Source organism: Pezoporus occidentalis, unplaced genomic scaffold, assembly GCF_034315485.1.
Source record: "Pezoporus occidentalis ecotype Australia unplaced genomic scaffold, CSIRO_AGI_Poc_V1 ctg97, whole genome shotgun sequence".
In the NCBI taxonomy this organism is placed as follows: domain Eukaryota; kingdom Metazoa; phylum Chordata; class Aves; order Psittaciformes; family Psittacidae; genus Pezoporus; species Pezoporus occidentalis.
In genome coordinates this window covers 1,432,748-1,554,643 of record NW_026916336.1, presented here as the reverse complement: position 1 = coordinate 1,554,643, position 121,896 = coordinate 1,432,748, and the positions used below count along the sequence as shown (strand labels likewise).

Below are 121,896 nucleotides of genomic sequence, written 5' to 3'. Positions count from 1 at the left end.
GCAACGTTGTCAGGAGATGCTTGAAGCTCCCAGAGAGAAAGTGGGAGTAATACCATGGGTGAGTGCAGGCTGGTGGGTTTTAAGGAGATGCTGATGGATGGGAGCAGTGAAGGTACTGGGAGCAGGCCTGTGGCTGCCTGGCCACAGTCACAGTGTGGAGCAGTTTGGGTTAGGAGCACGTCATGACCAGTCAACCCAGCCCAATGTCCCTTCCTGCTGCTTTTGAAGCATCTGCCTCAGCACAGACAGCTCCTTCTCAGCTGGCAACTCTCTGAGAGCTGTCACTCAGTGAGGAAGAGCTAAAGGTGGGTTGATAGAGAGGTTGTACCTGTGGACTGCACCCCTCTTCAGCCCAGCTGCCGAGGAGCCCTGTTAGGATGAGACGAGTCACAGCTGAGGTGTGGTCACAAGATAAATAAGGACCCAAGTGTACTGTAGGAGGCTCCAGCTAGCTGCTGTGGTACTCAGGGTTGCAAGCAGCTTCAGAGATGTGATGGTGACTGTGTGTAGGACTGAAGCACCTACCTGTAGTAGGTGAATGTTTGCAGAAGCTGCCATTGGATTGGGAAATCTGGGTGTCTGATAACATTGCAGAGTTGTGCAACAGGGCTTCTGATTCGTGGAAGTGCATGAAGAGAGCAGCACTTTGCCTTAACGGCTCTGATCTCATCCCTTGAGGTGGTAGGGTCATGAGAAAATCCATTGTGTCTGCCTCTCCCCTTGGGTACCACATTGTTTTTTCCCTTGTTGCTTCCCAGCAAAGATGATGCAGGCAGGGGCAGAGCTGGTGTGGTGCTGCAGAGGCTGAGGGCCCGTATTGAGTACTTCAGGGAGTATGGTGCTAAGGCTGGGCTGGGGAGAGGAGGGAGCAGTTGGCTGACCTCCTGCACATGTCCTCCACTTCTCCTCTTTAATCTCCTGAGTCCCAGACTCATTCCCTTTTATCCACTTCCATTTCTGGGGGGAGTGATCTCGTGTTAGTACATGATGGACCAGTCCTCTTGTTTGTGCTTTTGCCATGAACCTGGAGCTTTGAGAACACACCTAGAAATGTCATCCAAAAATAATGAGATTAATGATCCTCTCCCACAAGTAAGACTTTTGCTTTCCTAGAGAGCTGGATGGAAACCAGCAATAAAAACTCTTTACCAGGGGGCAGGAAAACTTGTTTCCTGCTAGCAGATAGCAGGTTTTAGCCCTGCCAGGAGCCCTCATGTTCTGTTGTATCCCTATCCAGGAGCAGTCCCCTCTTTTGGTTAACATTTGACTTTTGGCAAACAGCAGAGCTGTGAGATGTTGATGGCTTTCCTGCTGATGCACAGGGAAATGTGTCCCAGAGAGGCAATGTCAGCCTTGTTCTGGCAGAGGGACTTTTCCCACTTTCCTCGTTCACTATTTACCTTTCTGGAGCAGGTGAGGGAGATGTTTTCCTTCCCTGCTCTGCATAGTGGGTTTTGCTGGAGGTTTCTAATGGGTCTGGATAGGGTCTCTGCCCTGCTTCTCCTCCATAACAGGTAACTCTCCAGTTCACTTACCTATACTCTTATTGGTATCTTTCATTTACTGGAAGTCTTTGTATTTACCAGGAACACTGAGATTTATGCAGGACAATGTCAGATTATAGGTAATAAATTTAACACGAGTTTTTTTGTTACCAGCAACTCCTAACCTCTGTAAATTCAGTAATGATTTAGCTGTAAATGGTTGGCTGTAGCCAAGAGATACGAAATGAGAAGTTGATATTGGAGGCTGGCTAAGTGCAATGCAGGTTCGTTCCTGTTCCCAGAAATGGGGCTTTCTTGTGGACAAATTGGCACAAGACTGTAGCTTTTAAATGGGAAAAACAGGCTTTAGAAATGAATAATTTCCTATTAACAAGGAAGGTCCTGTACTCCTGCATGCCTGCTGGGAAGGAAAGCAGTGCAAGGGGGATGTGTGTGCCTGACCCCTGCAATATTTGGCATCACCTATGTTATGCAGGCAGGGAGCGTATTGTGCTCAGAACACTGGATCTTCCCTTGCACTCTTTCCTTGGTCATTCTCTCCCGCAGTGGCAGTTCTAACGCAGAGCCCCAGTGCTGCTGATTGCTGACCTCCAGAGGTTGGTGGGAGAAAACCTCGTCATCTGCATGGTCAGAGAAGACTTGGGATGCTGGACCCCAGCCCGGGTTGCAGCATGGGCAGCAGCAAAATGGGGTGTCTGGACTCAGACTAACACTGCTGCTTATGGATGAATAACTGGGAATGGAGGCATGTAGCCTGGGTGAAGCCCTGAGCAGCTCTCCTTGCTTGAGTGCCCCCCAAAGGGTCTCATTTACTTTGTACCAGCAAGGAGCCTCTTCTCCAGTCTGAGGGCTTGTGTCCTTGAGCCAGAGATGTGCAACCTGGAAAGGGGTCTGGAATGAGCCTTGTGGCATATGTAAGAGAAGTGCCTGTGGAGAGGCAGCCTATGTGTTCAGACTTCATTAGAACAACTTCCTTTGTAATTGAAAAACCTGCCTCACTGCTCTGTTACGCCTTCCTGGTGAAGACCACCACCTTCCCAGGCTGGGCTGTGGTCATCTCCAGTGCAAAGCTGCCAGAGAGGCAGGGGACATAGGATGCTGCTCAGGTGGAGATTATCCTTTTCCCTGCAGCGAAATAAATCTGATTGCAAGTGATGATGTTACACAAGCTGTTATAGCACACGCTTGTTAATGTTCAGAATTGCCCTTGAATAAGTTTCAAGTTTTGGCTGGAAGATCAGAGCAGGCTTAGCTTTCTTTTTCTCCAGCCCCAGAATTTTCTGTTGTTTGTCTGTAACCAAGCCCTGGTATTTGTAAATGGAAACAATTAGGTTTCTTTGTTAGCTTTTTAAAAAATAGAAATGTAGGTTACTGTTAAAAGCTGTCTTTGCAGGTTTTGATCAAAAAGCTGTGATTTTGGTAAAAAAGCTGTTGCCTGTGTTTCACCTTCCCCCACTGTATCTCCCTTTCCCCCAGTTTCCACAGGCTCAATCAGCACCAGACAGTCACTCATTTAAAGGGAGGAAGAATATTGTGATGTTTGACTGCCTGTTTTGGATTCTGTGAAGGAATTTCATCCCCTCCTGGTTGCCATGTCCCTGGCATCCCTCCCAGATCCGAACTCTCTGGAGGACGGAGGCAGAATTATCTCCAAGTTCTGCAGCTGCCAGATGTTAACCGATGAAACGACAGCCTTGCTGCTTCCCTCTTTGCTCTGGGTAAACCTCTGACTGCCTGCCCTGTTTGAAATGCAATCCTTCCTCAAATCCCCTCCTGCACGGCTCTTGATGTCTCTTGCCAATCAAACCTAGTGAAGACTTACTTCATTCCTCTTCCAAATACTTGTATTAAGAATTACACTTGAATGTAGCTGTGTAAAGTGCCCGGGCATTGTGTGCTGTGGTGTGGAGGGATGGGAGCAGAGAACTGTGCAGTTATCACTGCACAGAGTATATCTTGTGTACTCTCCTTCCTTTCAGAGTAATGAGATAGTCTTTCTCCCTTCCTTGTTGCTGGCATAAGGTAGAGCTAGGGATGCGCAGGTCACTAGCAGGGTTATGATCACGTAGACCCTGGCTGCCAAAGCAGGAAGCTGCGCACAACAGGAGCCAGGGTGCTACATCTCATGGTCTTGGCAGCTGGTTCCCCAAGAGAAGCTTGGGAAGGGCAGTCTGAGTCATGTCAAGTGAACCTGTGGCATTCAAACTGCCACAGGAGCTGCTGGGGCAGTTTAAATGTGTACCTGGGGTATACGAAGGGGTAGCTTTGTAAGGACTTTGTTGAGATGCAGGTTTCTCTTGCAAGCAGCCAAATGAGCAAGGCAAAACTTGCTGGGTGAGGTTTAGTGCCTAATGCAGTTAGGTTATGGGGGTGAAGCAGGTCCTTCTGGCCTTTGCATCTATCCATCTGTGAGATTTGATGACAAATAACATCAGGCAGGCTACAGTGCCTGCAGTGGCATTCACTTGTTTGTGCATACGGGTTGTAGATTTGATTGAATATTCCTGGCCTTCCCTTTACCTGGGGAAGAATTTGCGTGATTTTGCCATGTCTGTGCTTGTGTGCTGTGCTCTGTGCAAGGGTGCAGGACACACGCTCTTGTCCTTGAGTGCAATCATCCATGTAATTACCCTGTGAGTGATAAGAAAAGGGAAAAAATTCATATTACCCTCATGATAGTGTTCACAGGACCATTGATTAAGGTGACAATTGGAAATTCATCATGATGTAGTAGGGGAAAAGGGGAACTTTCATCTGCATGAGAAGGGAATCCAATCCAAACCAGCCACTGCAAGCCAGCTTTTTGCGCTGTAAGTGATTTCAGTAGAGAAACATCTGAATGAGACCCTGAAACAGCTGATATGTGGTGGGCTGGACCATTCTCCCTCCTTCCTGCTGCTTTGGGTAGTCTTGCACCTTAAACTTCACATCTCTTGTTTGCTTCCAGAAGTAGGAACACAGCTCAGACTGCAACAAGCTAAATACTGTGATAAAGTGGAGCTCCTGTGGCAGGTTCCCCTCCCTGTTTTTCTTAAAGCTTCCAAAGATAAATTGCATTTTGCTTCAGGATAAAAAAATTTCCTTGGAGGAGAGGCGTATTTTTCTGTAGCTTTTGCATTCGGAACATGAGCAGAGTTTTTATTTTAAATCTCCATTGAAAGTGTTTTCCTGTCTGTATTTCGCTTTCTTCCCCATGAATGTTCTGACTTCACAGAGCCAGCAGAGAGCCTGAGACAGAGTGTTTCTGTCACTTATTATAGCTTGCCTTGGCATAAAATTTAATCTTCAATTTTTTTTTTTCTCCTGAAGAAATGAAAGTTGAAGCCAGATTAGAAACAGATAAAAAGAAGTCATCCATCCTCAAAGGAGGCTTTGTTTTTCTCTCTCTCTCTTTTTTTTTTTTTTTTTTTGCATTTGCCTTTGTTAATCCTCTGCCTTCAAGGGAACAAAGAGATTCTTCCACCTGGAGAGGCTGGAAAGAAGGAAAAATGTGGAGCAAGCAGCATGCCTGATCTGCGCTTGTATTGTCCTGCAGCCTTGCAACCATCCTGGAAAGCCCAATTAAAGGGAAAACCCAGGAAGCAGAAGTTGCAGCATCTATGGAATCAAAGTGATGTGGGGTTTTCTTTCCTCCAAAGAGGAGAACCTGCTGATCTTCACCTTGTCCTGCAGAGAAAGGTCATCCTGCCATGCACTGCTAGAGAAGGAAGAGCCTTCCTTGCCACTATAGCTGGTGGTATTGTGGAGTGGAGAAAGCTGTGGGTCCATTCTATTATATGGTGACTAGCATTGCACTAGAGACTGTCTTAATGCCGCTCTCATCTTTTGTTCAATCATGTGGAGTGATTAATATGCTCTCAGGCACTGAGAGGCTCGAGGCACTTGACTGTCTCCTATTTCTGTACTTAATAAACAGAATATTCCACAAGAAGAACTTGCAATTCATCTTTCACTACTGTGCGGGGAGTTACTCCAAGTCCCAGCTCTGACTGTGTGTCTCTTTTGCCCAGGGAATTAATAGACTCTTCCATAGCTTAGTTTCCTCTGTTCTCACTCTGGTTGCCAAATTAACCTTCATCTCACCTACTTTTTCTTCATGTCTCACTTCAATTTAGTCCTCAAATTGTTCACATGACAAAAGGAGTTGTCCTTCCTACAGCTTCTGCTCTGATAAGATACCTGAGTTTTCTGTGAATGGCTGAAGAAGGGAATATCTTCTCTCCCTCCCTCCCTTTAGTTTCCCTATGGTATTTTAGGTCCAGAAGTCTCCCTGAGGCTACTTCTCCTGGGAGTGCAGTAAGCAGTTTGGACTGCAGTGTGCCAAGTGACTGAGTTGTTGCCCTTGGTGAATACACTAAAGCACTTACTGGTGCTAATTAATGTTATTGCATCATATCACATTTATTTAGACTTTAGTATTGCACAGGCAGTACTGCAGAGGCTGGATGCTGCTCACCAACATCCCCTGTGCTTACTTGTCTCATACGGCTTGTATTGGGGCACAGTAGACAAGTCTGAAACGCTAAAAAATAGAAGGAATCTGCTTTTCTTATCATTTATCAGCTCCTCAGGCTTTGACTGCTGGGAAGATGCTGTAGGTGAATGCTTTTCCTCTGCAATTAATGCACAGGCAAGCTGCTAGCAGGATTAGGGATGGGAGAGCACTGCTGAGGATGGCTTCCTGCGAGAGCACTTGCTGAGGATGTGCTGTGCACAGATCTTCCTGCCCTCTTCACAGACCTGGCTTTGGCTTGGAAAATAAACTGGGAACATTGTGGCTGCTTTAGTGCCTGTGCTTATTCTGGCAAGGGGAGGCCCCTCTGCCTGTGGGTCCGCACTGTGCTGGTGGGGCTGATTCAGTGGAAGGCTTGTTTAACCTTTATGTCTGCTTTGAGATGCTCCTATGTTAGCAAGCAGCTTGCCAGCCCCCCCCCCTCCACCAAGGGCACCTTCCCAGTGATCCTCCTGGTCTGAGCTGGGCAGTAGCTCTGGTGCAGGACAGGAGCCTTGGTCACCCTAGGGATGAATGCACTGTATTGCAAGAGGTGTCAGACTCTCCCAGGGCTTGGACTTGCTGGTTCACAGCTCAAAAGATTCGGGGTGACCCTTCCAGAACCCCCTTGCAGCACAATTCCTGCCACCACATGCACAGGGACAGTCAGATGGGATTAGTCTTTGTGTTTCAGATGGTTCAGTGTGGTGGGAGAGGACTGGGACAATCACAGACTGTGACACCTTTGGTCCTGAATGGTTTTAAGGGGGAGATCTGTGCTGCAGTATGTGATAACTCTTGATGTTTCCTTTCACTGGGATCCCAGATCTTCATCCTCCAGAAAGGGCTTGGCATTGCCTGAAGCATCATCAGAGAACAAAGGCAAAGCTGTTAATTAAGACAGAGCTAATTCTGGCAGCTGACTGCCGCCATCTCAATGTGCTGCCGGCTGTGCCGCAGGAGCAGAGGGACTGGCCGTGCACAGCAGGCATGGGGCTGCCAGAAGCCCTCCCGGAGGCTCTTTGTGCTCTTAGCATGACTTTTTAGCCCTGTGTCCTTCCTGGATGGGTGCCTGGTGGGCATCACTGGGGGTTATGTGTGGCCTGGAGGGGTGCTTTGCCTTCTGCAAGACACTTTGAGCACTGTGATGCACTGCTGCCGCTGCCTGTGGTCTGGGGCCTTTTGCTCTGATTGCAGCTCTGGGATGTGGGGTTCTGGGGAGAAGCGAATGAGATGGGACCATGCCAGTGGCCTTCAGGTGGGGATCTGAAGGAAGTCCATCCTGATGGATGGGGCACTGCAGGAGAAGCATCCCAAACATGGCTAGTTCAGAAGGTGAAATGGGGCAAAATATGCCAGCCAGCCAGCTTTATTGCCCTTGGTGTGTCCTTTAGTGGGATGTTGGTGTGGCCCTGATTTCTGTGGCAGCTGATGACCATAATCCCATCAGGTGAGCAAGAGTGGCCCTCTGGCAAATGATGCTGCCTCCCTGTGCCTGCCCTCTGAATGAGGGCTTTTCCTGAGCTGCTTCCTCTAAAAGTGAAGCATTGCTGTTGAGACTCGGAGCAAGGCTGACAGAAGAGAAAGCTTTCTGAACAAACACAGCTGGCTTTTACCCAGCACAGCCAACTCTTTGGCCAGCTGAAAAGAAATCAGAAGAATATTGATGTATTTTCTTCTTTTTTTTTCCTTATACAAAAGTTGTCAGGCTCTTTTTCTTTGTCAGACGTTGGCTTCTGAATGCAAGTTTAAGTTTTTCAGTGGATAGCAATTGTTTATTTTGGTTATTTCCCCCCCCCCCCAAATAACCGAGGCAGTTCTCTGGATAACTCGCAGGCTCAGCTCTTTGCCTCTTGTATTTTCAAATGATTAACATTTTTTTGCTTTGCACATCATGAATATTCTATACTTGAGCTGTTACTGAGTTGTGCTAGATCAGATAAATAACATGGTGTTGCTTTTGTGGCAGACTGGATAAAGATGCAAATAATACTGACATTTACTTCACAGTTTTCTTTCTGTGATCCTCTGAGTGAGTAAACTGGATTGCTGAGATATTCATGGGAAGGAAATGAAGAAGGGTTGTCAAGATAAAAGCAAATTTCCTTAAAACATCACCAGAAGCTTCTTGGCAATTTTTTTCTGTTATTTGCTCAACTGAATAGGACCTGCTCGAAATACATTTTGCACAACTGCAAAAGAAAACTCTTGTTCCTGTGGCACTGCTGAATGGTGGGTTTTGTGCACTCTTTCACTGAGAAGCTGTGGAACTGGATGATCTTTAAGGTCCCTTCAAATCCAAACTGTTCTATGACTCTGTTTTCCTGTGCTTGGTACCTCTGCAGGGCTGCTCGTCCCACTGTAATAGCAGATGTGCTCTGGATACAGGCAGACGGCCATGACCTGAATGAGCCCTTGCTGCTTTCCCTGCCCTCAGTTTTGCCCCTCTCTTTCCTGTGTGTGCTGGGGTGCATGAACCTTGCAGGAGAGAGGGATGGGGTCATCTTTGAACCAGGTGAAGTGACTGCCTGGTTGGGGAGAGGAGCTAAGGCGGATGCTGACCCCGGGAAGGCCCGTTGAATCCTTGGCCACATCCAAAGGAGCATGAGCAGCAGGACAAGAGAGGGGATTCTGCCCCTCTACTCTGTTCTGGTGAGACCTCTCCTGCAGCCCTGCATCCAGCTCTGCAGTCCTTAGTACAGGGAAGGTATGGACTTGCGGGAGAGGGTACAGAGGAAGGTCACAGAAATCATCAGCAGGATAGAGTATCTCTCCTATGGGGAACAGATGAGAGTTGGGGTTGTTCAGCCTGGAGAAGACTCCATGGACACCTTATTGCTTCAGTTCCTAGAAGGGGCCTAAAGGAAAGATGGGGAGAGACTTTTTTGCAGGACCTGTTGTGATAGGATGAGGGATGATGGTTTTAAACTAAAAGAGGGAAGACTCAGGCTGGATGTGAAGAAAATGTTCTTTACATTGAGGGTGGTAAATACTGCGCAGGTTGCCCTGAGAGGTGGTGGGTGCACATCCCTAGAACCATTCAAGACCAGGCTGGATGTGGTTCTGAGCAACCTGATCTAGTTAAAGATGTTCCTGCTTATTGCAGGGGCTTGGAACTTAGATCAGCTTTGAAGGTCCCTTCCAACCCAAACCGATTCGATTCTATGAACCAGAGCTGCCTTGTCACAGTGCATGGGGTGGTGGCGACAGGGTGAATCCCCTTCTGGAGGGATCATTTCAGCTCCCATCTGTGCAGTGGTGACACTCCACGCTGCCAAAGGCTCACGCGCACAAGGACGTGGCCCCTGGGACAAGCACCTTCTGCTGGCAGAGACAGGGATGCTATACCCTGGGGACCCCGCTGTCTGGCGGGGAGGGAGAGCAGCCTGCGGCTCCCCTCCTCCTGGGTGCCATCTCACCTTGGGCCCCGGGGCGATGCCCTGCAAGCAGTGAGGATGCCGGAGGAAGGCAAGAGGCTGAGGAAGACCCTACATTGACTTTTATGTGGCTGCAGCGTGCTGACCCTGAGATGGGAGCAGCAGCGTTTTGGGCTGCCCGGGGGCCCGGCTCGCCGTGGCGCTGCCTGTTTGCTCCAGCTTCCTGCGGGGACAAAAGGGAGGAACCGGACCCACCCTTCAGTCCCCGGGGTGAGGGCTCTGCGTCCGCCCCACAGTGGGTTGGGGAGGTGGGGTCCCCCGAACGGGAATGATGGGGGAGGGTGACGGCGCCTGCGCTGAGCCGCCAGGGGGCGCCGTCCCCCTTCGGACAGCAGCTAGCGGCGGGCGGAGGCGGAGCGCTCCGCGGGGATTGGCGGGGTGGTGACAGAGGCGGGGCGAAGGCGGGGAGCGCCGCGGGGATTGGAGAGGCGGCGGCGAGGGGCGGGGCCGGGCGGCGGCGGGGGCCGGCTGCGGCGTGGCCGCTGCTCCACTCGCGGCGGCGATGTGACCCGGGCGGCGCGGGGAGGCGGCGCGGTTCCGGCCCCGTCCCGGCCAGACCCGACCTAGCCCGGCCCGTCCCGCGGACGCACCCCCATGCCCGCTCACGGCCGCCCGCCGGTAGCGGCTGACGCCTGCGGAGCAGACACGCGAGGAGCCCGGGGAGGCGATGGCTGCGGATCTGGTGGTGTTGCTCTGCCTGGCTGCCGCCGCGGCCGCCGTGGAAGGTGAGACGCGACCGGGACCGGGAATGGGAAAGGAGTCGGGGGTGATGCTGAGCCGCGAGTCCCAGCGCCGCGGGGAACCGGCTCCCCCGTCGCGCAGTGTGCCGCGGGCGGCAGACCGTCACGGGGCTGGCTCCCGGCGCGGTCCCTGTCCGTTTCGAGGGGCGCGGAGCTCCCCTTGGCACCGGCCGGTCCTGGCAGCCGCTTTCCCGCAGCCGGGGGGAGCCGGTGCTGGCAGCTCGGGGCTCGCCCGCAGCCGTGGGTGGCTGCGGGAAGGGGCTGGGGGTTTTCCAGCGCTCGGGGGCGGCTGTGGAAAACCCGTCCGGATCTGCGTGGGACCGGCGGCTGCTCCGGATGCTGTCCCCGGCAGAGCCCTGCCTGGGGTCGCGGTGGGGAACACCTCCAGGGGCCGTGGCTGTGTAGTAGGCTGCCTCTGGCTGTCTTCCTCCTCCCGTGCTTCCCAGCAGCACCCGTGAAAGCTTTGTGTCAAAGGAGGATGGGTGCACCTGCGATGTGGGCAAGGGGTCTCCTTTCTTTGGGATGGACTGGTCCAGGAAATGCTTGTCCCATTGGTGGGCAGATGCATGGACATCCCTTCGGCGAGGTCCGTGCTGTCGGGCTGAAGTCTTTTTTCCCCATCAACCTGCCTGGCTGTGGGACTCTGTGCACTGGGATGGTGCCCGCGGTTGAGACCCAGCCTCTGGGTGCTGGGCCTGGCAGGACAGCTAGGTCGCTCCAGGCTGGTGTTGGTGGTGCATTGCTGCTCTGGCTGGTGTGGCTTTGGAAGTATTTATTGGGTTATTGGTTTGCTTTATTTTGCTACTGCCTCCTTTGCTCCTGGTACAACACGAGCGAAGAGGCCGTGGCAGGGCTTGCCTGGTGCTTGAGCAGTATCTGTGAGTGAGGAATATTGTGTGGTCCCCCGCTTGAGGCAACAAGAAGCATGTGGCTACAGAAAGATGATGCATGGAGACTTGTGGGCTAACTGAGGTGCTGGCCTGTGTGGGGTTTGTCCCCTCTTTGGGGTGATACAGCTATTATGAGCACGGTTACAGCTGAACTGAATACTGATAGAGCTGGCTGGAGAGTGGCAGCTCAGCTCTGGGCAGCACAGAGCTGGTTCAGGAGCTGGAATGCTGCTGTGATGGTCTCCAGTGGGATGGGAGTGTTGGCCATGGTTGCCCTCTGCTCACAAGCATGCCTGCTGGGTTGTGGCAGCCAGGCCCATTTGCTGCAGCATCTACTTTCTGCCAGCTTTTGGCTGAGCCAGGCATTTGCTTTCTTATTTCTCAGGCTTCCTCCCTCGTTTCATCTCTGTATAGAAATAACTCGAGGTGGAAATGATGATGTGTTGCTTAAGCGTGATGCAAACGGGTGCATGCTTGCTTGGTCACAAAGCCGCACGTGAAGATGCCAGACCTGTTAGCAGCACTTCACTAGCTGGTGTTTGCAGCGTCAGCTGCTTGAGGTACTGCTGACATCGCGGCTGTCTGGGAGACCTCGGCTTGGTCCCTGTCTGAAAGCAGTCTCCTGGGTGATGTGTCTGTCTGTCTGTCATGCAGGGTCTTCCCCTGCTTGCCCCAAGCCATCCCTGGGAGTGTGTGCCGGGCTGGCAGAGCCAGCATCCTTGCCTGGGACTGAACCTGTTGAAGAGCAGTGTCGTTTCTACTCAGCTGAGGAAATGGCTTGGATAGTAAAGTAGTATCCTGGGGGAGACCTCAGATTAAAGGGGAAATTTTGGATGAGAAATTCCTGAGGCAAAGCAATCGAATCTGGTTTGGACTTAAGGCGACAGGCTGCTGGCATCGTTATATAAGGAAAACACCTTTTTATGGAGCTTATTTAAATCACATGGATCCTCCTGGTGCAGAGGTCACATTTGCTCGATTGAAACATGGGTTTTGCTACCTAAGCTGAAGCATTTCCTAGAGCCTGACCTACCTTAGGGTCTGGCTTTTCCCCTGGAACAACCATGAGACCGGTTTTGCCAGCAGCCCTCTCTGACAGCAAGTCAAAGCCACGGCTGGAGGATGGCTGTGCCATGGCTCCCTGTGTCCCAGATGAGCCATCCGAACAAAAAGTCTTTTTTCTGGGATGCGGGGGGGGGGGGGTAGGGGGAGAGTTGTTTGAGGGTCTGGACCCGGTCGGAGGGGGAGGAGGAGGAGGATGCAGCCGGGGTCAGGGCTGCCTGCAAACATCTCTTTATCCTCCATAAAACCTTGCTAACTCATTGCCTGCGGCACATGAACCTGGAGATAGTGGAGTTGCTTATCTGAGTTTTCTTATGGTTACTTGATTTTTACCAAATCTTGGGGCTTGGCTGGCTGCTTTCTGCTGGACACCTGGATCTTTATAGTAGTTTTAAAATCTTTTTGTGGCTTGTGAAGAGGAAGAGGGACATGAGAAGATGACAGGAAGAAATACTCCATCTCTCCCACACCCTGCAATCACTCAGGCGCCGCTCGTGTGCTCTCTCTTGTGTTAGCTGAACCAAATATAGTCACATTTAGCATATAGAGAGGATGGTAATGGGACATTGCTGTGCCTTTTAATACAGGAGTTGTTGGAATTTGAGGTGCTGGTATGTCAGTTGAGGCTGATGTCCATTTTGGTGCAGTTTCTCCACACAGGATATTTAATCTGCGTACCTGCTCACCTATCCATCATCTCTCTGCCTCATGCCTGCTCTTTTAAAAGACAGATTTTTCTCTCCATCTCCTGTATTGCTGCTTGCAGCATCACGATAAGCAAAGCAAGGGGGGAGGGAGGTGAAAAGCTTCACTCAGGGCTGGCAGATCCGGCTTAGTTTTGCTTTCTGTGCTTATGTGCTTGCTTACCTGCCTTGCCTTCGGAATCACAGCCTGGGGGAGGACCGGGGATGGAGAGTTTGCATACAGCATGTTGTCCCTGGCTCCTGCTCATTGAATGCCGCCCATCCCAGGCGCCCTCTCTCCTCCCGTTTTGGCTCGGGATGCACACATCTGTTGCAGGCATCCTTTGGGCTTCCTCTGCTTCCGTCAGGCGCCGGAGTGGTGCCTGCACCGAGCAAGCTGAGAGCCGGTGGCTGCCGCACCACCCTTCCCATCACCGCTGTCACCATGTGAGCTTCCACCTTTGGCCCAGCTGCTTCACCGGGAGCAGAGCAGTTTTCAAGGAGAAGCTAGGACCAAGTCTTCAGGAGAGATTTGCAAGTGCTGTTATCCTGCATGGGAATTTGCAAGTGCTGATATCTAGCCATTCCTTTACTCTTACTTTTTTGCACTAACTGTTTGGGAAAAAAAGAAACAAAACCTCAAGGGGAAAAACTTTATCCTTGGCATGATGAATGAGCCCAGATCTTGTTAGCCTGAAGGGAAAGCATTTTGTCAAGTCATAGAAAACTGCCCTGAGACTGCAGATACCTGTGTTGCTGGTATTTTTTTGGTTTTACTAATTGCTGGTATCTTCAGTCAATAAAAATGTGAGGTTTGTGATAAATGCATATATTTTTCTGCTCTTTCTGCTTACTGTCTCCCTATGGACACAGTGTTGCTGTCCTGTGCTCCAGAATGTTTAGTGGCCCTGTCTATTGTGGCATGAGCTGCCGGGGAAGGTTTGTAAGGTGGCCTCATCCCTACCCCAGATGCAGCTCCTAGCACAACATGACAGAGTAAAAATCTTCTGCTGGCCATAAGAATCGGAAGAAAATATTGATGCCTATGAAGCAGCCTGAATGTGTTTGGCTCTGGATCCAGACCACGGTGCTAAATAATAGATGTTTCTAGCAGAAATGGATTCTGTAAGTGAAAGAAATACTCAGATTTGGTGAAAGGGGGAAAATAGTTCCTTGGGCAATGGGAAACTCAATGCTGATCAGGTCAGCAAAGTCTTGGTCCCTAGTGCAGAAGGACTGCTGTGGGATGTAGATGAGGCCCTTAAGTCCACCATTAAACTATGTCACTAACTTGGCAGTCCTGGGGTAGAGGTTGGACTTGATGATCTTAAAGGTCTTTTCCAACCTAGTTGATTCTATGAGGCTAATGGAAGACATGCTCAGAGCAAGGCTGAGGCTTTCAGAGTGCTGCTCTTGTAATGCCTGTGGTGTGTGCTGCACCACTCCAGCTGAGATCCAGACAGCTCAAGGAGGCTTTTTATACCTCTCCCAGCTGCGGGTACGAGCTCATCATACTCTGATGTGGAAATAGCTTCATGCAGGATACCCAGACTTCTGTGATACAGCCCAAAAGACACTGCAGTGCTCCGTTCCCTCTGAACAGACACAGTTGGTATAAGCAGTCATTTAACAGCACAGGCAGGCTGAGTAAATAGTTGGGGTTGGGGGAGGGAATGTTTTCCCCAAATATTCATTAGAATTTGAAAGTGCATTTCAATTTGACCTTGTTCTCTTTCTGCAAACATTTGAGCTATCAAGCATTGCATGCTTGAATACTTGCACAAGGCAAATGTTAAGCTTGGGTATTTGCTGGGTAGTGATTTGGAAAGGCACAGCCTCAGTTGTGATGTTACAAAGCCAGAGTGCCTGTTGCTCGTGGAGGTCTACAGAGCTGGGATGATGGGAGTGGTGTGGATATCCCACATGGTAGAAGTCCACTGGTGACCGAGAGCACCTTGCAAAGTGATGCTGAGTGGTGGGGATGGCAAATGAACATGAATCCAGAAGACTTTCAGATGCATCATGGTCCACCTGTGAACACAGGGTGCTTCTGCTGGCTGGGCCTCCAGCATCCCTCCCATTTTCCCCTCTTGGTGGAGGTTGGTGTGGGAGGAGAAAGAGATGGAGTGATATCAGAGCAGCATCAAGAGAGAGCGGGGATCTTGGATGGCCCCGGGATGCCAGGCTGGTTATTGCACAGTCCAGTTTTTAGGGGCTAAAACTAGTCTTTCCAAAGGTGAGCAGCCTGAGAGGCTGCATCAGAGTGTGCAGGAGAGGGAGCAGGCACAGGGGACTGATGTGGACACCATCCAGTAGCAGGTAGAGGCAGCACAGCCCTTGTTTTGGGGACAACGAGAGCAAACTCTTGCCCAAATCAATACTACTGCTTTCCAGATAAGTGGCAGACATAGCTCCCTTCTGCACTGTAAATGTGGTTGCTCCCAGGCATAGCTGATATTTGTGGTTTGGTTTGGGTTTTCTTCTTTGCGTCACCATCCATTTTCCACAAAGTCACATCATGAGAAATGGTGAGAAAAATGTGATGTGTGTTTGTAGGAGCTGAAGGGTCTGCTTTATTTATTAATTTCTCATAACTTTTGAATTATTAAAGTGCGTTCGGCAGAGATTAACTTTCCCTGCTCAATATTTATTATTGTTTCATTTCTCTGGAAGTTGGAGCTACGAGAGCTTTGATAAATGGACTGAAAGGTTCTGTAGTTCCTCTATAGCTAATCTAAATATCCCCATATCCTTTGCTGAAAAGCTAATTTGTAATTTCCTATGGTAATGCTGCTTAGTGAGTTATAATGATACACCAGGGTCTGCTTTTCCTTCTGGTTCTCTGTTGAGGGAATAACGCTACCATTGGAAAATGGTGTGAAACCTGGAAACTGGCCATTAGTCCCTTAAATTTTTGGTCTAATGACAAAAATCCAGAAAGCATGTGGACCATATGGTCCATTTTCTTATGTCGAGGCTGGAAAGCATCCTTCTCCTGAGTTTAGTTTCTGCAGGAGGGATGGGAGTGGTGGCTGGAGCTGTGCCGGAGCTGGCACTGTGTACTGATGCCACGACCCATCTGCCCATGTGGGTTTGCATCTGTAAGCAGAGCCTGATAATGTGCAGAATCCCTGCTTCTGGAAACCTCTTCCACCACCCCAATTATAAACAAGTGTTATCAGTCTTCTGAATAATTGAAGAGGCTTTCTGTTGAATATTTAATTACAATAATATTTGGTTAGCGGGGGTTGTTGGTCTCCTTTTGTGCAGTTGAGAATTGCTGCAAGAAAACAACCTGTTAAAAGAAAATGTTGTTGTCTATGATCATTGATTTTTCTTTCTCCTTTTCTTTTTTAAGCTAATCAGTTACTTAGTTGAAATTAGTTAATTAGCTCAGCTGCATTAAGGCTCTTTGGCATTTAAACTTGATGTTTCTAAATAATTATAGTTTTGCCTGCTAAGCCCACAACCCAGGGTGACCTAATTACTATTAAAGCATACGTGCTTTGGTCTGGCTTTAATAAGTTCCTGCTGGGAGCCCTGTGGTGAAAAATCAGAGGCAACAGTTCAAAGGGGAAGGGGCCCTGCGCTGAGCCCTGGCCGAGGAAGATGACTTTCCTTTGGCCTTGCTTCTTCCAATATAAACCTGTTAAGTTTGTTTTAGGGGGGGATAGGGGGTTACAGTATTTATTTATTTATTTAAATTGGGAAATAGCCATGCCAAGTGATAAGCTCTTATTAATAAACCCTCAGGTATGCACTTGTTGTGTAGTAAGAAACACATTTAATATCTGGGGAGGCATCCAGTGGGTGTTACTGTTGTTCAAAACTGATGAAGTGTTGATTTGTTATGCAAGGAGTAAAAGTGGAGGCTGGGAATAGGTGAGAGGCTGTGGCTATCCTTTTAGCTTTTAGGCTCTTTTCTCCCATCCCACACAGGGGCTTTGTCATGATGTTAAAGGATTGTTTCATGATGTTTTCCCCAAAAAGTCCTTCTTACATTCTGCCTGTCTCTCTGATGCACTGGTACTGTGTATGCTACAACCCAGCAGCAACAGGGCACCAAGTTTTGGATTATTCAAACCTAGTGAGCATCTTCCTTGGATTGCTTTGGATGTGGCTGGGTTTTGGTGTCTTTGCTTGGCTATATATTCATGTTTTTGAGGGGAAGAGCAGCTCAGCACACTGCCCTGGTGTTTGGCATCTCTGGATGTTCTCCTCATGGCTCTGCCATCTCCTGGGGAGCCTCTTCAGTCTTGCAAAGCCCAAGACCTGTTGCAGGTACATGTCTTTGCATTCCTTTTCCTATTTTCTTTCCATTTGCAGGACAGAATACGGGGACACCCATTTTTGCCTGGCCCTGCATGCCAGTCCTGGGGCAGGGCAGGTCTTCTTCATTCTGGGCTTAACTCCAAATAGGGGGGTGCTCCTTGAGCTCCAAAACCTGGGAAAACAGGCATGTGGTGTTGGCTTTTGAGCATGAGACCAACCCCCCTGTGCCAGCTCCCTGTTGTGGGGTGCTGTGGGTGAGCTGGCAAGCAACACACAAAATGCATCTACAAGGTAAAGTGGAGGGGACCCAGGGCTGGTGTTGGTCGCCTTTCTCCTGGTGCTATAACCTATGCCATGGCTGCAGAGATGGAGCAAGGAACGGCAACAACAGAAGTTGTATGGAGGCTCTAAATTTTCTTTTATTCTTTATGCCATTGGAGGCCAGGGATGCGCCTTTGATTACCAGAGGCCTCCACTCTCTTCAGCTGCTTCCTTAGCCGCAGGGTCGGAGCGGACTCATTATCATCCTCGCCAGGGTCCTGTTCATATGAGGATAATTGCTTTTTGCTCAAAAGACATTAAATCACCATGGAAGAGGCGAAGGGGTGTGAATTACATCTTCCCCAGGAAAACCAGGAACCCAACAGAAGAGTTGAAAAGGAAGCACTGCCCTTGGGAGGCAGGAGAACCGGGCTGGCTGCGGGGGATCTGCTCCAGTCCTGTTGGGCAGCCCCCTGTCCTCTGGCTGGGGGGAGCTGGGAGGGGGATAGACTCATGTACTGGGGACAACCTGGGGCAGCTCAAAGAAATAGCTGGGTGCTGGCTTTGGTAGGTGGCTGAGCACCTTAATTTTATTGTTTTTCACCCAACACTTTCATATTTCTAAATGCCCAAGGAAGGAGATTGATGCATAGGAACAGACCATCACCTTTCCAGACATTTGAGATATACACACAGATATCATTCCCTTAGTCTATGGACCATCCCTGTAAAAGTCCATTGAGTTAATTTAATCCATGACTTTGGGCTCCATCTGTCATAACTGCCTGTTAAGGCAGGAAAGATGGTGTGTGGTGTTGGGTTGTTGTGTGCTCGAGCCAGTTCTGATTCCATCACCACTGCACTTTTCTGGTTTGAGTACCCACAGGGCCTGTTGCTGGGGTTTGAGTAGTCACAGTGCTTGTTGCAAGGGTTTTAGTACCTGCAGCACTTGTCACAGGAATGGAAGTAGCCACAGTGCCTGATGCTGGAGTCCCTTGAAATTTCCAGATGCCCAAGGAATGAGATGGACACACAGGGACAGAGCAGGAGCAAGATGCTCTCAGAGCGCTCTGTGATGCATCAGCTCTGCTTTTCATATGAAACAAATATGTTCAATATGTTCATATAGCTACTGCTGTAATGATTTTTAAGCAGTGATGTTGGGTCTTTGCATCCTTTATTGAGTGCTGGCTGCAAGTGAGCCTGAGATGCTGCGTGCCTCAGCCCGTAGGGTTTGGCTGAAGCTGTCCAGAAGCTTCATGCAAGTGGGTGGACTTCCTGGAGATGCATGGTCTTTGAGATGAGTTGCTGGTGAGGGTCTAAATCGCTTGAGCGCATCAGGCTATTGACAGAGGCACTGTGAGGTCATATATAATGGTGTTATTGTCACCAGGTACAAAACTGTAAAGGGGTAATTTCTGGATTAATAAAATATAGGAGGATCACCTCTATGCCATGTTTCCTGGGGAGGGATGGTGTGGTTCCTTGAGCCACGTGCACCGCACCAGGTAGCCTCACTCTTCCTCAGTGAAACAGAGAGAAGCCTCAGCTGTGCAGGAATTAAAGGCACTGATGCCTTTAATTTGGACCCAGTTTAGGTAGGACCTTCCCAAACTCTTCCATCACCTGGTGATGCCCCTCCAATGGATGCTGAAGCTGACCGTGCAGAGGGGAGGAGGTTGGAGGAGGCTGGTGGGAGCTGTAAGGTTGAGAGCTAATTGTGTTCAGTATCTTTACAAAAATCAGCTTTTATTATCCCTCCTTGCACTGTGCGTGGGTTATTACTGCAATGGCTGGCACCACTGCACACATGCTGGAGTCCCCTGCACTGAAAGGCTTTCTTGAAAGCCTGCTGAAAGCTATAAAAAGACGCTCATTAACTTCGACGGGCTTTGGCTGAGGCTGGAGAAAATGGGCTTCTTTGAGAAGGATGCTGCTTAGAACACCCTCCCGCTCTGCCTTTGTGTGCCAGTGCTGGGGCTGATTGGGGATGGGGAAACCCTTGCTTTTGCACAGTCTGGTTCCTAACTGTGAGGAAATGGTCTGGTTGCCTTCAACCAGTGGGATCCACTGAGCAGCATCCCAGGGCTCCTTGCTAAAGGGGCTTGGGGGGTGATGGGTGGGTACCTGCCTTCCCCTGTGCCCTGATGACCCCTGTGTTTTCTCATCCCATGCCAGGCATGGACCCTGCCGGGCTGGTGTGCAACTTGGTCGCTCCCAAATGTGATGTCTTGAGTCAGCAGCCTAGCAGATTTTTGGAGGTGGTTTGTGGCAAGGCACGTTTTTATTTATTGCTTTAAAGCTTTGCAGCGTTCAGGGGAAACTGGGATGTCTTTGAAACATTTAAAGTATTCCTAATAGGTTACCTTGAAAGCTTTCTTCAGTCTTGAATGAATCAAAGTGCAAATGTTTATAATGCGACACCCACACGGGCTGGGAGAGGAATTTTATTAAGGCAGGAGAGTCAGAAAACAATAATAATAAAACATGTTTTATGAAGTTGGTGAGAAACTTATAAACTAGGTGAAGTTTTACAGCGTATGAATTTGATACAGGCTATAAATTTGAATTCCCAGGCTGGTCCTCAGGTCTTGCTCTTTATTACCTGAAATAACATTCTCCACTTTTAATAGCTGGCTGTGGCAAAGCAAATGCGGGTTTATTTCTCTAAATGATCTGCCATGCATGTCTTATAATCAAACTTTCACCTATCCTGAAGGCTTCAGCCTTTTCCTTGAGCAGCGCAACGGCTGTTGCCAATTAGCGAATTATTGCTATTTGCTTTGCAGTGGCAGGAGGGACCTTGGAAATCCTTGTGTACATCCTCTGGTCTGGATTATTTAGCCTTTTACCAGCAGAAACTCCCTTATTGTCTGATAAGAGAGTTAGTTTTGCTAATATATCAGCAAAAAGGGTTTCAAAGATGCTCTTGATAAATCTGTGTATTGCACTAATAATCCACTGTGCTTCCAGCTCATGGCACTGCTTGTTGGGTCCCTGTACTGTCTGTGCACACACCAGCAGATTATTCCTCTTCAAAAGTATGTGATTACTAACATAAAGCGCTCTAGTTAATCACCAGATTATTCCCTTTCAAATGGGAAAGTAATTAGGGATGGCTTTTTAAATAGGCTTCCCACCCTTGGATCCGTTGGGATTAGCGTACGTGGGTGTGTAAATATTTAGTTTCCAAGGACTTTCTTATTTTTTTCCTCCCCTTCCTTGAAGAAACAGTGGTGATAAGCAATTGGAATGAGGCAGCAGCTATGCTTGGACACTTCTCCCGGTGTCTATAACATAATTGACATTAAAGATGACCCACAAAGGAAAATGAAGTTTTGCTGGTGCGATGCACCAAGCCAGCTTTTAAAACAGGGTTTCCTCAGCTTGTCTTTGAAGTTGAAGAGTGTTTTGCCTTGGGATGCTGGGATATGTGGCGTGATGGAGAGCAAGTGCAACCCAGAGACCGTAAGAGCTATGATTGAGTGTCATGGCCTTGGTTGAATCTTCTGCCTCCAGGTGCCTGCTAGGCTGGGGGGATTTTGGAGCTTGTTTCCATTCATGGAAGTATCTATCTCTTTAACATCCAAACAATTTGGACTTTTTTGCACTAAGGCGCTTGATGTTTGGATTCAAAACCATGTCTTGTTTTGAAACTTGATGCAGCATTTGCTATGTGTTTGTAAAACTGGGAAGGCAACTGAAAAAAAGCTGAAGTCAGAAGCAAAATACATAGATGCAAAAATGGGTTTAACAGAGTGATCTGGTGGAGTTGCAGTTAAAGTATCAGTTGAAACCAGTAATTGACACAACTCTCTTAGAAGTCTGCATTCCCTTGAGACCCCCAGAGCCTTTCCTAGAGCTGACACATACCCTTGCCAGGCCAGGAGAAGCCAGAACTTGTATTTCCTCATCCATCTAGCTAAGAAATCCCAAGCACTAGCGAGGCACCAGCAGAAAACCTGGCTCAGAAGAAAACCTGCACAGCCCTGAGGTTTTAGAGGTCAGGAGCAGCTCTCAGTGTGCCTGTCCTGCTGCTGGGAGGTACCTACAAGGTACTTTCGGGGCATCAGTGCTTCAAATGCTCACGAACCCGTCACTTCTCTTTCTGGCAGGGGTTATTTATTCTGGGCATTAACCCAGGGCTGCCTCTCGTGTGCCTTGGTCTTACTTTTAAAGATTGCATTTATGCTGTTCAGCTGTAATTGGCAACTTTTTGACTTTTTGTTTGCCTGCCTGCATGCTGGAAAGCCTTCAGAGGTTGTTTAGGAGGCAAGGGGAGCTTGTAGATCTAGCGCTTTTTGGTGTTTTTTTTGTTATTATATATTATTGTAATTAAAACATATTTTTAGCAGCTGAAACTCGAGCCCGTCTGGGTATTTATACAGCAAGATGTTTTGGATGAGGAATAGGCCAAGATACTCACGTGGTTGGGGCCAACGTGAAACAAAAGAATCCATTTATTATCCAGGCAGGAAATTTGTTCTTCGGGATGTTGTAGCTGCAGACATAATGATTTCATTTCCTTTGGTTCACCCAGATTAATGGCTTGTGCTCTTTTGTTTGTGTGCCTGTGTTATTTCTGCAACACGACTTCCCCTCCTGCTCCGTGCTGGCGTGTGCGAACATGTGTGCAAGTGCCCTGGGCAAAGAGGGGGGGATACGGGGTCTCTTAGGCTGGGCTGCAGTGGGCTGGTTGGGTTTTTGGGGTCAGATAGTGGAAGAGAAGAGCAAAGCCTGTGGAATCACTTGGGGTGTCCTTCCTGGCAGTGTTAGATGTCCTGGTGTGCATGCATGTCCGTGATCTTCTTCTCCTGCATCTCCTTCTGCATTCTCCTCCTGCTGTGGGCACTGGGGCAGTGAGGGATGTTTTCCAGTGAGGTTGTGATGGGATGGAGGAGGTGGAGACATTGAGACAAGCATGAGTGTTGTCCTTATGGAAGGAATGAGAGCAGCACACCTTTTCCGTGTCCGTGCTCAGGGGTGTATGTAGGTGCTGCGTACCTGGGAAATCCAGCCTTTGTGCTCTCCTAAAAACTGCACTGGGAAACAGCTCCTTTTCCTAGGGAGCCATGCTGATGTGCAGGGATGCAGGTGTCAGCTGCATGGCAATGGATGAGCTGCTCCTTCCTTGCCAGTGAGGTTGGCCTTTGATATCAAGCAGGTTCCAGCCCCTCGTGGGGCTGCTGGCCATCTGGAAACTGGTAGCACTTACACTCCTCAATTAAAAACCCCACAGGCTTGTCTTTGTGGGCTCTACAAGATCAGCAGCAGCCTTAATTGCTCCCTTTTGTGACTTCTGAGTGTTTGGCTTTCAAAAGTGATGTGACAGGCAAACAACGCCTTTGCATTGCTTCTGTCTGATCTGTCCTCATGGGTTTTGGCATAGAGCTTTTAATGTACTATGTGCAGTGCGACTGTGATCTTCTGTTCTGTATTAATCTGGAGTAACCTGGTGGAGTTGGAAATGCCCATCTGTGATGAGGACTTGAATGTGGTGCTGCCTAGGATCCATGACAGAGAAGGTTCGGTGACCATCTTGCTGCCCTGTGCTCAGCTCTTCCTCCTTTCCTTCTGTAGGTGTTTCTGATTTAAATCTGGGGAGGAAAGAGTTTTTGACACCTCTTCTGGAGGAAGCTTCCCTGCTGAAGGAAGATGCTTTTGGCTATCAATGTGCATCTGCCATTGCTCCTGACATCCTTCCATCGTCTTGGTACTTGCTTTCAATGATCCCATCTTGCATTCTTGTTGCGCCTTTGTGCTTTTGTTATGAGTTTTTGTGCCAGGAGGGGCTGGAAAGCGTGAGCCCACCATCTGAAAGCTGCAGGGAAGAGGGATAGGAAGCTTCTGGTGCCCTGCTGAGCTGTGAGTGCTTTCTCCCCACCTGCCTGCCATCCCAAATTGCTTCTGTGTCACCCAGGTGTCAGAGTTTGTGAAGATGTGACAGCTCCGTTGTGCAGAAGATGATGAGCAGTAATGAGACCCAGAGCACAACGTGCACTTAAAATGATTTATTTCAGTAAGGAAACTACAATCAGGGAGGATGGGTCAGTGTCATCAGGAGAAGAGGTTGATATGGAGATGAGTTTAGGGGGAACTTTATCATCAATGGTGCCGCTTTAAAAATGAGCAGAGCTGGTGTTGCATGAAATGGAGCTGTGCCGATCATGCTGGGACCATCCCTTGCTCACAGTGGATCTTCGGTACCTCCCTGGGATCTGGCCAGGGACTGGCAGGCTGCTGGAGGTGGCTCAAGTGGATTTCTCCTTGCTTACCTCCTTGCAACCCCATGCTTAAGTGTTTTGGTGAGGTGTCACCCATGTGTTAAGTCATCTTTACCTGTGCATTTGGGAAGGAGACCATCCTGGGGTGTGTGTAGGGAAAACAATCCCCCAACCTTGCCTTGGCACCACTCCTGGCACACAGATGGCTGTCCTCATGGTAGAGCCTTCTCCCAGCTTGCACTCGTGCAGGCACTGGAGGCAGGGGATGCTGGGCAGGCCAGCAGCCAAGCAGTGCCTCCTGCCAGCATCCTTCTCTTCCTCCTTCCTTGCCTCCCAGAGCTGGTGGGAGCTGTGGACACGCAGCAGTTCAGTCAGCTGTAGCTTGCAGGAAAAGCTTGGAGTAAGCCGAGTCCTAAGCAAAACCTTGTGATCTAAGGCTGACTTTCAGCAGTGTTCCTTTTTCCCCCTCTTCTCACAGAGTACAGATCCTGGTGGGGAGAAACCTGGGGGACATAGGGCCTCGTGCTGGCACGGCCAGGAGCAGGAGAAGGCAGGCAGCAGTTGGCCCACTGCTCCTGGCACAGTTCAGGTTATGCACCAACAGCTTATGAAGAGGGGTCCTGCAGCCCCTGCAGTGCACCCCATTAATGAAGAACACCTTCTAAAGGGGCAACTGCAGTTGATTGTAGCTGTCAGTAGTTTTAGGCAAGGGTTTAACACAGCTCCACTGGCCTGTCAGTGTCATCCTTGTGTGGATGGGTGTTTAGACACCTTGGCAAACACATTTTATTTACTCAATGGACCAGCTATCACGTGCATACGTACCTAAAGATAGCTCAGATTGATAGTAAAATTTTGGGGGACAGGATGGAGGGTAGTTACAGATCCTGGCCATTGGCTGTTTAGCCTAAATCAGAGTGGAGAAAAATAAAAAGACAGAAAAAAGTTGAGTTCCAGGCAAACCTGTAAAGCCAAGGGATGGGTTTGCAGGACATTTTGGGAAGCAGCATTTGGTTGTGGGGCCAGAGCAAAAAAAACCCATTGGGGTCTGCTCACAGGGTGCTGTGCCCTTTGTGATGGACCTGTTGGCTTTGCTACATCCCCTTTCCCTCCCTTTCCCATGTGTGTAGCTTTATGGTGGGGAGGACTTGGCAGGTGATGGGGCTGGCTTTCCACCAAGGGGGGATGCAGCGGAGCCTCCTCCACTCCCATTTGTGTCCCACCAGAGGCTTTCCCTTGCTGCCAGCAGCCCCCGTGGCGGCACAGATTTATTTCACTTTGCCTCTCGTGCTCTTTGCCTCATTTGCACTCGTGAGATGACTCCATATGGTGCAAAAACTGTAGAGCTGATGCTCGGCACGGCGGCCGGTGCTGGGAGGGAGGTGGTGCGGGAGCTGCTTCCCAACAAGCTTTTGCAGCTTCTTCCATTTGAGGTTCAATATTTCCACCTCCTCCCCTCGATGCCTGTGCTACGCTGAGGCCAGAGCCGAGTTCCACATCTCCAGTGGCAGCCAGAGCATCCCTGCATGTTTCCAGACATGCTACCCTGCCTTCCCTCCTCTCCACCCTCTGAGGCTCCCAGGGCACGATGTTCAGGATGCATCCTCATGTCAGCAGTACTGTTGCTATTGTTTGGTTATTATTTACACCTGAAAAATAATTGACTGGCCTCCCTGAAGGCTTTAGTACGTGTCGGATGCTGCATTAAAAAATACAGGATCAATCTGGCTGCCGTTATTCTATGCTGGGCTGTGCCAGCAAGCTCATTGCATGCTTGCTTCACGCTGGCTTGTCCAGAGCAGGATTTTTCTTTGCAAGCCTCTAATTTTGGTTCGGAAGGGGAGTAAACTGTTTTCTGGCTCGACCAAGCAGTCTGGCTTTGGCTGTTGGCAGTCAGGGTGTTTGTCAGGGTGAAGAGGGAGGTTTTTCTCCCAGATTTTGGTGTCTGAAACACCAAGCCCCTGGATGTGTCGGGAGATGCGCATGGGCGAAGGGATGCTGTTTGCTAAGCTTCAGTCCCCCGATGGTGCTTGCTCGCCATCTGAGCAGTCTGTCATGTTCATAGCTCATGCAGAATCCCTTTGACATTTTAAAATCAGATCTAGTAAATAGGAGCTGGACTATGCCAGGTGCATCTCTCGTCTTGAGGGCTCTTTATGGCTGGCATTTTAGATTTAGGGCTCTGCAAGATGCATGTTCTTGTAGCGAGCACGAAGCTTTTCTGGAGAACATGGTCCAAGACTGTGACTCATCCTGAATCTCTCAGGAAGGGAAATATAGGATAAATGTTTTGGGTTTTAGAGCTTTCCTCATAGGCAGTGCTATCCCACAGTAAGGCAAAATAAATCCATCAGGGAAGCAGAGCTGCATGGATAGGTCTGGTGCAGTAGTTCAGCAAAACGTCATGCACCACCAGCACAGAGACATTGCTGGAGTAGGTCTTGAAGACTGGCTTCATAGCCAAGCATGGTGCAGCTGTAAGACATGTATGAGCATACTGCTGCGGAGATCCTCAGGCAATTCCACAGGTGAATGTCCTGTGTATCCACACATGAAGACTATTCATCTTTTTAATTTATTCTAGCATGTGTAATCACGGATGATGTTGATGTTTATGGTTTCTCTGTCTTCTTAGTTGACTAATTCTGTATTTAAAGGTTATCCTTTCCAAGGGAAATCCCAGTTTCACTGAACTCATTAGGCTTCAATGGTCCTTGTCTGTGAAATCTTAAATGCTGCTCTTATTTTATTTCCTTTTAGGGGGGTTCCTTGTCTTTTCATATATAGTATGATGAAGAGCAAGTTATCCCTTCTCAAGGGAAGAGCTCCTGGCAGAATATCCTTCTCATTGAGCTCGCTCGCTTGCTTCCATTCAACCTGCCTGGAGCACACCATGTGCAACCAATGCTATACATGGCCGATGACCAAGTAGTGAGCTACAGAAAAGTAGCAGAAACATGAAGTTGCTGACATCACTATCCCATGTTTGGTTTATCCTTGCCATCCCTTAAGGTGCTGTGCTACCCCTGGGGTTTGTGGTGGGCTGGGGGACTGGATCCTCCTCACTTGCTTGACTGGTGAGATGGTTGTTCAAGTCAGCAGGTCTCTACCCAAGAGGTCCAGAATGCAAGGTGCTGTGCCCATCTGATGTTGAAACCACCTGACTGTGTGACAAGGGATAGAGTATCCTCAGGCACCCAACCTTCAGTCTTCATCTGCTTTGGCATGTGCTCCTGGGTGATGATAGTAGGGATGTCTCTTGGGATGGCTGGCTCTGTCCTGGTGGGCCAGAGCATTCCTTAAAGTGCTCTCTCGGCCCTTGTTGCTGCTTGATTTTGAGTTGCCAAACACATCTGCTCCCATCTGTAAATACTTAGGCATGGACTATGATCTGTGTGTGGATTTTGTATATCTGTGGCCTGTTTGCAATTATAAAAAGTATGATATCATCAACTGACTTTTGTCACTTACAGGAGCGAATGAGCTCCTTTATATTTGGAAAACATTGGATTACCTGTAACAAGCTGTCCTGGGATTCTCCCCTAGCATCCGATATCTGGGTTTGAGCTTGGTGGATTAAAACTTGTTCCCAGTTTTTCTGAAGTAGGTTTACAATTAAGAAAACAAAAGGTATTGAAAGCCCTATCTCCTCTCTCTTGTCTTTTTATGTGATTTAGTCCCCTTTTTCTTTTTCCCTGTGATGTGTGCTCTTTTTGTTTTGGTAATTTGCTGCTGTTTCCTTCCCTCTTCCTTATCTCTCCCTCTGCAGTTCTTTCTCTTTTCCTCTCCATTCCTCTCCCCCTCCACCTCCCCCGTGTAATTTATTTGCAGGCAGGTTGTCTCTTTGATTTACTGTCTCTCTCCTTGGTAGGATTATAATTAATGGATTGTATGGCTTCAGCTGAGCTCATCCAACACCACATACCCATGCTGGGTCAAGCCCCTTCCAAGTGTGAAAACCCAGAGGGGATGCTGGGGCTGGGTCTCTTCTGCATGGTGTGCAGGGAGGAGTGAGTGTTGGTCAGTGGGACTTATGGTCCAAACTTTACATCACCTCCTGAACTTTTTTAGCTGGTGTTAAACATGGGCTTGGTGGAGGGTCTTTCTCCTGTGCTTTGCTCTTGCCTGATATGCTGGGTTTGCCGTGTGTATGCATATACACTTCCAGAAATTCAAGCAGGTATTTTGCTGTCTGTTTTCAGGCACATCAACCAGTATATTTCAATTTGCTATATCCTGATATGGGTAGTGTTTGCTGTTTGTAATTAGAGCGTTTCATCCTGCAGTCACAGCAGGCAGCGGCTTATTGATAAAGTTGTTATATAGTTGCTGAGCAAACACCCCCAAATCTGAGCTTCATTAAGTTATTGCCTGCCCTGCTGTGATGCATCTTCATTGCATGCTGAAATCCATGCCATTGACAAGGGATCCCAGAGGAGGTCCAGGACTGTGTTGTGCAGCCACAGCTTAACGCATCCCATCACAAATTGACACAGCACACTCGTCCTCAGCTGATATGTGTATGTATAAATTCTTTCTTTTTTCCAGCCAAAAGCAGGGCTTTCTTGGCCACCACAGATGTTCTTATGCTGGCTGGTGGCCATTGATGGTAGTGTCATGGTTGAGGTGTCTTTGCAGAGCAGGCTCCTCTACCCCAAGAGGTTCATGTAGACCCCAGAGCATTGGTGGTTTCCTTTAAAACACAGGCAGAAGATGCTGGGTGTTGACTTGTTTTGTTGTTGTTTAGCACATCCTCCCCCTTCTCGACGGGTTCATTATTCAGTGGGTAATCCTTCATAACGAACCCGCAGGAGATTGATAGGGAGAGCTCGTTATGCACTTCCAGAGCAGTTTCAACATCGTTCCGTAGCAGCAAAATGCACCATTAAAGGCAGAGAGCTATGGGAATGATGGGATGTAATTAGTTGTTGCTGTAATATTTTTGATTGAAAGTATTTAGATACAGTAAGAGGCTGTTTTGGAAGCTGGTGCTCTCAGGAAACTGTTCAGAGCAGCAGCTCTTACCAAAGGAGAGAGGCTGATCCTGCTCTTACCTTGCCTACCTCTATAGCACTGTAATTAAACCATCTTGGAGATGTCATGGCATTCATGCAGTGTAGCTGCTGGCTCCTTTGTGGCATAAGGGGTGAGCAGTAGTGCTCCCTCCCAGTTAGGAGCAGGAACCAGATGGGGAGTCCTCCTGCAGAAGAGGCTTTTTGTGGGGTATGTGTGCCCAGCACCTTGCTGCCTTGGTCCCTGTGGCAAAGCCACACACATCCCATGTTCATGCTTTTTCCCAGCTTAGTCCAAGCTCAGGGTATATTGAAGCCTTGCAAGGGTGAACCTGAACCACATTATAGGATGTTGTGGTCAGAAGCAATGTCATGAAGAGCACCTGGAATTACTCAGGCAGCCTCCTGGTGTGTGCTTGAACCCCTTCATCTGTGGGAAATAGAATTAAATTCAGACTATTCCCCTGGCACCTGTGGGACTTTCTTCCCATTGACGTTGAGAGGTGTGATGCAATCATGAATTAATGGTGATGAAAGCCATGGATGCAATCTGGGCTTGGCCTGAAGTCATGACAGCCATGGGAAGGCAGAGCTTGCGGCATCATAGCAGTTAATATTATTTAGCACTAGTCTTTGTAATAAAGCATCTTGGCTCTGTTCCTTTATAGTTCCCTTTTTCTGGTAATGTCACCAAACTTGGACAGAAGCTTCCCAAGCTGTGCGCTTGCCTTGGGTTGATTTTGCTGAAGCTCCTGGGAGAGAAAGGGGAGGTAGAAGGAAAGCTTGGCATTTATGAGCATGAAATAAAGGGGAAAATATGGTGCTTTGCTTGTGGAAAAAACTCTTTTGCTTTTGTTCCCCTTCAGGAAGTCATGCTATGGGGCTGGGACTGCCCAGAGGACATGCCCTGGGGCTGGACCATGCAGTGACCCCACCAGTGATAGCTTTGTGCTGTAGCACATCAGGACAAGTTTCTGAAGATCTTACCTACAGAGCATCCTCTGTCACCCTGGACCCTAAACTCGAGCTCTGCATGGCCACATGTGCGCTGCCCCTCGCTTAGTGCCTGCCCTCCTGTCTCCCTGTGAAGGTTCAGCTATTGACATGCACCCCTCTGCTCCCCACGCATCTTGGGGGCTTATTCCCAGCAGCTGGCATCCTTTCCAAATCTCCTTCTACCCATCTGTTGTTACCAAGCCTTCTCTCCCTATTTTGCTTAATTTCTGTCTTTTTTCCTCTTGGTTGTCTTAGACATGCCTGCATCTCTTTGCATATGCCCAAGCATTTGCTTTTAAGTGCCTTAGGCTGGTTCCTGCCATTATGTTGTCGGAGCGAGAGCTGTTGCTTCTTGTTCTGGGAGAGGGACCATGTTCCCAAGGCATCTATTGAGGAGTGCAGCACTCCTGGAAGTTTCTTCATGGCCCCCCTGGACAGATTTGTTGTCACACCTCTTTCTGTCCAGATGACAGTGCTGAAACAGGATCAAGTTGTGTTGGTCTCCTTTCTTCCGCCTCTCTCTGCCTGTAGCCAGACCTTGCACCCTGCCAGGGAAAAGTCCCACCTTCTATGATGAGATTGGCAGGAGCCCTCTTTGCTGGGGAGATCTGAAATACAGGTTTCAAGCTGGGGGTTTCAGGAAATAAGTTTCACTTTGTTTTAGGTAGTTCAGAAAGGTTTTTCTGGAAGAGGCTTAAATCGTGTTGGGAAGGGTGGTTGGTGAGGTGGCATCAGCTCCTGCAGTGGATCCTGCGCTGCCCTGCTCCCCACCTGTCTACTCTTGCCTGAGTAACTTGAAGAATGCCACCCTTCCCTTTGCTTCTCTGAGATCCAGCTTATCCCACCACAGGCATCAGCTCTGGCCACACCTCTCACTGGTTTGCACAGGAGGGTGAGGGGAGCCGGGGATGGCAGCGGGTCCTCCTTGCCCGGATTGCATGAGCCCTGTCACAGATGGATGTGCCGCTCAGCAGTGAGGATGCTGGTGCATTCTAATTGCTGGCATCTTTACTTGTTATGAGTGTAATTGTGAGTAGACGTTTGTTTTTGTATTGATAATTAGGGACTGGAACAGATGGTGAAGGCTTAGTTTAAAGTAATGTGTCCATTAAAGAAAATCTACTGTATACAGCTGAAGATTCTTCACTCTGAGAGCTAAGCTCTTGGTAGCAGAGCTTGTCTTCTCTCTAATGAGGACTTCAGCCATTATAGCCTGGTCAGCTGCCTTCAGTGGAGGCTCAGGTCCTGAAGACTTCTCTGAGTGAATTGTATTGAGCTCCCTCCTGAGCAGAGCATCCCCTGGGCATCTGCTCTGCACACGTGTGTGAAAGGAGTTGCTGGAGTAGCTGTACCTTGAGCAGGCAAGGGGAGGGCAGCGCCTTACCTGCATTTGCCCTTTGGGCACTGAGCCTGCCTGCTGGCACAGTGGAGGTGCTGGGATTGTCTGATGCAGGTGAACAGGCAGCACGGGGTTCATGTGGTGTGGCTAATGGTGTCATGCTAGATGTAGGAGGCATGGGGAGATGATAGCGTTAATACCCAGTGCCAAATAACAAGGACTGGTCCTCACAGCAGGATGAGGCAGGCAAGAGGAGAGGTGCAAGGTGTCTGTGTGGCTTTTCCACTGGTTAGTGCCACTCAGGCAGTGGTCTGCAGTAATCCCCTTGCTAGCAGGCAAAGGGATCTCACTTCCTGCCCCTGCTTTGCCTGCTCCCAAGGGCTGGATGCCTGGGGGAAGCGAACCCTGTGTCTGCACACTGGTGGTGATATTTTGCAGCCCAGAGATGGAGACATGAGCACTGAGAGCCTCCTCTCATCCCCCATTGCTTTGCAAGGAACTAGGGCAAGAGGCAGCATCATCTGCAACCCCCCCAAGTGCTGAAGGAGGGTGCTCAGCAGCCTTAGCCCTAAGTGGCCTGGCCGTAAATGTCCCTGTGGGATTTCCCCTGGCGTCACGGGGTTACTTGAACCTCCCAGAAAATGAAGTAAAAGCCAAGATTTCCTCCAAGAGGAAGCAGCGGAGGTCAATGGGAAATTGCTCAGCTGAGTCTTTCTGGTGCCAGTGCCTCTGCAGTCACGGGGTTAGGGTGAGCTCAGCAGGAATTTGAGCTGAAATTTAGCCAGTTTATGTAAAAAAAAAAAAAACAACAAGCCAACCAAACCACTTTACCAGGTTATGGATCTTCTTGTATATGGCAGCTTCAGGGCAGAATCTGAGCAAGAGGTGGTCTGTAGAGGGTCAAACTTTTAGCAGTGGCTCTCAGCCCTCTTTTTCATTGGGTGTGCAAATTGCTTTAGAAACACAAAGCTGTTGAAGTGTGAGATGTGCATCAGTGTGGAAACCTTGTGAATGCAACCTCCCTGGCCACAGCCACACAGTCCCCTTGGGGCTCCAACAACCTCCAAACGAAAGCTTCTCTGTGTTTCAATTAATTTATCTATTTAATTAGTTATTTTGAAGTCTCCTGTTTAGTGATCATTGCTGCTGCTGCTTTCTTTCCAAAAGAGCCTTTGGGGAGAAACTGGAGCTAAGGGGTGAGATCTCCTGGGTAGGATCCTGGTGGATGTCACCTCAGAGCAGCGCTGGTCCTCGCGTGCTACTGCCCTGCACAGCAGCTGTATTTTATCAGGAGTACATTCCTCTGTCATCATCCCACCCCCCAAAAAATCCCAAATCCCATCCCAATGGCTTGGGGAAGGAAGCTGTAAGTGTGTGGAACAGGAAGGGAGATGATGGAGTGAGAATGCTGCCTGAACAAACCCTTGCGAGAAGTGCCTTTCCTGTAACTGAGTGTGTCCTTACTTACCATGGGGTGGGTGAGCTGGGTCCCAGGCTGGCCGACGCTCCCTGTGTCACCCTAGACTCTGCTGCCTCAGTTTCCTGTGCATGGCACGAGGATACTGCATTTGCTGTGGGGAAAAGCAGAGATCATTTTAGGGGCTCTCAGAGCATTCTTCCCTGCATAGCCCTGCTGGGAGGGGGGACTGGGAGATGCTTGCACGGCCTTTTGCTTCCGCCTTTGCTTCCATTTATGCATGGGCACGTCTGCCTGCTATTTGAAGGGCCATAGTGAGCATTAAATGACAACTTAATGAGGTGTGGGGCTGTTTGCAAGGGATGGAAGGCTTGGTGGTGAGCAGAAACTTCCTGGAGGTCTGGAGCCCCTGGTCCTGAGGAGTTGGAGCTGGGATCGTATTATCTGGCTTCTGCAAACAGAAAAGGGCTGAAACTGTATGGAGTAACATGCTGTGATAGCATGAAGGCCACCATGCTTTTGTGTACACTGTAGGGGTGAATGCGTGGGTGCTGTGGGCTTTGAAGGCTCCCTGGCAGTGCCACAGCAGCATCCTGGGATTGGTTAGGGGCACAGAAGCCTTGCATGCTCCTGAGCACCCTTTCCTTCCCTCTTTGGGGCAGTTGCCTTGCTCTCCCTCCCTCCACGGCTATGCTTACCTCTGGAAGCCAGGCTGGGCCAGCAGCTCCGGCAGGGATTTTGTTAGAGCATTTATCAGTTGTAGCAGGGTGGGGAGTTCCTGGTCACGCTTCTCTGGCTTCCCATCCCAGAGCAGCCAGCAAAGGGAGGGGTGGGAAGATTAATAGGAGTCTCATTTCCCTCATGCAATTGCTGGAGCAGGCGTGGAGAGATTAAAAGCAGCGGTCCAGCGGCAGTTCATGTTCCTGGGCTGATTTTTATTTCCTGACCTTTATTTCTCTGGTTGCACCCATTTCCCTGGCACTGTAAAGCTGCCATGAATACCTGGGAAAGGGGAACGACGGGAGGTGCTCGGCTGTGCCAGCATCTCCTCCTCCTGCTTGTTTGAGACACAAGAACTGAGGAAATGAATCTGCATGTCTGCTTGCTGCAAACAAATAAATAAAACCTGGAGCATTTTCCCCATCTGTTTCTATATGTTGTTGCTCTCGCTGTTATTCTTCTTGTGTTTTGTTGGGTTTTATTTTTAAAGACTGAAAGTGGGGATATGTCAGCTGTATTACAGCTTCTAAACATTTCCCACCAAATTCTCCATCAGAAGACCCCTAGCAGACTAAACCGGCTCAAACAATGTGATTTGTATTTGCTTATATGAAATCACTCTGACAAATAACAACTGTGTGCCAGGGCAACTCAGGGCACCAGACAGATGCAGTGCATAAAAGGGGATGTCTGGTGTTGCGGGGCGAAGCAAGTAGCTGCGAACAAGTTGAATGGGACCCACTTGAAAAGCCCATATGGAGGTTCTGGAGGAGAGGGTGGGCTCTGCCTGTGGTAGGAGTCTTTCCCCCTGTCTCCTGCTGCTTCCAAGGAGTTAATGCAAACTCACAGGCCTGGATGGGGTTTTGTATGTGCATGTAATGACTCCTTGAAATGCAGCATCCTTCTTAGTTTTTAAATAGTTTTATGTGGTTGTTGGGAGGGTCAGAGATGGTAGCATGGGCTTGGTTCAGGCTGAGACTCTGCAAAGAGTCTTGTCCTGCACCATTTGCTCTGGAGTGAAGCTGTTCATTAGATGTATTAGGGCACCTGCTGCTTTATTTCTGAGCAGCTCCAAGGGTCAGATGCATGTTCTGTGAACCCAGCCGAATGTTTTTCTGTGGCTCCAAGCTCATAATGTCATCAAAAACTTCAGGAGTGAATAGTTTGCTTTCCTTTTCTTGTGTTTCTTCAGAAACTTTGATGGATACACGGACAGCGACGGCCGAGCTGGGCTGGACCGCCAACCCGCCTTCAGGGGTAAGTGTTTCTTGTCCAGCTGATCCTTACATGATCTCATGGGGTCCTTATGGGCTATTTAACTTAAAATGCAGGTGGGGAGCTGAAGAAGTTGTAGTGGGAACAGTGGTGCCCCATTGGGCTAGTATGGGACATCTGTGCAAAGCTGCATGGCTGGTCTGGGGCTGAGCATCCCTTCCCTGAACCAGTCTTGGGAGTTCAGCAAAGGTGGTCTCTATCTGCTTGTTTTCTCCTCCCCTGCCTGTCTTCTTCCCAGATGAAGGGTCCATCACCACTCTCCATCCCTCTGCTCACGCCTTCCCTCTCCCTGTGCCAAAAGGCTTGTAATTAGGAAACATTAGTAGGCTCAAAACAGCTTTCATACCTGGAACATCATCCATAATTGCACTCGGCAGTGCTCTTCCCTGGCTATTAATGTCACTTTTATGAAGTAATGAGGAACAAAACACCCTGAGGCACTTAAAACATCTTTTTTATATAATACGAGCCTTTGAGGAATGGAAGCATAAAATAACCTGACTCACATTCCCCTGGCAGAGAAAGTGAGAGACTCAGCCAGTGGGGAAGAGAAGTGGTGGTAGGAGGAGATGTGAGCTGATAGATGGGCATCATGGTAGTACAGGCATCTGATTAGGCAGGGATGAGTACAGCAGCAGAGTCTGTCCCCAGGGCCTCCAGTACATGGCACCAAAGGGGAAAGGATGCCAGCCTGCATCTTCATTAGGGTGTGACTGACTTGGACAGATCCTCGAAAGAAATGAGGCTGCACACCTTTTGCTCCAGGCATGCAGTAGTCTTTATAAGCTGGTTGGTTACAGCTCTTAGTGTTAGGATTTGTCCCATTTAATAGCTCACAACAAATATTAGGGGGCAAATTTGTACCACTTCTTGGCTTGTCCACTGATAATGGCCAGTATTTGGTCAAGCCTCTCCAGAGTGTGGGTGCCAGGGTTTGCAGAGTGTCACCCATCCAAGCAACCTGGCTTAGAGATGCTAAGATACATGTATGAATTTCTGCTTGTTAGGGAGAAGAGTAGCTGCCATCTATAAATGGAACCTTCCTGCACCTTGGGGCAGGAGAGAGGGGGTGGGAGAGGGGCTCCTGGCTACTGCTGGAGTGTCATCTCTTTCTGCCACATTCCTCTCATTCCTCTTGGGGCTGGAGGTGCAGGGATTTGATGAGCCACCTCTCTTGACTCTGGGGTTGCCATCAGCATGGGCTGTGTGCAGGCTTTGAGTCCCTTTGGGTAGTGGTATCCCCCTGTGCTGGGCTGAGCTCTGAGTGTGTCTGTTCACCCTGGCTCACAGATGTGCCCTGGGGCTCAGCGGGGATGCTGACATTAGTGCTGGGGCTCAGATGCCAGCTGGACAGCAGGGGCTGTGGTCGCTGAGGACTGGCTGCAGTGGGGTGTGGGCTGTCCTTCTGCTCTCCCCACTGGATGCACTTTAAATCTCAGTAGAGACAGAGAATAACATTGTCTTAATCTCCAGCTCCCTGTGAATTATTTAGTGGGATCTCGTCAAAATGATGCATTTGTTGCTGTTAGAGCATTGATGGCAGCAGCTGCTGGCACTGTGGGTCTTTCCAGACACAGGCACCTGCTGCTCTTCAGTGCCTGGTTGCAGGATTCATCCCTTGCTGAACTCAAGGGATTCCCAAGGGAGCATATGGGTCTGGCCCCAAACCCTCAGGAGGGTTTTCCAAGTGGCATTACATGTTATTTCCAGCACCATGTGCTGGGTGCTTGAAGTGCGGGTAGGGTCTGCTGGCAGGTTTTGGCTCTGAGTTTTGAGGCTGTTTACAGCCCTCCCGCAAAGGAAAGCAGCAAAGCTCAGGAGATACTCCGTAGAAGGATCTGGCGAGAGAGCTGGCTCCCAGATGGGCACCGGGAATAAAGGATAACAGGTCATGTCCCCCCTCCCATGCACCTGGCTGGGGTGTAGGAGCTGGCGGGTGGAGTGAAGGGAAGGATTCCCTCAGCAAAGACAGTGGAGCTGGTGTTCATGCTGGTGTGAGTGCAGGAAGAGAGCTTGTCATCCGGTGTTGATTGGATGACAGGGCTGTAATGCACATCCCAGGTGGAAACTGGGACCGGGGAACAATGCCAGCCCCCTTGGTTTGGGGAGAACCTTTCTCATGTGAAAAGGTGTCTGATAATGAAAGGGAAGTGAATTCACACATTTTGTCCATGGTGGGGAGAGGGTTTTTTTGCAGTGCTTTCATGGTACAGAATGAGAAGGGAGAGCACTCAGCTGGATGTGTGAGAGTTTATTGCTGTCTTGGTAAACATTGTTTAACAACAACATGCAACCCTGAGCTGTGATCATTGCTTAAACTTAGTGGAGCTGAGTAGGTGGACCCAGGAGCAAGCATTCTGCTGCACTTCTTGGCAGCATGAGGAGGACCCTGCTTTGAAAACAAAATAAGAACCTGTGTTTTTTTACATCAGGGCTGTGTTTTACAAGGGAGAAGCTTGCGGAGTAGGTGAGGAAAGTGGTTGTTAAATGAAAAATGGAAGATGGCAAAATCAGGGTTACAGGATTGGTTGTGGTACATGAGCTCTTTGGGAAGACTCAACGTGACAGAGCAGGTTGGCATCACCCATCTGCCGTTGTATCCCCATGTAGGCACAAACACCCAGGAGTGCTGCCATAGCATCACTCCTGGAAGTTATGCATGATATTCAGAGTGCTGTTTAAAGATTGTCATACGAATAACGCTGTTATGAAGAGACTGTAAACATGGATTAGTTAGAATGAATGGATTATGAGGTTGTAAATCAGTCTGTAGGACTCTAATGCCATCACAGACTATTCACAGTTTGCCGCTGTCCCTTAATTGAAATTGTAGCCTGGATTATATTAATGCCCTTCTATAAATCGAATTGCAAATCTATATTCTGTCTCTCTGCAGCAGTGATGTTTTATTTAGTTAGTTTTCTTTCCCAGGGGAAATGATCCCATCGTGCTGAGAGCCTGGGGTCAGCCTCACTCTCCAGCGCATGTGCTGGCTTAGGCTTTAATGAAGCTGTATCCTTGTGTGCTGCTTTTCTTCTTACCTCCACATACCTGGAGTGTATTTCTTCCCATTTTTACATCTTCTCAGGGCAGCTAAGATGGTTACATGGAAAAGATGTTCAGATGGGAGCGATGGAGGGAGACAAGCAGGGGCAGGAGGGTGAGGATTTCTTCTGATGCTGTCCCAGGTGGCGTTTCTGCCCATGCGTCCTGTTGTGTGTCCCTGACTATGTTTCTAGTCTCTTTGGGGCTTTAGGATTCTCTTTCCAGTCTTGTGCAGAGTGAGTAGCACCTCCATGGCTCATGGGCCACTGCCAGTCCTTCTACCTCCGTCTTATCACTTCTCCCTTCTCCTTTCTGCAGTGGGAAGAAGTCAGTGGCTACGACGAAAACCTCAACACCATCCGTACATACCAGGTGTGCAATGTCTTCGAGCCCAACCAGAACAACTGGCTCCTCACCACGTTCATCAACCGGCGTGGAGCTCACCGCATCTACACCGAGATGCGCTTCACTGTGCGGGACTGCAGCAGCCTCCCCAACGTCCCTGGCTCCTGCAAAGAGACTTTCAACCTCTACTACTACGAGACAGACTCTGTCATTGCCACCAAGAAGTCTGCCTTCTGGACAGAGGCACCCTACCTCAAAGTGGACACCATTGCTGCTGACGAGAGCTTCTCCCAGGTGGACTTTGGTGGCAGGTTGATGAAGGTGAACACAGAAGTGAGAAGTTTCGGGCCCCTGACCCGCAATGGCTTTTACCTGGCTTTCCAGGACTATGGGGCTTGTATGTCTCTGCTGTCTGTCAGGGTCTTCTTCAAGAAGTGCCCCAGCGTGGTGCAGAACTTTGCCATCTTCCCAGAGACGATGACAGGAGCGGAGAGCACCTCTCTAGTGACTGCCCGTGGCACCTGCATCCCCAATGCTGAGGAGGTGGATGTGCCCATCAAACTGTACTGCAATGGGGATGGGGAGTGGATGGTCCCCATCGGCCGCTGTACATGCAAGGCTGGTTATGAGCCAGAGAACAATGTGGCTTGCAAAGGTAAGGCTGATTTTGGCTAACGAGGTGCTTCTATCGGTTTTGAGCTTTGCTTAACAAAATGTTTGTCCCCAGACAAGCTCCTTTGGGTAATGCCTGTTGTGAAATGGGCTCTGCATCGTTTACCTGCTGTGAAGCAGTGTTGCTCTGGGGACCAGGCAGGGATTTGGGAGCAGTCAACCTGTGTCTTCTTAGTGTGCTCCGGTCAGTCCATGGCCAAACTCCATGAGCAGTTGCTGCTGCGAGCCCGCTGGAAGCCTCCTCTGTGATCTGTTACCTTCAAAGTGCCGCGCAGGCTGAGCAGCTTTCATCTGCCTTGTTATTCCCCCAGCAGAGCTGCGGGAGCCGGGAGCTGCTGTTGGGCCCGGCTGCAGCGAAGCTGCTCTGATTTTCAGCATTAATTGGTTTGAATTTTTTTTGCTATGTTTTTTGGGTTTCCCCAGCCCGCTGCTGCCTGCTGGAGGCCTCCATAGCACAGGGTTATAAATATAAAATAAAAACAGCACTCGCTGCTTTTCATCTCCTTTCGCTGTTCTGATGAATATTTCCCAACTACTGTTGGAGGATTGGCTTTATTTGCTGCCCTTTCTGTCTCTTCACAGTTAAGATGGTTTTGTTTTTTTTTTGTATGCTGTTTGGAGTGAGGGAAAAGGAGAGGTCTTTTTGCATGAGAAGCTAACCTCATTTCATTAGTGCTTTCCAGAAGGTAGGCACCACCAGCTTGGGAAGAAGAAGGTTAAAGACAGGTGTCAAAGGGCTTTAGGGTTGGTTTTGGAGGAGGGGGAGTGATGGGAAGAGGTCTGACTTGAACCTCTTTTGGTGCAGGTGGCAGCAAGTGTAGCAGGCTTGGCTGTGATGCTCCTTGGGGTGGCCACCATGCGTTTCTTCTTCATGAAAATGGCGAAGTTAGGATTCAAGCTATGGAGAAACTTGTTTGTTCATCTGCTTTAAACCTAGGAACTTGTGTAGGTTTTCACCATGAAAAGCTACACTCCTGCCTGGCCAATGTAGGGACGGCGATGCCTTCCTGTGCCAGGACTGCAACAACTGTGAAAGGACCAGAGTCCTTGCTTTCCCATCAAGTAGCATCGCTGGTGGATCCTTTCAGTTTTGTGGTTGATCTTGAATGTGGTTTTGCTCCCACTAGGAGATGGATTCCCATGAGGATCTAAAGTGCTCTGTTGGAGGGAGGGCTCTGCAAACTGAAGTGTTTCTGGCGAGATGTTCCTCTACTATTGAATAAACAAACAGAAAGCGCACATGGTTTTATGGCAAAATGACATTTTCTCGTCATTGAAAAATAAATACTCATTTTAACTAAAGACTGGAATTGGGAAATAATGTCATTTGGCCAGAAATGTGGGGAAAACGATAATGTAAAACTGCTGCAGGTTTCAGTGATGTTGACCATTCTATCTGCTGCTGCCGGGGGTGGTGGAGAAAGTTGGGGTCTTGAATGTTTCTAACTTCCCAGGAGGAGATTGTTGCACCTACCCAATGCTTGTTGTATGGACAAGGCAGAGAATGGGGGATAGGAGGACGCAAGATTCTACAAGAAATCTGGAGGGGGGCTTTTTACAAGGGCTTGTAGTGACAGGAAAAGGGGAAACAGCTTTAACCAGGCAGAGGGGAGATTTAGGTTAGATATAAGGAGTAAGTTCTTCCCTGTGAGGGTGCTGAGGTGCTGGCACAGGGTGCCCAGAGAAGCTGTGGCTGCCCCATCCCTGGCAGTGTTCAAGGCCAGGTTGGACGGGGCTTGGAGCAACCTGGTCTAGTGGAAGGTGTCCCTACCCATGGCAGGGGGTTGGAACTGGATGAGCTTTAAGGTCCCTTCCAACTCAAACCATTCTAGGACTCTATAAAGAGGCATGGGAGCAAACCTGCTCAGGGTGGGCATTAGGCCTATCTCCATGGCTTCTTTTGTTTTCTTTTCTCATGCAAACTCCAAACCGGTCATGGTGTGTTTATGCCATCAAAGCTGCGCTGACCAGACCCCTATACATTGGGAATTTGCTGAGTTCTCTGTGCCACAGCACTTGCCTCCAGCTGTGCTCTCACTCCTCAGCAGTGCTGATGCTGAAGGAGAAACCCCTTGTGCTGCCCTAAAGTGGGCTCTGCAGAGCTTCTAGTGAGCGTTTTGCCTTGCATGGGGAGCATGCTTTGCATTCGGCCTCCTTGAGGGAAAATTCAGGATTCTGTCAGGCCTAAGGCAGTAGAAATGTCTTTTATGGATTGACTGACATAATCTGGGATCCTGAAAGGCTGTGGATGCAGGCCAAGCAGGTGATTAAATAGCACCAAGCATATGCATGATGGTGAGACGATGCTTTTTTGATGATCCTCTGGGCACTGTTGGGTGCTGGTATGATGTTGTCTTTAGAGCAGAGCTCCCATAACTCCCCTCTCCCAGTCCTATGAGAGTATTTCCCAGTTCCCATGTTGGGGTGATAGATGAAAGGCTAGGGTTGTAAGTGGGACCTGTAAGCTTGAAGTTCGCACGAGGAACCCAAAACCACTAAACCTGCCAGCCCCTCCTGAAGGTTCATTAAAACCAGTCCTAAAAGCCTGAGCCAGAGCTTACGTTAGGACTGCTGGAAAAATTAACTGCATTTGAATAGAAATCTGACCTTGGGTTGGACTCCATCTTCTCTGTAGCTCGTGTGCACCCTTTGGCCACCAAGTTTCTCCTTGTATCCCTTTAGACTTTGGAGATACTGCAAGGCCCTGGGCATACTGCTGCCCTTCTGATGGGCATGAGGTGTCACATCACAAGGTTTAGCCGTAATAATTTGTTGGTTTTCTATTTGTCTTGGTGCTTTTGAAGGGATTGCATTCCTCTGCTGCCTTCATCTGCTGGGCTCACCTCGCAGAGATGCTGCCAGAATTGGACCCCAGCTCCCAGGAGCCACGTGCTCCTGACATCTGCTCAAAGCCTTCGTCAGCTTGAGATGAGCCACTTAACAAACCCAGGGGAATTGTCACCAAGGGAAAAAGAAGTAAAAAATCTCTTGGTATTTTAAGGCTGACAAAATGGGCTTAATTCTAAAGTGGTGGGGAAAAATTAGGGTTGAATTGTTTAGCCCCCCCCCCCCCTCAGTCCTCTCTCATCCCTCCCACCCCCAGGGATAGAGGCTGCGTTTGTCATGGGGCTATTAGACTGGAGTGGTTTCGTGCTGACAGCAGAGCTCGGGGCCGCTGAGGGATTCATTAATACCAGCTTTTATCGGCACTTAGCCGTTCGCAAAAGGCACAGGCAGGATGCAATCTTCATCTGGGGGTATTTTGAGTCCTGAAGAGATTATTGTTGTGTGTTAGGGTCAAAGTGATGAGGGGTCATTACCAACACATCACTAAGGTGGGGGTGGAGGGAGGTTTTCTTTATCCATCTTGCCTGGTTTTCATTTCCATCCCAGGCTGTTTGGGTTTGGCACAGACCTCCTGGCTGGTGTGGAGTTGTGTTGCTCTCATATGGGAGATGGCATGCCATACCCTAAAACCCACTGGACTGCCTACCCCATCCTCTTCGGCATCTCATGCCCGTGAGAGCTTGTGGGTCAATGTGAAATGGAGGCTGTTACTGAATTCAAAATGAATAATTCATTTGGTGTGATAGCCCATGCTCCGTTCGGGTTGATATTAAATCCATTCATCTTGCTCTGCTCTGTCCCTCAGCCTTGCTTTATGGCTTCCTTGCATGGTCAAGGTGTAATGCATCATTTTGCTGGTGAGGAGGTGGGAGGAAAAGCGGGAGTGGGGATCACTGGGAGGCCAGGGAAATCATTTGAGACCTTGGATGAGCGTGCTGGGTGGATTTTGCTTGTTCTCCTCAAGGAAGATGATTAAACCCTTTCTCTGCTGGTGTTTTACTCTGAAACCTAATGATGGCAAGGTAACCCCTCGCTAGAATGATGGCAGTTGCGAGTGTCTTGGCTTTTATCCCTTTTGATTTTGAGGATGGGGCACTGTACTTTTGTCCTCTGGAATCATGCGTTCTTTCTCTCTGACCTTCTCAGTACCAGGCGATAATTCAGTTGCACAGAGAAGCCAGCGAAGAAGTCTGGGTCTGAATCAGCTTTGTGCTGAATCTTTTTACTTTATAAAAGATTTATAAACCCAGGGAGAAGGGGTGAGGGTGGTCCTGCTGCTTCCCAAGCTTCTCTTGCCTTTGTGTTTTCCCTACTGGCAAATTCCTTTCGTGGTGTGTTCAGGAGCATCCAAGCTGCTGCAGCTTGGGATAATGAACCGACCTGCTTGCTTGCAACAGCTGAGCTAGCAGGGGTGGCAAAATAAAAACTAAACCCAAACCACAGGAGCAAAGCTGGGCTGTGATGCCTGTGAGGCAGAAACTGCTCCTCGAGCATCATTGCTCCCAGGCATCCCAGCTTTCTGCAAGGCAGCCAGTCCCCTTCCCCATCTGCAGGTCCCCCAGCCCTTTTTCAGCTGCCATGCACCAGGCTTTGCCAAGACTTTGCCAAAGCTTTGTGTGTGTGCACGGGTTTATTTTGGTGATCTGCATCCCATTGGTTTCTTTGTCTCCTTTCTGTGTTTGGCCTTCTCTCCTTCCTTGTGCACGGAGGGCTGGATTTGGGAAAGGAGTAGTGGGGGGTAAATTTCCTACCAGTGGAATGTCAAGGAGCAAGCAGCCCCATGCCAGTCCCCCCATTATCCTCCCTTCCCGCTGAGCAGCTCTGGTGATAATTATTGATTTCCATTATTTATCCACCACAGAAGGCTGGAAACAATAGCGGAGCGTGGGATTTATAAAGTGATTTTGTTTTTAATAATAATTAGGAACATTTTGTAATTATTAGTAGAATAATTTGCTAACACTTAAACCCAGGGAAGCGTCAAGTTTTCCAGATCAAATCATTGCTTGTGCTGAGAACTGGGTCTTTTTGTTCTGTCTGGCTGTGCCTTTGCCTACCTTTTTCATGCACCATGTTCTGGTCCAGTGCCCCTGTACTGTGTGTGGCACCCAGTAGAGGTTTCATTGGGTGAAGAAGATGATGATGGTTTTGTTGCATGGGTGGATAGCAGCAAGGGAGGCTGTGAGCTGCCTCACTGTGTCTTGGGGATACAGAGCCCTCCTCCTCTGTGCTTTGGGGTGCATCTGTTCCGGGATGATGCAGTTTCATGCCTAGCTGCCCTGGCACCTGGATCAGGGTGAGCACTTCAAGCATTGCAGGGGCTGCAGAAAGACCTCACTGCCTCTTGCTTCCCCACTGCTTTCTCTTCAGCATCTCATTCCAGCTTGCCTGGCCCACAGGTGATCTCTTTTTGAGCACTTTATCCTCTAAAACAGGAAGGGAAAAACAAAGAGGTAAAAAGAAAGTGTTTGCCCTGCCCATCTCTCCTTTTGCCTTCCCTTGGATTTGGTTTAGCGGAGCCACAGCTTCCCAGCTTGCTTTAGGAAGTGCAACCCTCTCCCCATCCCTGGTTTGGTGGCTGTGGGTGTTGCACCGGCTGGTGGCAAGGTTGGAGGGGTGCTCTGGTGTCCCTGGGGCGCAATGGCACAATGGCATCTGGCCCTGTCCTATGACAGGATATGTGATGGGGCTGGCAGCATCCCAGAGCGGGATGGGTACATTGAGGGCTGGGATCCCTATGAAGAACCCCACCTGCAATCCTAAATAATTGGGCTTAAAACCTGCTTTAAGCTTCCTCAAGCTCTTTCCTGGAGACCAGGACGAGGTCAAACAGTTTGTTTCCAGACCTTTCTGTCTCAATCTGTACTTACGGACACATGGTCACTGCACCAGCAGGATGCGTGCCCGACAGCTTGGATGGAAGGGAAACTGCGGCTGCAATTGATGCTCACGATCCTTTAGGTGGCTTTTGTGGGGAAGACGTTTCTTTGTGTGTTTGGAAGTGGGATTTCAAGCTTTTCTCCTGTTCAACACCCAAAGAACGGGTGGCTGGGCAGTGTGCTGGCACACTGGGGCTGCACTTCTGCTCCCCCAGGGTTTGGGTGCCTGGTATACATTAACCATCAGAAAACCTGATTTTAGACCAAAGTGAGAGCATCCGCACACCCTTCCACACCTAATGGCAGCAGAGAGTGTTTTATTCTGTGTTTAGCTGAGCCACAAACCTCTGACTACTGAGAAAGTGGCAGCTCTCCCAGCTCTTCCCAGGGATGACAGAGGGAGGGATGGAGGGACGCTCCCCTTTGTTGGAGGGGCTTTGCCTTTGCCTGGCAGCCATCTCCCTGCTTCCACCACTGGGTGGAACAGGCAGCCCAGTTTTACCACGGCCACGCTGCAGAGGGGAAGCGTTTGAATCGTTGCGCCTCCAAAAAGAAAAAAGAAGAAAGAAAGGGAAAAAAAAAAAGTGTGATTTTTCTTAAATTATGCCTTAATGAAGACATCCATTAACCTCTGTGGTAATTTTGTAAGGAAAATGTCCAGAAAGCCTTGCTAAATATTTTTTCTAATGAGTGTGATGGGTTTTAATGGAAGTCATAATTAGACATTATTAGCCAAAATGTTCCTTTGGTGGATTCGGGCCCTTTCCTTTCCCACAACACAGGGATGGGGAAGGACCGTGTGTGCCCTGGATGCTGCTGTCAAGGATACTCGGGCACTGCAGCTACTGCTCTCTGGCTTTGTCCCCATATCATGAGCAGGGTCTGAGTGATGTCTGCAATCCAGACCCCTCCAAATGGGAAGTGAAGGAGAAACCTGGATAATGCCCAGGAGAAGATGTGAGTGGAGGTCAGGCAAGCATCACTAGCCTGGGCTGCCCTGGCCGCACTGTCACTGCACGTGGCCTCAAAGGGAATAGGGAATGGCCCCCTAGCTGTATGGGGTGTGTGTGTGTGTATGTGTGTGTGTATTTATTTTGATGCAGTATTTTCCTTCTCAAATTGTACCATGGTCCATTTATGTGTTTTCCCTCCTTATAATGGGAACTTTTAAGTGTTATTCCAGTCTTAAAAAGAAAAATCCCCCCTTGATTTCCACCCCTCCAAGGGTGCTTTTCATGAGCCTGTTTACAAATGGGAGCATAAATCTGCTTCCAAACCCTTGGCTTGTTAATGGTCCATCTAAAAAGCTTTCTGTGGTAGCTGAAGTGTGCTTCCTTGGGGATATAGGGGTGCAAAGCTCTCTGTATGCTGCAGGAACTGCTATGGGCACATGTCTGTGCATCCGTGCAATGGTGGGGCTGCAAAACCCGCTTAGTTTTCCTGACCTCCTCTGCTTACACTAGCCCAGGAGACCCATCTCTCACCCTGGCCTCATCGGGCTGAAGGCCCTTCCCTCTCCGGCTAGTGTTGGGATTGTTCTCCTGGACAATGGGAGAGCTGTGAGGAAGCACAGGATCCGGCTCATGTCCTGCCCCCGCATTGTTTCCATCCTTGTTTGCAAGCAGTCAGCACCTGGCAAACTCGGTGACTCAGCCCGGGGTGGTTTAGAGCCATTCTGTAACTTTTTCCTTTTTTTTTTTTTTTTTTTTTTTTGGCTTTTTTAAGTCATGAGAGTGCTCATTTGGGAACAGCTCTAGCTGGAACCTCTGCTTTGAAGATGGGCTGAGAGAGCTGGGCTTCTGCAGCCTGGGGAGCAGAAGGCTCTTGGGGAGACCTTAGTGCAGCTCCAGTGCCTAAAGGGGATACAGTAAACATGGAGAGGGGCTTTTTACAAGGGCTTGTAGTGACAGGACAAGGGGGAATGGCTTTAACCTGACAGAAGGGGGATTTAGATTAGAGATGAGGAAGAAGCTCTTCCCTGTGAGGGTGCTGAGGCACTGGCACAGGGTGCCCAGAGAAGCTGTGGCTGCCCCATCCCTGGCAGTCTTCAAGGCCAGGCTGGACGGAGTTTGGAGCAACCTGGTCCAGGGGAAGGTGTCCCTCCCCGTAGCAGGGGTTGGAACTGGATGAGCTTTAAGGTCCCATGGAATCCAAACCATGATTTTACTGCAGTTTTTTTTGCCAAGGGATGGGCATCTCACCCATGTTTGGGGCTGTGCTGCACTGTACAGCCCATGACAAGCTCTTTAGGAGTCAACATGTCTCCCAGAAAGCTAGTAATAATAATTAAAAAGGGAAAATAAAGGAGTGTTTTTACCCCTGCTGTCTAGTAATAATAATGATAAACTGGGCATATTTTTACCCCAAGCCATGAGATAACTCACTGGCAGTCCCTTGTGCAGGATGTTTGAAAGCTAGGCTGTGCCCTTGAGGTATTGTTGAGCTTTGCAGGTCTCCTGCAGCCGCTGGTTTGGGAAACAGGCCTTCGCTGATGATGCTTTATTAAGTGAAAGACCCGTTGTGTAAATGCAAGCCATGGAAAAGCCATGGATGTTGTGGAGCATGTCACACTGCTGCACCTCACACTGCTTTCCCTGGGCTGTCAGAGGGGTTTTTGCATGTGTTGGACTTGCCAGCCACAGGGCCTGGGGCACTGTGTGTATGTGCAGAGGAAGGGTGGAGCCCACCAGGGTGAGGGCTAAAAGAAATGAGCACAGATTACTGAGGTTTTAATTTCCCACCCTCTCCAAATCCCCTGCATGTGCTACCTGGATCGTTCTGCACCCAGCTGGTGACAAATGGAGCGGTGCCTTGGGTGTTAGCTCTGAGTGTGTTAAAAGTGGTCATTTGTCACACCTGGTGTCTTGTATCTCAGAGGATGCGTTGAGAGCAGGAGCGTGGTGATTAAATCAAAGCATCACTGGCGCACTTAAGCAAGGCTTTTGGAGGAGGGCTGGGGAGCCAGAGGAAAATCCATCCGTCTTCAGCCAGCGCAGCAGACTAGCAGCCAAGAAAAGATCCATGCCTTGTCTATTGGAGCATCAAACCAAACGAAGTAGTCAGCTGTGGGTGCCTCAAATTAAGATGTGCAAACCTGGACGAGGAGGGAATTGATGTTCCTCCACACTGCGCTCCCAGGGGAGCCTCACACAGCGAGCAGCAACCAAGGAAATGCAATTAATGGCATGGTGTGGAACTGCATTGCTTAGTTTTCATGTTAAACTCAGGACTTAGCTGCTTGTATGGTATTTCTTGTATGAAAATGGCTGTTAGGAAGGAGAGAGCTGAGAGTAGGAGCTGGTTACCTTGGTGTAGCTACCAGCTATTGTGGTGATGCTATTGGTGTGGCTGCATCCTGCATGGTAATCGCTGACCTCCCAGTGGCAGCATCCCTGTGAGCAGGGAGTGATGCTTGGGCTAACACCATCTCTTCTCATCTCATCTATTGACTTCCTGGGGCCTCTCCAGGATGATGCTCTGGTCAGTGTGGCAGAGCTTTGCCATCTCCTTGCTTTTTTGGGTGAGCACGGGGCTGTGTGTCACCCCAGAGGTGATCTCAGGTCTGGTTTCTGGGCTTTGCTGTCTAAAACTGGTCCATAAAAGCAGAGGCTTCCTAGGGAATTGATACACAAGGCGAATTGAAACGAATAGGAATTGAATTTCTACCCTAGCTCAACTGGTTATCCCCTTGCTGGTTCAGCAGCCAAGAGGGTAAATTGCCTTTGAGTTGAGATTGATATCGACTTATTTTGATCTGATTTTCTTATTTTTATTTTTTACTATATGTTACTGAGGCACTTAAAACCAATTGCTCAATAAACCTACCCTGGACATAGCTTTGGGATGAGTTGATGCATGCCAGCATGGCACACAGGGAGCTGGTTGCTCTCTTTGGGAGCAGGGATTACTTGATGCTTGTGGGGTTTGCTCTGTACAGAATATATATAAGTGATGCTCATATATAGAAATAATAGTAAATTGCAGTCAGCTGTGGGAAATATGGCAGCTTGCTGCTGAAAATGCCACCCGAGGGGTGGAAAGCTTATGCTTTTGTGGATTAATAGAAGTAGTTTCCCAAGGACCAGGGCTTTGTGCAGGCAAGTAGATGTGAAGGCACGAGCAGAGGGTGCCTTTAGTCCCCTCATCAGTGCTACATTTCCCTTCCCCTCTCTGTGTCTGGGTAGGAAGGTGCCTTTCCTCTGAGGAACAGTAATTATGGCTTGCTTGGTTATAAATATTCATAGGGGAGCTCTCTTAATTACTTTTCTAATTAATTCCACACATGGGGCTCTTGGAGGGGGGGGAATGAGGGATCTCGGGGAGCAGTTGCGCCTTGGCTGGGACATCTTCCCCTGCTGAATCCATCCTCCCATGCCAAAACCATCCCTGGGCATGGTCCTCAACCAGTCAGTCAAACTGCAGCCCCAGAGGCTCATCTTCATCAGGATGGCAAGGTCCTGCTCCATGATGGGGCATCCCACCACCCCAGTGCAATGCAAGGCACGATGTCCTCCAGTGTCATGGCGTGGATGCATGGAAGCCGTGTGTCCACATGTCCCTGGCTGTGCCAGCAGTGCAAACCTGTCCCTGTAGCTGGAGCTATCCCCCATCCTGGGATGACTCATCTTCATGGTGTCAGCACTAACAAGGAACCACTTCAGCTGTAATTAATAAGCACTTGATGCTCTCTAGATTGAGGGGATACTGTGTGGTGTGAGCTGGCAAAGGAGGGAAAGGTACTTAATTAGTTTCGATTAAGAGTGGTAGATGTTTGCATCCCAGCCAGGAGGGGTTTGTGCTTCAGGGAGCCCAGGGGCGATGCTGCTCCAGTTTCCCATTTGGGAAAGGTGCTGGAGTTACGTGTGACATTGGTGGCTCCTGAAATCCCCAGGGAGTTTCTGCTGGTTGCAAAGCAAAGATGGATTGTTTTTAGGGTCTTCTAACTACAGCCCCTGCTAGCACCTCTGTATCTGAGAAAAGAGCTAGTCTCTGAGATCCACCATGCATTTTTGTGGCAGCTCACTTTCCTGCTCATTAGGTGGCTCAATTGCTCACGTAGGTGTTGAGTGGTGAACGGAATGTGCTGTGTTAAGTGGTACATCAAAGTATCAGCTCTCCTGTACAGCTTTCAGTCTGTGTCTATGGACTCCTGGAGTCTCACATTGCTGCAATTCATGGGGGAAATAGTCTCATGCCATGAATTCTGTATTGAGACCAGTGCCCGGGGTAGGAGTAAAGCATCTTCTGGGGCTTGTATTTTTGGAATGTGAGTCCTATCCTGAATCTTGATCCCCCCACTTGTTTGCTTCAAATTCATCAGGAGATTCATTGCAAGTGACATTGCAGTGCTGGGGATGCATTTGCTCACCAGCACATGTCTTGGTGGTACCCTTTCATGCTTGGCCAAGTCGACCAGGATTGATGCAATCTGATGGCCATCAGCATCACCAATGTGACACTATGAGCATCTCTTGCCTTCGTAGCACCAGCCATCTTTAGCTCAGCCTTAGTTTTATCATCCTCATTAAAACCAAGAGTGCCCCAGGTTGTGAGGGTTTTCCCATGTGGCTTCTTCCCCACCCCTTAGCTCTGGTTTTAACATGCAGCAGAGATGTAAATATTCATCTGTCGCTGGTAGGGGTGGGGAAGCCTAGGAGAAGGGGGTTGGACACTGCTGTCTATTTCCATGGAAAATCAATATCCCTTTTCCTTACATGTCATCCCCAGGGAGAGCTAGGTCGTGGCATTTCATTTGCAGCTACTATTCAGGTAGCTCCTGGCCCCTCAGCCCATGCGGTTTGGGACAGCGATGACAAAACCAGCCCTGTCCTGCTTGCACAGCTGACAGCCCGTGGCAGGCTCCAGCTGCTAAATATGTTTTTAAAGAAGAGTAGAAGGTTAAATCACCTCAAGTCATGGCTGAGAGATTCATGCCCCCTTCATTTGTTGACTCAGAATAATAAGCTTGGCAGCATTAGGACTGTGATGAGCAGCTGGTGCCCATCACCACTGTGGCCATGCGTCTGGTGGTTGCTCTACTTCCAGCCTGTGCAGATGAATTGTGTAGTGTTTGATCAAATTATTCAGTGTTTGACCACTGAACGTGGGTGCTCAGAGAGGCAGTGCTAGCCTTATCCTTCCCTGCAGTGCCTCCCTGTTCACTGTTTTTGAGAGCAAGGCAAGTGTCCCTGCTCCCTTCAATAGCGGTGCTTTAATTCCCAAGGGGGAAGACCTGAAACACTGGGGAGAAATGGAAGTGGGCTTGAGGGTTTCCATGAGCTGTGCCAGGTGCCCTCCAGCCGCGTTTCATGCCTGATTTCCCATGCAAAATTGGTGGAGCAGAAGATCTGGTGTTGTTATTTCAGTGTCAGGTTTATGGAAAAAGGGGGAAGTGGTGGGGAAGTTGTGGTGTGAGAGCAGGTGGCCTCAGCCTGGCATGAAGTGGAAACTAAACTGGAGCAAAACCCAGGTGGGAGAAAAGTGATCTGCAAAATGACTTTCAGAAGTGGGTTTTTTTCACCCCCTGTTGTCTGTTTTGGAGAGCAAAGCAAGTTTCCCTGCTCTGCGGTGAGCTGGCAGCCCTGCAATGCTGTCTGCCCAGGGCATGCGTGCTCTCCCCTTTCTCATCCAGCAAATGGGTCTGGGACAGATTTCATCTTTAGACCTTCAGAATCCCTCTAACCATGAAAAGCAGAGAAAGTCAAGCCCAAAGTGGTGGCTAAATAGGCAAGCGTGGACCTGTTGGAAAGATGGGTGCTGCAGGCACATGGGAGCCAAACTTGGCTGCTTCCATGCCCTACTGGAGGCTTAAACTCATTGTTTAGGCTCATGGCACTACCTAAACAGCTCTTCTGCATCTAGAGATCCTTAATCTTCCCAAGCCTGCTTTCCTGGAGGAAAAACACTTCTGGATGAGGATCGGCTGAGTTTTGCTTGCAGCCAAGCACACACGGCTCAATCTGCAGGCACCTTGTTCTGCCCTGGGGGAGCAGATCCTTGGTTGATGAGGGATGGGATTTTCGGGAGAGGCAAATGCAGATGCACCCACACTCTATTACCTCTGATTGGCTTCGCACAGCTACCTGCAAGTGCCACTGAAATCCTGCCCTGCTTTGATTGATTCCTTATCTGTGAGAAGAGCAGCAGCAAAAAAAAACCTGAGAAGGAAAAAACCACACTGAATTTTACTTTTCTCCCAAGAATAAACCATGGCGGGCCAGGAAGCTGCCGACTTCAATTTACATGTGTCCCAAGGCAGATCTAAACCCATTTCTCCAGAGATAAGGGTCTGGTTTGATTAACCATCTGTGCCATGAAGAGCCAGGGCCTCTTTCCTTTACACACTGAGGAGAGATGCAGCCTCTTGCCCACAGGATGCAAACCCAGATGCTGGAAGCTCGTGTTTATCTCATGAGTTTTTGCCTATACAGTGTTGAAATACAGAAAGGCAATGCGACGAGGCAGGCGCTGTTTGTAATTAGCTTGAGTGAGCACTTGGCCTTGGGGTAGGAGCAGCTCTAAGTGGTTTGGAATGCTGAGAATTTCTGTGTTTGGCTGCAAAAATGGTGAAGTTTGCACCAAAATGTGGTTTTTATCTTTCCCTGAGATGTGGCTCTGTTGGGGTGTTCTGTCCCCAGGGTGCTGTGATTTCTGGCATTACTTGGGGACTTGTACTGAGCTTCCTCCCTGGAGGAGCACACGTCTGTCTGAGGGGGTGGGGATGCTCCAGCCTCCGTGTTTCTCCATCTGGGTCATGCTACTCGCCCTGCCCCAATGACTGGATGTAGGAAAGGAAATTTGGTGGCTGACGGGTGTTTCAATACTGGGTCTGACCTCCCTTCTCAGCATGGTCAGGAGGGCAGGATGCGTATGGTGGGTACCCTCCCACCCCTCCTTGCTGGAGCATAGCAATGCTCCTAATAAAGAAGCCTCTTCAGTTTAGTTTGCAGATGCCTCATAGTGGTTGGCATGGCAGTGTGGGCACCGGTGTTACTGACTGCCTGCTGAGCTTGGTGTGGCCATGCCAGGGCTGAGGTGCTCAGGAGAAGCACTTGACTTGGTAGAAAAGGGAACTGGATCATTTAAAAAGTAGCAAGGAGGTGGGGGGAGGAATCCTAAACAACCCCAACCCCTTTTCCAACAGAGATGCAGGAGGGAAGGGATGATGGGAGAACATCAAGTAGTTAAACCTCTGGCAACAAGTGCCTCCTCCCTGCTTGGATGTCTGTGGAGAGGACAAAAAGAGGGGATGTGGTATCACCAGTCTCCTGATGCTTCCTGCCCCTGTAATCACGACATCCTCTAAATGTTGTTCTATGGCATGCAGTCTCAGTTGGGTGTTTATTTGCTTGGATGGTATCTTTCAGCTGAAAGCATCTAGGAGGGCTTCCTAGCCTGTATGGAGGCAGTGGGACAGGGAGGAGAGCTGCCTTGCCGCTAGAATTCCTATCATTTGAGCTAATCAGTTTGAAGGCTGAAAAATTGATGGGCTTTCCCCTCACCTTCTTTTCTTAGTGTGCTTAAAGATATATGCATTTGGTGTGGGCAAAGGGGTTTCCAGTAAAGCATCTCTCTCTTTATTTTTGGTTTCATTGAAAACTCATGAGCCTCTTGCAGAAAGCATTTGGTTTAGGGGCAAGTTTTTTTCCTTAATGAAAACTGTCATTTCCAGAAGGGGGGGAAATGGCCTTGAATCCTTTTCCAGTGGGCTGTAAGTGCAATGAGCTGCAGTTCCTCTTTTGCTCATGGCTTGTGGTGTCCTCAAGTGCAACAGGCCCCCTTCCCCGCTATCCATGTCCTGGGGGTGCTGGTGGGTGACATCCACATGTCTTTTTGGAGCAAGGCTGGACCATCTGTGCTCTTTATTGCCTTTGCATGTGGCAGTGCTCTCTGCACCTCCAGCTTGCTTGAGGGCATCACATTCTGCAGCACTGCTATTTCTAACCCATCTCTTCTTACCTGCTGTGCTAGTGTTGTGGTTTAAGCCCAGCTGGTAACTCAGAACCATGCAGTCATTTGCTCATCTCATCTCCTTTCTTCCCCCTGTTCAGGGAGGATGGGGAGGAGAATTGAAAGAATCAAAGAACAGTCCAGTAACTAAAGTATAATATAAATCTACTAATAATAATAAGGGAAATAATAAAGGGAGAGAATATAAAACTAAAAAGAGAAAGGGAAAGAAAACAATAAACACAAGTGACTCACAATACAATTACTCACCACCCGCTGACCGATACCCAGCCCAACCCAAGCAGCAATCTGGGCCTGGGTAACTTCCCCCAGTTTATACACTGGGCATGACGTGCTGTGGTATGGAATACCCCTTTGGCTAGTTGAGGTCAGGTGTCCTGTCTCTGCTTCCTCTCTGCTTCTTGTGCCCCTCCTCACTGGCAGAGCATGAGAGACTAAAAAGTCCTTGATCAGGGTAAGCATTACTGAGCAACAACTAAAACATCGGTGTGTTACCAGCTTTATTCTCAGACTAAAGCCAAAACACAGCACTGCACCGGCTACTAGGAAGGAGGACAAAATAACCAGAACAGCCACCATAACCACAGATGTGCTTAAACACAATGAGTTTGTCCTGCAAAGGCATTGGACCCAAAAGGGAACCCAAAACAAGCATGAATTTGTGAATACCTGGCAAATGTGGTTAGGTTTGCCCCACCAGAGACATCAGAGGCATGGGAACAATGAGGCGGCGCAGGCTCAGTTTGCTGTGGGTGAAGGAGCTACGGTGGGGTACCAGTGAGGGGAGGAGATGGGCTTACTGAATGGCCAGCTAAAATCTGTAATTCTTTTCAGAAGCTCCTATTTTAAAACCTGATAAGGAAAACTGCCACTCCACATCCCCAGGGAGCTTTAAAGCAAGTTAATATAGAGGAGATGTCTCCTTTCTTTCTTTTCTTTCTTTCTTTCTTTCTTCTTTTTTTTTTTTTTACCAGACTAAGCTTCCCTGAGAGAGTAATTAAAAAGTGCAAGTTCCAGGTGCTAACCGAGAGGATTTAGTTTGAAGAATGAAATGCTTGGATGCCCCTGCCCTTGTGCCCCTTCTGCAGAGCATCTGGTCTGTTAACGGGTGGCTTAGCCTTCGGTAGGAGCAGGGGTGGAGGATCAGAGTGATCCCATTTACCTCCAGCTCTTTCTAGGTCCCCAGGCACCTGAAATATAAGGGTGCAGGATACAGGCTGTTAAGACAGGAGAGTTACCAGTAACAGTTACAAAGCCTCGCAGTGCTGCTGTGTGCCGCTACTGCTGAGTTTTGTGCCTCATCGTTTCCAAACACACCCGTAGTGCTTAAACACAAGGAAATGGATAGTTAAGCACATCATTAATCTTATCCAGCCCACATAATCAACAATCAATTAATTCTTCTCTGAGCTGGAGAGATGCAGATTGCGCCGCAGCCTGGGCACTGGCAGAAGGAGCACGTTTCCATAGGGGAAAGCAAGGCAAAGACTCATCCCGTGCTTGTCCGAGGTGTTAAAGTGGATTCAGACCTTGCCAGCTCTGGGAAGCTTTCTTGCAGCAGCCCTTAAATCAAGGTAAACATTGTGCTTGCTGATAATGGGGTGATTTATTGCTCCCTCCTGGTCTTGAGCCCTCTATCCGAGCCTTACGCTCAGACTGCGCATTTACCATCTGAAGGGTTATGGATCCCATGCTGCACAGGTCTCTAAATCCCATTATGGCATGGTGGGGGCTTGAGAGTTCCAGCTTCATCTTCAGTGTGAGGTCATGGTTTAGCTCCCCCAGAAAGACGGGAGACACAGGCAATAGTGAGAGCAGAGGGCTGCAGCTTGCAGCAGCTTGGGAGAAGAGAGAAGGCATCCACCTCCCCTGACACTGTGGAAGACTTTAGGCAAGCACAGTGTAATTATAGGAGAGGAAAAGTTAATTGTTATCATTACCAATGAAGAGCCACGTGCTTGCAGATTACAGGAATTTATGAATAAGCAAAGTGATGAAAGAAACCTGAGGATGCTGGGTTGCAGAGTGTACTTTGTTTGGATATTGTGAAAGAGCATCACTTTGATGAGTTGTAATTAAAAATTGACAAACCCCTTCAACCGACCCACCAACATGCCCCTGTGCTTAAAACTATGCTGTGTTTGTAGCACTGCAATCCTTTCATCTCCCTCCCTCCCATTTCTGTCTCCTCCCATCAAAATGCAGGTGGCCTTTCCCTGGTACCACTGCACTCTCCTTCCTGCTCTTCCAAAGAGCCCAGCGTGTTTCAGGCATGTTTCTGAACACATCCTTCAGCTTTAGAGTCCATTACGCATCTCATGGATGCTAACGCTTGCTGTCAGGAGTGTAGTGCTGCAGGGATGTCATGAGGAGGTGCTGGTGGGAAGGGAGAGGTGGAGAAATGGAGATGACCTTGAAGTCTTGGTGTCCACTTGTGGTTTCGTCTCCTGCTTTGTGTGCCTTGTGTAGCTCTGTGCTTCCTCGTGCTGTTATGGGGCACAGGGCTGTGTGTGGGGCTCAGGGAGGGGTCTGCATCCAGCTGCCTTCTGGTCGGGTATCCTGCAGTTTCCTCTCAAGGCCTTATGTGCCTTATCACTGTCCTGTGATGTGTGGTGACCCCGTGTGCCTAGTTGTCTGTCTCTAAGAGATGGTGGTTTATGGCCCTAAGAGCTTCTGTAAGATGCCATATGTGTAGGATAGCTGTAGTAGGATGCAGAGGACTTGGCAGTGGTAGGGAGGAGGAAGGGCAGCATGAGATGGTAGCTGATCCCTCTGAATGCCATGTCCTCACTCAGCTGTTAGTGCCATTGGAAAGAGTCTGTTCATTGCAGCTGGTTGTGTGCCTTAGGCAGGGGAATAAATCCCCTGAATAATAAAATTGTAAAATATTGTTTTGATTTATCCTTTTTTATCGTCTTTTAATATCTGGAAAGACTGTGTGAGCAAGAGGCCTTCATGAGTTTTGAATGACAGGTTAAAGGGCTCCAATAAAGATTAGATGGTCCACTATCTCCCAAGGAAATTGCATCAAAGTGGTTACTCCTGCTCGCTCCTATTAATTTCCTCTTCACGGCTGCTAGGAGATGCCTCATATCCTGATGCAGCAGACAGGGGCTAAGAGGCACTTTCCATTATCTCAATCATTGCCGTGTTTATGAGACACTTAGGGTGTTTCTTTGCAGATCCATGCCTTGGTGGTAGGAGCATCACAGGGGCAAAGCCAGGAGCCAAACGGAGGTGGGACCACTCTGTGTGTGAGGCCAGGCACGGTCTCTCCACAGATGGGTGGTGGATCTGGTTTGGAGGTCTGGTCCCTCAAGTACATGTGCCAAAATACAGACAACTCCTTCTGCAGCCATCTGTTTCATAGGGGCCACCTGGGGGTTTTATTAGATGTCCAGGATGAATGAGCATCCATTCATCATCACCTAGGTGGAGTGAGCAGGGTTTGGGGACCCCATCTTTGTCGCTCCACCTTCACCCTCTAACTGGAAAGCAGCAAGGCAGTTGATGAATGAAATCTCTTCCTATCACTGACTAAAGCCTCGCTGTAACTGGAACATCTTCTTGTTTATGGATTAGTTTCCATTTCCTGCTTGAATTAACTTGGAGGCCAAAGGCCAGGAGGATTATTATCCCCAGCCCTGGGCTGCAGGGCTTTAATGGGGATGGATCTGTAAAACACTGTCATGGGCTTCCCATCAGCTTCTTAATTAAATATTTGGATTTTGCATGGCAAAAGAGATGTGAGACCTGAGCCATACCCTTGGGGTGGTGGAAAAGGACATTCCAGAGCAGCAGAAGGGGAATACTGTCCTGCTCCTTCATGTTTGTTTCCCCATGGGTGCTGCTGGGCCAGGGGTCCTTCCATCCCCATGCCTGGGTAGAAAACGGTGGGGAGTGAAGCAGCTTCTGCAGCCCCCTTGCTCTGCCTGGCTAATTACTGTATCTTTACTGTGTGATTTCAGCGTTTTCCTGGTGGCCACAGAAATAATTCATGGCCAGTGTGGAAAGTTCTGGCCATCCAGACTTCAGTAAGAAGGTGCTACCCTGTTTAGCTCTGATACAGGCATGAAGCTTTTCTGTATCTCTTTCTTTCTGCCCTGTTTCAAGGACAGGACATGCTCTCACCTCTTCTCTGGGGTGATTTGGCACCCAACTGCTTTTCTCTCCCTTCTCTTGCAGCCTGTCCAGCAGGGACCTTCAAGGCCAGCCAGGGTGCGGGGGTCTGCGTGCCGTGCCCCTCCAACAGCCGCTCCACCGCCGAGGCGTCGCCAGTCTGCACGTGCCGCAATGGCTACTACCGGGCAGACTTTGACCCACCGACAGCTGCCTGCACCAGTGAGTAATAGATCAGAGTTGGCGGAAGGGGCTCGCACTCCTCTGCTGCTGGGGATAGCATCTCAACCCAGGAGCTTTTTTGTCTTCTTTTCTCCCCCTGTCCTGCTGTAGAGGGGAGCAAGATTGGGGCCGGGTGGGCATTTGGTTGCCAACTGTGGTCAATCCACTGTGAGGGTTTAGACTTGCAGAGGGCTGGGGTACCCACAGTGAACACCCATCCCTTTCCACATGGCACACACCACCTCCATGTGCTATAGAAGTTGTTATATCACCCTTTGCTGTGCTTGCCTGGGACACTGCCGTGGCACACACCAAACAATGAGTGATGGGACAGCCCTGCAACCTACCTCTCTGGCAGCCATGTGGATTTATACTTCACTCTGGCAGTGGTGATGATGGTACAGAGACAATCCACAGGATAAATTAGAATTTAAAGTTACCTGCTGTTGCTGTCTTGTTCATAGCATTGCAGATGGAGTATTTCTATTTTTATAGGGGAAAAGGTGTGTTAAGCATTGGTATTCAGCACAGTGTTGCATGCAATGCATTGCTGCTTGGGTGTCTGCCCAAACTGCCTGTGATGGCAGGAGCCTCCTCAAGCCTGTCTTTTGGTGAGAAAACAGCCCAGGAGAGAAAAAAGAGCTGCTGTACTCTTAAGCCCACTGGGACCATGAATCTCAGCCTCGATTCCCACTCCCCATGGGGGTTTTGAGTCAGCCTGTCAAGCAGCTTTAACACAAGGATGCTCTGGACCCTTGGTGCTAGGAAGTGCCTGAAATGCAGGTTGGAAATGGGGAAAGGATTTGCATGCTTTGCTGGATCACTTGAGCTGTCAAACCAGAGGTACTCAGCAGGTAGCACAACTGCACATTATCCATATATCTTTATTATGTCTTGTTACACAGCTGATTTACACTATTGCTGCACTATACAAATACAGTATAAAAAAGTCTGTTTGCCAATTTTCATTTCTTCTCGTTGATGCTTAATTTTACAAGGCTCTATTTGAGGTGCCAGCTGTTCCCTGACAAAGTTTCTCTGTGTTAGAGGAGTAAATAACACTGTGGAGCTGTGTCCCTTAACTAGAGCCCTTCCCAAGGGCAATGCTTTTGAATGTGTTCCCTGCACCATACCCCTGGCAGAGGAGGGAAGGGGCTGTAATTAAAGGGGAGGAATTTGGGGAGACAGCGGTTTGCTGCTGGGCCAGAGAAGAAAGAGGTTTTTCCTTTATCTGGAAGAAAAACAGCTTGTCTGCTTAAGGTACAAAGAGGGGGATTGGATTAAGGGAGCAGGGGAAGAGGGCAGTGCAGGCAGGGAGCTGGGCAGGGGTGGCCACCCATGACCCCCTGGGCTGGCTGGGAGCAGTGACCAGAGCAGGGTATCAGCTGAGGTCATCCTGAATGGCTGACCTCTCCATCCATCCCACCAGCCATGTCACCCCCACGCTGATGAAGCTGCCTCCGCCCAGCCCATCCCCAGCCACTAATGGGGCTAATTTATCTGCGGGCAGTAACGATGTTCCCCAGCACACTCACGTGGAGGGCTCCCCTGGGATGGTTTTCCCCAAGACAGAGCATGCTTCGCACTCTTAACCTTTCTTCACGGGTCAAGTCATCCATCATTTTTATTGCTCCCTGCATCACGGCAAAGTCCTTTTTCTTCCTTGGAAGTGCAGCACTGAGCCTATCCAGCACAAGTAATTAATTGCTTTCCTTATTTGACATAACACAGCAGCTGGATTTTGTGGGTTTGGATGCAGAGCTGTCCTGGCTAACGCCAAATCCTTCCCCAGACCTGGGTAGATGTATGTTTGTACCTCAGTGAGGCTGTCCTGCCTGGACTCCTCCTGAATCACTCCTTACGGACTCTGGCCCTGTTTTGGCAGCACTTGCAGTCGGAGCTACATTCAATTCCCATCCTCCGAAGCATTTGCAATGGCTCCCGGTGGATTTGATCAATGCAATTTTGATCTCTTGTCCAACATCCGAGCTGCTTCCAAACCAGAGAGTGGTGCCAGCTCTCCTCCATGCTGTTAAATATCTGCGCTCCCAACTTGAGATATCGAACCATTAATAACCACTTTCCATTTTTGACTCCCTTTGCCCACTGCTCCTCCATTTATCTGCGGTGCTGGCTAAGTGGAGTTTCTCTCACTGTGATAATCTGTTTGAGTTACTTCTCCACGTGAGCACTGGAGGTATCTCGACATCTCCTGATCGTTAAAATGAGTCCATCTTTGCAGATGGATATGTGTGCACTCTGCATGGGTTTGTTGGTTTTTTTTTGAGACTAAGTGGATTTGTGCCATGGGAGTCCTTGTCTGAACTATGAACCTCCCCTCTGTGGCTGGTGATGCAGCTGGTGAGCGTTGCCAATGGGGAGAGCCTAACCCTGACTTGGGCAAAGCTATGGAGACCAAATCCCTCTTGAGGCAGGATGTGATGGGCAGATGAGCAGATGGAGCCATGATGGAGCCCTCAGGGCTCCCGCTGAACCCCAGTAGGGCTGAGCATAACATTTTGGACAAGAGCTGTCTCAAGCACTCTCCTTTGCTGCAGGTGTCCCGTCTGGTCCCCGCAACGTCATCTCCATCGTCAATGAGACGTCTATCATCCTGGAGTGGCACCCACCACGAGAGACAGGGGGTCGGGACGATGTCACCTACAACATCATCTGCAAGAAGTGCCGGTCGGACCGACGTGCCTGCTCCCGCTGCGATGACAATGTGGACTTTGTCCCCAGGCAGCTGGGGCTGACGGAGACCCGGGTCTTCATCAGCAACCTGTGGGCACACACGCCCTACACCTTTGAGATCCAGGCTGTCAATGGGGTTTCCAACAAGAGCCCCTTCCCCCAGCAGCACGTGTCCGTCAACATCACCACCAACCAAGCAGGTGAGTCCTGGGATGATGCAATGCTGGGGGGTTTTAGCCATACTCTACCAATGAAAAGCTCCATGTGGAAGGAAGCTCCACATCTGAAGGATAACGCTCCTTGCATGTGAGTGGTCTGTGATGGATGTGGTAAATCTGCAGCCAGCCCCAAGTGGGCTGTGGGGAAGGTGGCAAGAGGGAAGAAAGGCCAGGAAAAGAGGAAGGAAAAGTATTGGGGAGGTGGATGGGATGGGAAAAGTGAGAACTGGGTTGTGGGAGAGAGGGGACTGATATCTGGTTTTTATCCACCTCTACATTGCTTGGGGATGAAATAGCATCACCATTTCCCACCTTTTCCCAAGTGGGATCAGGGAGATGGGGTGAATCCAGCCATGAAATGCAGCCTGGTTGCATTACAGCATGGAAGGAACAGCATTACAGGATGGAAGGAGCATCATCTCAGGGCTGAGTTCAGGCTCTGTCTCCTCTAGCACATTGCTCTCGTGTAATTTTCCTCTTGTTCCCTTTTCCAGGCTCCCCTGCCCCTTTCCCTCCCTTTTTCTGATCAGGTGTCAGGAGCTGAACAACAGCTCTGAGCCAAGCTGGGATGCCAGCAGGCTGGGGGTACAGATGACAAGGGGGAAACTGGTCCCAGGCTGCAACAAGGAACACAAGAGAGTAAAGGAGATGGAAACCCATCTGCTTTGGGCAGAGAAAGGGAATGGTAATTCCTGCTTTGTGCTGAGCGTGTCATGTAGGCAGGCTTTGCCAAGGTGCTCCCTTGGGATAGCGCAGCAGAGAAACCTGGCATAAATATTTAAGTCTCCTGGCTCCGGGCGGCACAAATCTACGCTTGTGCCTGGCTGGCATCGCTGTCTCCTGAACCACGTGCAGTCAAGCCTGCCTCTTGTTTCCAGGCCTTTTCTTTTCCAGGGTGGGATTATTGGGGTGTTTCTTTGCTCACATCCTGCCCCGGGGCTGCTTGGAAGCTGGGAACAGCCAGGCCACCTGTGGCTATCTGTTCGTAGCCCAGCACTCGCTGTTTGTCTTGCAAAGGATGGATATTAACGTGGAAATGCTCCCAGTGCCACAGGATGGGCTGCGGGGTAATGTGGTGGAAATGCGTTGGGCATGTCAAGGGCAAGATCAGTGCTGACCATCCAAAACTGCTTGGCTTGCAGTTGGCTTTTCCAACCGCAGGGCCGGATCCAGGCTGGTTAGTGCATCTCACCCCACAGGGCTGCTCCCAGCCCCATCCACCTGCACACAGCTATCCACGCTAACAGGGTGGGGAACGCAACAATTAACAGCAATCAAGCAAAGTGTTTAATTTCAGCCCATGAACATCTTGGAATGGATGTGGAGAGATTACCCCCCCCCCCCCCAAACAACCAGGTATTAAATATACCAGGTAAACAAAGGTGGTGCCAAACTATCGACATCTCCCAGTGCAGCCACATGGAATAGAGCTCCCATCACACCCAGATTCCCTCCATGGCACTATCCTATGCTCCAAGCTGGTTGTGCCAAGCTGAGCTCTGCCCTGGTCATGCTAGAGAGGCTTTTTGATAGGATTAAGTACAGTATCAGGGCCATATTTGCTGGCTCTGACTCTTTCAAGTATAACTTGGAGGGCAAAAAGCCTTTGGAAAAGTGGCTCCTGGCTAATATATTAGTTTGGTGTCTTTGATGGTGGAAGGACAGCATTGTTACTGTTGGGACGCTCAGCTCCAGGGATACTTGGCTGTGGGAGTCCTTGGCTGAAGGGATGCTCAGGCGCAGATTAGCCCTGGGGTTGTTCCAGTGGAAGCAGAGAGCAGAACATGGAGCAGGAGCAGTGGGGACAATGTGCCTGGTAACTATTTTGGGAAACCTGCTCTCTTAACTCTGGGTGGGTGAGGAGCTCAAGGATGGTTTGAGAGTGTTTTGCAAGTGCTTGGGGTTTGGAAAAAACTTCTGGGAGAGACACATTTGGGCATTGAGGATGAGCATCCCCCGAGAGCTTTGAGAGCAGGCCCAGCAGCTCCTCTGGGACAGGGCTGAGCCAAAGCTGTGCTGCAGGCTCCAGCACCCTGGGATCTCCTTACTGGGCTGGGGTGTTCCTGAGCTGGTTTCCCATCATCGTCCTGGGGGTTGGCAGAGTTTTGCTCCTACATCCCATTATAACAGCACATGGGGTCACAGCTGTGGTAGAGGCTCCTGTAGTGCTGGATGCTGGCTCCCCCAGAGAGGATGTTACAGCAAAAGATGGCAAGTGGAGCTGGAAAATGCCATTGGGTCTTGGTTTGTCCCTGCTGGGGAGAGCTTTGCTGTCTTTGCCCCACTGTGGGAGACATCCTTGGAGCAAGCAATCCCAGGGAGAAGGAGCACTGAGGATTTCTAAACCCCTAATTAAAAAGTCATTGGTTTAAATACCAGAATTCCCTTGTAGCTTGCTGCTCTGGTTCCACATAAGCTGCTGAGATGCTGCTCTTCCCACCGCTAACGTGTGAACTTGTCCTGTATGGTGAACAGCCACAGGCATGGGATATTAGGGATGCTCTTGTGTGTCCGGGGAATTTTCGCCCTCCCCAGGGCCATTGGTCCTACCCCTCTCTGATAATTTTAACTCTTCCCCTGCTTCCTTGGCAGCACCCTCTACTGTCCCCATCATGCACCAGGTGAGTGCCACAATGAGGAGCATCACGCTTTCGTGGCCTCAGCCTGAGCAGCCCAATGGCATCATCCTGGATTATGAGATCCGCTACTACGAGAAGCTGAGCCGCATCTGCACACCCGATGTCAGCAACACTGTGGGCTCCAGGCCAGCAGCAGTAAGCTCGAGTGGAAACCTTGCGATGGGGCTTGGGCTGGGGACACGTGGAGCTTTGTATTGTGCTGCTTGGGAGGCTGCTCAGGTCCTGAGCTTGCTGGGAGATGGGGAGCATCGATGAGGTTCTCTGCTGACAAGAGTCAGAGTGGTGGGATGGGGGGTGGAACAAGCAGCAGGTCACCTGCGCTGGCTTGGGAGGGTGGGAATGATTTGCGGCCAGAGGAAGGGAAGAGATGTGGCCACAAATGCTAATTCTCCCATGGCAGCATTTTCTCCGGTATGTAAGTGCTGTTGCTGCCTTGGCTGTGGTATCTGCTAAAGCCAGCAGTGACTCGGAGCCTGGGGTCAGTGTCAGGAGGAAAGGAACGGATGGAAAACACCAGGCAGAGTTATCAGGGTTGTCCCTGTGCTGGGTCATTGCCTCCCGCTGCATCCTTTCACTGGCAGCTGTCCTTGCCCACAGGGGACACACACTCGACCCTTGCGGTGAACCGTGCCATGGCCAAGCTGTTCATCCCTCCTGTGTCTTGCCAGCTTGAATGAATTCCTCTAAATGTGAATAATTAGGTGATCTCACCAGAGCCCCTTTACAGCAAAGCACTGGGGAGCATTGCAGAAAATGAGATTTGGGATGCATGAGGCTTCCAGCAAGGTTTAGCACAAGAGCCCTTGCTAGCAAAGCAGGGATCGTAGGGGTTGGGGCTCTTGTCAGAGGCCAGTTTCCCTTGAACCTGCTTGAGCAGGGTCTCATAGGGCATGTTATGGTGTTTCTGTAACTGCATGATGTTTCTACAATGTGCAGGGACATCAGTGGTTCAAAGAGGAGGAATTTGCTGCTCATGAGTATATTTGCTGTGGATGCTCTTACTGTTTCCCCACTGCTGCATGCTCTTTGCTATGCTGTGACCAGGAGGGCTGCCTGTGGGACCTCCCCAGATCCTTAGGGAGCCAAGTAGAGCTTGTAGGTCCTGTTTCTGGGAGATTCTCTGCATCAGGGATCAAGGGCAACCAGGAGGGTCTGAGCCTCCTTCCCCAGGCTCCAGTGCTTTCCCTTCTGGAGCAGAACCAGGGCCACTGCTTGATTCCCCTGAAGATAAAACTCATCCCTGCCATCAATGTGGGCGGGTGGCCTGCAGGGCACATCGTCCCCACCACTGTTCCCCGTTCCCATTGCATCTGACCGTTTCTGTCGGTGATGCCTTCAGGATCACAACGAGTACAACTCCTCCATGGCCCGCAGCCAGACCAACACGGCCAGGATCGAGGGGCTGCGACCCGGGATGGTGTACGTGGTGCAGGTGCGAGCCCGCACTGTAGCCGGCTATGGCAAATACAGTGGGAAGATGTGCTTCCAGACGCTGACGGATGGTGAGTCCGGGGAGGGGGGCACAGGGAGGCAAACGGGGTGGTTGTTTTGTTCCAGTGACAGCTTCAAGCTCTAATTGGATTAAACGAACTTGCCTCTGCAAAGCTCGCTCCCAGCGGGCAGCGTGGCAAAAGCCAGGTGATTTACAGCAGTGTCTTATTAATCGCCAGCTGGAGGAGTAATCTGTTTTGAATCTCTCAGCTCTCTTTTTTCCCCCTGCTATTTAGCTGTGGTTCTGTCTTTCCTGCCTCTAGCTGTGGTGGCAGAGACTCCCTGCCACCAGCTGTGAGCCTGGCACTGTGGGGTGGGGAGGACAGGAGGGTTGTAGATCCCTGGAGGAAGGACTGTGGGATGCTCAGGACTGCATATGAGACATCAGGACAAAGCTGGAAAGGTCAGAGCCATCACTGAAAGCTGATTTGCCACCCTGAGGTGGTGTGTTGAAGGAAAAGGACCAGCTCATGACCTTTGTGGCTTCTGGCCTCATGCTGTCATTCTTCTGGCCCCAGTCCTTCCCTGCACCCACAAATACTAGATCCCTTGGGATGGTTCTTCATTAATCCCAGCTTCAGAACTAACCCAGAAGTCAGTGAATGAAGCACTCCTGGAGCAGATGAAGTCCCCTCAGAGAGCCCTTCCCTGCTGCTGCTTGCATGGTTCCTGCTCCACATAGGTGACACCTATGGGTCCCAGCTCCGCTGCCTGCTTTTCCTGAAGCTTTTCTGTTTTCCTAAAACCGGGTCACCCTGTTGAGTGGAGTGGGAAGAGGAGGACCACGCAGGGGACCGAAGGGAAGGAAATGGTAATAAACCTTCCCAGTGCCTTGAATATTCAAGATTAGAGAAGCGAGACGAAAAATCCTGCCTCAAATAAGCAATTAATTTAAATTTAATAAGAACGGATAGTGTAGATTATTAAATAATAATTGATGGTTAGATGAGAATTTCTCAGGCTTTAAGCAGCATGCAGGAGATAAATCTAGTTGCTACTAATTAACCGCGGAATAGAAAAATACAGATAAAGGGGTGCTTATGTGCTTCTTTTGGAGTGAGTTTATTTTAACTCACTTGTGGCTGATGGCACAGCCTGGCAGACCTTGCTGGGGACAATTGGAGGTAGGGGGATGTTTCTGGGGAGCTGCAGAAGCCCCCGTGAGTGTGGGGTCTGCTGGATACTGCCCACTGCGGGTGCCCACACCACTAATGGGGCAGGGGAGAAGAGGAGGAAAATGTGGGGAGGCACATGGAGGTTGCAAGTGGCTTTCTTGGGGTTCCTCCAGTCCTCCCTATGCCACCTTGGCTTTCATCTCAGTCTGCTGCTGAAGGACACAGCAGGTGGCCAAGGGCATGCAGGGGGCTTGAGGGATGCTTGGTGCTGTAGTTGCTGTGGCTCTACAAAAGGAGTTCGCTCGTGTTAAATTTGGTCAAAACGGCCAACAGGTTTAATTTTTTTTTGAGGGAGGAGAAACTCCCGAGCGATGGACAAAGCCACCCTGTGAACCTCATCTCTGCAGGAAACTGGGCCTATGTGCAGTGGATTTGACTTCATTCCCAGGACCTTCTCTTCCACATTTTTAACCCAAAGTATGTGTGAGCCAAGTGTGACAATCCTTCCCTGTGCAACGCAGCACCGACTCATCACCTACCTCAACCAACACTCCTGCTTGGATCCCCCTTGTTCCACCACCCTCCCAGGGGAGCAGCACCCATGGAATCAGAGGGGGCACGACAGGATCCCTTCCCAGGAGGCTGCCCTTGCTCCATGAGTGTGCAAGGGAGAATTCACCCCATCCCTTTTCTCTTGCAGATGACTACAAGTCAGAGCTGAGAGAGCAGCTGCCTTTGATCGCGGGGTCCGCAGCAGCTGGGGTGGTCTTCATTGTCTCACTGGTGGCCATCTCCATTGTCTGCAGCAGGTGGGTCCCCATGGGATGTGTCCCTGGAAGTGGAGGTGCTAAGATGTAGCCGGGAGAGATGTGGGGTAAGAAGAGGGGGATGGGAGATCCCATAGATGGAGGGAGTACCAAGCTGTCACTGATCAGCAAGTGCTGCTTCAGGGGAGTGGTTTGGGGCTGCTGCCAGCCACTGGTCCCTCAAGCCTGGCTTGTTTTCTCCCCTTGTCTCCCAGGAAGCGTGCCTATAGCAAGGAGGCGGTGTACAGCGATAAGTTACAGCACTACAGCACCGGGAGAGGTGAGTGGGGAAAGTGGGCTGGGGAAACACTCTTAAACCTGCACCCAGCATGCGCCCCATGCCTCCACCTTCAGTGTGTGTGGCAGGGGGATGAAAGCCCCATGGGACAGGTGGAGAGCGCCATAGGGTGGGAGCAGAGATGTCCACAACTGTGTGTTAGGGTGTCTGGGGGGATTTTACAGTGGTGCAGCATTGAGGGTGGGAAAAGAAGAGTGATGAGGGGGATCTGGGGGATGAGGATGGATTTGGGGGGAGAGGGAGATGTAGGGGGACAAGGGATGGGGAGAGGATGCTGTGAAGACTTCCAAAGGAGGTAGGGAAGGAGAGAGGTGGTGTTCAGAGGGAGGATGAACTGATTTCCTGCTGCAGCCCGGTATTGGGCTGCTCCTTCCACTGTTGTGTATAATGTCTGCTCAGGTGCTCTTCATAATAAAGTATCAGTTTCATGGGGTGAGTAGTTGCCACCCAGTGCTCACAGGGTCCATGCCCACAGGATGTAAATCCCATTTATGCTCTCTTAGAGATGTCTCCCAGGTGGAGTTTGCTTTCCTTGTTGGAAGAGACCACCTGCTTGGGGAAAAAAGGGATGTGATGGGATGCAGGGACGGGTGAAAGATGGCTGGGGAAGGGCAGGAGCAGGATGGATGATCAGGGGGGAGGGGTGGAGACGGAGTGATCAGTCTGGCAGAGAAAAACAGGAGTGCTGACAGGGAAGGAGGGGGTTTGGAGACAGCCAGGTGATCCCAGCCAAGCCAGCAACAGCACGTTAGAACTCTTGACCTTCTCAGCTGCATACCAAACCTTCCCAACATGATGGCAGGGCTGTGGGGGACCTTTCGGATGCTTTCTGAACATCACTGGGTGATGCTTAAATACAATGGACCTGTGCTTTTCCTTCCTTGTTTCTCTGTTTCTGTGCCTTGGATGTCGGGGGAAGATTTATTTGATGCCTGATGGCTTGGTCTGAGTCAGGCTGCAGGTGGGCTTATTTATCCCGTTTCTCCTCCTGGTTTGAAATGTTTCACGCCCTAGCTGTGTTCCTAGCTCACCCCAAGCACTCCAAAACACAGGGTGCTCAAACCAGGTAGGAAAGAAATGAAGCATGTGTCTGTGTGTAGTTTTAAAGCTGGGATATGTGAGGATCAGTGCCAGGAAGACAGGGTACTGGGGCTCCTGGATGCACAGCAAAACCCTTTCAAGGTTAGCAAGCCTCCAGGCGCCTGGTTATTGCAGATGCTTGAGCAAAACAGGTGAGAAATTTGTGGCCAGCAGCTAATGGAATAAAAAGTGCATCCATTGGAACAAATCAGCCACATGTTTAGCAGCAGCACAGCAATTGCAGCTCTGCTGTTCCTCCCAGGAGCACCCCAGGTTTGCTGGCTGGTAAGGACTGCCCTGGGTTGGTTCTGGGGTGAGATGGGGTCTCTCAGGTTGTCATTTCTCATGCTTTTATCTCTGCCACTCCTTTGCTGGGAGTCTTGAGATAAGGTAGATAGGGAAAGCGCCCTGTTGGAGTGGTGGTGATTCATTGGGAAGGGGTTTTTCTCTGTCCCAGCGATATTTATTCCCAAGGAAAAATGATGTCAGAAAGAATCTAATGCTGGAGTCAGGGCTGTGGGGCAGAGTGCTTAAACTTTCAGAGTGATAAAAGGTTTGCCGTCATCTGCAGTAGAGATAAATGGCCTAATCCAGTTTCTAGGAGTACTGGGGTGATTTTAGGAGCAGAGTTTTCTTTGCAGGCAAGCTCAGCGTGGGTTGCCTTTGGTGCTGTGATCCAGTACCTGGCATTTTGCCTAGGTTTTGCCAGCATAGTGATGATGAGCCGGTGGCTGAGGTTTGCAGAGACGAGTAATGGGTTTAGGTGCCCTAATCGCATTTGTTCGGATGGGATGGGCATTAGAGGGGGAGCTAAACCTGGTGTTCACTGAGCCTAGGGGCAGACCCCAGGGCACATCAGAGGGTGTTTGAAAACCAGCCTGTATTGGTGGTGGGCAGGAAACTTCAGCATTATTGCCTCCTTTATTTCTTCAATATTTTGATCAGTGAGTCAGTCTCAGTTATGATCCTGTAAATCCCTTTGTAATCCTGGCTGGAGCATCAGCTGCTCTTGTAAAAAAATTTATGGGGCAGTTAAAGTGTATGAGACAGAGCTGTAAAGGGATTTATGAACTGGGAGATGCACAGATGGCTTCATTGCAGCTTTCCCCGCCTGCCTCCAAGGTGCAGAGCTTTTGCCCCAGGTGGCCCTTTTAGGCATGAGGATGCTCCTGTCTGGTCCCTCTCAAGTCCTGGGTGCCCTGCAAACAGTTCTCCCTTGGTAGCTGTTCTACAACAGCACTGCCCCTCTGTGAGGCTTTCATGCCTCCTCCCAAATTACTTGCAAAGTGGCCGGGAGCTGATCTGGATTCCCAATGTAGAGCTGCACAGGGAAAACACTGTGGTCCATGCATTCATCTGTGGTTGCCTCTAGAAGGGCTTTGGGAAACACCAGTGTGACAGGAATCGAACACTGTTGATCACAGTAAGGGCAAGGTGCCTCAGGAGGGAGGACCAGGCAGTGATGTCCCTCCTGGTCTCCTCCAGAGATGACCTTGAGGGGCTGCTACACCATCCCCAGTCCTCTTTTGGTTAAGAAATGGCACAGGAGTCTGATCCCCCTCAGGGGGACCACAGCCCATTTAGGTTCCCCTTTGGGGACTATGGTACAGTCCTCAGCTCAGGCCCAGGGATGGCTGTGGGCATGCTCTGACCTGTGGCTGTGCCCCTTGCAGCTCTGCAAGCCCCAGAGCATCCTGACAAGATGTCTGCTAACACCATCTGGGGAATCTGGGGGCCTCTTTTGATTTCTCTGCCATTTAAAAAGGGCAAGATCCCACTTCCTGCATCTCCCTGCAGCATGTTTGGGTCCTGCTGTGTGCGTTGCCCCTGTGTGAGGGACTGCACACTTGTCACGGAGGCGGGCCAAGCTGTATTTTATGGCTCCATACAGGTTGTTGATTATAATTGCTGCACTCTGTCAATTTAGTAGCTGCCACAAAGCTATCAGAGGCTTTTTTGGGTAAATAAATATTTCTTCACTAATGCATAGAGCCTCGTAAAGCCCTCACCATAAAGCCAGCTAATTATAGTTCATGTCTGTAACTGCTCCCCATTGCCAAGGAAGAAGAAGAAGGAGGATAATAGTGGAGGAACAGAGGCAGAGGGGGAGAAGAGGGAATGTAGGGGAGGGTCAGGTAGAATAGGGGAGACCAAAGAGGATGGTAAGGGTCTATGGAGGTGGCATGTGAGGACAGTGATAGCAGTCATCTTAACGGGTGTACAGAGAGTATGAGGACATGGGGGTCTCCAGTTCTTGGCCATGGCACAAATGCTCTTATTTTCTCTCCCTTTTGCTTTGCTCCTGTATTTCCTGCAACAAGGGTCTCCAGGAATGAAGATCTACATCGACCCCTTCACCTATGAGGATCCCAACGAGGCAGTCCGAGAGTTCGCCAAGGAGATTGATGTATCCTTCGTCAAGATTGAAGAAGTCATTGGAGCAGGTGGGTCTTGCCATCGCCTGCCGCCCATTCCTCCCTGCCCTTTCCACTGCTCCTGCGTGGCCAGACACCCACCTGGAGAAGTTTTCAGGGGTGTATGTGTGGTCCTTCACTGGGAAATCCTCAAGGAATCATAGAATCATAGAATCTACTAGGTTGGAAAAGACCTTTAAGATCATTAAGGCCAACCATTACCCCAGAACTGCCAAGACCACCCACTAAACCATGTCAGTAAGGGCCTCATCTGCATGGTTTGTGAACACTTCTAGGGATGGTGATACCACCACTGCCCTGGGCAGCCTGTTCCAATGCCTGATTACCCTTTTGATAAAGAATTTTTTCCTAATGTCCAATTTAAACCTACCCTGGTGCAGCTTGAGGCCATTACCTCTTGTCCTGTCGCTTGTTACTTGGAGAAGAGACTGACTCCCACCTCACTACAACCTCCTTTCAGGTATTTGTAGAGAGCTATAACGTCCCCCCTGAGCCTTCTCTTCTCCAGACTAAACCCCTCAAGGTCCCTCAGCTGTTCCTCATCACACTTGTGCTCCACAACCCTTCACCAGCTCTGCAGCTCCTCCCTGGACCCGCTTCAGCACTTTAATCTCTCTCTCGCAGTGATGGGCCCAGAACTGAACACAGGATTTGAGGTGCAGCCTCACCAGTGCCCAGTACAGGGGATGGTCACTGCCCTGGCCCTGCTGGCTACGCTATTGCTGATACAGGCCAGAACGCTGTTGGCCCTCTTGGCTGCCTGGGCACAAGCTGGCTCACGTTCAGCTCCATCAATCAGCACCCCCAGGTCCTTTTCTGCCAAGCAGCTTTCCAGCCACTCTTCCCCAGGCCTGTAGCATTGCATAGGGTTGTTGTGGCCCAAATTCAGGACCCAGCACTTTGCCTTTCTGAGCCTCATCCCATTGGCCACAGCCCATCATTCCAGCCTGTCCAAATCCCTCCATAGAGGCCCCCTATCTTCCAGCAGATCAACACTTCCACCCAGCTTGGTGTCATCCACAAATTTACTGAGGGTGCACTCAATCCCCTCATCCAGATCACCGGTGAAGATGTTAAACAACACTGGCCCTAACACCGAGCCCTGAGGGATACCATTAGTGATCAGTCACCAGCAAGACGTGATAACATTTACCACCACTCTTTGGGTTCGGCCGTCCAGCCAGTTTCCAACCCAGTGAAGAATACACCTATCCAGGCCATGGGCATCCAGTTTCTCCAGGAGAACACTGTGGGAGACAGTGTCAAATGCTTTACTTAATTCCTAATAGACAATGTCCACAGCCTTTCCCTCATCAAGCAGATGGGTCACCTTATTGCAGAAGATCAGGTTGGTCAAGCAGGACTTTCCCTTCATGAACCCATGCTGACTGCTGGCCAGGTCCCTGTGTTTTCCCACACACGCTTTATAATCTCACTTAGGATCGTCTGCTTCATGACTGTCCCTGGCACTAAGGTCAGCCTGGCAGGCTTGTAGCTTCTGGGGTCCTCCTTCCTTTTTGTAGAGAGATGTCATGTTGGCCAATCTCCAGTCTTCAGGGATCTGCCCACTAGACGAGGACACCTCAAGGTTTTGTGATGGATTAGGACGGACACAAAGTTGGTTTGTGTTCTTAAAGTTCCTATGAGGCAGGAAAAGCTCTATGAACATATTTGCTAGATGACAGTGGGGTGTCTTGGGATTTCCCATTTGGCTTTTCCATGAGATAACAAGAAAAAATCAGATCTCGCTCTAGTCTGTGCCATATTTCCATACATATGTATATATATATACATGCATTCACATATCTGTATGTCATCTGTGCTGGTTTTATTGCCATTTTTAAATTAACGTGTCATACTTGTAGAAGAGAAAGTGAGAAGCCAGGGGGAAGTTGCAATGAAGCAATGAGCTAGTTTGATCGGGATCGAGTTCAGCGATGTTTCAGCTGCCCTTTGCTACTCATCAAGGCAGAGTGGCTGCAAACCTGGCTTAAACGTAATCCCTTCACAGGCAAATTTTTCCTTGGTGAAGGAAAAGCTCTCCTGCTGAAAATGAGAGGATGTTTTCTCTGCATTTTAAATCAGAGGGCAGCAATGCAAACGACCCAACTGTTTTCCATTCCAAGATAAGTGATGTGGAAAAAGGTAACTGAGATTATCAAGGCCGACAACTGATATTTGGGGTAGTCCTTAAATGTTATTGCTCTTGCTCTGCAAATCCTTATTAGGGGGTTTGCAAGAGCAACCCCAGCCTCTTCTTCTGTCGGTCCTGGATTCTGTCACCTTGGAGAAGGTCGCAAGCCTAAACACATCCTCAGCAGCAAACATTGCCCCTTTTAAAGAGGACAGGTGAGCAGATTTATAGAGGAGAGTATTGCTGAAGGTAATTCCTCATCCAGTTGGTTTGGAGACCAAGCAGCTCAAGGCACCATTATGCTTTGCAATTTTTTTTGTGGAGGAGTAGGTGGTAGTGGATGGCCTTGCACTTTCAGGGGAGTTTGGAGAAGTGTATAAAGGACGCCTGAAGCTGCCTGGCAAGCGGGAGATCTACGTGGCCATCAAAACACTCAAGGCTGGCTATTCTGAGAAGCAGCGCCGGGATTTCCTGAGCGAGGCCAGCATCATGGGGCAGTTTGACCACCCCAACATCATTCGGCTGGAAGGGGTGGTGACCAAAAGCCGACCAGTCATGATCATCACTGAGTTCATGGAGAATGGGGCCCTTGACTCCTTCCTGCGGGTAAGATGCTGGCATACCTCTGCCTTAATCAGTTAGGGCAGGTGGGTAGTCCTCTGTGGAGGTGCAGCATCCTCCTAAGATTGGGCTGAGCAGCTCTGGGGTCTGTATGCTCACCCCAGTGCCTACTCTTTCTGATTGCAGCAAAATGATGGGCAGTTCACAGTGATCCAGCTGGTGGGGATGCTCAGAGGAATTGCTGCTGGGATGAAGTACCTTGCAGAGATGAATTATGTGCACCGAGATCTGGCTGCCAGGAACATCCTGGTCAACAGCAACCTGGTGTGCAAAGTGTCTGACTTTGGCCTCTCGCGCTATTTGCAGGACGATACATCCGACCCTACCTACACCAGCTCCTTGGTAGGTACCTTGTGAGGTTTTGTTTTGCCCATCCCCAGTGCCTGCCCTGCATCTGCTGCCAGCTGGACCTGGGGGAAGGGCACTGGATGTATGCTCCAGAGATTCTACCATGAGTGGGAGCATTTCAGGAGGGTTCCCACCACACAGGCTTGTGCCCCAAAGGCCCTGGCTGTGGTTCCCACCCATCATCCTCTTTTGCCTCCTTTCTCTTTTGCCCTTTATGTTTTTTGCATCACTCCTCCTCCAAGCACCTTTCTGCCCTTAGCAGTTTCCAGATAAGCCCCTTCCTTCTCCTCCATGAAGGGAAGGTGCATGGAGGAGTCACTGCAGAGACAGTAAGGGAGATCACAGCATCTCCCATTGGCACAGCGATGGCATTTTAACTCCCTGGTGCTCCAGGTTTGGTCTGCCTTTCTCTGCTGGAAGCTTGTTCCAGTATTAATTAGAGTCAAGCCTAATGGGAGTTCTGCTGTTCCCTAGCCACCCTTCACATCTTTAATTAACTCATTTGTAGGTCATGGCAACCCCACTGTCCCTTTGCTCCCTGCCACCCCAGGAGACACCCAAGTCCCCACCATGACCATTCTCCAGCCAGCGAGCTTGTGAGCCCCTTAGTGGTGTTAAAGATGATTAGAGAAGAAGGGAATGAGCAACCCCTTGGCCTCATCTAATTGATTAATTAAAAGACTGTGCACTGGGTGCAAGCACAAGGCAGCACCGACTCCTGTAGCAGCAGTTTCTTGGGCTCCAGCCTCCAAAGTGGGAAACCCGTGGAGTGCCTTTAAGGCTGACTTTGTGTTTTGGCCCAGTTGCAGCCTGTTGCTCTTCATCCCCTGCTCATGGGATGTTCCCCCCTACAATGGACCTGCCCCACTCCTTGCCCAGACCTGTCCTGCAGGCAATGGCCTTGGGTCAGACACCCAGCAGTATCTGCTGGGGTGGGGTAGAAGTAGCCTTTTCACCACCTTTAGAGATAAAAGAGGTTGTCTCATCTGTGTTTTTATTTAATTTGGGCCATAATAGATCTCCCTGGCAGCTGGGAAGTGATGCTGTGCCTGCGATTACATCACTCTGCCTCCCACAGCAGGTTTTTAGCTCCGGGGAAAAGGCAGGAAAAACAACCTAGCAGTTAATTTCTCCATTTGTAGTTATTCAAATCACATTTTTTGCCATTCATCTTTCAAGAGCAGCTGACACTTCGGCAGAAAGCCTACGCAAAACAATTGCACTGAATGCTTTACAATGCAGTTCTGCCCCCAGTAAATACTGGACATGTCTGTGGTTTTTCTTCATCCCTTGGCTGGTTTTGCTGTTATTTCAGGGTTGCTTTCCCTTGGAGCATTCCCTCTGTGTACGCTGTCCCTCCACAGCATCCCTGCCCTCTTGGCATGGCCTCCAGTCCTTTGCATTCTGCCAGGAGCTAATGGGATGGGTTGAGACACTGAGCCTGATTTTGAGCCTTTAGGAGAAATGAGGGGCCCTGTGTCAAAGGTGCTTTCCTATTCCAGTGCTTTCTGAGTCTCCTTTGAGGCTTAAAGATGTTCTCCTATTTGCATCTCTCTCCAGAAGTGGGGCTGGAAGGACCTTCCAGCAGCTGTGGGAGCCCACATGATGCTGAAGAGAATGCTTTTAGGTTAGACCTTGAAGGTCGATGCATGGGGATAGCTGTGGCTTCTTAACCTGTGATAAGCGCTAATACATTCCTACTAATAGCCCTTGTCACCTAATGTCTCCCTGGGTAAGGGACCTGGGGACAGGTTACTGATGTGCTGGGTCCTGTAGGGCAGCTGGCGTGGGGAGATGTCATTCAGGGGTCACATGTGAGTGGGATAAACCCTTTTGTTTTGCTTAGTGAGGCCTTTCTGTGCAGGTACATGATACATCCATGAACATGTTTTTGGCTTCTGTCTCCTCGTCACATCGGGTACCACCAGCTCACTCCTTGGTGGCATCCCCAGGACTGGCAGCCAGGGCTGTGCAGAATGGCTCTAACCCTGGCTCATGGATGTCCAGGCACCTCTGCCAAGGAAGCTGTTTCTCAGCTGCTCTTCCTTTTTCCTTAGGGGGGCAAGATCCCCGTCAGGTGGACAGCACCAGAGGCCATTGCCTACCGCAAGTTCACCTCGGCCAGCGACGTCTGGAGCTATGGCATTGTCATGTGGGAGGTGATGTCATTTGGAGAGAGGCCCTACTGGGACATGTCCAACCAAGATGTAAGCACTGGGGGTCATTTACACAGCTCTGGAGGTGGTGGGGGGCTCATTCCCAAAACAAATCCCTGCCTGAATGGTTATCTGCTCTTTCATGGGGCCTCGGCAGCACTCAGTTTTGGAGATGAAACAGGCTAGGGAACAGGAGGATGCAAGGAGGGAAATGGGGAAGAAAAGCCAGTGGGCTGGTAATTGGACTTCAGCAAGCCACAGGGCCTTTGAAAATGTTCAGAGGGTTTGCAAGCAGGGAAAGAGCTTTGGTAGTTGGACTGCCGTACTCCGATGCGATCTGCTGAGATAATGAGTGGCAGCTCTCCGCAGAGAGGAACTGCGGTGCGTGGAGCATCAGAGCAGAGATTAACCTCTGAGTGCCCCAGCTCCGTCAGAGCCAGGAGTGTCTCCTCCTGCTCCCTTTGCTGCTGATCAGATGGGCTGGCAGCTGCCTTCCCAGTCTGTGCCTGTAGCACCTCTGCCCGCACAAGGAGCTTGGCTCAGAATGAGGAGTGGCAGGGGTGGCTTACCCACTGCTCTGGCTGTGTTTTCCTCCTATATGAGGTCTCCAAGTCCCTCATCCTCCTCACATGCTGCTTTCTTCCCCGCTACCCTGCAGGTCATCAATGCCATTGAGCAGGATTACCGGCTCCCACCACCCATGGACTGTCCCGCTGCCCTGCACCAGTTGATGCTGGACTGCTGGCAGAAGGACCGCAACACCCGTCCTCGCTTCACTGAGATAGTCAACACCCTGGATAAAATGATCCGCAACCCGGCAAGCCTCAAAACTGTGGCTACCATCACCGCTGTGTGAGTCTCCCAGCATGTGGGGGATGCTCTCAGGTCTGCATCCCAAGCTGTGGCGAGAGGCTCCCTGCACGGCTTGTGCTGCTGGAGGGAAGGATAGGAATTCATCAATCGTTTGCCAGGCATGGGGGGTTTCTGTCTTTGCTCTGCCTGACAGGCAGACAAAGAACACAGTTTTCAGTCAAGCCACAGCAATAATTCTTTGCTATTGATTCTTTATGGTGTGTGACCATACCGGTGCAGTGTCTGTTCTGCCGGTGTCTCTGTCCCTGCAGCTCCTGCAGCTGGATTACAACGTGTGGGGTTGCAAAGTGCTGCTCAGCAGAGCAGTATTCTCATGGGACTGGCCTTCCTCACGGCCTTCCTTGTCTCAGGCATGTGGTGGGAGCAGGGCAGTGCTGGGGGATGCACAAGAGCACAGGCTTGGGGAGGGCATCTGTGCACTGGCTGGGCTCTTGCAAGGCAGCCCCTTGGCACTGGTTGGGCTTGTCCCCAGCGGTGTGTCCTCTTGCAGGCCTTCTCAGCCCCTCCTTGACCGCTCCATCCCCGACTTCACTGCCTTTACCTCAGTAGACGACTGGCTGAGCGCTGTGAAGATGAGCCAGTACCGAGACAGCTTCCTGACTGCTGGCTTCACCTCCCTGCAGCTTGTTGCCCAGATGACATCCGAGTAAGTTGGGTGCCATGTGAGGGATGCCCAAAAGCTGGATGCTGTCCAAGGCTGGTTGGGGTTGCAGGGTGGTGGGAAGGTCAGTTTAAGGCACCTGCAAAGGAAAGGTGTGAGTATCCATCGCACTGGTCAGCAGAAGCACCCTGAGTCTGGAGGTGGCTGTGTTCACCATATGGGGGTCAGTGTGTGGGTCTCCTTGCTCTTAGTCCCACTTTGTCCCAGTGATACTCACAGGGCTGTACTTGGGTGCTGTGGCTGTTCTGCTGCTGAAAGGCATGGACCAGCTGAGTTTACATCCCTCACCACACCAAGAGACAGCAAACCAGATACGCCAGCCCTCAGCTGCCCACTGATATTTCTCTGTCTGTCTTCCAGAGACCTCTTGAGAATAGGGGTGACTTTGGCTGGGCACCAGAAGAAGATCCTGAACAGCGTCCAGTCCATGCGAGTACAGATGAGTCAGTCTCCAACCTCGATGGCATGACGTCCCTTGTTCTATGGGGAAGGGGACGGGGAGGGCACATAGCGGAGGGGCAGAGGTGGGAGGGGAGGAACTGACAGGCCCCGTGGGGCAGCGTTTGGAGAGGTGCTGCAGCTGCCTGGGGGACTGTGACCGCAGATGAAGGATGTTCCTGGGACTCATCTCTAACTGGTGACTTCCGTTCCTCACCAACAAAAGCACACTTACCAATGTCATGGGGAACAGCTTATAAATACATATAAATATGTACAAATCATATATTTAAAAAACAAAACAAACACAGAAAAACAATGAAGACAAACCAATGTGCGTTGGGGAAGCAAACCCAAACCCTAGAGACCAGACTCCAATCCCACCACCAGTGAGCAGTGGTCAAAACTGAGAAAGGGGAAGGGACAGGCATGAGATGGAGCGTCCCATCTGGAGAAACCACCTTCCTTTTCTTCTTTTGACCTCCCTCCCTGCCCTGTCCTTCCCTGCTCACCCCACTCCCTTCTCTGCTCATGGACTGGGCGGAAGTGTCCTGAAGACTTCTCCACAGCTCCCTGCCATCCCACCCGGGTGCCACTCCAGCAACTACCAAAGGACTTCGCTGACCACTGCATGGAGGATCCGACTCAATCCAGTTAATGTCTTCATATTGAAGAAGTGATGTACCTTCAATAGAAAACCTTGGGGTTTTTGTTGTTTGTTTTTTTTCTTTTTCTCTTTTGCTTGCATTTTTTTTTTCCAAAAAGGAAAAAAAAGGGATTAAAAAAGTTACCAATCCATCCTGGAAAACAGAAAGAGGTGTTCCCATGTGTGTGTGCGCTCATGCGTGTGTGTACATCGTTACCCTACTGTGGACTCACTGCTTGTCCGTAACCGAAGATCACCGCTGACCCTGCGGCCAGCAGCCAGCTGGTCCCCAGCCCAGGGGGGAACAGGGGTTGTGCCCACAGCTCCCAGGAGTGGGAGGGAGCAGGGAAGTGCCCAACAGCGAAGCATCCTGCAAACAAGGAGGATGCCAAGGGCCGGCCGGTGCAATGGGGACGGGATGGGACCAGAGGAGCCGCTGTGTGGTTGTGACTGGGTTGGTGACTGCTGGAGAAAGGAGGAGAGGTGCTCTGGGAAACAGACTGCTAAGGCCTCCCGAGCCTCAGCGATGTGTGGAAGATGGCTATGGAGGACTTTTTTCCCCATCTTGTGGACCTAAGGATTTTGACATTGATTTACAGACTTAGGTTTCATGGCTTCAGAGGTAGGTCCATTAGTCTTGTGTGTGTCTCTGTCCATCCATCCATCCTTTCTCTGTGTTTTACTACTTGCTTCCTTAAAGCCTCTTCCAGTGAATGTTTCCCTGTGTTTAATTTGATTTTCTTTTTGTTCAACCGTCGGTTTCCTTTGCAAATTGATCTAGTTAAAATTACTAGACGTGTGTCAGTGTTTACACAGAATATTGTAAGACTGGGCAATCTAACTTCCCTTTGTGGATCGCACTGAGAGTTTATAAAATGAATGAACTCTTAATAAGGCTTTTACTTAGATGGTTGTGTGCAGGCTGTAATGATCCATCACCATGGTCTTGGAGGCACCGCACTGGAAGCAAGCGGCACCCACATGCAGGGAGAGCAGCGGCATGGGCAGGCTGCCCACTGTGCCTCAAGGGCTGCTGGTCCCTGCTCTTATTTGGTGGACCATACATGTGTGAGAAACTCCTTGTCCTCCTTGAGCATCCACCCCCACTGTGGGGATGCTCCACATCTGCTTGCGCCGAGTTGCATCTATGCTGTGTTGGATGTACTGCATCCTCCTGGGCCTTGGGGCTGCCCCACACCCAGCTGTGCCGTGGGGATACCTTGTGTCTGTGCCGTGGGGATGCCTTGTCCATCAGTGCCTGGAGGATGTCTCATGTCCACCTGTGCTGTGGGTTTTCCCCCTTGTCCTTCCTTGCTGTGGAGATGCCTCACATCCAATCACACCATGGGGTTGCTCCTTGTCCATCTGCACCATTGGATTGCCCAACGTCCATTTATACCATGGAGATGCCTCACCAGATTTGCTTGCTGGCACTGAGCGCAAGAGACAAGCTCTTCCTCTGCTGTTGCCAGTGCCTGTCCATGTGTCCTGGGTGTGAGTGTTGTCCCCTGTGCTGAGGCCATCAGGCTGCTCTCTGGCTAGGGGACCCCCTTGTGTCCTGTGGGGAGTATGTACTTGGTTCAGGAGGATGGTGGCTGACACCACCAGCAGATGAAGGACCCTGGTGATGGGGTGCTTTTTACACCTGAAATTTTAGTTCTTTAATTGCCTGAAGAAGATGACCCACTGCTCTGCTGAAGAACAGGAACTAACAAGATGCAGGAATGAGCTTGTTTCAAATCACTGAACTCCCCCCAGAGAAGGAGACAGAGAAAAACACCCCTTGTTTACAACAGCAGGGACTGCTCCTCGTCCTGTCTGATAGACGATCGCTAATACCTCTTGGGATACTCGTGGCCCAAATCTGTATTCCAGGATGTTGTCACAAGGAATACAACATGCAGATGGAGCGGGTGCTGTGCATGTTAATGCGCTGCCTTGCCACATTGATATTCGCTGGCAGTGAAGGATCCTTTGTGGGTTTTTTTATGGTTTCTCTTTTATTAGAAGGAAGCTAAAGGCATTTAAAGAAGCAAATGACAGCGACACAGGCTAAATATCAAAACCCCACCTTTATGACTCCCCTGCTGTATGTCACTTGGCCGCGCAAGCACCTGTGAAGCAGCTGGTCCAGCACCCTGCTCTGCATCCTCCTGGATGGAGGGATGATGTGATGGCACCATAGACCTTTCTTAGCATAAAACCTGTAACATGAAGCATTGACTCCTGCACATCCAACCCAGCAGACGGGGTACCCACAAGTGGATAAACTGGCTGCCCAAGTACTTTCAGAGATACTGAGTCCTGCTTTACGTCTTGGTTTGATTTCCCAGCGTGGATGATGCTCATGACCTTCCCTGGCCCTTGGCTCACCCGAGCTGCCAAACACCCATAGGCAAAGTACCACTGCTGCCTTGCCCATGGCATGGTGGCTGCAGGCAAGTTTCTGGCTTGCAAGGAACTTGTGCTGTGGGTGTCAGCATGGAAAGGAAGCACATCTGGGCCCCAGGACTGCCACTGATGGAGGAGGGAGAGGCTTTTGTCTGAGAGCGGCACCATGTTTGCACAGCAGTGGTTTGCAGCCTTCCCCATGCTTCACAAAGCCTTTCTGTCCAGGAATGATAGCATTATCTCTGCCTAGTCATGACAGTGTGGTTGTGTGTCTTTGGACTGGCTCTTCTTTTCCTTCATCAGGTGCCAAGGAGGAAGCTCTCACCAGGATAGGAGGTGCAGGGCCCCACCAAAAGGGTGCTGCCTAAATCAAGGCTTGCTGCCAACATTCAGCCCTGTGTCAGAAGCAGACTCCTGAGTACTTGGTTGGTCACTGGTTGGTCCAGGTCATTTAAGAAGTCTCCTTCATTAGTGATGTCATGGAGAAGATGTCAAGATGCTCTCACTTTGCCTTGTGCAGAGATGGGGCAGGAGGCACAGGCAGTGGTGGGACCTGGGGCTATGTTTTTATGCACTGAGGAGTGGTGCAGTTTTGGATCCATTGGATGCTTTGCCATCGTGGAGCAGTTGTGCCAAATGTAGGGAAAGAACCCCACATTTGGCAGAAAGAAAAAAGAAAAAAAGTGTAAAAAAAAAAAAAAAAAAAAAAAGAAACCACTAACTGTGGTCCAAAAATGAAAGCTCCTGTTTCACATTGTCTTCTGATCCATTGGAATTCCTTTCTTAGATCCCAGAAGGTAAGGGATGGCTCAAAAATTATCCCTCTCTCCAGTTTTGGTTTGCATGGAAATGAAAGTTAGAAAAAGGTTTTTCTTGTCAAAATGAACCAACTCCACAGACCTTTCCTCTAGGCTGGGTTTTATCCATCACACAGGGTCCTGGTAGGTTCAACTGGCATGTGCTAGTGCTGAGAGGTGCCCTTCACTGGTGGAGTCTGCTGGGGTTGGTTGTAGCTTCTTGTAGCTGAAGCTCATTCATGGCATCTTGCTCCTCTGACTGCTCCTGCCTCTGTGCTTCGGAGCAGCACTTGGATGCGGTTGCTCGCCTGGGTTGCCTTTGAGTGAGCCCAGCTCGTGCTTGCCGTGTTCCTGTCCTTTCACAGGAATGCTTGGCAGTTGTCAGCTCCTCTACATTCCTATGGCAACTGCAAAAACCTCAGCCCGTTTGTGTCATTTGTGTGTGTGTCTGTGTTGGCTTTGTCTTTTTTTTTTTCATGTTGTATTACATAAAAAATATGGAATTTTGCTACAGAACACCTTTTCAGACCTTGGCCCCGGGTCTTGGTGTGGGAGTGAGTGGGCAAGGTGATCACATCTGGACTGGGTGTTGCCAACTGGCTTCACATTGCCCTCTCCCTTCTGCATCCTCCAGTGTCAGCCCCCCTGTGTAGCTCCCCACATCCCCCCACAAAAGCCCCCATTGACAATTCAGCTGCATCTTTTCCCCCGGGGCTTTGCTGTGTCTTTCGTACAACGCCATCTCTGGTGGGCTGCACTGTGCGTGATGGAGGATTCAGCAGCAGCTTTCTCAATAGCAGTAATTAAAATGAGATGTCGTGCCACTGCAAGCGAAGGTGAACTCATCCACTAGCACATCCAAGGCGAGAGGGAGCTTTTGAATGTGGAAGAGGAGCATGTATTAATAGCATTATTATGTGCCTCTTTCTAGAAAAAAAGAAAAAAGAAAAGGAATGTATTTTATGCCATTTAATGACCTTCAAATTAACAGTTCTTTGAAAGCACTTATGTATATTTAATTTTAAATGTTGCTGCAAGTCAGAGCGGGGCTTGCGATGAAAACAGCAGGCAGCCGGTTTTTAAATAACAGCGAGTTCAGACCATTATTTCTGAGCCTGTCAGCTTCTGGTGCTTGTAATGCTCCTTTCCCTAGAGAAAATGGGGCTGTCTCTCCCCCTGTTCCTCTTCCCTTCTCCTTCATCTCTGCCCCAGGAGCTCCCTGGCACCAGCCTGAGCCCTGCAGGTTCTCTTCTTCTGCTTTCTTCTCCTCTGCAGGGCAATGGCATCCTCTTGACGAGCCAATGGGGAGGATTCCGATTTGGAGTGAGGGAAGGGTTGTATTAGGGTTGATTTGCAGAGGTCTTGTCAATAAGGCTGGCTGCATCCCTGCCTGCTGGTTGAGGATATCCCTTTGGGAGTCAGGGGAGCATCACAGCTGGCCTGTGGCCTAGCATAAATCATTGGGCATCACCTATGGAGGGTTTTTTTGCATCGCCACGAACACCTTTGTTGTATGATGGGGACAGACACGTTTGCATTTGTTGGGGTCTGAATTAATGCTTTTGCCTCTGATCCATAAAAGCTGCCGATATATTTGAGCCACTCTATGTTCACTTGGAAATCATTACTCTTAAACATTGAATTTGACTTTAAAGAAAAAGGGATCAATTGGTTTCTAAGATGAGGAATGGATTTATGGACCCTGTGATGGATTTTCAAGCTCTCAGAAATGTTCTGCAGCTCCAAGGCCAACCATCCTCTTCCAACTGCAGATGGAAAGGGAGGCGGTTGGGGCCAGGGTTTCACATCCAGCTCATGCATTCATCCAGGTGCTGTGTGTCTCCTGCTTCCTTAATGTCCCCACTGTGCAAGGAGCTGCAGGGGATTATGTAACCACCATGTCATCATCTGCATTGGTGCCTCTTCTGTGAAAGATCCTGCCAGAGTGGATTCTGATCTAATTATGACTTGGAACCTGGGAACCTTCCATATTATCTTCAAAGAGCCTGAAGAAGACCTTTTTCAGCAGTTCCCAGTGAATCTCCTCTGTTTCAGAGGAGCCGGAAAGTTCCTAAGTGATGATGGAAAACAGACAAAGTCCATGCCCATGGGACTTCCATGGCGAGTTATTTCACCCTGTCAGTGATTACTCCGTTGCTCCTGTTTCAGCTTACATTTTTCATAGAATGGGTTTGTGTTGGGTGGGTCCTTTAAAGATCATTTTGTCCAGCTCTCCTACCATGGGGGAATGGCTGTGCTCAGCCTTCTCCAAACCCTGTCTCTGGGAGGTGTGAGAGCTGCCGTTGTGTTGTGTTCTCCCAGTTTTGATGCGCTTGGGTTGTGGTTCTGCATCTGTGTCTTGAGGGATGTCTGCTGGCTTGTGTCCCTCTGTCACTGAACCATGATGGACTATATTGCCATCCCAGGGTTTGCCTTGGAAAGAGGAGCAGATGCAGCTGCTCTGATCAGGAGAGGAACTGTGAGATGGGAACCAGGCAAATGCCTTTGGGTACTTTGGGTAAGTATCCATGGCACTAAATTTGGTCTCTTGGTTCATAGAATCCTAGATTGGTTTGACTTAGAAGGGACCTTAAAGCTTAGAGAAGTTCCTGTCAGAGAAGCAAATCAGTGCTAGGGAAGGAAATGCATCTTCCTGTGGTGACTATGGTACAATCCAGCTGGGCCTTTCTGGGTTGTCAGAGCTGCTGGCACTCTGGGGACAGTGTCCCAGTGTGTCCCATCTGCTTTGGCTGTCCTACATGGCGCAGCAGTGTGAGTATCCCTCCCGCCCAGGATTAGCTGCCTGCTCCCTCCCCATCTGTGTCTGAGCATCTCTATTGCTTCTGCTCTTCTTCCTCTGGCCGTTGGCCTTTAAAATGCCGTTGAAGCCCCTGGCTCTCCAGGGCTATCCCTGGTGTGTGCCTCTGTTGTGCCTGTTTTAGGCGGATCAGCGGGTCCCAGCAGACCCTAACACACAGACAGCAAGTGGAGGAGAAACCAGCTGCAGTGTGAAGTGAGGCAACCGTGGGCAGCGTGGCCGTGCCAGTGGCAGAGTTGGGATGGCATTGAGGTCTCCCGGCCCATCTCTGGAGGGAAGTGCCAGGAGGTTAATCTGGACAAACCAGCTGTGTGAATTTTAAGTGGATTAGCTGAACTCTGTTCCTTCCCAAAACAGACTCACTCGTTCAGGGCCGATGTGCAAGTGGATTAGGCAAAAATCTACTTAAGGCTGTGTTAATTCTAGGTAAGTGTAGGGAGGTTAATGCCTATCCACTTAAAAAGTTAATTGGAGTGAACTTTTCTCTGTGTCCCCAAGTAAACAAGCTTTCCCCATTCACCAGCCTGTGCTGTGGCTTTTCCTTCTCTGCTCTATCCCCACACCTTGCCCAGGAGCTGACATCGTGGTGGGGGTGAACCTGCTCCTCTCTCAATTGTTATCCTCAGGGGTCTTATTAGGCAATTGAACCCTTGCAAGAAGGTAAGGGAGAGAGAGCAGGGAAATTATGGTGATCATCAGTGCAATTATCAATGCTAATTAGCACTGAGCAGGACTGATGGCAGGAGGTACAGACCATGCCAAGTGTTGCCTAAGAAGCAAGGTGAGCCTGGTGTCAGAAATGTGGGCTGGAGCCTTGAGGATGCTCTCACAGGCAGGTGGCTGTGAAATGTGTGCCGGCCAGCTGGTTCACTGTTCCCCCATCATGCTATAGGGTGAATTCTTGATTCCCCACCACAGTAATGTGGGGAGGTGTCCACAGCCAGATGCTGCTGGCTCTGGTCTGTTGGCTGGGGTTAGTGCCGGGGTGGCAGTGCTATACCCCAACCCCAGTGATGCCCAAATGGGGACAGAGCTCCAGCAGGTTCCTGCCCAAAGGGCAAGAGCCAGGCCAGAGCCTGAAAAGGGCTCTCAGAAGTGGTTTGTGATACAGTGATGGCTTTGGGGGCAGCTCCACACGTGCGTCCATCCCTTACCTGCTCTGAAGCTGCACCCCTTTTCCACAGCAGCACTCAGGAATAGCAGCTGGGTTTGCAATGCCATTCATCCTTTGATCGTTTGGGGTATTTGCAATTCTGCCTGGGCTGTCCTATTCCCATAAGCACGGAAAGGGAGAGCACCTGAGGGTTGGCATGCTGCCTGCATCCCAACCACGATGCTGGCTCTCCTACAGCTACACTGACGCTGATAACACCTTCCCTTATGGGATGCCTTCTCATCTCACAAATGTGGCCCTTTTATTGCTATTTGTGTCATGCCAACAGTTACAGGCTGAGATCAAAGCCCTCTGTGCTGTGCTGCTTGCAGGGGCTCCCACGCTGGAGCATGGGAAGAAGGATGTGCAACAGGGGGTGATTCAGTGGTTGTGTACCTGGGGAGTGATCAAAGGTGCTGCCCCCTCCCCATCATCTCCTGGCTGCCCGTGACCTTACCTTTGGGTCCTTTGGGATCTTTGCAGATCATCCATAGCTGTCCCTGGATGAAGAGAGGGGCTGCCGCTGCACCTCCCCCGGGAGAGGCACAGGCTCCTCAGGGGAATATAAACCCCAAACCCTTCCCCAGCTCCACTGCTGCCGGGCAGGGTGGCTGTGGCTAAATGAGCTGGGAAAGGCCACAGGGAGAAGGTGGTGCTGGAGCCATTGCTTGGCTTCAGCTTTAATGTGGCCAAATCCGTGGCCGATACCAATCACTGTCACCTCACTGACTTGGGTGCAACCACCTTGATTTGCAGCCCTGGGTTCCTGTGGACCCATCTGGCTCAGCAGTGTGTTCAGCAGCATCTGCTGCACCCTGCGTCTGTTGCCTTCTGTAAAACATCAGTTGTATTTCTGTTGTCACTGATTTTCCAGCCGTTTAGCTGTTCTGCTCCCGTTAATGCTAATGGGAGCCATGAGACTGAATCTCCAAGCACTGAAAATGGACCCCGGTGCATAAGGAATATGCAATGATATCTTTTCCCCCAGCCAAAGCTCTTTTTTTTCCTTAGATCGTCTCAATTTTTCTTATGCTTTCTCCCATGCCCCTTTTTCTGCAAACACCAAATTACTAAATAAAAGTTTCATTACTACCCAGGCTTGCTAAAAAAAATATTTTCATTCAGGAGAATGATGCATTTTAAGAGCACTGAAATGTCAGACATAGCTGGAGTTGTTTTTTGAAAGCATTGGTATGTTCAGAGAGGCACAGAGGCACCCGGCAATAATTAGCCATTGAGCCCCAGTTGTCAGTGGCCCAGCAAAGGGACACAGCGGTCAACTGCTTTGTTATTTAATGTGGTGCCTTTATGTTTCCAAGCTGCAGCTGTATATTAAAAGCATCTTTGCCTCTCCAGAGCAGCTAAATAATGGGATTTTGCTGCTACACAGGACTTCCTGGTTGCAGGGTGAGAAGGAGGTGCTCCTGGTGCTGCTCTTCTAGTTTGGAGACCTTCTGGCTTCCCCCTGGCAGCAGAGAAAATGAGTGGGCTTTGTTACATTGGAAAGAGTTTTTCATGGTGCCTGATGGTTTGCTTCTGCTTTAGACCTGAGGGTGCTCGTACTACAGTGGGAGGGGGGAGAAAGAAAAGCATCATCACTGCTGGGGTACACAGTAACCCTCCCGCCCCCAAAATCAAGGCTCAGTCTCTGCTCGCTGAAGCATCTCATCTTCACACAAAGAAATGTGTCTCTTCCATTCCTTTTTGTTCCCCCGAGGAAAAAATTGAGAGCTTTCAGTGAAATCATCAGTTTTCTGACAGCATATTAATTAAACACTGCTTTTTGTGGGTTTTTTTCCTTTCTTTCTTTGAGAGGCTGGATCTGCTGTAAGAAGTCTTTGGGTTCTGCTGGATGCAGTTGCCATCGGCTGCAGGACAAAGGGGCTCAGCATTCCAGCACATGGTTTTGGGGAAGTGCCACTGCATCTCCCAGCGTGGGACATGTTTGTTCTCATCCTCTTCTCATTTCCCTCCTTGCAGGGGCATCAAGTCCAGCACCACAGAGGCACTGGAGAGGGGATTGACACTGGTCCCTGGGGACCGCTGCCCTCCGCCACCCATGAGATGATGATGGTGATGCCCCCCGAGCCGCAGCGTGCCCTGTGCCAGCCAGCCCTACCCTGTCCTGTACATAACCAGTGAGATGTCTGTAAAAAATTTCAACCCTTGTAATTTTTTTTTGCCCTCCCTCCCCCTGCCTCCTTCCCCAATTTGTTGATTGTGTTGAAATTGTCGGAGTTTGTAACAGTAACTTTCAGAGAATATTGTACTAAAGAGAAAATTGCACTCAATAAAAATGATGAAATAAGCTTGATCCCTCTCCTTCCCTTTCCCAGGGGCAGTCTTTCTGCTGCCGGTTTCTCTCCAGCTCGGAGCTGGGTGAATATTTGCCATGAATATTCATTTGGGGAACTGGCAGCGCTCCATCGCTCCTTGACTTACCTCAGATTTTGATGTCTATCAGATTTGGCTCTCCAGTTTGTAAATGAAGTCACTCGATTCTCAGTGATCCCTATCGGAGGTTGCTTGCTGCAAAAAGCCGGGAGAAGGAATTTTCTTGGCATGGGTTTCTCTGCAGAGTGTGTTTCAAAGTCCTGATGTGGAATTGCTCGGGGAAGCCACGCTGGAAGTGCTGACTGGGATGAAAGCGCTGTCTGTGCTGGGGGAGCACAGTGGCTCCTTGCCTCCCCAGCCTTTGTGGAGCCTGTCGATTAAAAGGCCGATGCTCAGCTTGAACATGCTTGCCTTAAGGATTACTGTAAATGGTTGCAGGAAAATGGATTCCTCCCTTTGCATTGGCTATGCTCAGGGTTTTTATCCAGCTGCGACCATGCAGCCCCTCCAGGTGCTGCTGCGTGAGATTAGCTGACCCTGCTGGCTTTGGGTGACCACCGGGAATGTCCTCCAGCTGGCAGTGAGGGCTGGAATAGGAAGGTTTAGATTTTCATATACATATACATATATATATATAAAATGGATAGCTTTAGAAATACATCACCACCACACAGGTATTTGAGGTTCAGAAAGAGGGGCTGCTACAGGGAGAGCTTTCGAGTTACGGGATTCTCATGCCTTGTGGTTTTGGAGTGATCTTACGGGGAGGGAGGTGTCTGCTGTGGGTGGTGCTGGCACATCCCTGAGGTCTCTGCTGCCCTGTAATTCTCAGAGCTGTGGTATTGCTGATATGGGGCTTTCTCACGGCTGCTATCCAGAGATCTTTCCGAGTTCTTGCTGCCCTGGGCTCACAGTGAGTTTTGCCTCACGCGTCGTGCACAGGGAGAGAACGGCAAGCTTGGAGTAAATGGGTTTTTGAGCTGTTTTGGTGGAGGGTTTTTAGCCAAACCCATCCTGGCAAATGAAACCAGAACTCCTCTGCCATCAAATCCAGCCTCCTGACAGGTCTTTGGACATGCAAGATGCACATGGGCAGTGGCTGATAGAGGGCAGAGCTGAAGCTGTTTGTGTGTCCTTGATTGAGTAGCTACTTGATTTAATGAGCTACCAGTGTTCATGTTTCTAGAGTCCTCTGGGATTTGGGGAAAAGAGAGGGTATATCCTTTACACAGGTTGCCCTAAGATTTTCCCTTTAAGTAACCAAAAGACATTTACAGCCAGTGCTTAACGTTACCAAAGTAGCTTGTCTGGGAATAGCCTTTTAATAGGGTCTGGAGGAGACCTGCTGGCAGTCTGATGGCTTAATGGGGCTCTGAAGGATGGCTGGGAGCTGTGTGGGGTCACTAGCAGAGCCCAGAGCACAGGGACAGTCCTTGATGCAGCCTCACCATGCTGATACAGGTTTGTACAGCTGCAGGCTCTGTCCCTTGTAGGTTTTTTCCCCACAGGATGCAGTCACCTGCATCCCAGCTGGAACAAGACATCATTTGCCAAGGCCACACAGTGTCCAGAAAACTTTGCCTGAGCTTTGAATACAGATACAGGTGTCTGTCACAGCCAGAGCAGGGGCTGACTTTCCAAATGAAAAATCTTTCTTTTCATGGCTCTCAGGTTTGAGGAATGGAAGCAGTTTGTTGGCTCCAATTACTCTGCACCAGACCTCAGAAATTTCAATATACCCGATACTCCAGCACACCAGCTCGATGCCAGCCTAACCCGATGGTCAATAGAGTAGCTCTTGATTTACCCCACCACATCCAGAAAATGGAGCTGAGGCTGCCCTCAACACAGGGTGGGGAGGAGGTGTGCTGTGAGGTGCAATAGGGGGCTGCTCACCCATGAGGTCTGGTGGGAGGCAATTGCTCTTACTCCATTACTATGGGGCAAATGAGGCATCGGGCACAGCTCTGGCTTGAGGACAGCCCTGGCCTTGGGGAAGAGAAGTGGCTGGGAAGCTACCGGCTGCACAAAGAGATGTGGCAGAGCAGGAGGAGGAGGTCTGAGACACACATCCCCCGTCCTCTCCCACTTCCCTCCTTCCCTCCCATACTTGGCAATGAAAGACAAATAAAAGACAAGCCCAAGAGGACTATAGGCTAAATTGTAATTGGAGCAATATGGTCCGATTATAAAGTTATGTGCCAACCCGCATTAAATGGCAGCATCTGCTGGAATTATTGGAGATGCCTCATCGCCTATTAAAAGTGCTGTTTTTTTTTTCCTGGAGGACAAGCCTGGCAGGCTGCAGTGGTGCCTGAGAGCCTGTGCCGAAGCCAGGAGGGCTTGGATGGAGCAGGGCCAGGTGAAAATCTCCTCCAGGTCCTGTGGGAGATGTTTTGGGGGATGCTGTCAAGAAAGCCACCTCCTGTCACCAGCCAAGTTGCTTGTTTATCAGGTCACGCTGCATACACCTCCTAGGCAAGTTGCATGTGCATGCACCAACCTGTGTGTGCATGCACAGCTTGCATCCTCCCTGCTCCCCAAGGTGCTCGGAACAGGGCAGGATTTACTCTACTCAATTGCTTTTAGCTGGTTTCTAGTTACCTTCTTGATTAAACCTGCATGGCCACCCCATCGCTGTCCCCAAAGCCACCCCCAGCATCAGGTATGAAACCCTCCAGCCTGGTTGGGCAACAACGTGATGCTATTGATTCTGCTCATCCTCTGGAATGCTCATCTACCTGGACTTGTGCAAAGCATTTGACATCGTCCTGCATGACACCCTTGTCTGTAAATTGCAAAGGCATGGATCTGACAGATGGATCACTCACTGCATAAGGAACTGGCTTGATAGTTGCACTCAGAGAGTTGTGGTCAATGGCTTAATATCCAAATGGGGACCAGTGATGAGTGGTGTTACTCAGGGATCAGTATTGGCACTGGCACTGTTTAACATCTTTGTTAGCAACACAGACAGATGGATTGAAGCACCCTGTGTGGCACAGGCTGATGTCCACTCTCACTGAAGGAACACAGAAAGTCCAAACCCTGAAACACCCATTCTGCCTGCCTGAAGACCCCCTAGCATCCCGGTGCTATGAAGTGGTCATTCCCACGCCCACTAAGAGGATGTTTTGCCCTCCCTGGACCGCTGCTGCTCTTGGCACACGGTACTAGAGCTGCTTCCAAGCCTTTTATCTGCTGGTGCCACGCGCAGTCCATGCATTATTTACTGTGTGCCTTCCCAGCTCAGCACTGCATGCCGAATTATTCATTTTCCTCATGGGCTTTTTCCATGGCTCTAATCAGGGTTTCTTAGTTCTTTATAAATACTAATGAATTTGTTTCCCAGTGCCCTTGTGAGGGAGATGGGGTACTACATCTTCTTTACACACAGTGAGTTCCAGCATGGATCTGGAGACTTCAAAGCCATGTAGGCACCCCTGGAGGCTGTAAGTGCTGGTTTGGCACTGCTGTGTTGGCTCCTTGGCTCCAGGTATCCCAGCAGGAGGGCAGATGATACCCACCCTGGTGCTGGCCCCCATATGGGTGATCCCCGCTCAGCCTTTATCCCAACAGTGCCTTCCTCTTGGAGGACCCATCTTCCCTCCTGTATTTAGCATTTATTTGAACTCATTGCTTTGCAAACATATGGGTGCAATGTCGCTTGTGGCGACTCCACCATGGCACTGCTGCGTTGTGTGCACTCAGGGAAGCCTGTCAGCTTTAATGCTGCAGAAGATGTTGCAGCTTTCCATGCCCACCAGGTCTATGTCTCCACAACCAAGCTTTCCTCCCCTCTTCTCTGCTTTCTGAATTGCACCAGGGGCCACAGACCTTACTTGCTGCTCCCTTGGACCTTTTTCCTGGTGCTCTGTGTTCCTTGCTCTCCCCAGTTGTTCCTCACTCCTTAGGTGGCCTCACACTGCACAGAATCAGCATCTTTTTGCCATGCTCACTTCTTACTTGCTGCTTCGTGCGTTTCCCTCTGCCCGGCTGTCTACTGGACCCCTTTCTTTCAGTTTTTCCCTCCTCCCAACTGACTTGACCAGGGAATATAGAGAGAAGCAGCGTATACTGGGGCAGCAGGTGTCAGGTCAGGACTGGTTTTAGCTTGGAGATAATTCATTAACTGGGGTGTGATATGTGCGATAGCTGGGAACCGCCTGGGAGTGCTGAACCCTGCTCACAAGGTGCTGAGCTGTGCTAATAAGCCTAATTGACAAACAAGGTGTCTCCGAGACTACTAATTAGCTCAGCTGAGCTGCATTGTAGGGTTGTCAGCCTGTGAGTTGCTGGGTAGTGCTGGGAGGGAGCTGTTGCTTCCGAGGGGCCAGGCTGGACCAAGGTATTAGGAGTCAAGACCTCTGCTGGAAGAGGTGGTCACTCCTGCATCCCCTGAACCAGAGGAAGCCTCCTGAGCAGCAGCAAACACCCATTTCCAGCCTGTTCTCATCAGGAACATGAATGCACCTCCACTGCTACATCCATGTGGGTGCTACCACCATGCATGTTGATGCATTCAGCTCCTCTGCAAGAGTCTCATGCTCATGGTGGGTAACTTAACCTTCTTCCCCATGTGTCTGGGGTACAAGCCAGCTCAGGGAGGTGGCAGCTGGGTCCAGCACTGGTATTACTGAGTATCTTAGTAAGGTCTATGAGGATAGGGCAAGGGGTAATGGTTTTAAATCATATGAAGGTAGATTCAGAATAGATATAGGGAAGGAATTTTTCACTATGAGGGTGGTGAAACACTGGAACAGGTTGCCCAAAGAGGTTGTAGGTTCTCCATCTCTGGCAGTGTTCAAAGCCAGGTTGGATAGAGTTCTGAGCAACCTGGTCTAGATAAAGAAGGCTGGTCTAGATAAAGAAGGCTTTGCTTATTGCAAGGTGGGTGTGCACTACTTAATCTTTAAGGGTCTCTTCCAACCGAGACCATTCTATGATTCTACATTGAGCCTTGAGTGTGCCAAACAAAACCAGATGCACCCAGCAATGCATGGAGGAGATCCAGCCGTGTGTGTGCCCACTAGCATGATGGATGGAGAACAAACCTTGTACTGTTCAGGGAAAGATTCTGATCCTCCCCTCCACCATCCCATCTCCCCATAAAATACAAACAGACGTTACAAAATCCCAGGCTGGTTTAGGGTGGAAGGACCTTAAAGCTCATCCAGTTCCAAGCCCTTGTCACTTGCAGGGACACCTTCCACTAGACCAGGTTGCTCCAAACCCTGTCCAACCTGGCCTGGAACACTGCCAGGGATGGGGCAGCCACAGCTTCTCTGGGCACCTGTGCCAGCACCTCAGCACCCTCTCAGGGAAGAACTGCTTCCTCATCTCTGATCTAAATCTCCCCTCTGTCAGGTTAAAGCCATTCCCCCTTGTCCTGTCACTACAGGCCCTTGTCTGAAGCCCCTCTCCAGGTTTCCTGTAGCCCCTTTATGCACTGGAAGCTGCTCTAAGGTCTCCCCTTAAGGAGCCTTCTGTTCTCCAGTCTGAACCAGCCCAGCTCTCTCAGCCTGTCTCCCGAGCACAGCTGCTCCAGCCCTCGCAGCATCCTTTTTCCTGAAGCTGTACCTGCTGGATCCTGGGTTCTTGGTGAGCTCCGTGCCAGCCCTGTGCTGTCTTGGTGTCATGCTGCTCAGCTGTACTGATGCTCTGTATCTCCAGCTCTGCCCTCCCTCCCTCCCTCAGCAAAGCTTCTCTCATTAGAGCAGAGACACCCGCATGGATAGCCATGACAAGCAGCAATTATTGCACTGACAAAATAAAAGTTTTGAGTTGTTTTGCAAATATTTTTAAAGCCCTGATACAGCAGCAGAAGTGGGCGTAATTACACATAAAAATGTATCTCCTTTAGAGTCTTTTAATTATCTACTCAGGTGAACCATAATTTAAGGGGGAAATCTTTAAATCTGTTCATTACTAATAATAAAAAATGAGGCGGGAGAGTGTTATTTTAAGGTAATTAAGAGAAGATACAGGTGGATGGATGAGATAGAGGGCAGGGATCTGTGCTGTGCTCCAAAGACCTTGGGCTCTGCTCCCCTCCCAGTCACCACCAGTGTCCTTTCTCTTTGCTGGGCAGTATGGAAACATGTGGTGCCAATACTATTATGTGCCAATACTAACTAATCAGCCTTCCCCAGTCCAGCTTTACCAGGTCCTGCCCTGTGAACCCTGGGACCATTGGAAACCACCCCTGAGACTTGTCTGCCCTTGTAGACCACTCTCCAGCCACACATTAGCAGAACCTCTGGAGGCCAATGCGCAATTGAGAGTTTTACTGGGGATTGGGGATGGGAAGGACAAGCCTGCTCTCATGACTGTGCTAAGGGTGGAAATCCCATAGGAACACTTGGGATCAGATGGGCTGGGAAGAGAGTTAGCTCTAGTGATGCTAAGCCTACCTGGTAGTATTTTTTACTCTTTTATCTTTCCATTATGTGTTTATTTTGCTCACTAGTTTAATCCTGGTTTTCAAACCATATTCCCTTGGGGACCAGGCTGGTTGTCTCCCACGACTTGGGACTTCTTGCTGGTTACCAAGATACCCACCAGTACCAGTGGTGGCAGCTATTTAATGCAAGCTGAGTCTTGCATTAAATATAGTTCTAGGGCTGTAGTTGCTGCAGAGCATTGGCTTACCTGAGACCCTAACTAATAATTGTTTCCTTCCTCCTCTGCCACTTCAATTTCTGAACTGCTGTCAGGTGAGGCAGCTTTTAAAATAAGTTATTTCCATCCAGTCTGCTTTCCAATAGAGGAACGAGTGTTGAACTTTATTTTTCTTACAATGGCTCTTCAGAGCCCCAAGTAAGATAAAAACCTGGCTCTTTAGGGCTATGTGGTACGTGTCCTGCAGAGCCTGCAAGCATAATAGATGCTCCATCTTCTGGGGATGAAAGCTAAGGAACAAGTGGATAAGGCAACTTTTCCAGGAGCCTGGAGGCAGTCTGTCCCAGGGGTGCTACAGGTGCTCATGTAAGACACACACCACTCTGCATTCACATCTCCCAGGGACCCAGCTAGCAAACAGGGAAAGCCAGGCTGGTTTTAGCAGTGCACATGCTTTCCCAGAAGGACAGAAGGCCTTGCTGCCTATCTGTGTCACTTCTGTTATCATGAATGTCAAGCACTTTACAAACAGAGGCATTAAATGTCAGATCCTCTGCCTTACAAGCCCTGCTTGTAATTTAAATGCTCAAACAAGCTCCGTGGTCATCTTATATCCGTTTTCTTCCTCTGATAAATGGTGTCCCTTGTAGCACTGCATTTTGAGGTAGGACCACAAAGCAGTGCTCTTTATGCTGCTCTGGACCTTCATCCCAATGTCCTCATCCTCCCTCCTGTTGTTTGAAAATGTTTACGATCAGATCTCCACCTGGCCTTCTGCTTTAGCAATAGTAACATACACTTGGGGTGAGGTGTTCAGACCTCAGTGACTCTGGTATCTCCCTGTGCTGGTCCCTTTAATAATCAGACCCAAGCCTTCCCTCTCAGCTGTGTCCAATTGAGGGCTACTCTCCTCGAGAGCTTCAGCCTAGGCATAGTTGCTCCATGACTTCTCGTGTGGCTTTGTTCTCCCTCTTGGGTAAGTAAGATGAGGTGTGCTTCATTTATTTCTCTCATCTCATACTGCAAGCTATCTTGTGGCTTCTCTCCTTTCCTGGTTTTCTGTCAGTCCTATGTATTTGTAGGATAACAACAGTGCTCAGGGTGGCCCAGCAGTCATCTGGTTTGTGTCCTTAGGAAGATAGCAAGGCTTCCCTGATCCTATATTATTGCTTTCCCCTTAGTGTACTGTGCTAGTCCCTTCCCCACCGCTGGCAGTGAGAATAGCTGCCACGGCTGCCAGCTCTCTGGTTGCTTGTCCTTGGTGTAAAAGCTTTCCCCTAGGAACAAAGAATGTGCCAACTCGGAGTGCATAGGTGACATAAAATGCTAAGCTCTATTCCATTTGGCGTCTTTGAGATGGGGTTTCTCATTTGCACTGTGGCATTGACACAGTAAAATAATACATAAAGCACACATAATAAATTAAAGCAAATACTGCATGCTGGTGCCCAGGAATTTGGAACTTGCTGCATGCTCTGTGCGTCCTAACTAGATGCATTTTAATAACTGCAAATGAACCTGTGGCCAAAGGAGTCTTTACTGAGCACACCTGTAATGAATGCTGATGCTGCCCTTCCCCACAGAATGCTGATAATCACATTTGCTAGTCCATTAGAGCTGATTTAGGGGTAAACAATAGGTTCTATCTGAATTTGTTTTGCAACCTATTGACTGTAGGAGGTAGTTTTTCCTATTCTTGAAATATTTGTAAATATTTTTACCAGGCCTTCACACTGCAGTTGTGTGCTTTTTTTTTATGATTGTTTTTTATTATTATCTATTTACTGTGGTCTGACAACAATTGTGTTCACCCTCCATATAACCCAAAGAGCTTGTGGTTGTTCCCTGCCCCCCTCCATCCTTTGTTAGAATAATTGTTCTTCCCACAGTGACTGCTGCATGGTTTGTAAGCTTATTTCAGGCTCAACTGTGGGGATTAGTGATAACGCTGCCTATTGTATGAAGGTTCATATTATTTAAAATTGGAACTAGAACAAAGGCAATTCAATTCCAGTTCCTTGCTGTATGGTAAAACAGCATTTACTGGCACTGTCTGGGAAATGCAAGGTATGAGCTGAGTTTCTGCCTGTCTTGAGGTCAGGAAAAGGAGTTAAATGTGGCTGGATAGACAGACAGAGCATGGGCAGGAGGGGAGAATGGCTTGGGTTGCCCCTGTCATGAGGGTTGCTATTAACACCTTGTTAAGCATTGCCTTTGTCCTGCAGATAACCAGGTAGCTGGTGCAGCAGGAAGGGGATGTGGTGTTGCAGCAGAAATACTAAGGTTTTAATTTCTCTTTCTAGTTTGCTAAAATCTTCCAATTTAGTAGGGTCTTGGGGGCATTTCAATAGATCCACATTACCAGCTAACAATGGTGCTAGGGTGCTCCCAGCTTTGGTGGTCACAGTTAGCTTCATGCACATGACCTTGTGCATAGCTGGGATAATCACATTTGATTGAGGCAGGGAGCTAGAGGTATTATCCCCTTCCCCTTTCTGCATGGTTCGGTAATATGAACCCAGGTCTCCAGCAAGTAGCCCATGATCTGTATATACATGGTTTAAACCCCCCTAATGCTAGGTATGTTTGCAAGAATGCCCTAGACCCAGTTTATGTTCTGGTGGTGCTTCCTGAGCTAGTGTCCTTTGGCATCTAGCACCTTTCAGGAGGCTTTTCCTGGCTTAGCTAGAGCAGAGGAACTTGTGGCAAGACTGCATGGTCATCCTGTCCCTCCTGGAGAAGGCTAGGAGTACAAGGAGAACCCAGGCTGGCACGGCAGCAGCGCTGGCCTTTCTTGGACCTCTCCCTTGGGATTATGCAACTGTATACCCCTGTCAATTCATGTCTTCACTCTTTAGATCTTATTTTGACTTGAGATTTAAGGGATGAAGGAAAGATGTTGCTGTCTCTGATTCCAAGGAGCTTCTACGGCCACTGAGGTTCTTACTATAATACTTCTGTCAGCAATATTCAACCCTCTATCCTATCCCACGTGGTGATGCTGACTTCCCCTTTAGGCTGGGAGATGCCTGTTGTGACCTGGTCCATAACCTGCCCATCGTTATCCTCTCCTAGCCCAACAGCAAAAGGAGGAGAGAATGTGGTATGTGTGTGTGTATGCACGGGGGGCGGTGAGAAACCCCAGACACACAAAAGCTGGAGGAACGACCAGCAGCTGTAACCCTGGCAACTGTGTCTCAGGATTTGAATGTAATTATACCTCGAACGTGATAAACACTCCTAAGGACTCCTTATGTGGAGAACATACTAAACAAGCCTTTGAAATTACCCTCGTCAAATATTGATAGAGGGAGAGGTTGTTTTTTTCCTTTTATTTTTTAAAAATAAATAAAAAGGGAAAAAAACAGAGAAAAGGTGAATGCTTGCAGTTGCCCACAGGCCGTGGCTTAATGAGGATATGTTGGTTTATAACCATCGTGCAAGCCCCACAGAGAGCTCTGGTTTGCAGCAAAATTAAAAGTGAGGGTGGGAGAAATAAGAGAAATAAAACAGCCAGGTGAGGCAGCTGGGATTATCGATTGGCATTTTGTTTTACGTTGGCATGCAGGAAAGTGATCCCAATAACACCATTTATCTTGCCCAGCCAAGGCAGTGAAGGTTTAATTGCTGCTGGCGGTGGAGCTGGTGAAGGAGAAGAGGTGTTTCTGAGGGTCCATTGGTCAGCAGAGCACTGAAGGCAGGGATGTCCTCCCATCTGTGGGTTTGAAGGTTGCTGGCAAAGCATTCTCCACAGGGAGAACAGGTTTTAGTCCCAGGGTGTTTCCAGTGCCTGTGGAGCAGGATCATAGGAAGCATCACTGGAAGCAGTGGCACTGGCTTAGTGACAGAGCCGTGCCCTACAAGGATGCTCCAACACTCATTTCTCCTTGCTGGCACTCATCTCTTTCCTTGGAAGAGGTTCACTGTGGACTTTTCATGGCTCTTGTAGTGTGTGAAGGGAGGGAGCTGAGCTGCACTGCTCCATTTTCACCCTCTCCTTAAGCCCAGTAGGTGCGAGAGGCGTAGTTCTTAAAAGCAACAGGATGAGTTCTGTTGGGACTGACTGTTGTGCTAAGCATATGCCCTGCCAAATGCTTAAAGGATGTTTGATGAGCTGAGCAGCTTCTCATCTCTTGAGTGATCTCCCAGTAACGCCTGTGACCAGAAAAAAGAGCAGGTCAAGAACCACCCTGTGCAGAAAGAGGGAACAGCTGAAACTTCTTCATAACAGAGGTTCTGGAGATGTAGAGGAGTAGCAGAGAAGAAGTAAACAGCTCTTCACTCTGGTTCTGCAGGCAGTGAGTGTCAGGAGGAGGAAGGTGGAGTGACCTAACTTTGTCTGTTGAATTGCCAATTGTGTGGTACTTGCTGCTTTTGTAAGTTTGTATTTAACACAGAGAAAAGGCAAATGGGTGAGCATGTGGGTGCCCTTATTGCGGTTTTGGTTGTGATGAGTGCTGATTGCTTGACCATAGCTAACGGCCCTGTGGACTGGTAGAGACCTGGAGATGAAGGCATGTTCACCCTGTGCGCTGGGGTGATGTGGTGGTGGCGGCATGCCTGGCACTGCTTTCATGTGACTGTAGGTTTTATCGCTTAGTAAGTCTTGCAGAGCAAATCTGAGCAACAGAGAAGCAGCAGCTGTCCCCTTGATGGGATCCATCGGCAGAACTGTGGCTGGGGGTAGTGGGGAGTGCAGCCAGAGTGCAAATGGGACACATCAGCACTTTACTATGAATGATGGAGGCATGATGGTGTTACCAGCCTGATGGAGAGCCATATATCCCTGGTGGCAAACCCCTTCCCTGGGCATCACTGTTTTTGGCAGGCCTGCACTTAAAACTGTCTCTTGGTCATTTCAGAAGGGGACATGGCAAACATCTGAGCAAGAAGAAAGCCACTTTTCAGCTTCAGCCACACTGATCTGCAAAGTCAATCTGATGCCAAGAGATGTGCCAGGATAGATAGAGGTTTTACAGACTGTGACCAAACAGGAGTGGCACACAGTTGAGACCCACACGATGCGCCCATCAGTCTGGTGTCCCTAGCTGTGTGCCAAGGCAAACATGTAAAAAAACAGTTCTGTTTGCTGGAAACAGCCAGCACAGCTATGACACGCAAACACTAGAGCTTGATCAAACACTGCTGGCTATTTTATGGGCTGCTTATAAACAGTTGGAAACCTCTGTAATGCCAGTGCTGAGTGTTAGTTACTGCTGCTGTAGCTGGGAGAGAAAATAAGGGGGAACTGCATCTCTAAAGGATTTTGCCTGGGTTGTTGGTACAACACAGAGGATGACTGTGTAGCACAAGTCAACTGTGAGTCGGGCTTGGAAAGCAGTAGGTCTTGTTAAACTCCTTGGTGCTGGGAGATGATTGCTGAACAGCATGTAGTGTGTCAGAGGGACAGAGCTGCAGGTTGTCTTCTGAGAAGTGTTTTGCAAATGATTTAAAGAAGACTGAAATAAACCTATGGCTACTGCCTCCTGCAGAGCTGCTGCCTGAAGTAGTTTCCCATTCAAGAGCAGATTGGGGTGGATCATGTATAGTATGTGATGGTGATCCCTTGCTGTTAGCTGCATCAGTGGAGAGGGGTTTGGACAACATTTTGTAGCTGAAGCCTTTGAGGAAGCATCCAGATGGTATCTGCATCTTTTGTTTATTGAGGTAAACATAAAAACTTGAAATTTTGAAAAACTTCCATCTTCCTTTCCCAATGAAATTCTGCTTTCTGGAGCCTTTGGAACTGATGAAGGAAGGTGGGTTCCTATGTAGCACTCCTGCACCTGGCACTGGCAGAAGATGTCGATGGCTGTGCAGATGCTTTTGAAGGAAGAGATGCTGCATCATGGAACTGTGAGAGGTGCAAGCGGTAGGACAGATGTAGATGAACATCTCCCAGGGCGTGTGAAAGGGGGAAATATCAGCTGATGTTATAAATGATGCTTTGACCTTTTGGAAGAGCTGTGTGAGGTGGCCAGGGTGCAGGGAATCATTTAACAGAACAGCTGAATTCTTGGGCTGAGCCAGGCAAAGAGTATCCTAGCAGAGGAGCTGCATCTTCCAAGAAGACTCCCAGAGCATCAAGCTCAGATGGTTCCTTTAAAGGTTAATTCTCACTGGCAGACATCTGGAAGGAAAGCTGGAGAGCTTGGGGGAATTTGACCCACTACAAAAATCTTTGTGGGTTTTTTTTGTCTTTGTTTTTCAAATGTTAAGATTTGCCCTTATTCATTTCTTAAGGGGGGGAGGGGAAACCCAACAAAACCCTCCAATCTTGCCTCCCAGTGCAGAAGCACAAAGAGGCAGCCGTTCCTGGAGTCAGTAGCAGGCTAGACTGCGCTTCCTCCTGCTGCAAGGTGGCAGAATAAAGAGCTCCTGCAGTCACCTTTTTTCTAAGAGTTGCATTGTTAAAACCTTCCTTGGGGAAATCCAGGGAGCATAATTGCTCTGGTCTGACTCTGCCCGCTGAGCTGTTTGAATTAAGTGGGTGTTTTGGCATCCTGAGCAGAGCCTTGTGGGAAGTGACCTTCGCCTTCCGCCGCTGCACTCTGCAACCTGCCGCTAATTAGGATGGAGAGAGCCCTCCTTTGTTTTCAAATACTAGTTTACCTCTGTCTTTACTTTCTGCCTGGAGCTGCCAGGTGTGGCTGGGTGCATAATGAACGGAGCACAGCAGATGGTAGTGCTCCAGTGCCGCGAAACACAGCTTTTAACATCGGGAGGGAGAGGCTGGGCTTTGAGCCGCTCGCTGAGTCTATTCACAGCAAAAGCCCCTCATTAGCCAGTGTCAGAACTGACATCTGAAACCACGCTTTGTTTAAAGGAAAATGAAAAATATTTCCAGGGCTGCTTTCATTCAGTATTTGTAAACTTGGGAGGCTGGGACAAGGAGGCGCTTCAACAGCATCAATGCAAGGGGCATCGCTGAAGTTTAGACGTGGGCAGGTGGCTGGTCCCTTGAAAGAGATGGGCTTTGCCTGCTCTTGGGACCATTTACTCAGGTCATCTCTCCTCTGTAATGGTCTGAGAATTGCCCAGCTCTGGGCACTGTGTTAAAGGCTGATGAAGAATTCCTGCCTTTTGGAAAACCCCTTCTTTCCAACCTAAAAATGGTGGGACAAAAGTGAAGTTTTTAAAGGTAAAACTTTGCATCTCTCCTGCAGAAGAAACTGGATTATGGGGCACTTAGAGGGTTTAAACCAGATTTGCTCTCAAAGAGGATTAGTTAAACTGTTTTAAATTTCTATGTGAATGTGCCCTATTCAAATGTAATCTGGTTTATCATAATTTGCTTTGGAAATGAGTCTGGTAAACCCAATTAATGTAACTTCAGTCCTGAATGAGAGCACCCTGTAGGGATTTGCTAATGTGGAAGTAATACACTTTAAATCCACACCTTCAACTAAGATGTCCAAATTTTACCTAATGTTTCTTGTGAGATAATGGTTAGCCACATCTGGTGATATAAGGAACCCAAATGGTTTATTTGGGTGTATCAAAGACCCCTACCCATGCTCTAGAAATACTTAAGACCCCAATTCTTCTGAGACATTTTGGGTCAAGGGAATCCATACCAAAAAGCATCAGGCGATGGGTTAGCTGAGCAGCAGGTTGGAGATGTGGGCTGCAGAGAGGTCAGCTCCCAGGAAGGCATCTAAGCAATGCAGAAACACATCTTCAGGCAGCAGCTACTGCAAAACACATCGTAGCCTGCTAGCACTTGTAGCTCATCCCTTTGGAGACCTGTGGTCTGTAGGGCAGGAGCCTGGGTTTTTGGAATGCAAGTTTGGAGGCAATGCATGGTGGTCTGAAAAAGCAGTTCCTGACCCCTTGATGGGCAGAGGCCTCTCTCTGGCTGCTAGTTGATGATCAAGGGCATGAAGGAGCGGTCAACCTCTCAGTCTTGGCATGTGGTGGCTGTTGAAAGTAAGGCCATGGCAATCCCTGCCCTTACCAAAAGTAGGAGGGAGAATACATCAAGTTGTAGGAAGGGTGCTGTGGGTCTGTTGTCATGTCCAGAGGCTCCAGATATGCACCTGAGCAAACAGAGGGCACTTCTGTGCATAATGGTGCTGCTCCTACAGTTGTGTTCCCACTCCTCTGCTCTTACTCAGCTATAGGATTGCCTTAAACTAGGCCACATAGTGCCAGACAGCAGAAACGGGAGTGGACAGAGCAGAGGGTGCATTGTCCTGGGATCAGCCATGCACTAAGACTGTCTTTTGGTGCATCCTGTGGCAGGGATCTGGACCTTCCTGAGCAGGTGGTATAGCAGCTCTCAGCTGAAGCAGGAGGAATGTGCCGTACACCTGAAACAGTGGGAAACGCTGGGATGTTCCAGGCAGCCAAGCAGGTATTCTGTGGAGGGCAATGTGCTGGAGAAGGCAATGTAGAGAGACTGAGTAATCCACCCTGCAGGACACTCTGGACATGCCATATCAGCTCTACTTCAGCACTGTCCGGTGGCATGGTGTTGCCCAGTTTTATGAGGTCTTAGCAGCTTGCGCTGCTCTGCTGGCCACAGGCTATCTGCCTGCCTTTGGGCAGATCTGTCTGCATGGAGCAGATGCTCAGATGGTGTCTGCATGGAACCAGCTCAAAGATGACAATTGTAGGAACGACTGAACTGCTCTGGATTGGAGCTGGCTCTGCAGGAGGTAGCTCAGCTACTTCTGATACGCTTGGGCAGCTCCCAGCCTGGGTAATCTCCTCTCAGCAGATGGAAAGGTGACCATGCAGCAACCTATGCCGGGTGTTTCCATTGTGCTGTGTTCATAACTGCGTGTTATCTGACCTGAGCTTTCTAAGTGGTGCCACTCAACAAAGGAAGTGCTTGGCAGAGCAGGGTGTGGGCCTGCCATCTCCTCTGCTCAGCACCAGTTTTCCTTGTGTCCCTAGATACCGCTGAGAGAGATTGAAGCTTGGATGGAAGCGCCGAGTTGGCAACTTTTAATATTGCTGAAACATAATCAGCTTTTGCTTCTACAGCAATTAGCATGTTATTACCCATAATGTTTTGCATGGCAATTTTGTTGTAAACATTTGTACTAATTCACCATAACCTAATTATTTTTATGACATGTAATTATGAAATATTTTTGGAAGAGTAATGTTTTCTTTTTCTATTTATACCATTATTTCCTGGAAGTGTCAGATATTTTTAACATCAGGAAATGGCATCTCCCCCCTTCCCCAATTAGACTTTTCTATTTACTGCCTCAACTTGCTTGGGTAGCGCAGTAGCTGGGAACATGTTCTTGTGGAGATGTGTGATGGATTCCAGGAGAGACTAATTGAGCTGTAATTTGTGGTAGTGTGATATTTAAATGGAGGAATATAACAGGTGGTTTTCTTCTCTGCTCAGTGGGGAGATGTGATCAATCCCAGTTGCAACACCTGCCATGTCCCCTTCCTAAGTATTTAGGAAAGAGTGATGTGGTGAAGCTATAGCATTAGGACCATGCCTTTCAGGAATGCCACCACTCTGAACTTGGAGGCAGGACCTCTTGAGGGAGGTGCTGGTGGATTTTGCCATCAGTAACCTACTGCTCAGACCTTGCACATGGGAGGGCTGGCATCCTGGAATAAAACAACTAAGAGACTCCTCAGCCCACCCTGTCTTCTAGCTTGGTGTGACTGTGTCAGTGTGCTAGGAGGATGGGGATGCAGGGTACCAGAGGGGATGCCTGAAAGCTAAGGAGAAATGTCTGTGCTCTGGTTCAGAAAGATCCTGAGCCTAAGCTACAGAGGCAAATATAGAACTGGTGCCTGGAGCAAGGAGTGACAAACCCAGCCTTGAGGGAACACTGCAGGATGATGAGAGGTGGTTTTGAAAGCCTCTAGCCAGGGAAAGAAATGTAATTTGCCTTGTCTACTCCCCGACTGCATTCTGCTGGCTTGGTGACTGCAGCAGGCAGGGAGCTGCTCACCCTGCTCCCAAAGGTTGTAGCAGCAATCAAGCATGTGTGTGTTGCATGCACTCAGCCAACATTTAATGGCAAGAGGCCTTCTTTCATCTCATTCATGGAGGCACCATATAGAAAATGTTCAGAATTCAGGCTTAATCTTAACAAATACGAAATTTGGCAGACTGAAAGGCTTGTATATCTTGCCTGATCTCCAGTCTGGAGAGGTCTCAAAACAGAGCCATGTGAAGCACATTGACATTCTAGAAGAACATATAAAAAAAAATAAAAAGGCTTTTTTAGATGACTATATGTCATATAAATGAGATTTATTTCAGTGCCTGTCATGATAGTTGAAGCAGTAAAAAAATCAGTAATTGCCAGTCCTTTGGTTGCATAAGCTCTGGATGTTTAACTCTGAGCTACATTTATACAGCAGCTTTTAGGGAATATAGTCAATTCTTTGCCTGTCTTCGTGTCTTCTGGTTGGCGTAGATGCAGCTGTACAGTGTCAGCCATGCTGAGTATGGCAAGTGTTGCACAGAGGCTGCTGTCTCAAAAGTTGCCTCAAGTTATCTGTTAATCATGTGCTGCTGATGAGGACCGTGGAACTTGGGTTAGGAAAAACACACTGGCTTTTTAAAATCATTCTCAGTGCTGGATATTAGTGTGAAGTCACACTTTCAGAAAGCCTACAAGTAATCAGAGGTGCAGATCTGAAATGATACAGTGATTTTTGTGACTGCAAGACCTGAGAATTGAAGTGGGCTGTTATGTGAGGAATTTTAGCAGATCTTTGCCCTTCCTGAATACCAACAGCCTCCCCTAGGTTCCCTCATAAACGACTTGTCCAACAGCCCTTCTTAAATGAATCTGCTTTGTTCTTTGGGTTATTCATTACCAGTGAGAAAAGAGAAGGTGACTTGCAAAGTTTTTTCATCTCCAAACCCCAGCGTTATCCTCGATCTTTCTGCAGAAGTAATGAATTGAGATAGTCTATACACAATCTTATCAAATATCTTGAAAATGAAGTGAACTCTGCACTGAGTTGTAATCCAGCTGATAACTGTTCCTGAGGTTCCCCTTAACAAAAGCTGAGTATTTTCTGTCCAGCTATCGCTGTGATTTTGTGTTTTCTCCAGGGATCAGCAACATTATTCTGTACATTAAGAAACAGTTAAAAGTGTGTTAAAACTTGATGCAATGTTTGGTGTCTTTCAACTGGATTCCCTTAAAGGCACCACCATGAAGCATCCTGTCTAGGGTTTTGAGAATTAGTCAATGAAGGTCTCAAGGGGCTGGCAATGATAGAATCATAGGATAGTTAGGGTTGGAAAGGACATTAAGATCATCTAGTTCCAACTCCTCTGCCAATCCTTCCCCCATCACACTGATAACGTAGGGGGATCACTGTTGTACTTGATGAGTTTTCTGCATGGGATGTGTAAGCAGTTAGCAGAAGTGCAGTTGCAATTGATGAAAATTAGTCAGTCCCACTTTTTTTAAATACATATGGGAAATTGTATCTTGCATCTTGGTGGGGGCAGACAGAAGAATATTTCTGTATTTCCAGATATCTGGTAAAGATCAGACTGTTTGGATCTCACACTATGGAGGTCAGGAAATTGGAAATGGCAGTTCACTGCAACGGAGAAGTTTCCTAGCTTATGACTGGAAATAACATAGTCAAAGGTCTTCGATATACTTTGATACTATAGGAGATATCTATCAGGTTGTGTCATTGCTTTGTTTTTCAGAGGAATGAGTAAAAAAAAGTGAGGCAGAGACAAGGGGCACCTCTTCTGTATCAAGTATCTTATGAAAAGTCTGTTCTTTATCACTGCTGGAGGTCTTATGAAGACTAGAGTTAAATATAAGACAGCATGAGACAGACCTTATTTGTGAGAGTAGCCAGATTATTATCAGCTACTCATAAGAACATCCCAAAGTATTCCACCTGCTTCAACTTCACTTGCAGAACACAATCACCCCTGCCTCTGATGTAACCTGCTGTTCTGTGTGCTTTATGTATATATGAAAGTAATACTTTATGAACATATATTATGTGCCTTGGTAGAGGGGGAGGTGAGATAGGCAGCCTGTAATGAGTGATCTTGAAGCAGCTGTCTTAAAGTGCTTGTCAAAACAGGTTTTAAAACTATTTTTAAAGCTTGTGTGAGTGGCAGTGTGTTAGCCTATAGTGTACCCCTGTGTGTCAGCATGGCTGTGAAGAAAACCCTGTGCAGAGCTATCTTCAGAGCTACAGTTTCAGATGCACCTGAAGCCAAACATGTATGATCTTATGCCAGCCATGAATTTCTTTTATTTGTTGTGATTCCACCTGAAATGTGCTTGTGGGTTTTGGGTTTTGTTGCACTGGGATGTTGAGGGAGCATTGCGGGAGCCAGCAGTTGGGCTTGCATATATACGGGAAGTGGGCTGAGACATAAGTGTTCAGAATTTATGGTGGACATAAAGACCCCTGGAAGTGATTGATTCTACTCATTGCTCACGCAGATAATGACAGGCTTGAGAATAAAACAGTAACTGATAGCCTCTGAGCTGGGAATAAAATTTATCCTTCTATGATGTCATCATGATATCATGCTTTATTGCCGATAATTTCAAAATCTATCTCAGCCCATGGCTGTTGCCACCATGCTGGGGTTCATGCGTGTGATATCACACATGCTGTCAGCTCCAGTTGCTGATGACAGTGCTCTTCTAATTGTGATTTAAAGTGCTTTCCTGTCCTGATGTGGGAAGTTACAGCTTTCTCAGTGCACATTGTGTTCTGGGCCAGCTGCTGCTGAGGAGGGAGCATAATTTGGAAGGGTCTTTGGAGGGCAGTGAGTGTAGTTTTCATATGCTGTGTATACAGAAAAAATACAGGGTTTGTGGCCTGGAGGTGACTGTCAGGGTCAGAATGGTTATTAAGGGATGAAAGGGTGACTGACGCACGTAATCCTTGCATCCCTTGCCTCCTCTCTCCCAAAGGAATATTGAACTGATATTCTGTAAGGACAAATAGGAAGGAGAGGAAATAAGGGCCAAGGCTCATGCACAGTCAGGTTGATTGGTGGATCTACATGGTACTCATTTGAACATACTTTCTGCTCAAATGAGGAATTTGTGGATAAAAAAAGACCACAGGTGATAAGCGGTGTACCTCTTAATTCTAACAAGATGGCCTTTCCTCTTGTCCCAGGGAACTGTCTTACCTCTTCCAACAGAGGATAAGGCAACTTTAGACCCCTTGCTCTTGGACATAAAGGGGGCTCTAATCCTGCATTCCCATTTACTGTACTTCACAGGAGAGCACAAGAGACCCTGCTGTGGACTAACCATGGCAAGCTGGTAGAGAGCCTGGAGCAGATGTTTTGTCAATATACTCCAGCTCTTTTTGTTTTGGACAAGGAAGGCTCCTGGAACAGGTCTCTTGCTTGATTGCTAGCATCACCATGTCTTCTGTGTTTTCACACCAATTGCCTGATAGCACGTTAGTCCTCTTCAGCCCTTTGGACTTCTGTCTGTAAATCTCTGTGCTGATTATTTCTAAGTGGAAGGATTGCTTTGACATTTCTGCTACATCCCATCCTCCCTGCAGCCTTCTCCCCAGTCAGTTGAACTGTATCTGGATTCCCCCAAACAGAAGGGTAGGCACAGGAGCAAAGTCTGTCATTTTTCTTGCAAAGCCTGTGGCAGCAGATTGCAACATTTTCTGTCAGTTCATTAATTACGAGGTCATTAACTTCTAAGACTAGCAAACACTAGAAATACCAAAGTTGCTTCTCAGATGTTACAAATAACATATTGGATAGTTCTGAATTGGTAGAGATGGCTCAAAAGCTGCCTGCTAATACCTGGAGCTCTGCTGTGATGGGGCTCAGAGCAATCTTAATGGAAGAGCCAGTGCTTTGCTGGCCACTGTAACTCATGCAATATGGGAGCAGTAAAGAGTACACGTGGTATCTGTGGTCCTGGAACAACAGGTTAAGCTTGGTGTAAGCCTGCCAGAGTATCGGAACAACCCTCTAAGAGCAAAATGATGCTATTTTCAGATTGTGGCAGATGTATTGTTCCAAAACTGCACCAGCAGTCCTTAGGAAGTTGACAGCAAAATTTTCACGGGTGGTGTGAAATTAAGCCTCTCTGATGGGTGCCATTTACTGCAGAGGGAGGAAACCAAATCACAGAGCAGCAGTGACACTGATTTTTTTAAATACATATATATTTTATTTTTAACAAAGTGCCCCTGTGGTGCAATTGGCTACTTTCTCAGCGCAACAGCACCAGAGAGGAAATTCCTTCCCAGTGCTCACAGGTGATCAGCTTCCACACTGGAGCATGAAGTTTGATTACCCTTGTAACATTTTATTAGCTTGCATAGCTGCAAATGTTATTAATGCTCATAAAATTATCCAGTCCTTTAAAATGTCTGTTCCACTGGTGTGTGTCTCCATGACTTCCTGGGGTAGTGGATTCCAGAGGTGACTGTGCTGGGTCAGGTTGTATTTTGCTTTTATTTCCCTCAAATCTACAGCCCTTCTCTTTCATCAAGTATCCCCTGGTTTACTTTTAAATTAAGGGGCAGGCTGATGTGAAGCAGCAAACTGGGCTCTTTCATGATTTTAACTTTTTTCTTTGTGCATACATGTATATAATGTATTTATAAGTAATGTATGTTTGTGTATATATGTGCATGTGTGCATACACGTGCATGTGTGTGCACTGGTACATGTGTATACACGTGTATATACTGTGTCACTTAAGCATCTTATTGGGCGGCTTGGGTGGTTTGCTGCAGGGATCGCCATCCCCCTCTATGTGCCTGTGAAGGATGCTCTGGGTGGCAGAGTAATAACAGGGAAGAAAAATGTTGCTGTGAGCCGTGTGTCAGCAGACTTCAGACACAATGGGGCCCATGTTTCCAGACAAGCCTTTTTAGCTAATTAGCTTAGTAAAAAAAATCTATTTCTTTCCTTAAATTCCTAGCCATCCATCTACCTAATAGAGTCAAGCAGCTATATATTGTGTGTGGGGTATGCAATGCATCATCTATCTCCAGTATTTATCTCATTGCTCCCAGCCTGGTCTCTCCATCTCTCTGTCTACAGGAGTTGCCAGGTTTCCCATTCTGGCAGTGACTGTAATGCAAACATGCTGGAGTTCTCCCCTTCTGGGTTTCCCTTTTCTGTCCCACAGCAGCTCAGTCACGGCCATGTCCTTGCCTGCCCATTTGTGTTCCCATGATAAACATCCAGAAAGCACACACTGCTGCAGCTGTGTGGTCTGGCTGACTTTCTCACCCAGCTTTGTATAACCTGTGTAGGGTCTGAAGTGGTGCCCACCATCACCTCTGGTGCTGGGATGGGTGAGGGATGTGGCTTTGTTGAAATCGGAGATAGGTGCTTTGGCTTCAGCATAACTCAGGCAGGAGAATGCAATCCCTGAATTTTTGTTGTGTGGACAACCATTTGTAATCAAGTGGGAACATCTCTTCTGGAAAGACATCTAAAACCTAAAGACCCATATGGCAACAATTTTCACCTAAGGTCTGTTTTTGAACATTTCAAGCTCCAGTCTGACTGTTGGATTGTTGTTAGCAAGATTAAAGAGCTACTAACATCAGAAATTGTTTTATGTAGGAACGCAAGGACCAGAGTCAAGTTGCTTTTTAACATTCTTCTTAGGGAACTAGATCGACTGAACTCCTTAAGGTTCTCACTCTAAATTATTATTGTAGCCGTTATCTGAACTCCTTGTTTCTGACCCTTTTTTGGAAGTGTGAATACAAAAACTGGACACAATGTTCTTGCCAGCACCAGGTAGCTCCCTTTGTACTTCACCAGGCAGAGAAAGTGTGGTTAGCCTCAGCTTGATGCTTGTGTGTAGTCAGGTGTCTACCTTGACTTTTGCTCACTGCCCTGGAAGTGGCTTGCTAAGCCCCCCTCTACATCTCAGTGAAGTGCATTGCACTTGGAGATGATGTTTGCATGCATATGGGTTGTCAGGTACTCGGGGATGACAAATGCTTGTTAAATGGTGAGCTGGTTGCTTCTTTTCTGGGCTTGGTTTTTGTTTGGAACTCTCTAGATGTTTGAGTAGCATGGAGTCAGCTCCTCTGGCTGGAGGAGATGGGCTGACGCGTTCTGTGTGTATTTGTCTTGAATCTTTCAATCTGTTTGCAGCCTCGTGTTTGTTGGTGTGAAATTGTTGAACCCCCATTAGTTTACCAAGAAAATGTATTTTCTACAGGCTGGTGAACTGTCCTTGTCTGGAGTTGCTGTGCTATTATCATTTGCATTTCTTGCAAATGCTCTCAGGCGTTCTTCAACGTGTCACTGGAAAACCTTGAACGTTAACAGTGAGCTTCTGAGGTCTGTCCCCTTGTTCATGTATCTTTCACTGTGCTGCTTGTTTTAATAACAGAAATGAAAGCGTTGGGCAACTATTTCTAAAACTGTCTGAAAACAGAACAAAACCCCCAGAAAATTCTGGAACAGAATGCTTTTGTTGGCGAGAGTTAAGGTTTGTAAATATTTATTCTTCGCAAGCAGAAAATACCAGGCTTTTGTGATAGAAAAAACAGGCAACTCAAATTTAAAGTGACAGCCCCTGTGTATGAATCGTGGGCCTGCAGGAATGTCAATAGGTCAGAACCAGCCGTTGCGTTGGCATGCAAGCTCCTCTACCATTGAAATTCATGAGAGTGCTTTCTACCCTTTGCTGTAGTGTAGAAAATAGACGTAAGTGCATTTGCGTCTCTGTGTTCCTCTTGGTGTAATATCTTACCTATGCTGTTGTCCCAGAGTCTGCCTTGCAGCTGGAAGTCCTCCTGTGTTCACTTGCTCTGTAAGTAGCCTCTCCCTGGTGCCTCCTCACATGGATCAGAGATACTCTACCTTTCACAACCTGTCCAGTGCAAACAGTACCTTATTTCTTGCCCATTGAAAACTAAAAACACTTCAAAATCTGCACTCTCTGACGTGTGCGTGATTGTGGAACACAGATAAGAGAAACTCAATAAAATGAAGGTTTGGGGCTGCACATAGTAAGCAACCCCTTTACACACACTGGAAAAAAAAGTGCTTCTGCCCCCAACACAAGAGGGATGTGGAGCTGCTGGAGCGAGTCCAGAGGAGGCCACAGATATGTTCTGAAGGCTGGAGCAGCTCTGCCCTGGAGACAGGATGAGAGAGCTGGGCAGGTTCAGCCTGGAGAAGAGAAGGCTCCTTAAGGGGAGACCTTATGTCTTATGACTTCCCTGTGAGGGTGCTGAGGCGCTGGCACAGGCTGCCCAGAGAAGCTGTGGCTGCCCCATCCCTGGCAGTGTTCAAGGCCAGGTTGGACACAGGGGCTTGGAGCAACCTGGTTTAGTGGAAGGCGTTCCTGCTCATGGCAGGGGGTTGGAACTGGATGAGTTTCAAGGTCCCTTCCAGCTCTAACCATTCTATGATTCTAACTGACTGACCTACCCTTGTTAATGTGAGTTCTCTGCTTTGCCCCAGTGTGTGGTGGTAGCACTCTGCTATGGCTCACTGCAGTGTGTGTGCACATCAACCAGCGACTTCTGGGAGATAATTCTGTGCTGTGTGGATGCAAGGGGAAGACCTTGAAAATATTTTTCTGAAAGGAGAACAATATTCTATAGCAACTGCTCTTGGCTGGCCTTCAGAGTGTTTTTTATGAACAACGTAAGGCATGTGAACTTGATCTTTCTGCTAGGGTGCAATGCAAACCCCCACCACACGGCTCTGCTTTCCCACTTGCTCTTGGCTCTGCTCCTCTGGCTGCATTTTGAAGGCAGGTGGAACAGTGACTCCAAAAAGACTTCCTTGCCTCCTGCTAAGGGTCAAAGTATGGGGTTTGCTGACTGCTGGGGCTCTCTGAACCTTGGTGTGATTCTCTGGGTGCAGATGACTGGCATTAAAGGGTAGATTTCCCAAGTGACTCTGTCTGGCTGGACCCTCTGGAAGCCATATGAGGGAAGGCTGACTGGAAAATCTGCTGGAGACTTGGCTTTCCAGGATCTTTATTTTCCTGCAAAGGGCGGGGAGGCTACTATGGTGTTCTTGTGTTTTGTGAAGTCAGGGTGGAAAGCTGGGGGTTGAGCATAGGAAGTTTTTTGTAAAATAAATTAAATAAATAAAAAGCAAGTGTGGGAAAGGAACTGAAGACACAACAAGGTAGCCTTTGTTCTGCTTTGTATTCTCGCTTAGGAATACTCTGTTCTGTTCTGCATTAATCTCTAGTTCACTGCGCAGCCTCGGTGCTTGGACACCAAATCCTCAAAGGAAGCGTGTGTGAAGATACTCACAGAGGTCACTGCACCCCAGAACTTCAGGGCTCAATTCACTTTTTGTGAGCAATAATTCATTACTTCTGTGGCACCTTGATTTCCCTATCATAGAGGGCGTGCCACCTTTGGATAACAGGAGGGAAAGCTGGGAGCTGAACCAAGCAATGACTTCTGCAACCAGTGCAGCAGTGATGAAACAACTTCAGCAAGGAGCAGGAAAAATGACTGCCACGGGGAGCCTTGGTGTCTCCTTCAGCTGTGGCCTTTGTGATCCTGAGTGAAAGGTCACTGGCTGTAGCAAATCCTTTCAAAACTATGATGCTCTCTGAATCTGTCAGCTGAGAATTAGGCGTGATGCCAGTGGAGATGTCAGTGCAGACTGAGGTATGTGATGAGCATTAGCAAGCTGCATGGTTTCCTCTCTGCCATTCTTCAGAGTTACTGTGTTTGGCAGGAATTAATGGATCTGGAGAAGGATGCTGTGGTTGAAGCGCCTGGGTCAGGTAACAGCAGGCATGGAGGTGACAAGGTTGGCTCTGCCAGCTGTTTGACAGTCCTGTCTGCCGCCTAGCAGTGTGCAATTAGAGTTCTGCAGAGCGCATCCCTGTGCTTCAAGCTGTGATGCTTCCAATTACCAGGCCCCACAATTTGGACCTGTGGGCATGCTCCACCTTATGAAAATAGCCACCTAACGTGCCCTAAATGATTAAGCTGAAATTGTTGTGTTGGTGAGTATGTGTTTCACCATGGCTGCTCTGTCTGCCCTGCCCCAGTGTCAGGCTCGTGTGGTGGCTTCTTTGCATTGCTGACTTTTGCAGGGCTGGGGAAAGCGGGGAATTTTTATCTTCTCCTGTGCAGTTAATTAGGAAGCATTCCAGTTTGTGCCGTTTGGTGGGGAATGTATCCAGGCTGTTCAGTGATGCTAGCAGAGAACAGACTTTGCAGGCAAAGTAGGAATTCCTGATACTACTACCTAATTTGGATTGAGCTCAAATTCATCAGCCAACATACCCTAACCTTTAAGTCTCAAGATTGCAGCCCTTACTGCAATTATTGGCACTAGTGAACAGAAAAAAAAGATTTATTTAAGAGGGGAGAGGTTAGTCTCTCCTTGGCCTGGGATAGCTGGCTGGCTATGTGTTAGGTCGAGGAGTTGCAGCAGGTCTTAGCTGATAGAGGACGCTGAATTCACAGGGAAATAAATTGCTTAGCAGCTCTGAGTGGTCTTCACACAGCAGGTCAACAGCAGCTCTTGCTGGTAGCTGTAGGCTAAACAAGCTAGTTTGGTATACCAGACAACTAACTGCATTAAATGGCCTTTGGGATTAGATGAGAGAAGTCGTGGATGCCTCATCCCTGGCAGTGTTCAAGGCCAGGCTGGACAAGGCTTTGAGACTAGCCTGGTCTACTGGAATGTGTCCCCCCGCCAGGGGATTGGAACTGCGTGAGCTTCAAGGTCCCTTCCGACTCTTACTGTTCTAAGACTCTATGAGCTCTGTGATGGGATCAGGCCATACCCTGGAGCTCCTGGAGAAGTGTCTACACTTGGGAAGGTGCCTCCAACCTGAGCATGCAGTGAGGGAAGCTGGTGTAGCACCACACGACACCTAAGTGTGCTCCTTATTCTGCTTTTTCTCATCAGCAGATGCTGGGGCTTCATGAACCGGAAAGGGAGGTGGCTCATGTGCTTCAGGCTGGAAGGATAATCTCTGTACATGTGGTTGACACTGGGAAAACATTACTGAACCCTTGCAGTAGGGTGGAAGCTCACTGGGATTCAGGGCTCAGTCACAAAAATGCACCACCTGGCAGGATCATTCACCTCAACCCTCAGTGACAAAAGAGATAGCCACCAGCTCAGTCACCACTGGGGGCATGTCACTGGAAATGACAAACGGTGGGGGAAGGAACAGGGCATAGGGAGAGGTGGATTGCACAGGGAGTATGTGAAAGAAACCTCTGACTTGGATGAGCTCAGAGAACACTGAAAGAGCAGCTGCCATGGGCTAAGTGCCATTCTCCATCCTCTTCTGGATAGGTGGGTGAGAGATGCCTGCCTGCCACAGCAGTGGGGCTGCACTGCCTGAGGCCAGAAGGCTTGGAGAGAGAATGGTGTGGGGAGGAGCAAGCTGGACCATTTGGGACAGAAACATTTTGCTGAGCCAGACCAGGGGTTCATCTAACCCAGGTCACTGTTTCCAGCAGCAGCAGCAGGAGGTGCTCTGTGGAAAGAGCAGGAGTGATGAGTCTGGCCCCTTTTGCCATCCATTCCCCTTGTGCCCAGCATCTGTACTGTTTGGAACAGAGGTATTGGAAAGTATCTCTGCCTTGTCTCTAGTCTCTGTTTGGAGTGGTTATTTTTTAATCTAGTTCATGAATCTCATTCTACTGATGGGTGGCCCTGTGCTTTGATGCCACCTGAGTTGTTTGCAGTTGTACTATTGCATCTGTACAAGGATTGAAGGAGCCTGTCTCTTCCAGCCTTCCCCAATGAAGGAGACTGGGTGTTGTAAGGTGGTTGCTACCATTGCAGTGTTACCTGCATCTTCATGACAAGTCTTGAACTCCAGGGTCTTCAGCTGAAGATAGTTTTGCCATATCTTGGTAGCTGGAGGGAGCTGCTCTGTGTGGCTGTCTACCACACCAATGTGTGTGGGAAGTGGCTGCACAAACAACATCTCTGTCCTGTTCCATTCCCATCTCTTGGCATGCTTAAACACCTCAGCTTGGGTAGGAGCTCCTGGAATTAAGGTGTGCAGTGGAGGTAAGTGTTCTTGCTGACCTGACTTGTGATCTTTGTTGCTGCCTTAATTAAGGGCCACCCCAGTTCTTGGTAGTGTGTTCACACTCAGGACTCAGTGGGCTTTTCTGATACCATAGCTCTTCCAAGCTGGAGCTCTAGGCAGAGGGATGAGAGATGATGTCTGCCAGTGGGCTGCTGTTAATCTTGACAGCTGTTGGTGACTTGATAGGTAAGCTCTGAGTGGATCACTCTCCTCTGGGGAGGCACTTGTTTGCAGTCATTAACCTTTATTTGGTTTGGCTTATATACTCAGGTAGCAAATTAGGTCAGATTGAAGTGGTTTACATTAAACTGAGCAATGGCCACTTGAATCTGGAGTGACCGTGTCCACACAGAGGTTAATTCAGTTTAACCTGATCACTTTAAATCTACCCTTGTTGTGAAGAGGATGGATTTCCATCACTGTCCCCACACAGGTCTGTCTTTTGGTGGGGTAGAGGAGGAGCAGCCTATTCCCATGCTTGAAGAGGGGAGCTCAGCCCCTGCTACTCCAGTATCTCCCTCTTTGTCCAGCTGCCCCTTGAATAGTAAGCGTGGTTCTTGGCAGTGTATCTGTTTGTATACTGATTTAGCTAGCTAAAACAAAATGAGTAATGCTAATTGCTGTGGTTAGACTCCTTTTAGTCTTTCTGATTTTTACAGCTCTTACCATGCACAGGACAGAACAAAGTTCCCAAGAGGGGCCGAATTAACTAGTGAAGTAATAAATCTCCTGATTACTGTCAGGTGCTGGAGGGCTGTACGAACACTGTAACTTTGTCAGTCTTTGGCTGAGTAATAATAAATGAAAAAAGGACCCCCAGAACATGCTCCTCTGGGACCTGGAAACAGTCCAGCCAATGCAGCTCTCATCCTGGCCCATTTGTTACAGCTAAAGCAGAGTTTTGTCTGGATTGTTCTGTTGTTTGGGGATGGCTGGAGTTTTTGTCTAGTTCCTGGTCCTCTTCTACACCATCAACTGTGTGTAAGACCTTTGCAGCTTACCCTTCACCTCTATCTCTCAAAGGCGTTGTATGTCCAAAGACTGCAAGGTGTTAACACATTCTACCAAGGCTGGATGAAGGACTAATCTTGATGTAGATCCCACCTGAGATCCTTCCTAAACCTGCAGCAAAGTCTCAGTATCAAAAAATGCTGCACAAAACAAATGCTGTAGGTGTCCAAATGCCTTCCCAGGCAGTAGACTTAATCCTCGACTATTGTCTTAAAATGGCAAGCTACCATCCTTACTACACTTATCACTTGACCCTGTTCAAAACCCTATTGCTCCTTTGCAATGCCAGGTGTCATCAGCAGTGGAGTTGCCATGAGATCAGCATGGTGTACGGGCCTCTGTCAGTAACTATCTCAGTGCTCAAGATCACCAGTAGGGCTCTAATATTAATGAGCTGTGCTGAGCCTTCAGGAGGAAAGGCTGCCTTGCAGAGCTCAGGCTGGGAGGAGGAGTTTACACTGCAATTTCTCAGAAGCAGGGGCTGGGGTTGTGCCTTTGGTACAATTTGGCTACCCTGATCCAAGCCCAGCCTGCACAGATGCTCTGGGGAGAAGGCTCTGGCTAGAAGGCTCTGGCTAGCAGGAGCTGGTCTGGGTGGTTGTGGTGGCTTTTGTCCTTGAAGCCCTTCACTTTTATTTGAGCTTCATCCCTAAGAAGAGAGGTGACTTTAATCCCTGTAGCCTGTGAGCTGGAAGGGAAAAGAATGAGTGCTGCTGTGCAGAGGCTGAGATCAGTGAGAAATCAGTTACCTCCCAGATCTGCAAAACACCAAATTCCTTGAAAGTGAGCGCTTAATATGGAAGGAAATGAGGAGACTGATAATAGATATTACCCTAATGAATAAACAAATGCTTTAAAAGATGGACTCCTCATGCAATGTGCTTTTTTAACTTGGTATCAATTTGCATGCTAGTCAATTTGCATACATTAAATACATCTCCCCTTCTGCATCGAGTTCCCCCTCCCCTTCACTATAACATCTCGTTACAGCGCTGCTGAGACTGAAGAGCTGGTGGCTCTGGAGGGGATATTAATTTGCCCAACACATGCTGTGTAGGTTTTTATCACTTGCTGCACATTGGCCCTAGTGTCTTTTGAAGTTGCTAGTGCCTCGAAGGGCCTTCTGCTTCGGGTAGTTGAAATGGAAAAGAAGGAAAGGGGAGGAGGGCCTGCCTGGAGAAGAAATGCACAGGGAAGAAAGGAAATTGTTTAGGTTATGTTAATTCAACAGGGAAGAAAATGAGCAGTGTGGAAACCTTTCTCCTCTGCCAGAAAGCCTGCACATCTTGGGTGGGTGTGTGGTTTCCTTGCTTCTTGTTTGAGATTAAATATGCCATTTTCCTGGGAGCCACATAGGAAGATCCTGGTGAGGAGAAATGGGCCAGTAAAAGCCTCAAGAGGAAACAGTGGGGTGGAGGAAGAGCTCACTCACTGGGCTCTGCAGTGCGCCTTGGCTTTGGGATGGGAGCTGACTCACTCACATGTGCTTAAAGGTGGCTGTGAAGGTTTGTGGGTAGCAGGTGGTAGGACACCCCATTGTGGTTTACAGTGCAGAGCTCCTCATGGGGACCTGGGAGGTGGCAGATCTCTGCTGCTGTGGGAGCTGCTGCTGCCCCATGACATATTTTCCCATGTGGGAGCTAGGGTTAATGATGCTAAGCGCTTTTAGAGAGCTTCAAGGTGTTCTCGGAGCATGTGCTGAGGGAGAGGTAGGGGGAACTCTCCTCCATGACTTGGATGTCAGTGAGAGAGATGTCTTGGTGAAACCATCATGGGGCGTTGTGACATCCCTCTATCTTCGATAGAGAGAGATATAATTCTGCAACTGTAAGATCAACTCACAGGCTTCCAAACGCTGCTGATGCTGTGGAAAAAATCCTGCTGCTGTTGTAGAGTGGAGCCCAGAGTGTGCGTGTGTGTGTGTGTGTGTGAGTTCAGAGGTCCAAGTACTGACCAAAAACCCTGGAAATGTTTTGAGGAAAGAATGAAACAGAAAATGTCTTTCAATTAGTTCATTCTGGTTGCAATCAAGAACACTGTACTGAGCTCAAGTGCTTCTTTGAAAGAGCCTTAAAAAAATCATCTGGGGAAATGAATAGAAGAAGTGACCCAAGTCTAATCTAGACGGATAGACTGAGGAAGACACATCCTCACCAAGTAACAAGGTCCCTTCACTCTTCCTATGCAACACTGATTGTAGCCAAAACTCCTGCAATGTGGCAATTCAGGAATAAATGTCAGCAGCTCCTTCATGCCAAGAATATTTGGATGTCAGCAGAAAGAAGACATGTTTCTGATAAACTGATGCAAATGGGATGCTGGGATCAGGGGTGAGATCAGCCCTAGGTAGCTCTGATCTCATGCAATTTCCATGCATGGAAACCACCACAGAGCAAAGGGTCTCTGGTCCCCGTGCTCCTCAAGAAGCCTTTGATGTAATAGCTTGTATTTCACGTAAATACCAGCAAAGGGGCATGAAGTGCATGTCATGCAGGCATTTTTAATGAGAGAGGATGTGAAAATCCATACCCTGATGAAGCAGGCTTTGTACTGTGTGCAATTTGAGCACAACAAAAGGGAGCTCCTGCCTTTGTGAATGTGTGGCAGTGTAGCAGGCAGGCAGGAAGGGTGAAAAAGGTGTACGAGGGTGAAATATCTCACCCCATATAGTGATCATGGCTGGCCAGGGATAGGGAATAATCACCATACTTGTAGGGTGATCAAGTCTAGGGTGAGAGTCCACTGCAGCTCACTTCTAGCTCCTTCATATCAGAGGCAATGTCGAACTGAAGGAGAGAGGTGCCTGTAAGGACGGCTGATCTTTGCTGTGAGTTGTTCAAAGTGGCTGCTCTCAAACCCAGCCATGGGCCAGCAGGGTGGGATGGAGAGGGCTGTGGTGTTTGCACGGGCCAGGATGCAGGATTGGAGGGGCTTGGTCAGAGATGCTCTATTTGGTGTACTGCAGTGGACTCAGTCCCAGAGGTGTCCCACTGTATGCTGGGTAGTGCAACGGATGCTTAAGCAGGAGGGAAGACCAACTCTGACCCCCAAGATAACCTTTGGTTAGAGCCAGTCCTAGTCTGAGAGCTGCCTTTCGGAGGGAATATCATGAAATGTGTCCTTTGGAGACTGCCCTGCCATACAGGATATCGTAAGAGCTGCCGAGTGAAGTATCCGGCCCTGCTCCCTCCTGGCCTGGCTGGCCCCACTGGCGAGATTATTTCCACAGCATGAGAACAATACCTCTCCTTCCATCCAAGAAACATTTATTATATGATACGTTTCAGATGTCTCTTCAGGGAGGAGGGGAAAAGCAAAAGAGAAATAGATCTCTTTTTTAGGGCGGCACGGCGTGATCCATTCCATAATGGATTAATTATCCCCGCGTGCAGGCAGGGTTGGCGGGGGGAACATTCAGAGCAAGCGCCAGGATTGCCTTCCAAGCTGAGCAGATGTAGATATTTCTAGCCTCTTTTTCACAAAATAAAAAGGGTGATTAATAAATTGGGAAGCTTTGCATTCATTATAATTCCCTCCCTCTCCTGGTTTCTTTTTTCCCTTCGATTGCACGAAACACAGAGAAAGGTAAGGAGTTTAGGAGCCTATTGTGCTGCTTTTTCCCAAGCCCTTGTTGATCTCCCTGCTTGCTTTCATACCTCTGACTCTTTTTCTCTCCCTTTAAAGCCCTCAGAGGTCAGAAGCATTTCCTGGTTTTCCTTTGTGTGCCCTGAATGAAATGGTTTGGGCCAGATAATCTCCTGGTATAAATCGGCACCGAGGTACAGACTTCACCAGCTCAGTATTTCACCATACTTCTGGAAGCTCCCTTCCATCCATCAGATGATGTGGGAAGGGGAGCTGTCCCTCTGGGCCTCCTCTTCTTGAGCTGGGGAGCAAGGCATGGGATTAATACTGACAACTGCAAACACTTCCCAGGTAGAATAGAGAGGCTCCAAATCCCATGAGGTAAATGCTGTTATGATGCCATTTCCTTGTTCTCTCTCGAGTTTTGTTTCTGGGTGCTTGCTGGAGGCATGGTGCTGGACCAAGCCTGGCTGACAAGCCAGCTTTCTTTAGAAACCCTTCTGGTCAGCCCAACCTAGAAAAACTCTGTGATTCTTGAAGCATGGCTGCTCATGCTTTACCTCACCTCAAGGGAAGGAAGGGATTTGGACCTGCATGCGAAAGCAAGCCCTGGCTGTGGAGCTATCAACGAGTTAAAACCTCAGCCATCATCTCTGTCCTCACCTAGTCCTGTGAACGTTTGACACAGTTGGGCTGAAGGTTAGAAAAACAACACAAAAACAAAAATAACCCCTACAGAGCCACCACCTGTTTGGATTTTTGTATTTTCTGTGTGTGTGGTTTTTTTCCCTTTTCCTTTTTTTTTTTTAAATTAGATTAGGGTTTTTTTTTAAAATTAGGTTAAGGTTAGGGATTGAGAACCTATCTGGGACTGTGGCGCAAAAACTTTTTTTTAAATGAAAAAAAAAAAGGCATTCTGGTGACCAAGGAGGGAATTCGGTATGTCTTGGAAAGCCTGTTTTATCCTTTTTGTCTGCCTGCCTGGTGTGCTCGTGTGTTGTTTGCTGATCTTGGCAGAGGGTGGGAGTTTGTGGAGTGAGAATGTAAAACTTCTCCCTCTCCAGTGCTGAATGCAGCTTAGAAGGATAGGTTGTCCTGGCTGCATCCCTCTGAAGAGCAGAATAAATAATCAAAATATGGAGAGCTTCTGTCCAACCCAATGTTGTGTTCAGCCACTCTTGGTTGACTGAAGAGCTGGAAATGCTGTTTCCAGTAATAGGTTGCCCGTTGTTCTTCTGCTTGAAAACAGGTTCAATGAAGCATTCGTTCTTTTACTGCCCTCCTAACGGCTCAGCTTTCCTCCAGAGCTGGGTGACAAAAGCAAAACTGCGTCCTGATGTGTTTGAATTTTTAAGTGAATTTGCTTGGGCGATATTCCCAACCTTTCCCTGGTACCTTTCCAAGAATGTTCAGGCAATGAGATTTTTACTGGCAGGGGCAAAAAAAAAACCATGAAAAGCAAATTTGCAGGTTTGTTTTTTTTTATCACTATTGATACCTGCAGTGCTAAAATATCCTGACATGGTCTTAAAACAGATTGGGGAAGATTCTGATGAATAATGAATTGTGATTTCTTTTTATTTGCCTTCTGGTTCTCGTTGAACTCTTAAGGCTCTTGAGTTTTTCTTTATAATCATGGGACATAGAAATTGATTTTACCTGGGTCTGAAATGATGTGTCTTTGTAGCTGAGTTCGATGAAATGCAGATGTTGGTCCCTCAGCATTTCTTCAAATGTTGGTTCTGGTCCAGTTTGGACCAAAAAGGAATATTATTCTTTTTCCCCAAAACTTTGTTATGAACAGGCAATTCTAGAAACAAACTTTAGCCAAGGGATGATGTTATATCCCTCAAACTCTGCTGTTACTCTGAAACCCTAATTTTTGTTAGCTTCATCTGCACTGGTAAAGGGTTTCTGAGAGTCATAGTCTGGAATAATTCAGGTGGGAAAGGTCTAGGCATGTCTTTAGTCCAATATCTTGCTCAAAGCATTGTTAGTTTTGAGATCAGACCAGGGTTTGGAATCCTCCAAGGATGGAGATGGCACAGCCCACACCACCATTTGACAGTCTTTATGGGAACTGTTGTTTTATCCAGTTGGTTACATCTGGCTA

At 49.0% G+C, this 121,896-nt stretch overlaps 1 protein-coding gene across 3 annotated transcripts; it reads left to right on the top strand.

Moving 5' to 3' along the window:
* Window positions 1-9,894: 9,894 nt before the first annotated feature.
* Window positions 9,895-87,544, top strand: EPHB1 (EPH receptor B1). Of its 3 annotated transcripts, XM_062606499.1 has the most exons (18): window positions 9,895-10,159; window positions 34,243-34,307; window positions 37,689-38,370; window positions 57,269-57,424; window positions 59,983-60,318; window positions 62,929-63,110; window positions 64,315-64,477; window positions 66,282-66,390; window positions 66,603-66,667; window positions 70,087-70,209; window positions 72,693-72,940; window positions 73,082-73,297; window positions 75,361-75,510; window positions 76,118-76,311; window positions 76,823-76,978; window positions 77,354-78,699; window positions 84,208-84,509; window positions 87,217-87,544. In XM_062606499.1, exons 1-16 carry the CDS (start codon window positions 10,102-10,104, stop codon window positions 77,460-77,462), a joined length of 3,012 nt encoding a protein of 1,003 aa, XP_062462483.1. In that variant the 5' UTR covers window positions 9,895-10,101; the 3' UTR covers window positions 77,463-78,699; window positions 84,208-84,509; window positions 87,217-87,544. The 3 variants fall into 3 exon arrangements, with proteins under 3 accessions (XP_062462483.1, XP_062462482.1, XP_062462484.1); XM_062606498.1 differs by lacking the exon at window positions 84,208-84,509; XM_062606500.1 differs by lacking the exons at window positions 9,895-10,159; window positions 84,208-84,509 and adding an exon at window positions 16,348-16,457.
* The last annotated feature ends 34,352 nt before the right edge of the window (window positions 87,545-121,896 follow it).

Coding starts and splice junctions, on each gene's coding strand:
- EPHB1 (XM_062606498.1), top strand. CDS start 10,102: ATGGCTGCGGATCTGGTGGTGTTGCTCTGCCTGGCTGCCGCCGCGGCC. Junction 72,941..73,081: donor CCCTTGACTCCTTCCTGCGG/GTAAGATGCTGG, acceptor TTCTGATTGCAG/CAAAATGATGGGCAGTTCAC. Junction 73,298..75,360: donor CTACCTACACCAGCTCCTTG/GTAGGTACCTTG, acceptor CTTTTTCCTTAG/GGGGGCAAGATCCCCGTCAG.